The following is a 144,179-nucleotide window of genomic DNA, read 5'->3' as shown; positions in this document are numbered from 1 at the left end:
TAGGATTCAATGTTAAAATGGACTGAGTCAGTTTTAACATGGAATTCAATGGGAAAAAGGGGTCCTTTTCATACCCCTACTATCCAAGTGGGCATGGAGTTGGATATAAACCTGTGGCGAGCGTAGCGAGCCACCGAGCCCGAAGCGTGGCGAGCGTAGCGAGCCCCGCGAGGGGACACAGAATACCGTTCGCTCGCCACGCTTCGGGCTCGGTGGCTCGCCACAGGTTTATATCCAACTCCATGCCCACTTGGATAGTAGGGGTATGAAAAGGACCCCTTTTTCCCATTGAATTCTATGTTAAAATGGACTCAGACCATTTTAACATTGAATCCTATGGAAAAATCGGGTCCATCGCATCGCATCCGATTTGGTCGCATGCGATGCGATGTGCCCGATCCGACCCGATTTCTAAATCGGGCGCCCAGATACTACATAAGTACCAGATTTTAATACCTACCGGTAAATCCTTTTCACAGAGTTCATATGGGATACTGAGGTCTCAATACATTAGGGAATAGAGGTCATGCGATAGGAGACAGGCACATAAAGCTCTTCAACCAGGGTTGTGCTGGCTCCTCCCCTCTACTTCCCCTTACTAGTCAGTTCAGAAACTGTGTCCGAAGGAAGGAAGAACGTATGTGAGGTAGGATTAAAGTGAACAAGTAATGTGGTGAGATTCGCACCAGCACACCACAACAAACACAACAACCCTGTTATTGTAACATTATAACAAAATCACTAAATGATTTGTAGGGAGCAACAAGTCACCAAAACTAAGACGCTCCAACTCAGGTCAACGGACATGTAAGGTACCAAAATAATACTTAAGTCACTGCCTTGCAACCTGCAAGGGCAGCTGGAACAAGATCACAAATAATTGCAATCAGAGCAACGCACTGAGGCGGGCGCTCAGTATCCCATATGAATGCCGTGAAAAGGATTTACTGGTAGGTATTAAAATCCTATTTTTACTATAATTCATGTGGGATATTAAGGTCTCAATACATTGGGGAAGTCCCAAAGCTTCCAGAAGGGTAGGAATGTGCGGAGCCGGTTGCAACACCGCCTGCCCAAACTGGGTATCCTCCTTTGTCAAATTTTATAAGTTTGACGCTTTGGCCAAGGTATGTTGACCTGACCAAGTGGCACATAGCTCTACATAGCTGCAATGCTGAAACACCCTGAGCAGCTGCCCAGGGTGCGCCCTCCGCTCTTGTGGAGTGAGCTCTCACAGAAGCCGGTACCGACAATTGTGCGACATAGGCCTGCTGTGTGGTGAAGCGGATCCACCTAGCAATTGATTGCTTAGAAGCCGGGCAGCCTTTCTTTTGTGCGTCATAAAGCACAAAAAAAAAGACACTCTGTTTTACGAACACTTTTGACGTAAGCCCCAAGGGTCCTGACCAGTGTTCCTTCTAAGCTGTGCGCACACAACTCAACGAGCGTGCGCACAGACATTACAACAGAGCACACAAAGCAGCAGTGGTCCCTTTTTGCAGTTGTGGACTCAATTAATGTGTGTTTCACCCATTAACTACATTGTGTACTGTATTTTAAATGTTTAAATGTTTAATATCATTTTGAAGTAAAGTTAACACAAATGCTGAATGTCATTTTCCAGTTATATAAGTGACGCACAAAAATGAAAATTTCCTTCCAAAGTTGCACAGCCAAAATCTTTTGCAGCACACAGCCTTCGTAAAATTAGAGGGAACATTGGTCCTGACCACATCTAAGGATTCAGGAATATCCTGGTGCTCTAATCTGGAAGGCACCACAATCGGCTGGTTCAAATGGAACGCTGACACAACTCTGTCCAGGAACTGTTGTCTTGTCCTAAGTTCGACCCTATCCTGATGAAATATCAGGTATTGGCTTTTACAGAAAAGAGCACTTAGCTTGGACACTCTCCTGGTCGAAGCCAGAATTAACAGCATAACCGTCTTCCCGGTGAGATATTTCAACACCGTTGAATCCAAAACCAGGACGACTGAAGGAGTGTTAGAATTACTTTCAGGTCCCACGATGCCGTTGGCGGCACAAAAGGAGGTTGTAAATGTAGTACACCTTGCAACAGACTTCTTCTGGAAGAAGATGGAAAGGGCCGAATCTGGACTATTAAGGACCCCAGACGGAGGCCCAATTCCAAGCCCGACTGCAAAATATTCAGAAACGGTCCAGTTTAAAATCCGCTGATGGAAAACTCAATTTCTCACACCATGCCACATATCTACGCCATATCTTGTGATAGTGTGACGCAGTCACCCACTTCCTAGCCTGGTTCAATAGTAGTAGTAATGTCTGTGAAATGAAATCCCTTTAAAAACTAAGATCTGCCGCTCAACTTCCAGGCCATCAAACAAAGCCGCCCTAAGTCCTGTAGACCTGTGGGCCTTGAACCAGAAGATCCCTTCTGAGAGGCAGTCGCCACGGTTCTTCTACTAGCATGTCCAGCAGACTTGCATACCACGCCCTTCCAGGCCAGTCGGGGGCTATCAGAATTGCCACAACCCTTCAAATTCTTTTCAATACTCTTTCCAACAGCGGGAGAGGAGGGAACAGGTACACAAGATCATACAACCACATTGTAGTCAGATCATCCGCTGCCTCTGCCTAGGGATCTCTTGTCCTCAAACAATATTTGTTGACCTTCTTAATGACCCTGGAGGCCATAAGGTCTATATGCGGCGCGTCCCTACAGATCCACCATGCTCGCAATTACCTGGGGATGCAAGATGGCAGATATTGTCACTGCATGAAGCTCCACCCAGGAGAGGATTTTGATTACCTCTCATGCAGGCTCTGCTCTTTATCCCCCCTTGCTGGTTTACATAAGCAACAGTTGTTGCGTTGTCTGACTAGACCTTGAATCACCCAATTCTCCAGGAGGGAATGAGCCTGCAGTAGAGCATAGTATACCGCTCTCAGCTCTAAGTTGTTTATATGGAGCTGAGCTTCCCAGGGTGATCATTTTCCTTTCAACTGCACCCCTAGTGTCACCGCACCCCAGCCCTGGAGACGGGCAACCGAATACAGTCCTGGGTTCCAAATCTCCGTCTCGCAAGGAGATTTGGAGAGTAAAGTCACCACTGTAAAAACGGTTTTGTCTGAGTCGACAGGTGTAAAAAAAACTTGTGCAAACGTGTGACCCAGACCACTTGCTCAGCAGGTCCCTTAGAACAGCCTGGTGTGGAAAACTTCCTACTGAAGTGCCTCGAAGGAGAACACCATTTTGCCCATCAACGTGATGCATTGGTAAATTGACACCTGCAATGGGGTAATTACTTCCACTAACAACTGTTGAAGTGTGGACATCTTGTCCTCTGGGAGAAACACCCTCCTCTCTAACGTATCCAATATCATCCCCAAGAATTGGAGACACTAGGTCGGAACCAGACAGGATATGGGTATGTTCAGTATCCATCCGTGTTCCATGCATTTTTGCCATATCTTGGATGTGGCGTAGCTCCTCAGCTACCTCAATCACATTCCATGTCACCCAACACCCTTCCAGTATTTGGGAAGCCCATGTAAATACAGCTTTAGCCATCCAGCAGCTAGCGAGCACTGGGTGTTGAGACGCGCTGCTGGCAGTATAAAATGTCTCAACCGTATCCTTCAAGGTGGGAGACCCCAGTCCAGGGAGTACCACCTTTTTAGATAGACGGGACACTGAAGCGTCCACCACTGGAGGCTCCTCCCGATGACGGAAGTCTCTCGTTGCTGTGGATATGAACCACGTTCCGCCAGTTCCGGTTCTGTCTGCAGTGTCATGAGCGTCTCCTCATGCTTTTGCCTGATCAGCAATCCACTGGGAGATACCTGCACTGCCCTCAGACATCAGCATTCATCTGCACCGCACTGTGACGGGTGGAGGAAGCAGCGGCATTAATGATACAGGTGTTAACGGGAACCCTGGAGACAGTGCGCGGCCAGACGCAGAGGGACCTGGTTCCTGACTGCACACTACTCCTCCGCTACGCTTTAATATAAGGACACACATAAGGCTATGCATAAGGATCACTTTCTCTCCACTTGTAACTACTATGGATATTTCAAATTGAGAGGAGGGGTACTCATAAATGAAAAGCCTAACCAAGGGGTTTGGTAGAGAAAAAAGGTTAGGAACCACTGCTATACGGGATCAACCAGAGGTAGGACTAATACCTCTCTGATGGCTAGGATCTGATACTCTGTGCCTTGAGTTGGAGGCTGCGACCCTTGAGTCATTTTCAATCTCCTCACGCTCCTCTGTGTCAGAGTCATGTGCAATGGCAGCCAGCGCCCCCCCTGTGGGACATCCCTTGCGTAGGTGTGGGAATATCCACCATAGCAGTATGCACAGATAAATCCTGCTGCACTTGCTTGTTATGCAAAGTATTCACTGCAAGCTGCGATGACAGTCTCCAGCATATCTTTCATGCTGCTGGCCCATGTGAAAGGCCACTAAGCTGTGGAGAAGCACTACTGAGCTGCGTTGACATATGCTGTAGAAGTGGAGTTAACTTGTTACTGCATATCATACAGGCTAACTTTCCCACCATTTTCAACCCCTGGAAACCAGTGGTGGACTTGGGTGCTAATGTACCCTCTCATTTAATTTTGATAATCAGTAAATATGTAAAAAAGGTAATCATAAGTGGCAGCTTTCTACATGCACTAGTGTCCGTGCAAAAAAGTGTCAGGCCCGGGGCCAGGCATAATACTGGAACCGGAGCTTACACAGAATAATGCTAATTATCCAGAAGGAAATGGGAAAACTGCGCTAATATAGATATGAATAACTGAAACACCATGGATGGAGACTCATGCACAATAATGAGAATGGAGACTGTTTCAAAAGAAATAATTTACATACAATTTATTTGTACACATATAAAAATACTATTAATATAGGCGGCCACCTATAAACAAAAAGCTAAGATTAGAACTAGGGTGGCCAATTCCGGGATCAGACGGGGCCTGGGATTTGGCCCCTAAAACGCTGGGATTTCAATTCAATTCAATTGCACAGTTTAATGCCGGGCAGCGTCTGAGCGTGTGCTCAGACACTGCCCAGCTTCTCCCTTCCCTGACAGTGTGGCTCTGCGCAGCGACATTGCCAAGTATCTACCTTCTCTGACAGTGTGGCTCTGCGCAGCATCACGCTGCGAAGGACAAGCACACCCCCCCCCCACCCCCCCCGGCGTGCACCGCAAGTGTAAGTATATATGCGGGGCAGCCGGGGTGGGTTTTTTTAATTAGGGAAGCCAATCCCGGGATCGGGCATTTTTCAATCCCGAATTCTGGGATTGAAAAAATGCCCTGGAATTGGCAACCCTAATTATAAAATACGTGAATATACACATTAAGAGCAATATCTATAAAACATAAAAATATATACAGTATAGGAACTTAGTATTTAGAGGTGATAATTAAGAAGTTCAAATTTCAATTTTGCCCACAAATTTTTTTGGTTGTTAATGTTGCAGATGAGTGTTTGCCAAAGGTTATGTCCATAGTAATGCCCCGCCATGGCACTTACAACGCAAAGTCTTTTAGTGTAAGGTTAACTCACCCAAAGACAGTTTATTGTGAAAGGGTGAATGGGTTGATGCATGGTATGCACATACCTCACGTGTGCTGCCGTGTGATGAAGTCCTACACGTTGTATAGTAGTGGAGTGAGACTGTCAGAAAAACCTTTGTGATTGATGCAGTTAGCGTGTCTCTCACTCATGCTGCCGGTAGTGGCGGTCCTGTACTGCGGCACCGTGTCTCTCACTCACGTGTGCCTACTCCTGCTCCTGTTGGTGTTCTCTACAAAGCTGCAAGTAGCAGAGAGGTTGGCTTTAAAAGGTACAGCAAGCCGTGCAGATGGATGGCGATATCCTGTTTTTAACAATCAATGGCAAAACGTCCAATAATTTCTGGCAAATGCAAGTTGGACCAGGTAGCTGGATGGCCTAACGCGTTTCACCCTCCAAAAAGGGCTTTTTCAAAGAATATATTTAATTTGTGCTGAATGCTTTCTTTTACCCAGCTTTCCTTTATTGAAGTCATTCTATTGGTTCAAATAAATTAGACAGGTGTGGCTTAAAAGAGTCTTGGATGTATTGGGCCGTTTTAATTGCTCAGATGCAAGTTCTATTTTAACTCTTTCATTACATATTGTATAATTTGTTAAATATAATTTTATCAAATTTTGCTGCATATATCTTTCTTATTTATGACAAAATGTGCATATATGTTTTCTCATAAAAAAAACCTCTAAATATAAAATAAATGACAAATCTACAAATAAAAAGTAAAAATCACTTTTTATTGCTTTAAGCAAAAGGGGATCCTGTTCTGAAATGGCAAAATTTCTCTTCATGGTTTTTTTGATTTGATCTGATTTGGAATTGAATTTGGATACAAAAACCATTGTATTTCTAGAATTATCTATATTTTGCAATGTTGTTTTGCATTTTTCTTTTGGAACCAGTAGTCTTGCATTCCAAATTTAGACTTTTGTTGTAATATTTATTTAATAATTCATTCAGATAACCCCTACTTTCAAAATCCCTACACAATTGTTCAGCTTGTTCTTTGAAAGTATCTATGGTGGAACAATTTCTACATAATCGATTCAGTTGACTTTGTGGTATATTCATTACCCAGGGTCTGTAATGACCGCTTAAAAAATTATTATCTACTTTCTTTTTATAATTTGTCGTTGTAGTCGATTTTGTGAGGCTTTCCATTGAGATGGTCAAATCAAGGAAATTAATTAATTAAATTAACTTTACAGTGATCAAAGCAAGAAGTGAAAGTGAGATTATAATCATTAGTGTTTAAATATGTGACAAAATCTTGTGCTCTATGGGAATCCCCTTTCCAAATAATAATCAAATCATCAATATAACGGATCTGCGCCCAAGGGTCCGTTCCATATATGTTCTTCCTCAAATTTACCCATGTATAAGTTGGCAAAACTTGGCGCGAATCAGGTACCCATGGCCGTTCCTACCACCTGAAGAAAAAAGTGCAGATCAAACAAAAAATAATTGTGTGTTAAGATGAAGGTGATCGAGTTCAAGATAAAAGATTTTAATTTATCTTAAATGGATGTAGCTTCATTCAAAAAGCGTTCCACAACATCCACTCCTTTTTATGGGGGATATGTGTATATAGTGCAATATACAGAATAAATGAATAATTTGATTGCCACTCGATCTTAATAAGAATGTGTATAGTATCCTGTACATAGTAGTTTAAACCTACAACATATTTTTGTAAAAAATAAATCAATATATTGTGACAAATTAGAAGTGAGACCGCCTATACCTGAAATTATAGGCTTCCCAGGGGGTGCTTTTAGTGCCTTGTGAATTTTGGGGATGTGATAAAAAAATAGGATTGACTGGATATTTTATAAACAAAAAATTAAATTCGTCCTTGGTTATCACATCTCCGCGGAGAGCTTCATCCAACATATTTTTTATTTATTTCCAACTGGAATTCCTGAATTGGATCAGATTCCAGACTTCTATAGAATTTGTTGTCATAATTGCCTGTAGGCTTCCTCAATATAATAAGTACGATCTAAACACTTCTCACCCCCCCCCCCCTTATCTGCACTTATTATTAATATAGATGTGTCTTGTTTTAAGGTCATTAAAGCTATCTGTTCCCTTTTTGTCAAAATACTCCATTTTGATTTTTTAGAACGTAATTTTTGCAATCTTCTAATATTTTCTTACAAAAATAGATGATTGGATTTATGTTCATCTGGGTAGAAGCTTGATTTGTTCTTAAACATTCTTTTATTCCTCCAGATTCAATTCAATTGCACAGTTTAATGCCGGGCAGCGTCTGAGCGTGTGCTCAGACACTGCCCAGCTTCTCCCTTCCCTGACAGTGTGGCTCTGCGCAGCGACATTGCCAAGTATCTACCTTCTCTGACAGTGTGGCTCTGCGCAGCATCACGCTGCGAAGGACAAGCACACCCCCCCCCCCCCCGGCGTGCACCGCAAGTGTAAGTATATATGCGGGGCAGCCGGGGTGGTTTTTTTTAATTAGGGAAGCCAATCCCGGGATCGGGCATTTTTCAATCCCGAATTCTGGGATTGAAAAAATGCCCTGGAATTGGCAACCCTAATTATAAAATACGTGAATATACACATTAAGAGCAATATCTATAAAACATAAAAAATATATACAGTATAGGAACTTAGTATTTAGAGGTGATAATTAAGAAGTTCAAATTTCAATTTTGCCCACAAATTTTTTTGGTTGTTAATGTTGCAGATGAGTGTTTGCCAAAGGTTATGTCCATAGTAATGCCCCGCCATGGCACTTACAACGCAAAGTCTTTTAGTGTAAGGTTAACTCACCCAAAGACAGTTTATTGTGAAAGGGTGAATGGGTTGATGCATGGTATGCACATACCTCACGTGTGCTGCCGTGTGATGAAGTCCTACACGTTGTATAGTAGTGGAGTGAGACTGTCAGAAAAACCTTTGTAATGGATGCGGTTAGCGTGTCTCTCACTCATGCTGCCGGTAGTGGCGGTCCTGTACTGCGGCACCGTGTCTCTCACTCACGTGTGCCTACTCCTGCTCCTGTTGGTGTTCTCTACAAAGCTGCAAGTAGCAGAGAGGTTGGCTTTAAAAGGTACAGCAAGCCGTGCAGATGGATGGCGATATCCTGTTTTTAACAATCAATGGCAAAACGTCCAATAATTTCTGGCAAATGCAAGTTGGACCAGGTAGCTGGATGGCCTAACGCGTTTCACCCTCCAAAAAGGGCTTTTTCAAAGAATATATTTAATTTGTGCTGAATGCTTTCTTTTACCCAGCTTTCCTTTATTGAAGTCATTCTATTGGTTCAAATAAATTAGACAGGTGTGGCTTAAAAGAGTCTTGGATGTATTGGGCCGTTTTAATTGCTCAGATGCAAGTTCTATTTTAACTCTTTCATTACATATTGTATAATTTGTTAAATATAATTTTATCAAATTTTGCTGCATATATCTTTCTTATTTATGACAAAATGTGCATATATGTTTTCTCATAAAAAAAACCTCTAAATATAAAATAAATGACAAATCTACAAATAAAAAGTAAAAATCACTTTTTATTGCTTTAAGCAAAAGGGGATCCTGTTCTGAAATGGCAAAATTTCTCTTCATGGTTTTTTTGATTTGATCTGATTTGGAATTGAATTTGGATACAAAAACCATTGTATTTCTAGAATTATCTATATTTTGCAATGTTGTTTTGCATTTTTCTTTTGGAACCAGTAGTCTTGCATTCCAAATTTAGACTTTTGTTGTAATATTTATTTAATAATTCATTCAGATAACCCCTACTTTCAAAATCCCTACACAATTGTTCAGCTTGTTCTTTGAAAGTATCTATGGTGGAACAATTTCTACATAATCGATTCAGTTGACTTTGTGGTATATTCATTACCCAGGGTCTGTAATGACCGCTTAAAAAATTATTATCTACTTTCTTTTTATAATTTGTCGTTGTAGTCGATTTTGTGAGGCTTTCCATTGAGATGGTCAAATCAAGGAAATTAATTAATTAAATTAACTTTACAGTGATCAAAGCAAGAAGTGAAAGTGAGATTATAATCATTAGTGTTTAAATATGTGACAAAATCTTGTGCTCTATGGGAATCCCCTTTCCAAATAATAATCAAATCATCAATATAACGGATCTGCGCCCAAGGGTCCGTTCCATATATGTTCTTCCTCAAATTTACCCATGTATAAGTTGGCAAAACTTGGCGCGAATCAGGTACCCATGGCCGTTCCTACCACCTGAAGAAAAAAGTGCAGATCAAACAAAAAATAATTGTGTGTTAAGATGAAGGTGATCGAGTTCAAGATAAAAGATTTTAATTTATCTTAAATGGATGTAGCTTCATTCAAAAAGCGTTCCACAACATCCACTCCTTTTTATGGGGGATATGTGTATATAGTGCAATATACAGAATAAATGAATAATTTGATTGCCACTCGATCTTAATAAGAATGTGTATAGTATCCTGTACATAGTAGTTTAAACCTACAACATATTTTTGTAAAAAATAAATCAATATATTGTGACAAATTAGAAGTGAGACCGCCTATACCTGAAATTATAGGCTTCCCAGGGGGTGCTTTTAGTGCCTTGTGAATTTTGGGGATGTGATAAAAAAATAGGATTGACGGGATATTTTATAAACAAAAAATTAAATTCGTCCTTGGTTATCACATCTCCGCGGAGAGCTTCATCCAACATATTTTTTATTTATTTCCAACTGGAATTCCTGAATTGGATCAGATTCCAGACTTCTATAGAATTTGTTGTCATAATTGCCTGTAGGCTTCCTCAATATAATAAGTACGATCTAAACACTTCTCACCCCCCCCCCCCCCTTATCTGCACTTATTATTAATATAGATGTGTCTTGTTTTAAGGTCATTAAAGCTATCTGTTCCCTTTTTGTCAAAATACTCCATTTTGATTTTTTAGAACGTAATTTTTGCAATCTTCTAATATTTTCTTACAAAAATAGATGATTGGATTTATGTTCATCTGGGTAGAAGCTTGATTTGTTCTTAAACATTCTTTTATTCCTCCAGATTACTTTTAGATAGGTCAAAAAGGGCTAGCAGGAGGAGGCCGGGAGCCGCATAAGCAGCAGTATCCCAGTTTCGGCTAGCAGGTGGCCAGTGACCTGGCCACAGAAGCCGGTTCCAGGGCAGCTGTGTGAGGGTGCTGGAGAGCAGGAAGAATGGCAGACGGGTTCCCCGGCTACAGCAGCAGCCTCTATAACACCGCTTTCAGTTCTACAATGGGATCATGAGATCAGGGCAGGACGTGGGGCACTTACCATATCAGGGAGGCAGCTCATGCCTGGAAGGCATGCCACGGGCAGCAGAGTGCCTCCATAACCCACCCTGGTACTTACTAGCATCTAGTAGCTGTTGGTGTACTACAAGACCCAGCATGCAGCTCATTCCCTGCAGCAGCCTGCTGGTACTTGTAGTCCCCCTGCTGCTAGAGGGTCAGGCTCTCTTTATCGTTGTGCATCAGCTCACCCAACACCAGCTTCTCCCACATCCACACCATGCCCAAACACCGTCCCGCACCCATACCAACCCCGTGCCCGCCCCTCCAATACCGATGGAACCCCAACCATCCCCCACCCAAATGCAGCACTCCAACACTGGCAGAACCCCCCTTAAGCACCCACATGCTACACCCTTGCTCCTGCAACCCCACCACCCACAGCCGACCCTCCCACAGCACTACCAGACACCCTCCCCCACCTGCGGCAACCCCGCACCTTCCAATCCCCCACCCATGGTACTAATGAACCCACGGCACCCGAACCTCCTCAACTCACAATAGCCCTGCACCCAAGCACACCAACATTGCACCCACCCATCCACCATCTGCAGTACCCACACACCCATCCATCCCTCCCTCCCCCACCCACACCACCCCCGCTTCCACACCAGGGAATCCTCCATATAATAGTAACCATATTTCACAAAAAATAAGGCATTCCCAGGTTAAGGGGGCGCGATGAATCACCTAGTTTTATAGATTTTCACTCACTTCCTGAAATTCACACCCAATAAAAGCAATTTAATTCCGACGGCCATTTTTAACTCACACTACTGCAACCGATCATTCGGTTACACTTGGTATACAGACAAATAAAATTTTGTTTTATTCCGTTTTAAACTTGAACAACAAGGTCAAAGTTTGATGTTATGATTTCCACAATATCAGAAGTAGTGACTTTGCAAATGCACAATTTATATATAGAATATACTTTAGAAATATTTATATTACTGCTCTATAATTGCAGGAACAAATAGAAGTATGCAGGAACAAATAGAAGTAAACATTAAATAACCTAACGTGGAAGGAGTAGGTGTGACAATAAGGGGATTTTTGTAAGAACTTACCGTTCAAACCCCTTTCTCTGAGTCCAGTCCGGTGACACAGCTCATGATTAGATGTAGGCACCTATGCTTCTAATTTCTTTGGGAGCAGGCTCATTCCATAATGCTTCAGTTAAACTTCAACAGCACACTAGGATAAACAACGCAGTACAATGCCTGAACATCTTATATGCAATTTTTAACTCATAACATGGCAACCATGAACGGTACAACTTACTGAGCGTTAGGGAGGTATCGCTGTGTCACCGGACTGGACTCAGAGAAAGGGGTTAGAACGGTAAGTTCTTACAAAAATCCCCTTTTCTCTTTCGTCCAGTCCGGTGACAGAGCTCACGATGGGATGTTCACGAGTCGGTCCTTTGGGAGGGTACGCTCAGACTGCCAGTTCTCATAACTGCCCGTCCAAATGAAGCGTCCTCTGACGTGAACTCATGAAACCTGTAGAATTTTGTAAAGGTGTGAACAGAGGGCCAGGTGGCTGCCCTGCACAGCTGCTCCGCTGTGGCCCCATGACGCACTGACCTCGTAGTATGGGCATTTATTCGAGATGGAACAGGCCTACCTGCCCTACAGTAGGCAAACGCAATAGTTGATCTCAACCAACGAGCAATCGTCTGCTTTGAAGCAGGCCACCCAATCTTATGTACACACCCAGATTTGCGAATATCCTTCACCCTATTTACATAGATTCGCAATGCGCGAACCACATCCAACTTTTTCAAACTGTCCCTATTCCTCGTTCCGTCGGGAAAAAAAACGGGAGAACAATGCCCTGATTTAAATGAAATGAGGATACTACCTTAGGTAGAAATTTAGGTACGGTTCTTAGCACAGCCCTATCATCATGGAAAATAAAAAATGGTGACTTGCAGGACAAGGCACCCAACTCCGACACACGCCTAGCCGAAGCAATGGCCAATAAAAAGGTAAGTTTCCAAGAAACATATTTGAGATCCGCTGATCTCAGAGGCTCAAAAGGAGGCTTCTGCAGCATAGATAAAACAAGGGACAAGTCCCACGGTGCAACCGGCTGCCAGTAAGGAGGCTTAATCCTGGTCACGCCCTGCAAAAAGGTCTGCACCTCTGGCAACAGAGCCACCCTCTTTTGAAAGAAATTGAATAGTGTCGAAATCTGCACTTTCAAAGATTGTAAGATAAGACCAGATGAAAGGCAATACTGTAGGAACTCAAGTAGCCTTGCTACCTAAAACCTGGATGTATGAACTTTCTGCCGTTCACACCACCTGATGTAGATCTTCCACACCGTATGGTAGTTAGCCGCTGACACCGGCTTTCGGGCCTGTAACATGGTCTGGATAACCGCCTCTGAAAAACCTTTCTTTCTCAATAAGGAGGACTCATAAGCCACGCCGTCAAATTGAGCCGAGCTAGGTCCAGGTGTAGGAACGGTCCTTGACTTAGTAAGTCCGGCCGAAGAGGAAGTCGCCACGATTCCGTCGATAATCTCAGTATGTCTGAGTACCATGACCTCCTGGGCCAATCTGTTGCAATCAGTATGGCTGGTACTCTCTGGTTCTTTATCCTCTTCAACACCTCGAGATCATTGGAAACGGGGGAAAAATGTAGACCAGACTGAAACACCAAGGAATTGTCATGGCATCCACTGCCCAAGCCGACGGATCCCTCGATCGAGAGCAAAACCTCGGCACCTAACAATTGCTCCTGGACGCCATAAGATCTATGTCTGGAAGTCCCCAGCGGTCTACAATATTCTGGAAAACTTCCAGATGAAGTGACAATTCCCCCTCCAGCAGATCCGCCCTGCTGAGATAGTCCGCCTCCACATTCCGGATCCCCGGAATGAACACGGCTGACAGTGCTGGCACCTGCACTTCCGCCCAGGTGAAAATCCTCACAATCTCTGCCATTGCCATCTTGCTGCGAGTTCCGCCCTGATGGTTTAAGTATGCCACTTTGTGGCATTGTCGGATTGAACTTGCACTGGCAATCCCTTCAGAAACTCTTCTGCTTGGCACAAGTCATTCCATACCGCTCTCAGTTCCAGTATGTTTATAGGAAGTCTGGATTCCTCCTCGGACCAAAGGCCCTGTAACCTTAGATGGAGGACAACTGCTCCCCAACCCCTGAGACTGGCATCCGTCGTGATGACCATCAATCCCAAGAGCAAAGGGACCGCTCCATCTGCAGAGTCTCTATATCTTTCCACCATTCCAGGGATATTCTTGATTCCTGAGACAGAACCAGCCATTCCTGCTTCATTGTCTTGGCATTCCTGGACCAGCATGCTAGGATGTTCCACTGGAAGCACCTCAAATGGAATCTGGCAAACTGCAGCATCTCAAAAGTCGCTACCATTTTGCCCAGCAACCTTACTCCCTGCCACACCGTCGGTGCAGGAGCCTGAAGAATTGCCAGCACCATCTGCCAAATCTCCACTGCCTTGGGATGTGGTAGGAATACCCTGTGAAGGTGTGTGTCCAGGATTACCCTGAGGAATTGCAGACTGAGTGGGTGTTAAATGCGACTTGGGAAGGTTTAGCACCCAACCCTGATCTTGCAAGAACTGCGTTGCAATGCTCAGGTGTTCCTGAAGTTTTCCCGCCGACTCCGCCTTGAATAAAAGGTCGTCCAGATAAGGAATAATTACTATTCCCTTTAGACGGAGATCTGCAGCCATGACCGCCATCACTTTCGTGAATACTCTCGGAGCCGTTGCCAAACTAAACAGCAGGGCATAAAATTGCCAATGGTTTTCTCCAATTAAAAATCTGAGAAGGGACTGGTGATCTTTGTAAATGGGCACATGGTGGTACGCATCCTGAATATACAGATGCCAGAAACTCCCCCGGCTCTATGCTCAGAAGCACAGAACGCAGGGACTCCATGCGAAAATGATCTACCCACAAGTGAAGATTTAAAGATTTTAAATTTAGAATAGGCCTGAAAGACCTGTCTGGCTTGGGGATTAGGAATAGGATCAAATAAAAACCCTGTTTTCTTTCCTCCTGAGGCACCGGAATCACTACTACCTTCTCCTTGAGGGACAAGGCTGCCCTTAGAAGGGCGGACCTCAGTGACGCAGACCGAGGCAAGGGTGTAGGAAGAAATCTCTTGGGTGGAATGCCTCAGATTTATCCGGTAACCCTCGGAAATGATGGAAAGGACCCAAGGATCTACTATGGATTCTCTCCATCTGTCCTGAAAGTGCAGGAGGCGCCCCCCCACTCTGAGCCCAGAACGGGGGAGTCCCCGTCCCGTCATGCAGAGGACTTATCACTTTTCGCTGCATGCTTTTTTGTGAAGGCCCCAAACCGCGTCTTGGAAGACTTTCCTCTGCTGGCCTAAAATCTGCCCCGGCCAGTATGTCCTCTATTGGACACTCCGCCCCGAAAGGACGGTTTGAAAACTCCAAACTTGGAGCCTGAACTCTTGGAAATAGTGGGGAGGACTTTACTCTTACCCACGGTCGTCTGTTAAAGATGGCTTCCAGCTCTGAGCCAAACAAAAACTCCCCTTTAAAAGGCAAGTTTTCAAGGGACTTCTTAGACTCGCTATCAGCTTCCCACACTTTAAGCCAAAGAGCCCTTCTAGCAGTAACAGAGGCGATAGACACTCTGGACGCCATTTTAGCTCCTTCCTCACCGGCCTAACAAACATACTCTGCAGCACATCTCAACTTTTCTGCCATTATAAAAGCCTTGGTGGCGCAGACCACTTAGCTCCTCTGCCCACTTGATCATTGCTTTAGTAACCCAAGCAGAAGCAATAATAGGCCTCAAAGTATATCCCACGCCTTCAAAAATAGCTTTCAAGCAACCTTCCACCTTTTTGTCCACTGGGTCTTTAAAGGCAGCACCCCCCTGGACAGGTAACACAGTGGATTTAGACAGCCTAGCAAGATGCATCCACTAATGGGGCTTTTTCCCATAATTTGCTATGTTCCTCCGGCATGGGGTACATATTAGCATACTTTTTAGCCATCAACAGCCTTTTATCAGGAGTCTTTCCTGTTTCATTCAAAAGAGAAGTCATTCCCTCATCAGAGGGGAAACACACAGGGTCCCTGCGACTCTTTAAAAACAGGAGACAGGAGTCCTTTCTTCCTCTGCAAGATTCAGAGTCTGTTTTACAGCCACAATCAAATCCTCAATGCCTGAAGCTAAGACCTCAGCCTCATCACTCATGTCCCAACTCCAGTTCTCCTCACACACACCATCATCATCATCATCCAAATCCTGCAAAATGGGTGGTGTCGAGACAGTGCCTAAGCACAATCATCTAAGGATTTTGTAAACTGCTCCATTAAAGGCAGTCATTTTATGAACCCCCTGAGCAGTATCCTGCATAGCTTGCAGCAAAATGGGGTCCCCCTGAGCCAGGGTAACTGACCCCCCAGAAACCTGAGAAGAGGTAAAGTGGCCAGGAGACCCTAACAAGTAATCCTTCTGCCTATTCAAAGCCTCTGTAATAGCATTCATAGATCTGCCCAACGCCAAAAAGCCCAAGCAGGTTCAGCTATCTCCGTTCTGGGGGCGCGTGACCCACTGGGAACAGCCTCACAGGACGGGCATAAATCCCCCCGATCCTCATGTTCACATGTAAATTTAGCCTCACACTTTTTGCAGTAAATAAACATGTCCAGCTCTCCCTCCTCTACAGCAGCAGAAGTAAACCCCTCAGCCATGTAATACACAATGCAAAATGACAGGCACCGCACAGAGCAATGTATCAGTGTACTTATCTTGTGCTGTATTCCTGTCAGCGATCAGCGAGGGAAGCGCTTGCCAGAAGAGACTGGAGTCTGTGTAGAAATCCACTGTCAGCTCCGCACAAGGGGGAAAAGGCGCCAACACACAGTGCAGGAAGAGATCAAGTCTCTGCATCAGCGGGGAGGCTAGCCCATATGGTGTTTCTTCCCCCTTCAGCCACTCCCGCTGTTGTCTCTCCTTACCTCCTTGTATCTCCCTTCAATGGGACCACAATGGAGTCGGCCGGCAGCGCCGGACTCCTGTGAGAGACTTCAACTCCCTGGCGGGATTTCCATCTCTAAACCCTTCAAGATGGAAGGCACCATCGCGGAGGGTCCGTCCCCCAAGATTCCCTTCTGTAAGGAGCCGGTTAGGACACCCCCAGGGCCCAGGAAAGCCTCTAACTCAGAGAGACTAAGCGCTGTGCAGAGGGAATAAAAAATGTCCCTCCGCACACAGAGAGCTGACAGGACATGCTTCTGTCAGTCTCTGCTGCGCTCTCACAGTGTGTGTGAACTTCAAGCTGAAGTAACACACTGGAAAAACCTACTCTTAAGCTAGTGCATTAATAAAATAATAAAAACCTAACTATCTTCAAAATCCAAAGAAAAAAAAACCGCAGCTGCGAAGCATAGCGCCCACTCCTGCGGGCACCTAAAACTAACTGGAGCATTATGGGATGCAGTAGGGAGGAACCTGCTCCCAAATAAATTAGAAGCATAGGTGCTTGGCTCCCGGCGGACCCTCCTACATCCCATCGTGAGCTGTGTCACCGGACTGGACGAAAGAGAAAAATCTGGGTATTGAGAGATACAAAAAAATATATAAATTTTTTTTAAAACAAAGAATATATAATAAAGGTTCTTCTTGCCCCTAAGGGTATTTGGAGCCAGCAAGGATGGAATAAGACAGGATGCAGTCCGGAGTGTGCATCCTGCTTGTGGCTCCAAATACCTATGCACTGGGGCTGAGTCCTGGGTTAAGTTGTGGGATACCAGTCACTGCCGACACGTTTCGAGCATCTAAGTGCTCTTCTTCCTGGGCGCAGTAGGAAAAAGAGCACTTAGATGCTCGAAACGTGTTGGCAGTGACTGGTATTCGGTTAAAACCACATATACACTAGGCAGCATTGTGAACAACATCGCTCAGTAAGTGGCTTCTGAGTAATATGGTTCACACCTAGTATGTACATGCAATATCATTAACGATGCATGCTCCCACGGGTTGTTAACAATGATAGATGGTTTCTGTACATGCTATGTAGCCAAATGACCTCCCTATTTGCGGGCATGGTGATGTCAATGAACGATATTAGCAGTCAATATCGCTCAATGTGTATGTACAAAATTGGCGGCCCTCAACCCAGCCCTCTGCTTAACTACAACAAGTGTTGGCTAGTGTGTGTATGTGGCTTTAGTAATATAATTTGAATAAAGTTCACAAGAAAGACGTCAAGGAAATTGCAACAAAAAACACAAAACCACTTTGTACCGAATCCTATTCTTCATTCAGGCCACCGAACGGTTACTGCCAATCTGGGATAAAGCTAGACTTCCTGTGAAGGCACCAAATCATGCGGTAGAACATTTATTTATTTATTAGCAGTTTCTTATATAGTGCACACAGATTCTGCAGCGCTTTACAGAGAATATTTGACCATTCACATCAGTCCCTGCCACAGTGGAGTTTACAATCTACATTACCTACCACATGTACATGCACACATACATTCTAGGGTTAATTTTTTTTGTGTGAGAGCCAATTAACCTACCAGTATATTTTTGGATTGTGGGAGGAAACCGGAGTACCCGGAGGAAACCCATGCAAGTACGGGGAGAATATACAAACTCCGCATAGTTAGTGCCATGGTGGGTATTGAACCCATTGACCTCAGCACTGTGAGGCAGCAATGCTAACCATTACACCATATCATCGATCATGTGCCCCCTGGTTTATGGAGACAGTCAAAATAATCCTAATTAGAGGAGGAAAAAAAATCTGCCCTTGTGACCATTTACTGTATTTAGAGATACATTTCTATTTCCGCTTGTGTTCCATGACATCCACAATTTGCTGCCTTTATTCTTAGGAAAAGTACTTCTTCCAAGTTCTTGTGTATTTTTTGTACATTTATTTATTACAGTATTATATAGAGCAGTGTGGTCGAGTTGGAAGATATTTTGAGGTAAGTAAAAGATGTTTGTGTAGTGTGTTTAATAGCTTTATATGAGAGAAGTATTTTATATTGCAGGGCTCGACAAATCCCGTGGGCCACGTTGCAACCCCTAGTATTAAGCATGTATGTAAGCAGCACTTAAGTGGTATAATATGTAATAGGCATTATGGCATGTGGTATTCTATATAATGGGCATTACAGTGTGTGGCATACTGTGTAATGGGCATTAGTGCGTGGAATAATAGGTAATGGCTATTACAGTGTGGCATAATGTGTAATAGGCATTATTGTGTATGTGGCATAATGTGTAATAGGCATTATTGTGTATGTGGCATAATGTGTAATAGGCATTACAGTGTGTGGCATAACGTGTAATGGCCATTTATGGCATGTAGTATATGTAATGGTTCTGTAACATGTGTCATTTTTGTGGCGTGCATCTTCTGTGCGCACTGACCCTATTTTTCTTGCTCCTAATACTTTAATCCTGGCTCCCAAATAAAAGAAATACCAAAAAATTTGTTAAGCCCTGTTATACTGAATACGGTATCATATGGGCAAGCAATGAAGGGACTGGCAGAGCATATCAGCAGACGATGAACGACTTGCTAAGAACATCAGCAGCATTCAAAATAGACTGCAGTGGCAAGAGTATGTTCTTGGGAAGACTGGTAAAGAGACTATTGCCTTAATGAATGTGGGATAATGAGTGCACGGATTAGAGATTTGGCAGTGTCTTGTGTAAGATATAGTCATTTTTTTAGATGCGTGTAAAATGGATTTAGAGACAGAATAAATGTGTGGAACAAAGGACAAATCAGAGTTGAGGATGACCTCCTAGGCAGTGAGCTTGTGGGGTAGGACAGATTGTAGAGTTGAATACAATTTGTAAACAGATTATTGCGCCCAGAAACTGCCGCACTGTGGCCACCAATCCTATGTGAAACAATATAGCCAGAAAGGTGTACACAATTGCGCTGTCTCAGATATGCAAATTCCTAAACTTCCTCAGTCAGTGGGCAACTCCCATGGGTTTGATGAATACACGAATATGGAAAGAAAAATAAGACCAGGGAAAAATTGGTCAGTTGATGATTTCCGGATAATAAAACAGGAATTCACAGGAATTCCCAAACTTGATGGCTGACCTTTCCACCTTGCCCTATTTGCACGTAAAGGTTTATTTTATTCCAATCAGGTCACAAGCGCTCACCTTTTTAAAAGCGCCCTATGTTCACAAAGCGGTATCTTTGTTGTGAACCGTGGATCCTCATCAATGGGTATGGAATAATCGCGGAATCCGATATGATACACAAAAGGATTTTATTCTCCACGTACACAATAAGTTCACACTTTTCACAGGGATATTTTGCAGAAAAATTTCCAATAAAAATATCCACCAATAGTCACTGGGTCCTCATACACCAACTTAACCTCACCCGGGTAAGAGAATAAGATGGGTGCCACACTACTGAAAAAATGGATAAGGACATCTGGATAGATGTTTTCCTTGTGAGGAAGAAAACAATTATCCAGAGGTCTTGAAGTCCTTAGCCATTTTTCGAGCAGTGTGGCACCCATATTCTTTTACCCGGGTGAGGTTAAGTTGGTGTAAGATGGATGCCACACTGCTGGAAAAATGGCTAAGGACTTCAGGGCATCTGGATAGTTGTTTTCCTCCTCACTAGGAAAACTATCCAGATGTCCTTAGCCATTTTTCCAGCAGTGTGGCACCTATCTTATTCTCTTACCCGGGTGAGGTTAAGTTGGTGTATTAGGACCCAGTGACTATTGGTGGATATTTTTATCTTTTTATTTGAATTTTTTCTGCAAAATATCCCTGTGAAAATTGTGAACTTTTATTGTGTACGTGGAGAATAAAATCCTTTTGCGTATCATATCGGATTCTGCTATTATTCCATACCCATTGATGAGGATCCATGGTTCACAGCAAAGATACCGCTTTGTGAACATAGGGCGCTTTAAAAATGTGAGCGTTTGATACCTATGAGCTTGTGACCTGATTGGAATAAAATAAACCTTTACGTGCAAATAGGGCAAGGTGGAAAGGTCAGCCATCAAGTTTGGGAATTCCTATGATTTTATTATCTGGAAATCATCACCTGACCAATTTTTCTTTCCATATTCGTGTTTTCTTCAAACCCATGGGAGTTGCCCATTGACTGAGTAGTCTAGGAATATGCATATCTGAGACAGCGCAATTGTGTACAACTTTCTGCAGATAGTGGTAGATGCTCAATTAGTTCAGTAACATTACCCAGGTGCATGAGGGAGGGGTTAACCCCTTCCCGCCGCAGCCTGTTTTTGCCTTCCTGACAGAGCCCTTTTTTTCAAATCTGACAGGTATCACTTAAGTGGGGATAACTTTTTTTTGCTTTTACTTATCCCAGTGATTTTGAGATTGTTTTCTCGTGACACATTGTACTTCAAGTTAGTGGTAAATTTGGGTCGATACAGTCTGTGTTTTTTTGTGAAAAATACCAAAATGTCGTAAAAAAATGGAAAATTTAGCAATTTTCAAAATGTTAAATTTTCTGCTTGTGAGACAAATACTCATACCACTCAAAATAGTTAATAACTAACATAGACCATATGTCTACTTTATGTTTCCATCATTATTTCAACATCCTTTTAATTTTTTTGGACACTAGGAGGCTTAAAATATGAATAGCAAATTCTCAAATTTTCAAAAAAATTTCAAACTGATTTTTTTAGGGACCAGTTCAGTTCTGATGTGACTTTGAGGGACTTGTATGTGAGACACCCCCATAAATGATGCCATTTCAAAAACTGCACCCCTCACAGTATTCAAAACAGCATTTTGGAAGTTTGTTAACCCTTTAGGTGTTTCACAGGAATTAAAACAAAGTGTAGGTGAAATTTCAAAATTTCATTTTTTTTGCAGATTTGCAATTTTAATACATTTTTCTAAGGAACACAGTAGATTTTACTAGAGAAATGTGACTAAAATGTGATTCCCCCAATTCTTTTGTTTTCATAAATATCCTATATGTGGCCCTAGTGTGCACGTTGACCAAACCACAGGCTTCATAATAGAAGGAGCACCTACTTGATTTTGGAGCCTCCTTTTTATGAGATTATTTTTTAGGCACCATGTAGGTTTCTAGGCACCATAAGATGCTAAAAGTTAGGAACCCCCCCACAAGTGACCCCATTTTGCAAACTACACCCCTCAGGGAATTCATCTAGGGGTATAGTGTACATTTCAAACCCCCAGGGGTTTCACCAATTGTGGTACAACTGGGCAGTGAAAATGAAAAATTAAATTTTTTACTCAAAAATGCAGTTCTGGCTCAAAATTTTTCATTTTCACAAGGAATGAAGGAGACAAAGCACCCCAAAATATGTGCCCCAATTTCTCCCGAGTACGGCAATGCCTCACATGTGACCAAAAAATACCATTTGGGTGCATGGCAGGACTCAGAAGGGAAGGAGTGATATTTGGATTTTGCAGCACAGATTCTGGTGGAATGTTGGTGGGTGCTATGTCGCATTAGCAAGACCCCCAAAGCACCAATACAGTGGAACCCCCCCCACAAGTGACCCCATTTTGCAAACTATACCCCTCAGGGAATTCATCTAGGGGTATAGTGTACATTTCAAACCCCCAGGGGTTTCACCAATTTTGGTACAACTGGGCTGTGAAAATGAAAAATTACATTTTTTTACACAAAAATGCAGTTCTGGCTCAAAATTTTTCATTTTCAGAAGGTATGAAGGAGAAAAAGCACCCCAAAATCTGTGCCCCAATTTCTCCCGAGTATGGCAATGCCTCATATGTGACCAAAAAATACCAGTTGGGTGCATGGCAGGACTCAGAAGGGAAGGAGTGATTTTTGGATTTTGCAGCTCAGATTCTGGTGGAATGAATGGTGGGTGCTATGTGGCATTAGCAAGACCCCCGAAGCACGGTGAAATGATGAACCTAATAATCCATAGATGTGTGGTATATTTTAAAACACTCCTTTATACATAGGCCGGGTTTGTCGGGGCAAGTTTCACAGTGGAAAATAGTATCCTTTTTTATTCCCTTTTTATAGCAAACTTTGCACCTTTTTTGTGTCCTGCCCTTTTTTGCAGTGGAGGGGATTTCGTTAGGAAAATGCTGCCCTGGTACAATACGGGGGCCAGTACTAGAAGTACTGGGGCCCTCTGCCTGCTGGTTCCCACATATTAGGCCCTTTATGACTTCCTCTTGAAAGTGCATAAATGTCCCCCTCTGGCTGGTAGAACGGAATAGCACGTAAGTGCCATCTGGATGATATACACGGCCAGCTTCTTGTACCAGATTTTTGTTTTCCGCAGGGGACTGTACGGCTTCAGTACCTGATCTGAAAGATCCACTCCGCCCATGTACTTATTGTAATCTAGGATACAATTAGGTTTTGAGGTGTGGGTACTGGTACCTCGTACAGGGACGGAGGTGGTACTGTCTCCATGAATTGTTGTCAGTATAAGGACATCCCTCTTGTCCTTATATTTGACCAACAACATATTTTCGGTGCATATTCCCCTGCTTTCACCCCTTCTCAGTAATTGGGCAACGTGCGTTTTTGGGAGGCCTCTTTGGTTCTTGCGCACAGTACCGCAAGCTGCTGTACCTCTTGAACCAAGGGCCTTAAACAGGGGGATGCTAGTGTAAAAGTTATCCACATAGAGGTGATAACCTTTATCCAGGAAGGGGTGCACTAAATCCCAGACAATTTTTCCACTAACACCTACGAGGGAGGGGGGGCATTCTGGCGGTTCAATTCTTGAGTCCTTCCCTTCATATACCCTAAACCTGTCGGTGTACCCTGAGGTGCTTTCACACAGCTTATACATTTTTATGCCATACCTTGCCCTCTTATTGGGAAGGTACTGGCGGAATTTAACCCTTCCTTTAAAATGTATAAGGGACTCGTCGATACAAATAAATTTTTCAGGGATGTACATCTCTGCAAATTTGGCACTGAAATGATCAATGACCGGCCTGACTTTGAATAGCCGGTCAAAGGTGGGATCATCTCTGGGTGGGCACTGTGCATTATCGGTGTAATGTAAAAATTTAAGGATTGTCTCAAAACGAGTCCGAGCCATGGCCATACGGTAAAGTGGGGTGCTGTACAGAACATCTGTACTCCAATATTGCCTAATTTCTGGCTTTTTTACTATGCCCATATGTAACACCAGACCCCAAAACGTCATCATCTCTACTACATCTACAGGGGTCCACCTAGCAAATGATGACGTGAGGTTTTGAGCAATAAACTGCTGGGCATATAAATTACTTTGGTCCACCATTAAATTTATAAAATCATCAGAGAAAAATAATTTGAAAAAGTCAATTTCTCTGAGACCTGTTGAATCAAATTGGATTCCTGGGATGGCCAAAAACTCAGGAACCTGGGGCTCAAAATTGTCTGGTGGTGGCGTCCATACGGGATCAATCATTTGGGGGGGGGTCCTCAGCTGCTCTACGGGGGCCCCTCATCACTAGAGGAGCTTAAGACGAATCCTTCAAATTCCCCGCTTGCATCACTGGCTGTGTCAGAGTCAGAGGCAAGCATGGCATATGCCTCCTCCACTGAATACATTCTTCTGGATGACTGGGATGACATTTGGGATGACATTTGGGATGCCATTTTTATTTTTGTGTTTCTGTAAGTGTAATGTTTCAACACGTGTATAGTGTAGGGGGGGTACAAACTTTATTTCAACACGGGGGGTATGTAGTGTGTATGTAGTGCAGAAAAAAAAAAAAAAAAAAAACTTTATACAGGAATTTGATCCCAATAAAAAAAAAAAAAAATTGAAGGGGTTAAAAAAAAAAAAAAAAAAAGGTCCTGCGCCAAAAATTGAGCACAGATGTTGGTCAGTAACGTCCGTCACTGAACAGCGCTCCAAGGCAACAGGAATTTGATCCAAAAAAAAAAAAAATTATATCAACCCTGTGCCAAAAATGCTGTTCAGTGATGTACGTCACTGATCAGCGCTCAGCGGCCACAGGACACCCACAAAAGCAACGTGGGTGTAAAAACAAAACCCCACTGCACTCTCCAAAAAAAAAAAAAAACTGCAGATCAGTGATGCAACACTGATTAGCAGTGAGGGGCAGCAGGCACCCAACTGTGGGTGCAACCTGACAGGGTATATATATTAAAAAAAAACCCTGGACCCCCAAAAAGTTGCTGATCAGTTAATTTATACTGATCAGCACAAAAGGGGGGGCAGCAGTCAGTTGCACAGGCAGCACAAGCTTTGGTGCAACTGACAGGTATATATATATAAAAAAAATAACCCCTGCACCCCCAAAAAGTTGCTGATCAGCACAGATATACTGATCAGCACAAAAGGGGGTGCAGCAGACACAAAATATAGCACTCTCTGTCACTATCTCTCACTATCTCTCACTATCTCTCACTATCTCTCACTATCTCTCACTATCTCTCACTATCTCTCACTATCTCTCACTATCTCTCACTATCTCTCACTATCTCTCACTATCTCTCACTATCTCTCACTATCTCTCACTATCTCTCACTCTATGACACTGCAGCAGCACACAGGAAGTGACAAGATCCAGTAAGCATCCAGCTGCTGGCAGCACGCTACCAGCGGTGATCAGGTAAGTATCAGGCAAGGATCAGGCAAGGATCAGGTATGTATATCACGACAGATTGGCCGGTGACCGCTCTGCACGCAATTCCAGACCGGAATGGCGTCTGCAGCGCAGTCACCGTTAGTTTAAATAACGCGCTATGGCTGTGATTGGTCCGTCGGACCAATCACAGCCTTGGGGGCAGGTGGGGTGAGGTGTGGTCATCACCGGTGACCCCCTCACGCCCCCTCCCACCCGGCGGTGATTGACACCTGTGTTACCGAGCGTCATATTCGCCGGTAACACAGGAAAACGCTGCGATTGGCTGTTCACATTGAACAGCCAATCACAGCGATCGCCGACGGGGGGGAGGCATCGCCGCCCCCCCTGGACATGCTGGGACATGTCTGCTGTCAGGGACAGCAGACATGTTTAAACTGTCACCGCGTCTATAGACGCGGGGACAGTTTAAAGTCACGACGTATATATACGTCATGTGTCGGGAAGTACATCCCGGCCATGACGTATATATACGTCAAACGTCGGGAAGGGGTTAATACTGGGTAAGTAAAACAAGACATTTTTTCCCTCAGCACACTGAGTAATGTTAGTAACCAATCTAGAACACTACATGATAATAGAATTCAGAGATATTGGTTACATATAACTGTGAAGGTGTATGCTATGCCCTCAAGCCGCATCAAGGCTTCTCTGTATATTGGGGGTCCCTAGCACTATATCTAGGTGCAGGGTGCGGCACCCCAAAAACCATCATAAGCTTGGAAGCCCAGTGCGGCATGCCAGTGATATACGAAGTGTTAATAATTAGTGATAAGAAGCCGAAGCTATATATAAAGAGAGAGATAAATGAAATGTAATTAAAATAGGAGAGAGATAGTGTTAGTGAGGGAAAAGTGTTAATAGAATGTAAGGGCATGCCGCACTAAAGCCACCCAGCCCATCCAGTCCAGGAGCACCGCACCCCACACCACCGTTACCCTAAATTGGGTCTGCGATTAACCAGCAAGGAGCCACATGATAATGGCTCCTTACTTGATATATCCAAACTAAGAGCTACCTACCTTGGAGCAACCCCAGACTACTCCATGTGGCATATCAGGACCCACATCTCCTCCTAATATGGGCTCCCTTCTGCCTCTAACATACATACAGATAGTGGTAGATGCTCAATTAGTTCAGTAACATTACCCAGGTGCATGAGGGAGGGTTTAATACTGGGTAAGTAAAACAAGACATTTTTTCCCTCAGCACACTGAGTAATGTTAGTAGTTAATCTAGAACACTACATGATAATAGAATTCAGAGATAATGGTTACATATACCTGCGCAGGTGTATGCTATGCCCCTGTTTTCCACCAGGATATTATCAATCTTGTCCTTAAAGTAGGAGGAAATTATTTTGCACTGATGGTAGCTGGTGGGCGAGGGTACAGAAGAGACTTAAAGGTGTTGAAAAGTTGATTAGGGTTGGTGGTAGGTATGCCAATCCCCGGATTTCAGGGATTTTTGGTTTGGATTTCAATGCACATTTAAATACCTTTAAACACTTTGTCGGGCAGCGCTGAGCACAAGCAACACCCGGGCTCAGGTGTTGCCCAGAAAACATGCTGTGCAGTCACACTGATGTTAGTGGTCACGCTCATTCCTGCTGCCTCTGTATACTCAACCTGCCCGATAAACAGCAAAAGGATTGCTTCTAAGCAGTTCCCAGTGGCATGAGACCAATCGCAGGATTGAGTTTTCAATCCCAAACCCCGGGATTGAAAAAAAATAAAATAAATGGACCGGGATTGGCCTCCCTAGTTGGTGTCATGGGAAGAGATGAGAGAATGGAAGTATGTTTGTTTGGCAGTGTCCAAAGCATTGCGGTAGGCGTAGGATAGTCATATATGTGAGAAAATCACTTGGATTCTGAGATTTACGCCACTGGCGCTCTACTTTATGGGACTGTTTTTATAGTTGCTTTGTTCATTTGGAGTGCTACGGCCAGCATCTAAGCCTTTGTGGGGTGTAATGGGAGGCTGGAGCCACTTAGTCAAGTAGTAGTAGTACGTTTATTTATAAGGCGCCAAAGTGTCCGCAGCGCCGTACATAGCAAACAAAAAAACAAATTACAAGGTAAGGTACAGGGTGTGTTGATAAAATACAGCATAAATAGGGGTATAGCTGGTAGAACTAAAATCAGCATCAGCTCAGAAGTAGGTGTCAAAATTGTCGAGGAGACTGAAGATGAAGTAGAGGAAGGGAAGAACAGGACAGGAGCACAGGTGAGGTAAAGAGGTAGGGTCAGTACGTGAGGAAGGAGGGCCCTACTCATAAGAGTTAACATACTAAAAGGACGAACGAAAACAATAGGATAAGTAGGAACGGATGGGAACGGAGGCAGGATAGGAGGATCAAAAGAGGTTAGGAGGAGGGATAGGGTAGTCGAAAAAAGTGGGTTTTGAGGGAGCGCTTGAAGGAGGTAAGGGAATCAGAAAAAGTCAAGGGCTTTTTCAAGCGTCTGATACAGGTCATACAAAGCAGAATTCGGAGAGGTAAATGTAGAAATTTGTGAACTGTTGGAGAGGTGGAAAGTTGTGGAAAATTAATAGTGTTACTATTTCTGCGGGTAAGGAGGTGGCTTGCTTGATTTCAGTGTCAATCTTGAGGTGATGGAGGACAGTAAGAGGGTGATCAGATTGATCAGAAAGAGAAGGAAGTGTTAGTGGTCTGACTGCTCTACTCATGATGAAGGTCACTGCCTTGATCTTGCATACAGCAGGCTATGCGCAGTCTCTGATTTTACTGTGGGAGGCCGAGAGAGGAGTTTGGAAACATGCAGAGATGGTGGACTGTCAATTGATGTCACACAAGATGATGATGAGAGGTCAGAGGATAGGAAGTGGGAGAGAAACCTTTCAGAAATATCAGATTCTTAACCGTTTTCCTCTACTCCACCATGGCAGCCATGACCTCATGGGTTCCTCCCCCCCGTGGGTAGTTATCGGGAAAGGGAGAAAAAAAAAAAAAAAAAAAGACACCATCCCCTATATTAGGGCACCTCCTCCTTGTCTCAGTGTCTTTTGACTTTTCCAGCTTAAATATAAACACAGTTAGTACATAACTAAATAACACAATGGGTCGGGAATATATGCTGCCATGGTGGAGTAGAGGAAAAACACATTATCAGATAAGAATCTGATATTTCCTCTACCTCCCCATGGCAGCCATGACCTCATGGGTCCTATCCCAGCAGTTACGTCACTTGGGTGGGAATTGATCATATCATAAGATCAAGTAAATAATAATGCTCCTTTTTTTTTTAATATATTAATTTTTTTTTATTTTTTTATATTACTGCACTGAGGACTCTTCTACCAAACTTCGCATCCGCTGAAGATAGGACATCAATACGATAGTGCTTGGTAAACGTATGAATCGATGACCATCCTGCTGCTTTACACAGCTCTACCGCCAAAGCGGATTCTCTCAGCCCACAACGCAGCCACTGCCCTTGTAGAGTGTGCTTTGAGTCCCTTGGGCGGTTCTTTCTCTTTCAATTCGTAGGCTTTAATTATGCACAATCTGATCCATCTTACAATTGTTGCTTTCGAAGCCATATGACCTTTCCCTTACCAAATCCAATTTATTCAGACGCTCCTCTCTTGTTTTCTGGATTCGTACATAATGACAGCACTACTATTTCTTGATTAAGGTGGAACTCAGATACCACTTTTGGTAAAAACTGAGGATTTGTGCGTACCACCACCTTATCACTAAAAAATTTTAAAAAAGGCTCCTCCGCCCATAACGCCTGCAACCCGGACACCCTCCTCGCTGAGGCAATCACCACTAAAAAAACGACCTTCCAAGTAAGCAGACTTAAATTGATTTCTTCCAATGGTTCAAAAGGTTCCATGGCTAACACTCCCAACACCAAATTTGAGTCCCAGGGCGCCATTGATGCCCTCACCCTCGGTCTCATTCTTTTGGCTGCTTGAAAAAAATGGCGTACATACTTATTATCCCCAACCTTTTGGTCTAGCATAGCTCCTAAGGCTGACACTTGCACATTCAAATGAATTGACTGCTAGCCTCATCTGTAACAATTCTGTAGAAACTCCAGAATGGAGGAAATCTTCTTTGGAGTTATTTGATTTTCATGACACCAATGTATGTACCTTCTCCAAATTTTGTAGTAAGACCTTGAAGTAGACATTTTTAGAAAAACCCTTGCTATTTAGGCAGTTGATTTCAACCGCCAGGCAGTCGGCCTCCAGGCCTGTGGCTGCGCTTGACGTACTCGGCCTTGTATCAGTAGATCGGGTGTTGACGGGAGCATCCATGGACCGTCCACTGCCATCTGAAGGACCTTGTTGAACCATGCCCTCCTTGGCCAGAACGGCAGTACCGCTATGACCTCTGTCGTTTCTCTTTGGATTTTTCTTAAAAATCTTGCGATCACTGGAAACCGTGGGAACACGTACGCCCTCGACATGTCCCAAATTGCCGTTAATTGCTCTATCTGTGAGGCTCGAGGATCTTGGAAAAAAAAAACTGGTACCCTCCTGTTGGCAGGTCAACCTGTGGCACCCACCACCTCGTTGTTAGTGTGGCAAACACCTCGGTGTTGAGCTCCCATTCGCCTGGCCAGCGTTTTTTCCTGCTCAGCTCATCTGCAATTTGATTTTCTTTGACTGCTAGAAAAACGGCTATAATCGCGGGAACCGTGGCTTCCGCCCACTTGAATAACTCGGTCATGTCTTGCATGAGTTGAAGGCTCCTCGTACCTCCTTGCCGATTGACGTACGACACCACCAATCGATTGTCTGACCTTATTACAACTTCTTTTCCGATCAGCTCTTCTCGAAAATGATGACAGGCTAGTACTACCGTCTTCATCTCTTAGGTTTGAATGTGCTTTTCGCCACTCCCAGGACCACTCTCCTTGAGCCATCCTCTGCCGGCAGTTTGCTCCCCAGTCTGACTGACATCGGTGGTCACGATGACCTGTTCTATTACCGCAAATGACTTTCCTCTTTCTAAACGATTCTCGTTCGCCCACTAGTTCAGGTCTGACTTTGCGGCTCTTGTCAACACGATTTTCTGTGACAGATCCTCGCTCCTTCTGTCCCATTGAGCCAAGAAAGAATTTTGTAGTTTTCTCGTGTGCCATCTTGCCCACTGCACTGTGTCCAGTGCTGCTGCCATCAAGCCTAATACTGTCATACAATCAGTCACAAAGGAGTCTGAAAGTGCAGTTCTGAGCATCTCTACCAAATTTGACATCTGTGCCGGAGGTAGTACAGTATCTGAGAAGATTTACATCCCTCACAAACACTGCCGACATGTTTCTCTGGCAGGTGCTTATCACAGAAGCTGCATTTAGGCACATGCACTTTTTTGGGCTTGGCCTAAAGGCCCCCATACATTAGTCCGACTTGTCCTAAGGACAAGTCGGACCTGATTTCACCCTGCAGCTCCCCGGGAGGGGGACACACGATTAGGCACTTGATGTGCCAAGGTTTGCATATGATAAATCGCATGGATTTATCATATGCGGTCCCCGGGGAGCTGCAGGAGGAGGGAGCCGTGCGGGGTAGTCATCAGCGGGCGGGGGATGCTGGCTAATAGAGAGCCGAGCAGGGGAGGCTGCATAGTGAGCCGGGCAGGAGGAGGGTGACAGCGGGAGCAGCGCGCTGGGCAGGGAGGATGACACTGGCTGCCGGGCAGCGGCGGGAGCAACACAGATAACTTGAAAAAAAAAAAAAAGCCCATACAGAATGACTAGCAAGCCATTGATTGGCTGAGACCTCTCTCAGCCAGGGTGTCTGCAAGTGCGATTTGGGCCAATTTCACGGCCCGATTCATCCAAATCGGGTGAAATCGTGCCCAAATCGCATAGTGTATGGTGGCCTTTAGTCTCTTTATCTTTACTTGACTCTGACCTAAAAATAAAACATACTACCTTTACCATCAGAATTTTTACCCCTGCAATAAAAAATACCCACAGGAATACGGCTTACACTGACTTTTTTACAGACTGCCGCTTTTCTTCCTCCATGGTATCAGCGGTGCAGCACTAACAATAATAAAAACCAGAGTGAATTCCAAAAAATACAAAAAACATCTCACTCTCTCTCTGCACAAGTGTGACCCTACCTGCACCACCTTGCACAAAGAAAACAATATATTGTCAGTGCTGATGCACTAACAAACCAAAACCAAAGTGCATCCAGCCAAAAAGAACAAATACTGCCATACACGTTGGTGGTATAGCACACTAATTAATCCAACTACATTGGTGGTACAGTGGGAGAAAAATATACCATACCCGTTGGTGGTATAGTGCTTACCGCTGCTCAGCCGCCTGCTCTCAGCGTCTCTTTCCAACTTCTGCCACTCTCCGGCGGAAGTAGTCACACTTATGCGCCGCACCGTCTGATGATGTCCGCCCGCTCTCCCTCTGGATTAACGCAGGCTCGGCATGACGCGCCCGTGCTCCTTCCTGCGCCATGCCGTGGACGCCGCCGCTCAAGCTCGCCCCCACAGAGGGGTCGCATGCAGCACCCAGAGCCGATGCTCTTAGAGGCCGGCTCTTCCTCTTCCTCCCTGCCAGAACGCCGCAGCGGTGGTCCGGGATTCTGCCTGCACCTTCACAGGGTAAGCCATTCCCTCACTACCCCGGAAAGGGAAAAAGACACTGACACAAGGAGGAGGTGCCCTAATATAGGGGATGGTGTCTTTTTCCCTTTCCTGATCACTACCCACGGTGGAGGAACCGAGAAACTGAGGTTTGGGAAGCCCAGGTCAGTGATGGATAGCAGCAGAGAGACGGTAAAAAAATCCTACCATGTTTCCCTAACAATAAGCCCTACCCGAAAATAAGCCCTAGCTAAATCTCGATTTCTCCAAGTCCCTACACCCCCCCCCCCCCCCCCCCCGGTACTGCTAGCATCAGCGGTCCCAGGGATGCATTTCACAGAGGCTGAAAAACGCAGAAGGAAAGTGGCAGTTGTGCTTAAAGTATACGGTGATTGAGGGGCATGATGTGGATAAAAGCAGGACTGAGAGGCTAAATTAAGCCCTACCCTGAAAATAAGCCCTGTAGAGGTTTTTGGACTGAAAAACAGTGTCTTATTATCGGGGAAACACGGTAATAGAGTCAGCTTCAAATTATGTGACTGAGTAAAGGAACTGGTGGTAGAACAGTGTGTGTGTGTGTGTGTGTGTGTGTGTGTGTGTGTGTGTGTGTGTGTGTGTGTGTGTGTGTGTGTGTGTGTGTGTGTGTGTGTGTGTGTGTGTGTGTGTGTGTGTGTGTGTGTGTGTGTAGAAATAGGACAGTAATATTCCTACACACCCCCACCTCATTTACTGTTACCAGGTCTAAAGGTGAGAGTGAAGTGGAGACCACCGTGTGACAGTTCTGCAATAGCCAGAAGGTTTACGTAGTCAGATTGAGAGGTAGTGGATGGATGTTAATTTGTTGCAAATAGAGTGTGTATTTAAAAGGGCACATTTAAATTGCTTGGTGGGAGGAATTTGATATTTTATGAGGTTGAACCAGCTAAATCTGAGTGGGACAGGTCGATGAGGCCTAGATTTGATGATATGTTAATAGCTAATAAGATTAGAAAGGATATATTGGTGGATTTTTTATTTATTTTTTATTTTGGAGGCAGGATGTGGATGCGAAAGCACATGTAGTGAAGTAAAAAGCTCATGAGTGTTTAGAAAGGGGAGTGTATAATAGAAGAGGCAATGTGCACAGAGTGGTGTCAGGGAGATTATAGGATGTATGAAGTTTAGTGAGTATTTCATGAAATGAAAAGAGAAACAGTAGATTGGGGAGCATGATTTTAATGGAAGTTTAAGACAGGGTTAAGTGTACTTTAATAAGTATTGTAATAACTTTTTTAGATGTTATTCAATGTTGAGGGTGACAGTGATTGGAGCTTGCAGTCCTGCAGCCAATCAGGAGCGACAGATGTGGCTCCTGATTGGCTGCCAGATACCAAGCTTCAATTGGTTTGCGAGCCTGCGCAAAATTTAAAAATAGCTTCGGACCTGAGTATGAATACAGCCAGGCAGGGCACCGCTGCCACTTGTCTTTCATGAGTGGTAGACCAGATTCTGCTTCCTCCTTCCCTGCAGCAAAAAATCTTGTCACCAGGAAGCAGAATCTTCTACATACACACATTCTACATATATAAAATGTACAGAGCTCTGGCTCACAGTCTGCCAACAAGTTGACTGTACGGGAGAAAATAGAGTTAAGATTAGAGCTATAAAAAAGGAATTACATAAAGGCACGAAGTAAAATGCGTTAAAAAACCCTCAATGACTTATGGGTCAATTATTAAAGTATAATATGGCTGTCCTCCAGCTTTCAAATTTTGGTAAAAAAAACCTAAACAAAACACAATCACAGTAGGTCTACTTATCTACTGCACATGAGAAAATCAGGAAAAGGACTGTTCTATTCCTGCTTTGTGTAACAGCAAATCTCTCTATTAGATCCCATTACACATTTAAGACCCCCAGAACGATTTTTTGGCCAATTGTTCGATTTATTGCCGGATATTGCCGATTGTCCGATTTCTGACCGATATATCAGCCAATAAATCGTTCTAGTGTGTGGGGGCCTTTACACAGTGAGCTACAGACACATGTTGAAGTCTTCTGCATTTGCAAAAAGAAGATCCTTAGCAGGATGGGTGCATTTTGCAAAGCCTGTCTATCAGGTATGTGTAGACAAATATGGCAGTCACATGCAAACATGGCAAAAAATGTGAATTCTTTTGTCCACCATTAGGCACTTCTTGCCAAATAGACCACTTAAGAGACAAATAACCAGATTAAACAACAGCGTTTGGACATTTCATTTTCCAGCAATTTGAATATTTTAATCAGCACCAGGCAGCAGAAACTGCATTTAAATTAAAATGTCATGGGCTTTTAACAAAACAAAGTGCAAGTCGTCTTATGCAAGAGAGCTACTAGGATCATTTCACAAACATTGCAACAAAATACATTTCAGATAAAGCTATGTGCATCACGGGGGAAGATTATTTTTCTATGCACACCAGATTGTTTGTCTACCTACAGACATTTTGTATTGACAAATAGCTCTGTCACATAGAAAACATGAACTACTGAGGTAAAATGTTATTGAAAAGTTATTTCCTCTCAATTAAAGTATAAAATTGGTACTTGTTTCCTAGCACGGCGCCCGTGGGGTTGATCGCATGCCTTAAGTTAAGGTACTTAAGGCATGCGATTGACGCGATTTTCTGTCAATTACCAGCTTTAATTGCCGGTAAAGAGAAAATCGCGTCCATCGTGGGCCATTATAATGGGCCGCGATGCGACCGACGCGATTTTCCCATAGAGAACAATGTTAAATGAGTTTTAAAGTTAAAATCGCGTTGATCACATCGGTCGCATGCCATTATAATGGCATGCGATGCGATCGATGCGATTTTATATAGGGAACAATGGGAAAAGGGACAATATCTCATTGTATATGCCCCCTCATGGGTATGAAGTATGGTTAATGCCCCCCCCCCATTGTTAACGCCACCCCACAGCGTGGCAAGGGGCGGCGGTACGCGTCCTCCAACCTTTTCATACCCCCACTATCCACGTTGGCGTGGAGTTGATTTTACAGTGTGGCGAGCGCAGCGAGCCCGAAGCGTGGTGAGCGCGGCAAGCCCTGCAAGGGGACGCGCATACCTGTGAAGTTATGCGCGTCCCCTCGCCACGCTTCGGGCTCGGTGGCTCGCCACACTATATAAAGATCAACTCCACGCCGCTTGCTACGCTTCGGGTTGGCGTCAATAGTGGGGTGGCGTTAACAATGGAGGGCCATTTCACCCATCAGGGGGGGTTTTGGGGCTTTTTACATTGAAATCAATGTAAAATTGTGTCTCGGGACCATTTTACATTGATTCCAATGTAAAAATCGCGTCCATCGCATGTGATTTGGTTGGCATGCGATGGACGCTATTTTTGCGGCCGCGATCAATACAATTAAAATCGGTGGTGCTGTGCTAGGAAACAAGTACTGTATAATTTTGTTGCAAAACAGTTTTTCATTTTTAGTCCTTCCTTGAAAAAAAAATTATTTTAAATATGAACACATCTCAGTTTTAATGGCACTTCCAAACAAGTTGTTTGCGCATATATATTTGGTTTTGTGTCTGTTTAACCCTTTGAGTGCCAAGTGAATTTATCAAAATAGGTGTAAAAATTGTCAAACATTTTTGTTCATCATAATGACCTGTAATGTTTACCTTATATAGGAAATATCTTTTTTACACAACATTTTTATTTGAAACTATACAACAAATGTGAGCATTTTCAGTATTAGGGGGGTATACAATGTGGGATCACGGCTGTCGATACCCACCGACAGCCGTGATCCAGGCACCGACAGCCGTGATCCAGGCCAATAAAGAGAGACAGGATTCAATGTTCCGCCTGCCGATGGGCGCAAAGGGGGCGTGGCCATGAAAACAGCCGTGGATTGTCGATCTGCAGCCCGGATAACGACAATCCACGGCTATTAGCAGAACGGGCCCTACAGCTTCTGAAGTTGGGCCCGTTCAGCCGTGATCCCGCATCAATGCGGTTATTAATGACAGCATTGAATAGGGAGCCGCCGCTATTTCCCATGTCGGAAACAGCGGTGGCAGATTGCATACCTCCTTAGTATTTGTGCATCTCACAGATGTTGGCACTCAAAGGGTTAAAATCTTACTCATTTCACATCCCAGTCTAATCACACCACACTAAGAATGGCAAAGAAAAACAAAAATCAAAGATTCTATTGCTAAAACATTATACCTCTGAAAAATGGATACATACAACACTGTTGCATTTTACCCATCTTTTAGTTTTCTTCATTAGATGAACCATTACTGTGCTTGCATACACAATTGTAATAAAATGATAAACGTAAAACTTCGTTTGGCATTATTATACATGACGAAACATAATTTTTTTAAAAAGGGTTCAGTTAAAACTAATGTAGGGACATTGAAATTCTCATAAACATGTAAACATTTTGTTAACCATAGCAGAATGTGAGGTCTTAAAACAGATTACCTGAATGGAAGCAATTACAGCATGGAAGTTTGATACACATAAAAAAAACTACTATTTCCCACCCAAACAATTAGTATGAATATGCATTGACTTAGAACAAGAAATAGAAGCGGTTACAGAAACAATTTCATAAGATGGGAACACCCAATATTTCTCCAAGAGTAACAGTCTGAAAGAAAATTTAAATTGAAACGGAGAAAGCTGCCAGATGGAAGCACATTTTACATGTTGTGCAAGCTACCCAATAAACTTACATTCAATAACATGACACACAGTGTTTACGTTAAATACCTTCAGGCATGGGGGGGGAAGCTCCAAATTTCTTCCAGGGCTTGTTGCATATAAAACATTCATGTGCTACTCATTGGCTATGACACAGGATCTCAAACTCAATTCTTAGGAACTCACACAGTGCCTGTTTTGCAGGTCTCCTCATAGAATCACAAGTGAAATAATTAGCTCCACCTGTAGATCTGCTGGGTGACCTGGAAAACGTGAACTGTGTGGGGTCCTGAGGACAGAGCTTGAGTACCCCTGGGCTATGATTAGGTTTGTTACAGTTCTGCTTTAAACCATAAAGTGAATCTTTTGGACAACCATGGTCAGTAAAGGAAAGGAGGTAGAAATGATGTTTGCTTAAAACGACTATAGGATTTATTGGGATTCCTCTAGCAGACATATGACCACTAATTGGTTGTAAAATGTTTTGTTTTAGTAGCAAGCTCTGCATAAAACATCTTCAAAGAACATACTCCATCGAAAACAAAAGAAAACAAACACCAATCTGGAAAGGTTGCCATCTTGAGACACTCAGGTTCTATGTACAAGTAAGACACAGTGAGCATAGCAAAATGATACATTTGTTAAACAAATCAAAAAAGGAAGACAATGTAATTTTGTAATTATTTTAAATGTATTAAAATTTCCCAACTACCACTCAAGTGTTAAAACATGATAAAATCAAGAATATTTAACCAGTAACTTAATTTATTTTTCCTTGTCCTGGATGCAAGACAACAGCAATGGTTGACAATCTGTTGCCTGAAACAATGCAGTTTGAATTTACGAACACTTATTAGCTTCCTCATATATACATAGCAAAAGTTAATGTTTTTATGATCCAAGTTAAACTGTTTCCTTCACAAAATATATATCTATGTATCAGAACTTTGAAGGATGACCCACTCAGCTAACCACTCAAGTCAAAATAAAAATAAAAACTTAGTGACAAAAAAAAAATGAGAATGAAAAAATCATTCAGAAAGCAATTTTAAACCTGTACCATGTATTTCACTGTTCCAGAAGTCAAACTACAAAGCAGCCTGACTAGTAGAGGAGAAAGTGTTACAGTAAACTCCATGTACTGGTCCGATCTTCAAGAAAGAAATAGATTAACAAGCAACATCAACCACCAAGTCCACATATAGATCTGTACAAAGAACGGTTGAAAATACCAAGCCAAGGGAATTGTCCTCAATATTTCACAAAATCTAAGTGAGATTACGAATAGACTGTTCCTTGAGGCAAAAGTTCAAATGAACAAAATAAAATAAAAACTTTAAAAAAAAAATTCTGAAGAAAGTGACAATGTCTCCTCCATTTGTCTTCTTTAAAAGAATGTTCATCTTTTCTGTACAAACATTAGTTGGTCTAATACTGTCTAAAAGCTGCCAGCTTCTCCTTGATGGTAGCTGGTGTAGGCGAGAAGATATTCCAGGAACACTTAAATAAGTACTTCTTAAAGTTATTTTTTTTCTACAGAAAAGTGTAAAGTTCAGAGCATTTAAAATCACTTTATATGCACTGGCTTCTCATCTGATTTTAGACGTTTTCTTCGAGGCTGTACAAAATCCTCATCCGAGTCCTCTGTTATTTCACCATCGTCCTCCTCTGGTTCAAACTCTGACACTGGTTGGAAGGTCCTGTCAGGGTAGATTTCTGGAAGTTTGTCCTCAAAGTACAATGCAACAGCCTTTCCTGCTTGGGCCACTTCTGAATCGTTCTGTTGAACAAAAAAAAAAAAAAAATTCACTTACGGTTATGCATAGACTTCTGTCAAGTTTGCATGGTTTGGAAAGCTTACCTGCAGATTAATTTCTTGTGTTTCTGCATAAACTTGAACAACTTTCATCATCTAAAAAGGACACCAAAGTCAAAAAAAATGTGAAAATCATTTATTCTAAGATTTATTTTTAGGGTTTCACCACAAAACAAGGCCATAACAAAGAATAAAAAGTAGTTATGACCAGACTGCAATTTAAAAATCTATGTTAAATAAAATAGAATTACACTTTCAAGTAATACAATATGACTGACTGAAATTACAGTCAATCTCCAAAGCTGCTGTCATGAGAAAAGGCGTAAGACCATATGAGACGCAGCAGTTTTAGTTTTGATAATGCAAAATTGGGATTAAAAAAAACCCCAGCATTTTGGTTGGGGGCTACAGATGACCAGTTAACAATGAACACTAAGATTACATGATTAATCAGATAACCTCAGCAAATGGAGAACGAAAAAAAAAAACACCAAATGTCTTCAAGGAATACGCAACAGTGCAGTCTGAGATGTGTTACGGGTCCTCTTATTCACTTCAGTGGCCACAACAGAGGATCACAGAATTTCCTTCATTTGAAAATTATCTATAAACTGGTCACCTGGAGTGAAACCTTCTTAGGAAGGCCTAAAAGGTGCCTTTGGCTGGATCCCTACAGAGAACATTTTCTACTTCTAAAGACAGACATAACCAACCCCCACAGAAAAAAAAAAAAAAAAGGCATACATGGTGGAAGCTTCGAGTCATGGGACAGTCATACCAAATAAAATAAATATCTAAGGTTATCCACTCACTGTACATTATACTTTCATTTGGACCAAACAGGCAAAGATTTAAGTAGCAGACATAACAGCTGGCCAGCTCTCTACGGTGTCAAGCTGTGGTTTCAGATGGTAATATTACAAAGCCTCACAGCATGGTATCTTTTGCAAAAGGTCATCATAGTGGCAGACCAAAGGGGAAGCATAGGACAATAGAGAGCATTATGCTCAGCTGCTTCCATAAATCCCTTCCTTGTGGAGCCTGAATAACAAAATGTTCCCAAACACAGAAGGATTGACTACATTCTGCACCGATATTTAGGAACAGGTTGTGAGATTTTCCCTTTCCATAATTCACTTGTATATCAAAAAATAAAGAGCACCCATCACCTAATTTTCTGAGCAGACTTGGGCATCCCGAAGCAGAATTCGCGAAAGTGCTACCCAATGTAGTACAGATGTGGGCATTCAAATCAGAAAGTAATTCGATAAACCTGGTTTATGCCTTTCAGTAACTTTTGTACAAGTATGGTGTTAGTTATTATAAACATATAGAGGAACCGATAGCCATGTAAACTAGTTGTGTAAAAATCAAGTTCAGCTGCAGCAACAGGACAAACAAGTCACATGGCACAGACAGTTCTTCCAAACTAAAAAAATTTAAGATTTTAAGATGATCTGTTAAACCATGATGTGAATAGAATACTCATTCAGAAATGCAAATATAAAGCATATAGTCATGTATAAAAAGGGATGCTTCACATTATAGAGCACTTCTTTAAAAATAAAACATTTTTTGAAAACCTTTTAGAAAGTGCTTAAATGCAAATATAAAAGTGTATGCATTTCTAATCATAGGCTTTTAATAATTACATACAGGCTATACACTACAGGAATGCAGATGATATGTACAGCAAAATATGATTAGATAATTGGGCTAACAATTGGTACCACTTCTACCCTATAATGAAGGATCATACACCCACCCCAGAATTGACTATGTATTGTCAGATCTTATGGAAACAAAGTACATGTTGTGGTAGCAGAATGACACCCTCTTAACTACTGATTTAAACAGCTGCAGGTGTCATTACCCCATTGAGAACCATAGTCACCTAACTGCTGCTTCTGGCTAAAGGGTGTGCATAGGAGATTTTGCGATAGTAGCCAGGAGGATAAAGCACACCACATCTGCAGTAAGCTGATGCACTATGGGTGCTGATTGGCATCGCTTGGGGGGGAATCCACTTCCACTCACCGGCAGCAGCGATATTAATATAACTTGGCAGTAGTACAACCGGCTTGGTCTCGATAAAGATGCAAAGCGGGAAGAGTCATACTGGGTCAGCCACTAAGCAGAACGTATTACAAGGCAAGCATTCAAAGTTACCCATCAATGCCAAATTATGCATAACTCAGGCCATCAGAAGTGGAGGCAGCTAAGGTGATTAAAGGGAAAATTTCCAAACATAACCAAATTTAGCTAATCACCACAACATAGAACGAAAATACAGTTGCAGAAACTGTCCATGCAGCAACTGTTTTAGTTGCAAATCCAGCATAGAGCACTAACATTTCCTGCAGCAAAAAAGGTTTTGAAACCTACTTAGGGAACAAGGATATATTCACTAGAATGCCCGACACCAATTACATATCCTTATTTTAGGATTTGTGCTGAGGGTGTACATTGGTACCAGTTACTGCTGTAAAATAGTTATCTTATGTACACTCTTGGTTTTGGTACAGAACTGATTCAGGAATCTGATTCAGCAGGTCCTCTGTGAGCTACCACTTTCAGATTGATAAATAGGTCATTAGTAAATTGTAATGTAGTTTGAGAAGAAAATCTTACAGGGTTGGTGCTATACATGCTATAGAGAACATTTACATTAGTAATATTGGGTACTTATGTAGTACCAGGGTGCCCAATTAACATACAAATGTTTATGCAAGAAATTCGCATCGCAATGCACGTCCTATTTTAGTGCCGTGTGATGCGATCTCAGTAGCTGGTGTGATTCTGTTCCTAAAGGCCCCCTTACATTTGTCCGACTTGTCATAACAACAAGTCGGACCCGATTGTCCCAGCAGCTCCCCGGGAGGGATCACATGCGATGGCACTTCATGTGCCAAGTTTTGCATGTGATAAATCTCATGCGATTTATCACATGCCACTCCCGGGGAGCTGCAGGGACAATGGGAGCGGGGGACAGCAGCAGGAATATGCCCGCAAACAGAGAGTGGGCAGGGGGGGGTGTCGGGGTGCAGGGAGCCGGGCAGGAAGCCGCTGGGCAGGGAGCAGGGAGGGCGGCGGCGCAGAGTACAGGGAGCCGGGCAGGAGAACACGATGCAGCAGCAGCACTTCCAAAAAAAAAGAAAAACCCCATACAAACGAATAGGAAGCCATTGATTGGCTGAGACCTCTCTCAGCCAATGAGCGATTGGCTGAGAGAGGTCTCAGCCAATGAATGGCTTCCTATGTGTTTGTATGGCCCTTTTTTTTTTGAAGTGCTGCTGCTGCAGCGTCTTCTCCTGCCCGGCTCCCTGGTACTCTGCGCCGCCCCCCCTGCTCCCGCTGATGCTGCCCGGCTCCCTGCGCCTGACTCTGGTAGGTCCCCTGTTGTGGGGTAGCACGGCTCCGGGCAGCACATAAGATTTAGCAAATCTTATGTGCAGCCCGTCCGACCTCCCATCTCCGATCCGATGCGCACGGGGCCGCGCATCGGGTCGGAGGGGATGTCACCATATGCGATTTGGGACGATTTCACGGCCCGATTCATCCGAATCGGGCAAAATCGTGCCCAAATCGCATAATGTAAGGGGGCCTTAAAACCCCCCACTATCCACGCCACCCCAAAGTGTGGCAAGTGCAGTGAGGGGCGGCGGAACACGTCCTCCCGACCTATTCATACCCCTACTATCCACGTCGGCGTGGAGTTGATTTCATATAGTGTGTTGAGCGCAGCAAGCCCGAAGCGTGGCGAGCCCCGCAGAAAACATGTAAAGTAATGCGCGTCCCCTCGCGGGGCTTGGAGGTTCGCCACACTATATAAGATCAACTCCACGCCGACATGGATAGTGGGGGTATGAAAAGGTCGGGAGGACGCGTTGCACTGCGCTTGCAACGCTTCGGGGTGGCGTTGATAGTGGGGGGTGCCCAAAAATCACATTGCATGTCATTGCAGTGTAGTAAAGTTAATGGCATCGCACCCTATAGCCCGGGGCAAGAGAGCAGTGAATAAATTACTTAGGAAGATTGCATCGCACGCATCGTATGGCACTAAAACCGGACATGCAATGCGATTTCCTTATGCAGAATAGCCCACTAAGCAAATTGCTTAGTGCGTGCCCTGGTACTACATAAGTATCGAAGATTGTTTTAAATATTTTATGACAGTCACTTTTGGTTTCTGAGCCGAGTTACTTATCTGGTGATAAGTAACTATAAAGTATGCATAAAACGACTGTCATAAGGAAAAGGCATGAGGGAAGACAAATAAAAAGAAGTACTTTTAATCATGCATATAATCAACATGTAAATGCATGAGTGCTAAGAGGACATATTATGCTACACAGAGTATCTAAGTATATCTGAAAACAGGAAAGCAAATCTAGTCCCTTATGCCATAAAACGTAGTCAAGCAATATAGGACTGTTAAATTTCGTGTCATTACAAAATCCTCCAACCCACAAAGAAATATTTGCTGCAATAGGCAAATGGGACTACTTCTCACGGCTGTTAAAGCCAGTATCCAGACTCATTCATTCAGCACTGCCTGAGGAAGCAGTCATGTGCCTTTCTTAACCCTTTGAGTGCCAAGAGAATTTGCCAAAAGAGCTGTGAAGATCACCAAACAAACCTTTTTATTAACCCTTTGAGTGCCAACGTTGCTGTGAGAGATCCTCCAAATAGCCGTTAAAAATGCCAGCATTGCTCATAGACTTCTTTTTTGGGGTGCAATATTGAACTATACTTCAGTTAATTGACTTGGCTGTATTTGTATTTACTTAAACTAACAGAACAGTTGCTGTGAGTGAGCACTGGCATTTTTATTGGATATTTTGAGGATCGCTCACAGCAACGTTGGCACTCAAAGGGTTAGTAGTAAATCATATACGTAGAACGGGTATTGCTGTAATGGACAGTCAGTGAAAAGCAGAATAAATAAGCAGACAGAATTGCCCCAACATGCACTGAATTCTGCTAGGTAAAGAGTGATCGCATATAATAAAGTAAGAAGACCAACATACTTCGTTGAACCTTTCACAGTTCTTAAATATAAGCCTGACATCCGCAACAAAGTCTTCAGGCGTCTGGTAGTGTTGAGAATGCTTTTTCTGCAGCTTTTTCTTCACTGTGGACAGATCCATGGGCTTCTTAATTATTTTGTAGTAATTTGGTATCTGCAACAGAATAAAACAGTCTGTTGGTAAATCTTTATTTAAGATACTTTTTTCCAAGGCCAAAGTCTTTGGCAGGCAAGTTTCACTTTGTTATGACAAGGCTGAGAAAGGTCCGGTTTCACATTTTTAAACTACGAACCGAACTTAAAACTAATCCAAATCATTAGGATGGGGCAATAAAAAATAATAATCTATATATTTATATTTATTTATTAAGGCTGGGATTAAAAAGGGACATTTAGGAGCTGATTGGCTGGTGATAATGTACCAGGAACTTTATCATTTCTCCACCGTAATCACCCTATGTAACACTACCTTAAGATATAACTGTAAGGAAATCTTAATTCATCTTATTAGTCACTGCATTATGATATGTGCTATGCTATTAAAGCTCAAACTTACCGAGGCAGGGACTGGTTCTTGAAACTCGATGCTCAGCTCATGGCAGTAGAGATATAGCAGTAGTCTCTCACATTTCTTAACAAAAATGAGAAACAACTATTAAAATACCATGTAGTTAAACAGGGTTACATAGTATGACTTCTGGATACAAACGGCTTTGCCTTAATAGAAGTACTAGTTACGTGGTGATTACTATAAAAAGAGAACTGCATTTTTTTTTTCGTACTGTAGAAATGTAAACGCACCAAGTTCAAAACCTATAAATAAAATGGTGTCTATTCCTGAATTTTGTAAACATCTGAACTTTGTATATGGGCTCTGAAATTTTTTTATATATATATATATATATATATATATATATATATATATATATATATATATATATATATATATATATATATATATATATATATATATATATATATATATATATATATACACACACACACACATATATAAATAAATAAGCAACCCACTGGTTGAGAATAAACCAAAATAAATAATTTGAAGCATTGGCTGGCAGCAAAGAGGAGTATAGCCACCGCTTGCGATTGGTCCAACTGCTTGGCATGCTAGCCATGGCTCAAGCTCCTTGCTGCTGTAGAGATGGCAGAACGATGCTGCACAGGTAAGTCTAGGCCATTGTGTGAAGAATGAGGGCAGGCCTGGGGCTGTTGGCAAAGTTTGGCAGTAAATGCAGGCCTAAGGAGGTAGGCACTGGTGACATAGGAGGATAGCGCTTTAGCATATAAGCAGCCAAAGAGTGAGTGTGCTTGGGAAAGGGGGTGGGGCATGAAATACCATATAAATGGCTCTTGAGTGGTTGGGGATCTTGAGTATATGGAGTGGTTGGGGATCTTGAGTATATGTAGGTGCATAAAGTGCATCTGCATTGGAATATAGCACGGCAAATACATAAATGCAATAAATCTTTTTATTTTTCTACATCAAAGTTTCAAGGCCTATATGGCCTTTACATCAGGATTTATAATAGTTATATAGCTTGATAAAAAGGCCATATAACATTGATATAGAAAAATAGAAGCACTGTTTTGGACTTTGAGAGACTGGAGTGCTGCCTGATTCCCGTTACACAGGGACCTGCTGTTCACTATTTGTACCCTGAACAGTAGCGCACGCAGGGGGGTACCCAGAAACCCCCCCCCCAGGAGTCTAAGGGCCCTAGGCTGAAAGTCCCCTCTTTCCATGGGTACAAACATTTTAAAAATCGGCCCTTGGGAACCGGAGATATCTGACTTCAAAACAGTGGTCCCCATCCAAGCCTGTTAATTGCTCTTCCAAGTCAGATATTTCAGGTTCTGTCTGACTCAGAGTTTCTCTGAGGGTATATTCCAAAAGCTGGGACTCTCCCCCATTGGTGGACACTAGTAGCTTGTCTCTTCTGTTCCCAGAACCAGAGATATCAGCCTTCCAGCAGCTGGTTACTGCTCCAGCTCCACACACCTGGTATGTAGTTTTATATGCTCGTTGGCAGATTGCTCTGCCTCCTGAACTCTGATCCCCTAGACCCCAGTACCATTTGGTAGGTGGGATTCTCTAGTTTTTAAATCCATTAAAATCTAATAAATTTATTTCTGGGAACTGGAGATATCTGCAGTCAAGCAAGCTGTCCTCCCAACAGAAAATTATGAATAATATGCCCACTCCACTATACACCCCTCCTCTGCATATTAAACATCCTCTACCACCCTGGAAGTTATGTGTCAGGGCCCCTTCATTCAGCCCAATGCCCTCTTTTCCCACCCCATCTCCTACCATCTGTACAGTAAAGGGGTAATTAATGGAAATTACTGATCCAGGCGCTACATGCTGAGCAGTTGATATAATACCCCCTATTACCCGGGGGACATCAAAGCTTCCCCCACCCCTACCGCTGGAGGATCAGTAATGGCCCCAATACATTGCTATGCCCAGGGGTCTACACTGCTGTTGACGCCCATATATATATATATATATATATATATATATTGGTCTATCTATAATACTTGAAATGACCCGGCATATACTGGGTCACCTAAGTGTCCATCTCTGTGCTTTGCTCCGCCCCTCTGGAAACCCCCTTCTGAAAATCCTGCGTTTGCCACTGCTGAAGAAGGGCACCCCGGCATATACTTACACTAGAAAGGAGTGCCAAACCACTTTATATACACATATACATCTAAAATGAATACTTATGCCTCGAGTTATCATGCTTATACTCAATAGGCAAATTAAGATCATATTTACATTTTATTTTTCCAAGTGAGTTAATAACTACTGCACACGTACCATTTGGTCCACAGGATTTAAGCCTTGTACAGTCTTCCCTTTCTTACTGTGTTGAGAGTTATCACAGTCATATTCAACTTCCGGTTTGTTGAGATCTCTACAGAACGTACAGATCCATTCACCACTAATGGGGGGAAAAGTTAAACATTTATTTAGGCTTGTGAAGCATTCTACTAAAAATCACCTTCAAAAAAGGAACAATTTACATATCTTTAAGAGTTTTACATTCATTATTTCTCATTTTAAACTTCCAGAAATAAGAAATTCCCAAATTTAAGAGCTGCAAAATTCAAATGTGGACACTTATGAGACTCATTCTTAAGGGAACTAAAAATCTGGTGTTGAATATAGCAACCAAAAATTTACTTCAAAACTCTGCTAAAATAATGCCTGAAAATATCACACAAAGGTGGAATTGGCACCATAATCTTCCTACATCCTGCTATTCTCTTCCTCATATGACAGTACTGCATGTGCCACCTATCACATCAATGTAATCCCCTATTTACTACTGCTATATAGATCCCAAAGATCAGATAAATCTGTACCAAGGAATGAGCAGTGGATGAAATTCTATACTAGTAAGCCCGCTCGAAAGTAAAAGCTTTGAAAGCTAGTCTACAGTATTCTGTGTTTGGGCATGTGTGAGATGCAGTTTCACTCTATGCCAGCAGAGAATGAATATATATTTGTGTGCCATGCAAAGATGTTTGATAATTTGCCATTCTAATTAATTTTACAAAAGGAAAGTAGTTATCTGAAAATTCCGATATATTAGGGCAGATGTACTAAGTAGCGTTATGGGGAGAAGGGGTATTGGCACAGGTTGTGTGCGCTGAATCTGAAGGAGGAACACTGACCAGATGTTAATACATTAACGAGGTGAAGCAGGAGGGGTTATAGCAGCGCGATAAGCGCTGCAATAATACATCTCACCCCAAGTCCCTAATAATCTTTCTAAAAATCCAGATGTGACAAAATATCAAAATGCAGCACAAAACTTCACTAGATTGTTAGATTTTTTATTTTCTCATTCATTTATAGACCATGTATTGTTATACCTTGGGAAGCTAAGTAGTGTTGGTACATGACATGTGAGGTGAAACACTTTTGGGCACTTTTCACAGCACAAGAGGTCTCCTCCATTTTGGCACACCGCACACCAATCCTCATTTGGATCATCCTCCTTGTTTGTCCCGTCACCACCTCCTCTTGGCGACCGATGCAAAGAGCTGCGGGCAGGAGATTTTCCATTCACAAGGTTACCATGTGATGACTGCTCACAACTTCTGTTTGTGTTGTTTGGCTCACTCTTGACATGGTTCTCCATATTGGCCAAAGCTTCCAGATCACTTTCAAGGTGCAAGGTGGTAGTAAGTGGTGGAGTCAGGCTGCTCTCTGGACTGCTTAGCTAGAGAAAGTGGGAAAAGTTATTTAGGACTAAAATCGCACAAAAAGGGTTCAGCAGCTTACAGTATTTATGCTCAAAATGGTGATTTGTCAAATGCCACCAGAAAGAAATGCATACAAAAAGAAATGTGCACCAAATCACAGCGCTACCCTCAGTTAGTTTATAACTTTTATAGCAGGATATTTGATGAATGTAACAATTATCCTTAAGGTGCGTACACACGGGGGAGATATATTGCTCAGCAGCATATTGCTCAGTGTCTCCTTTTCATCAGCGACCAGAGATGGTCGCTGATGAAAGGGAACCTCTGCTGGTAGTGCCGCAGAGGTAATCAGCTGGTCGCAGAAAACGGGAGCGCGCACCCAGCGATTTATCGCCGGGGCCCACTCCCATCACTGGCAATATGGTTGCCAGCGACCATATTCCCAATGGATATCATCCCCTATCGCCCCTGTGTGTTCACGGCTTTTGATATTCCAACCTGCAAAAGGGATACAACCCCTAATTACCTGATTTGGGAATTTGAAAGGGGTGTCTGACAAATAAAATCATCATAGTGAGGTATGAAATGATTTTAAATCACTACATATTGCACTATTGATTTTCTTTGTCTGACACCCCTTTCAAATTCCCAAGTAATCAGGGGTTGTATCTCTGTTGAAATATCTAGGAATTATTGTTCCATTCATCAAATATCCTGCTATAAAAGTTATGTATAAACTTACTGAACACATGTTGGTGTTTGTTTGCTCTGTGTGAGAACTTTGAGGGTAGGGCTGTGATTTGGTGCACATTTCTTTTTGTATGTAGCTAGAGAAAGTACCATAAGTAAGTCACTACTAGATACAGAACATATAACTATATTTTATGGAAAAACATCAGTTACTAATGATTTTGCATACTCACAGATAGGCTATAAATTGGGATTGTTTACACTGGAAAAATACATTAATGGAGAGGCATGCTTAACAAATATATTTTAGGGGCCAATATAAAAAACGGTCAGGACCCTTTTATGCTTTAAGGAACAAGTCTAGGCCACCATTTTATATATAGGGATATAACAAATAGAACATACCTCCATAAAGTTCAACCTTTGGTTAAAGAGTTAAGCTGCCCATACACGGAGCCGTTCGCCGGCATCCGTTCTGTACTATGCGATGCGCGCTCCCGCGTATCACATAGTACGGTACAAAAAGTATGTGCTGCACATACTTTTTGTACTAGGTACACGTATCGGATCGCAGTGGATGCACAATGCATGCACAAGGAATGCGATCCGATACGATGTGTGCGGTTTAAGTACATCCAATGAACGGACCGTGTATGGGCTTAAGTCTTTTTTCAGCATAAACTATGTAACTATGGTATTGTGTATACTACTTGTAGCTTACAAAAAAAATGTTTTTCCTTTACCATGCACGCGCTTCGTCTTCCGTCCTCTGCTTTCTCTTGCTTCACAGACCCAGAGAAACTACACACCTCTTCTTCTGTCCCAGGCTCTTGCTTAACCTTTATGGGATCGGATTTGAAAGCATTTCTATCCATGGTTCTACCACTTGAACCACAGCTACAAAATCCAAAGAAAATAAAATCTACTTAATAGATGCAATCTTAAATGCCCACCAATAAAACTGGCTATACTGCAAAAGGTGTAGATTTGTAAGAAGAGGACACACTTAATGATTTGTAAGCAATTTATAAGGCAAAACTAAAAGGCTATTTCAGGAGATAAATGCAAAAAAGCAAAATGTGCTCAATATAAATTTACCAAAGAACTAGTAGAGAAAAACCGAAAAACCTAAATTCTGTAACACAAAACAAAAAAAAAAACAATCTTTTTGATACAGGCTTTTGAGGACATAGAATAAATCAGAACACTGACAATAAAACCAATTGAATGGTTTATTAGTATATATAAGCCAGACATAATGGGCATATTAGATGCAAGTATTCACTCACCTTCCTCTACTGCCTGTGCTTGATGTACTGGGAGGCCTTACTGGTGTGTGCGAGTTGGATAAACCTGAGAATAGAAGGCAGAAGACATTATGAAAGGTACTTATGTAATATCTGGGCTCCCGTTTTTCTTATGAGACCGTGTCCCCTCGCGGGGCTCGCTGCGCTCGCCACGCTTCGGGCACGGTGGCTCGCTGCGCTCGCCACACTATATAAAATCAACTCCATGCGTATTTGGATAGTAGGGGTATGAAAAAATGGGGTTCATTTAACATGGGAGCCCAGATAATACATAAGTACCTTATGAAATATACAACATTTCCCAATTAAAAAACCTGCTATTTACTTTACCAAAAAAGTAAAACGACGACTTCTAACAATATTTTGGCCAAAATCTACAAATCACTATTGGTCTTCAAAGAAAAACATGTAAATAAGAAGGGGTAAACCCAGGTATTACACTTATTAAATATATAGATGCAATGCATTTCTGCAGCAAAGCCGTAAATCTACATAGAGGTTCGATAGCAAAATGTTAATCGTAGAAAGGGGATTTAGTTACTTGGATCATAGATTGCTTTTCTAGTCCGAGAGCGGCAAATATAACCAGTACTTTTTGGAGGGGCTACCCAAAAATACAAAACAATCTGAAATGAACATAATATTGATCAAGATAAAGAACATCTGCCAACAATCACATCACACCCTGTCACAGCTCAACTTGGTGTATAGTATTAAGATTATTTCTATTTAAAGGTTACATCTGTCCACAAAGTAAATGCTGACAGTGGAAAGATTTCTCTAACCAAGAACTTGCTTGCTATATCGATCATCTGGGTTTCTCCTTGCATTCTACAGTTACTGATAAAAACACAGACACACGGGTAGATGTATGAAGCAGTGATAAGGTAGAAGTGAGCCGGAGGAGAAGTGGCCCATGGCAACCTATCAGTGGCTTTGTAGAATTTTATATTTTGCATAGGATAGATGTTACCTTTGTGCTAATTGGTTGCCATGGGCCACTTCTCTTCCGGCTCACGTCTCCCTTATAACTGCTTCTTACATTTGCCCTTCTTTGCTCTACAGTACACCTGAGGAACATTTTACAAATTAAACTAAAAAGGTTTAAGGCAAATAGGTTCCCTATCAGCAGTTTGTGTTTAATGTCAACAGGAGTCTAACCTTTATAAAAACTGTCATTATCGATACGAGAATTCCATTCTGGATCTCTGCACCAGGACTACTGTATATTAAAAGATGTTGCATGTGATGCTGCAGCCAGGGGACATTATTGAAATGTCTCCCCAACACACTATAGAATCGGCATATGAAAGATTATGGATCTTCAAAAGTGTGCTGCAGTATTTTCAGTCATTCTAAACAATAAAGCTGCTGAAGCTACATTCAACCACCTATATTTTTTATTTTTTTAAGTTGTAGAGTGATAATGTTACGTCAGGGAAACTGTTGGATTTGGTGCACTGCCTCTGATAATAGATGTTCAAGATGAAACAAAATTGGGGAGGTACTAGAAAATTCTACCTACAGCACTGATCTTGAACAGTAAGTTCCATTTTTGCAATTAAAGAAGCACCCGGGTTGAAGGCAATTCGTAACATATGAAGTTCAGCAAGCTGTCATGTCCTGGGTTCAGATGCTTGACATGGCTTCTCTCTATGACGGGATAGAGGACTTGGTGTACCGTTGGAATAAATGCTTAGATGTCTATGCTGACTATATTGAAAAGATAATCGGTACTCTTTACCTAGAACGGCGTCGGGGGTAAAAAATCACAGGCATCGCGGGTACATAAAAAACGGGTGCGACGCGATGCCCGCGATTTTCCCATAGGGATCAATGTTAAAACGGATTGGATGCGATTTTACTGTTAAATGCCTCAATGCCCGCGATTTGGCCATAGGAAACAATGTTAAATGGGCCACAGAGCCCTAATAGTGCCCTTGAAATCTGAAATGGCCCCCACAATTGTTAACGCCACCCCACGATCAACGTCAACCCGAAGCGTGGCGAGCGCAGCGAGCCCGCGAGGGGCGGCGGTACGCGTCCTCCGACCTTTTCATACCCCCACTATCCACGTCGGCGTGGAGTTGAGAATAGAATAGTGTGGCGAGCACAGCGAGCCACCGAGCCCCGCGAGGGGACGCGGATACCTTCACAGGTAAACGCGTCCCTTCGCGGGCTTCACACGTGTCCGCGTCGCCACGGACACCTGTGAAGCCCGCTAGGGGACGCGTATAACTGTGAAGGTATCGGCGTCCCCTCGCGGGGCTCGCCACGCTTCGGGCTCGCCACACTATTCTATTCTCAACTCCACGCCGACGTGGATAGTGGGGGTATGAAAAGGTCGGAGGACGCGTACCGCCGCCGCTCGCCACGCTTCGGGTTGACGTTGATCGTGGGGTGGCGTTAACAATTGTGGGGGCCATTTCAAACTTCACGGTGACTATTTGGGCTCTGTGGCCCATTTAACATTGTTTCCTATGTAAAAATCGCGGGCATTGAGGCATTGAACACTAAAATCGCGTCCAATCTGATTTTTAACATTGGTCCCTATGGGAAATCGCGGCCATCGCATCGCACCCGATTTTTAGTGCATTCGATGGTCGCGATGGGCGCCGTTCTAGGTAAAGAGTACCGGATAATCTGTACAAATAATCTGTATCAAGGGCAAACTTGATTATTAAAGTAACAAGACCTCACATTGTACATATATGTAAAGGTTGAATTACATATTTATTGATCCACCTCCAAGTTTGGAAAGGGAATAGTGCAGGGACAGAAGGAAATAAGTATTTTTAAGATTATGGAAGTTCATTAAATAGGCTGATTAGTATGACATTTTATACGCAATTAAAAAAAAAATTCTCTTATCGGTACTCTTTACCTAGAACGGCGCCCATCGCGGGCATGTACATCGCATGCCATTATAATGGCATGCGATGCGACCGATGCCCGCGATTTTACATAGAAATGCATGTTAAAATGTAAATCGCATCGGTCGCATCGCATGCGGCCCAAAAATCGCATGCGATGCAACCGACGCGATTACCGCGATTTTACATAGGGAACAATGTTAAATGGCCCACAGACCACAAATAGCCACCCTGAAGTGTGAAATGGCCCCCCCAATTGTTAACGCCACCCTACGATCAACGTCAACCCGAAGCGTGGCGAGCGCAGCGAGCCCGCGAGGGGCAGCGGTACACGTCCTCTGACCTTTTCATACCCCCACTATCCACGTCGGCGTGGAGTTGAGAATAGAAAGTGTGACGAGCGCAGCGAGCCACCGAGCCCGAAGCGTGGCGAGTGCAGCGAGGGGACGCGGATACCTGTGAAGCCTGCGGATACCTGTGAAGGTATCCGCGTCCGCTCGCCACACTTTCTATTCTCAACTCCACGCCGACGTGGATAGTGGGGGTATGAAAAGGTCGGAGGACGCGTACCGCTGCGCTCGCCACGCTTCGGGTTGACGTTGATCATGGGGTGGCGTTAACAATGGGGGGGCATTTCATACTTCAGGGTGGCTATTTGGGGTCTGTGGGCCATTTAACATTGTTTCCTATGTAAAATCGCGGTAATCGCGTCGGTCGCATCGCATGCGATTTTTTGGGTCGCATGCGATGCGACCGACGCGATTTTTTACCTTGCGATGCCCAAGATCAAAATCGTGGGCGCAGTTCTAGGTAAAGAGTACCCTCTTTTCTATACCCAACTGACAACCCGAGTTTGACAAATAAAAGAAGGACTCCGGTTTAAAAGAGTACCAATAAAGTCTAATGAGACTATACAATTCATTAAACCCTACAGAGAATAAATTTAAATATTCGAATTTGTTAAATTTAAGACATGGTATTTAGAACTGTGTAACGTTGGCATTACTGCCTCACAGCACTGAGGTCATGGGTTCCATTCCCACCATATCCCTAACTAAGCAAAGTTTGTATATTCTCCCTGTGCTTGCGTGGCTTTACTCTGGGTACTCCAGTTTCCTACCACAATCCAAAAATATACTGGAATGTTAAAAAGCCGTGCGTGTACATGTGATAGTGAATATAGATTGTAAGCTCCACTGAGGCAGGGACTAATGTAATGTTCAAATATTCTCTGTAAAAGCACTACAGAACCATGTGTGCACTATACTTTATATAAATGTAATAAATAAATGTATACAGTGTGAAAGTATGTCATGTTAAAGGAATTTTTTTAATAGTTTCAAATTGTGCCAAGAGCACTGAAATACATAATAAATAATGCAAGTTACTTGTTTAAGCAGCAGGAAATATACCACTAAATCTCTAAGAACAAGCACTGAGCCTGTTACCTGATCAGATACCAAGCTTATTCGATTTCAGTTAAATGTTTTCTGAGTTTAGCAGGATTTAAATCAGGCATGTCCAACGTTGGCCCTCCAGATGTTGTGAAACTACACATCCCAGCATGCTTTGCAATAGTTTTAGCATTCTCTAATAGCAAAAGTGTCGCAAAGCATGCTGGGATGTGTAGTTTCAAAACATCTGGAGGGCCAACGTTGGACATGCCTGATTTAAATCCTTTTAAAAAGACATTTTAAACATTGCAGGTATCCAAACATATGCGCTAATTTTCTGTCGGATAAAAAATGTCTGCAAACAGCATAGCCTCTGATAAATGCCAGCATAGGTGGCTAATTGAATAGTCCAGGGCAAAGCCAAAAGTAAAGTAGTAAGCTTATTAGTAAATTACCAAAGATGATTGGATACCCTGTATAGTCAACTACATAATTCTATCTATTCTATCTATCCTAGCGTAAAGAATGGGCATTTACATTTTCGACAGAAGTTTACTTTCAACTACAACATTCAGGAAAGTTAAAGTTCTGTACAATACAATGCAATTCTGGGTACTAATTGAGAAATTTGCAAAACTTAAAAATGTGTTTATGATTGAGGCTTATGAAAGTACTCAAAAGGTTTTGACTGCTTTTTACAAACATTTTAAAGCAAGGTATACATGGATAAAACATGATTCAGTTACCAAGAACAAAATACAAAAGATGAGTAATAAGGCATCATTAAGTACTTACCCGTTGATCCAGGTGACATAGCAGATGGTCCTGGGGAAGGGTTCATAGTGCTTGTTGGTTGAGGGAGCTGATGACCCATTGAAATGTACCTGCTTAGTATGTTGTCTAAATTGCTTGAGCCAGCATCTTCCAGCTAGAAGAGAAGAAATATGTAATGGAACACAAAACGCAGTTAAAATCAGTTAAACATTTTTTTATAAATTATAGTTGCTTAATTCACTTGTCAACTCTTATATTTATCAGTACTTTTTAGGTGCAAAATTAAACATACATAAGTTTTAGCATTATTGGAATGAAAAATGAATACACAAGCATAAAATAAGAAAGGCTTTAAATTCCGGAGTTACACTATATTGTTAGTGTTGGAATTGAACCTACTACTTTACAGAATGAGATTTCGGTGACTATGTGCAACATAATGATTGCACAACTACCAAGCTCTCCTGAACAGGCATCCGCATAAGCCATATCCCAAACAAGCCCCTCACAAACTACTTAAAGCAAGCAAGACTAATGGCAAATTCACTAACAATAAATATTTTGAATGGCAAAGGTGGTGTATTAGTGCTGCCTATGAACACATAGCTATCATTACAGCTTGTGCACATTATGGTTAATGCACTCTAGACTTAAGTTGATTAGCAGGTTAAACCAAGGGGGGGGGGGGGGTGTTTGAGATCAAACTGATCACTAATCTGCATGTAGAGAAGAAGTCGGACAATTAAACAAAGCAATCAGGACTGACTGAGCACACTCCAATTCCTCTTGTCAATATCCCATCATTAAGTTTGTTAAAAAGGCTGTAGACTGTACACTGCCTTAACATGCCTTCATAGAAATCAGCAAGGGCTTCTGTGTAATAAAACGCATGAGTGTTTTGTGGGTTGTCAAAAATGGGATATGAATATAAATAGCACTTGTGAACATACTGTATGACAGAATTCTCTGATGGCCCTAAGAACTTGAGCCCATGGCCACATTCTCACAAATTGCTCTGGAGGGATCTTTACTAAATAAGACATTCTTCCTGCCTATTTAATATCAAATACAGTTTCCACTAGCAAACCACCTACATTTACACATTCAGGATCAGGTTCAAGATTAGCATCACTTTATGCTTACATGGAAGGAAGTACTAACTTTCTAATGAATTTCAGGTTTTCATAACCATGTAGTAATTACAGGTATTGTCCTCTGCTGATGTAACAGCCTTCATATCTGATGTGAAACCATCTCAGATTGATGTAATTAAGTTATAACCAAATACATGTCCAGGCAACATCTTAGGTGTGTCACAATATTTTCAGAGGGTGTGACTGCAATTATCTCAAATTGTTTGAAAAGCATGGCAGGATCATAGAGGCATTTCACAGAGGCACTTGACAGCTACTCTATTCTCTAAGAAAAAAAAGGGCTTCTCGCTTGTGAAAATATAGGAGAATGAGAAACTGAAACATATTAAAAACAAGCACATGAAAAAAAACATTTCACTGCAAATGTAAAAATAGGTTGTGATACATTGTATAATACACTAACAATTCCAATGATACCTTCTAATTGCGAAAGTATATTCCAGAAAAGTGAAAAGCTGGGTATATGCATATGCTGGGTATATGCACTCAGCTGATCGGATTAAAACCTCCTGATCAACAGTAGTGTGGACCCAGCTTGACCTCTTGTGACCTGTACACCAAAGCTAGAAATAGCTCAGTATGTAAAGTCTTTTAAGGGATCATGTCAGCATCTAAAATATTAGCTAGGACATAAAACGTGACCTGATCAGGGGATTGGTTATCTAATGTGCTTAATATAGTCATGGTCCATAAACATTGGAACATAGACAATTCTCATATTTTGGACTCTATACACAATGGATTGGAATTGAACCAAACAAGACTATTAGTTGTAATTTGAGGGCGTTTACATCCAAATAAGGTGAACGGTGTAGGAATTACAACGGTTTTAAAAAGGGACCAAAAGTAATGGGACAAACTAAACAATCCTAAATCAAACTTTCACTTAATACTTTGTTTCAAATGTTTAAATGCTAATTACAGCCTGAATTCTGGGATGCATAGAAATCACCAGACGCTGGGTTTCATCCCCGGCAATGCTCTGCCAGGTCTCTACTGCAAATGTCTTCAGTTCCTGCTTGTTCTTGGGGCATTTTCCCTTCAGGTCTTCATCAATTGAAATGCATGCTCAATCGGATTCAGGTCAGGTGATTGACTTGGCCGTTGCAGAACATTCCACTTATTTGCCTTCTAAAACTCTTTGGTTGTCTGCACTGTAAAGCGCCGTCCAATGAGTTCTGAAGCATTTAACAAAATATGAGCAGATATTTCCCAAAACACTTCAGAATTCATCCTGTACAAGGGATCGCTTTATATCTTGTGGCTAAAGAGGAACGGGTGTCTGATGAGATGTTGTGTCAAGCTGCTCAAGCTGGGGGTGTCAAACCCTTAAAAAAGGGTACAAGTAGTGGTAATAAAGGTTGAGTGCTAGAAAATGGATCAACTGTTATTATATTAATAAACAATTAAAATGATATCAATATGTAGGTAAAAAAATTCAGTAAATAACTTTACATGTGGCAAAAAGTGTATAAAACTCAATAAAAAGATATGACAATTAAAAAGTTATATACTGAAGCACAGGGGGATAGGGGCTGAAATCGCTGGAAATATGGTCGCAGGCGACCATATTGCCAGTGATGGGAGTGTGCCCCGGCAATAAATCGCCATGTGCGCGCTCCCGTTTTCACCCCCCTTCTAGTCGCTGGTCCAGCTGATTACCTCTGCGGCACCTCCGGCAGAGGTTCCCCTTTCATCAGCAACCATAACTGGTTGCTGATGAAAAGGAGAAACTGAGCAATATATGGCTGAGCAATATATCTCCCCCGTGTGTATGGGGCTTTAGTTGTAAGGAGTCCCATTTTATCTTGAACAGCTCTTAGAAATTTTGAAGTGCTCAGTTCCCCAAATTGGATCCATTTTGGTGTTGAAATTAAATGAGGGAGTCCATAGACCTTGCAGGAATTTTAAATAATGCTGGAGGATGACTGCAGTCCTCAAACTTCATCCTGCTGCTTTTGTCAGCAGTTACATTATCAATAAATACAAGGGAACTAGTTCCATTGGTAGCCATACATGCCCACGGCATGACAATACCACCAACATGCTTCACTGATGAGGTGGAATGTTTTGGATCATGAGCAGTTCCTTTCCTTCTCCATCCTCTTCCCATCACTCTGGTAAAAGTTGATCTTTGTCTCATCTGTCCACAGGATGTTGTTCCAGAACTGTGAAGGCTTTTTAGATGTCGTTTGGCAAACTCTAATCTGGTCTTTAGGTTTTTCAGGCTCACCAACAGTTTATATCTTGTGGTGAACACTCTAGTTTCACTATTGTAAAGTCTTCTCTTGATTGTTGACTTTGACAAATATACACCTACCTCTTGACCTGGCCAACTGTTGTGAAGGGGGTTTTCTTCACCAGGGAAGTAACTCCTGTCATCCACCACAGTTTTCCATTGTATTCCGGGTCTTTTGGTGTTGCCGAGCGCTATGGTGGTTTTTTTTTAAGAATGTTTCAAACCATTGATTTGGCCGCACCTAATGTTTTTGATCTCTGACGGGTTTGTTTTGACTTTTCAGCCTAATGGCTTGCTTCACTGATAGTGACAGCTCTTTGGATCTCATATTAAGAGTTAACAGATTCCAAATGCATAGGTCATAGGTGGAATAAACTTCAGACCATTTATCTGCTTAATTGATGATGAAATAATGAGGGAATTACCCAAACCTGTCCATGAAATAGTTTGTCCCAATCGATTGTCCCATTACTTTTGGTCAGTAAAAAAAGTGGGAGGCACATATAAAAAGCATTGTAATTCCTACACCGTTCAATGGATTTGGATGTAAATACCCTCAAATTAAAGCTCAAAGTCTGCAGTTAAAGCACATCTTGTTTGGTTCCTTTCAAATCCATTGTGGTGGTGTATAGAGCCCAAAATATGAGAATTGTGTCGATGTCCCAATATTTATGGACCCAACTGTAATTTTTATTTCCAGCTAGGCCAGATCAGGTAGACCATTGCTTCCACTCATGGCCATTACACTGCAACTATCAGTCAGATAACAGCTGATTTATTTATTTATAGTTCCTTATATAGCGCAGCAGATTCTGTTGCGCTTTACAATAGTAAACAGTGAAAAAACTGGGTAATAGACAGACTTAGAGGTAGGAGGGCCCTGCTGCAAGCTTACAATCTTTAGGATAAAAATGATGAAACATTAAAAAAAAATAAAAAAAAAAAACGGTACAAAGTTCTGATTTCTGCTTCTGAAGTGCACATTTGCAACTAAAATACGCCAATTTTTAAGGTAAACAGGGTTGGATTTGGTGCCTTGCTTCTGATAATGGCAGGATAGATGTTCAAGAGTAACAAAATTGGGAGGTACTAGAACATTCTCCTACAGTGCTTATCAGGATCAGTAAGTTCCAACCTGGGCTGAAGGTTGGGTAGGATATCCCGGTGCTCAGAATGCCAATGGTGGGAACCACGGAAATGATGCACAAATTGTTCCGTGTATACAGTACACCCCATAGCGATGGCGATATGCGATCCCACGCCGGGTTAAATATTTAGTGCATGCACTAAATAGCTAGTCAGATTGCAGAGGCTAGATCGTTTAGCACATCACTAAGCATACGATCACCCTGTGTGTATACCAACTTACAGTTAGAAGTTTGAGCATCAGGATTCTGCTGCTAGGATTTGGACAGCGGCATGCAGGGTGTAGGGATATTAACAACCTGTTGCAGCACTGTTTATAGGCGAACACGGCAGAATGAACACCAAAACTATCGACGTGGTAAATCAGCATGTAAAGGGTGATTATGCTAATAAACGTACAGGTGAGTACCCAACTTAAGGAAGCATCCCAAAATTCTCAATGTTCAAAATGACAAAGTCAAACTTGGCAGTGTCAATACATCTGCTCATGTGAACTTTAAAACACCCACAGGCACAAACCTGTATTCCAAGAGCAATAAACATTAACAAACACACAGAGCACACCACCCAGAGCAACTGTACACAATAGCTGGGGATTTCCTGTTACATTGACACATTCTCTCACACTTAGTGCCTAAAATAAACACTAGAAAGTAATTACAAGCTCTTTCCATATCACAAGGTAAATTTGTGTTATGTAGAAACAGCTGTTTCAGTATGAGGAGATTACACATTCACCTACAAAAGTTGCAAGGTGCAATTACGAAGATGTTTAAGACTAGTGCACAAACCTGAATGGGTGGGATGTCTGGCAGAGAGGGAAGGTTTTCTGGGTTTGTTACAGATGGAATTAACTCTATAGAAGAAACAGATGGGCTAGTTGGGCCTCGGTTTGCATTTGCCATGGATGCCGTTGTAGGACTGGTTGGATTGATTGTGTTATTATGAATTGAGACGACAGGAAATGGACCAGCATGCCCAGGGTTTGAATGGTGCTGAAGGAAAGAGAAAAACCATTAGAGAATGCTGTGCAGACAAGCATAGAGTTCACTAGCATAAATAGAACCTTTAAAAGAAAACATTAAAAAAAAAAAAGATTCCTCACTCAAGAGGAGAGTACTGCATAGCTTAGACTTGATCTATTAAATTACACATCTCTTCCTCAGAAGGAATATTGTACATTTTATTTATATGATCTATCACCATTCCAGATTTCCCATATGGGAATTTTGTTGGGGTTAGATACCATGTGGGTTGCGCCACAATATGCAATTGGAAATAAAGAAAAAGGCGGCACCCACTGACTTCAAAAGTGTAAGCCAATGTATTAATTTATTACCAATGTATAAGGGAAGACCATCCCAGAAATGTTAATTTATGAATACACAAACATATAGATGATGAGTCAAAAATTATTCACAATCCAGTTATATTAAAACTGTCCGGTCCACGGTTTTGTCAAAGCTTCCCCTACTAGGTCGCTGTCTCACCAGTCACTGCTGTGCAGGTTTGAACGTGTGACTGCAATGCAAGAAATGGCTTCGCCACTTTGTGCACAGTATGGAGAAAGTGTTTTGTTGCAAATAAGTCTGTATGAATTGATCAAGAAGTTCAAAGAAGGTCAAAAGTCGTGAAGTAGGAGTCAGACGCCCATCAACGTACACGACTAAGGAGAAAACGGAGCGTGAACGAATTCTGTTAGACAAGTGACAGATTATTTTGCAAATCAGCCATGGCTCTGCCTATGGAATAATTCACGCTAGACTTGGCTGCATTCATTGATCGCAGTACAGCCTAAAACATTTAACGAGGGAATAAGAAAGCATGTTGGCAGATGGACAAATGTATTGAAAAACAGGGAGATTGTTAAATAATAATGTATCTGTCCTTTCTGAAAGTGGATAAAAATGTATTTCTAATTTTAAGTGTGTAAGCATATATTTATACACACACACACACATTGAGGTGTCACTCAGAAACAAGACCCTGCAGCAGCAGGAGTGCAGAATTGACGCATTCCTCCTACTGCAGTGTCATATCTTAATCCAAAGCCAGCCAACTATGTATACATAAATCTGGAGACAAAGTGGTTATTTGCCATCATCTGACACTAATGGGGCAATTTAAGCCACATCTTGTCAGATTGCTTAGAAATTAAGCACAAATAACTGTGTGTGTGCCACAGAGTGATAGCGATGCACTGGCTCAAACGTCCCTATTGCTGGGCTAGATATTTCAAAAGCATGCTTGAAATATCTAGTAAATCGCGCTCTGGAGCAGATTTTCATCCAGGATGTCTCTCTACATTTTTGTATTCATCTTTTCCATTAGCCTGACTAGTCCTTCCCAGTCCCTGCCCCTAAAAAAAACAACCCCACAGCAGGATGCTACCAGCACCATGCTTCATTGTAGGGATGGTATTGAACTGGTGATGAGCAGTGCCTGGTTTCCTCCAAACATTAAGCCTGGCATTCACGCAGAAGAGTTCAATCATTATCTCAGACCAGAGAAATTGGTTTCTCATGATCTTTGAGTCCTTCAGGTGCTTTTTGGCAAACTCCAGGTGGACTGCAATGTGCTTTTTACTAAGCAATGGCTTCCATCTGGCCACTCTACCATACAGGCCTGAGTGATCGATTGCTGCAGAGAAGATTCTCCTCTCTCCACAAAGGAATGCTGTAGCTCCGACAGTGACCACTGTGTTCTTGGTAACCTCCCTGACTAAAGCCCTTTGCCTCCGATCACTCAGATGGCCAGCACTAGGAAGAGTCCTGGTGGTTCCGTACTTCTTGCATTTATGGATGATTGAGGCCACTGTGCTTATTGGGACCTTCAAAAGCAGCAGATATTTTAATTTTGTACCCTTCCCTAGATTTGTGCCTCAAGACAATCCTGCCTGAGGTCAACAGACAATTCCTTCATGCTTGGTTTGTGCTCTGACATGCATGGTCATATAGACAAGTGTGTGCCTCTCCAAATCATGTCCAATCAACTGAATTTACCACAGGTGGACTACTATTAAGCTGTAGGAACAGCTCAAGGATGATCAGTGAACTCAATTTTGAGCTTTACGGCAAAGTCTGTAAATACTTCTGTACATGCGCTTTCTTTGTTTTTTGTATTTTTCTAATAAATTTGAAAAATGGAATACATTTATTCCATTTTGGAAAAAGGATGTAACAGAAAATGTGGACTAAGTGAAGCGCTGCAAAAACTTTCAGATGCACTGTATGATTAACCCAAACAAAAACATAGTAAGTGGAAATCAGTTATAAATGCTCAAGCTGATCAACCCAAAAATTGGTAAAAAAAATTTGTATAGTGTGTACCTAGGTGTCCACAGTCCCCTAGCTTCCTTTAACCTAGGTGCATCCTGTCATTGCGTGACAGTAGGGCAGAACATTTTTGTGCATTAAAATGCACCTTACTTGAACAAATGGTGCAAATAGGACACCAGCAGCTTCTGTTGACTAAAGTATGTAGCATGCTTGCTGTCTGGGTGTGACTGAGTGTAGCCGCATATGAAGTTCTACTTTAGTGTTTTCCAGTTAAACCCTAACTTAATATTTCGTAGACAGATATACCCAACACACACACACACACACACACACACACACACACACAATAACAGTCACATTATCTGAAGAGGAATTGATGATGGCCATGACTTCCTCACCAGATACATAGGCTAAGAATATTCGAATTGATGAGGGATAGGGAGGGGTGGTGGTAAGGTAAAGGCGTTGTTGATTGCTGATGGTCTGGTGGGATGTGATGTCCGGACGTAGGACGTCAATTTTGGATGTGAACTAAGTGGCAGTGACTAGGTCGACCACTAATTGCAAGCAGTGACTAGATGGACATCCAAGAATGGTCGACATACTCTAGGTTGACAATGGCAGAAGGTCGACAATCTGAAAGGGTAGACATGTACGTTGTCGACCAAGACTTTCATGATTTTATTTTTTAAATTCCAACATAGTTCATACTTTACCATCCAAGTGGACACAGAGCTAGATTATAAATGTACCTAGCGCAGCAAGGCACCATGCTCGAAGCATGGTGAGTGCAGCTAGCCAAGCCAGAGGATGCCGTACCACTTAGCCACCAAAAATGTTTTAACTCATGTAGACCATGTACATGTTGACCTTCTGTAACTGTTGACCTAGGGTATTTTGACCATTAGTGATTTTGTGACTGTCAACCTAGACATAGTCAACCATCCGTGCCAGTGCCAATGGATGTAGACAGTGGAGGAAACTGACCGTGGCTTTATTTCAATTAGTATTTTAGACTTGGAGTTTCTTGAGGTTCTTGTAATGAAACATTTTTCATAACATTGCATAGTGTTTAGCCAGCTTTAGCGTGCCTTGTGGAGTTTAAAAACGCCTGGTGTAACTTATAATTTGGTACAAGGTACTGTAATGTTTTCAAAAATACAGATGATTCATACATTGACGTTTAAAAATAACATTGCTTGAAATCGGATAGTATTTTAGAATTTTTACATTTCTAAAGTATACACAGACCTTCTACATCTTTGCTGCAGTCATACCAACAGCACCACTTAGCATGTCAGTTCTTGTGAGAATTTTTTAGCATCAGCAGCTTTTGCCAAAAAATTGTGTTGGTCACAAAGCTATGTGGCCAGGATTAAAAGTGGTAATCTGCCACCTAATTACCCACCTTCCTTTCCCCTAATTAGGCAGAGCCAAAGCTAGCGGTAGGGTTTTTGCGTGTCGTTAAGGATTAGGTGTATATCGTTTAGTGTGTACAAACGATAAATACATCTTTCAAAAAACAAGATAGACACTAGTAAAGCAAATATTTATTTAATGTATGTCAAAATGCTCAATGTGTGCACAGTATTATTTATTATGAAACTCTGGGAACTCATTAACTGAACATATAGCAGTGTCTACCCAAGCTTAAGACGCATCTTGTTTTCAAGAAGAAAAAAAAAAAGACAGTTTACAGAGTAGTACTGGACTCAGCTGATTACTAGGTGTGAAGTTATCAGACTCACTGTAAAGCTGGCCATACATCAAAAAGATCGATCTTACGATCGATTGCGCTCACGATTGTGTACAATTTCCCTTGAAATCCCCAGCAGTCCTTGGTGGTTTTTGGACACACAATCTACTCACAATCCATCATACAATCAGTCATACAATCCATCTGCTGCATGATTGTGCACACAAGATGTGCACAAGATGTGCACACAATCTGCATACAATCGATCATACAATCAGTCATACAATCCATCTTATGATAGATTGTATGATTGTGTACACAAGATGTGCACACAATCTGCATACAATCCATCTTATTATCGATTGAGATTGTATGATTGGGTACAATATCTTTCTGATGTATGGCCACCTTAAGACTGTAATTATTATATTTTATTAGGTGTAGTGATTAATGTAATTTTTAGTCCGTCTGTACCCTCTTGTTCTATTCCCCAAATCTGTGTGTATTTCCAGAACCATAGTATTAGACTGTATATTGCCCAAATATGATCAGACAGGAAATGTCCACAGGGGGTGATCCAATTCCCCTGCTATTTACAGGAAGGTTATGTTTACAGGGGGTAATCAGGACATAACCAAATTACCTTCCTTGTATTTACACTCCTTTGTGCATTGCTGGTCACTAGCAGACTCACTGGAACCGGACCCAGCAGGGGGGGCAGCAGCAGATGTAGCTGGGAGGGGGGGGGATGTACCTGACTCTTGAATACACCAATCGAGACTCAGTGCAAGCCCACTGATGGTATGTGCACCATGGGAATTTAGAAGGTTTTAAAATGACTGGTACACATGCCAGCTCCTCATGTTAGTCACAATCCTGGCTCAGGGGTCATACCCTCCACTGGATCTTGTGGAACACATCATTTGCCCGGGAGGGGGGGGGGGGGCATCCTACTAAGCTCTGGTGTGGAGCGTCCGGTGCTGTGTGGATTTACACAGGTTTCTGCTATCACTGCTGTGTGGAATAAGTGATGGTTTTGTGATTCGGAACTGTGATGCTACAAGGACTTGAACTGCTACCTGGATGTTTCTATGCTACATTTTGCCTCTTGCTTCTGTCTTTATCTACTTGTGTGTGCTGTGATAAAAATAAACCGTATTTTGGTTTGATCTGCTCGGTGTCTGAGTGATTGAAGAACTCGTATCCTCACACTAGGCATATTGGGCTGCATGTCTACATGTATGACAATGCATCTGTAAATGAAAAAGTCACTCATCTAAAATATCCTTCACATGATAAAATTTGTTTTAAGCCAACATCCCATTGTATGACACAAAAAACCCTACCACACAGGGGTGGTTTTGTGTAATATCGCAGGAAATACGGTCGCTGAGCGAACATATTGCCCGCGAAGGGAGTGTGCACCGGCGATATATTGCCGGGTGTACGCTCCCGTTTTCTCCCCCGTAGTGATCGCTGGAACATGCTCCAGCTGATTTCCACTGCCGGGTTCCCCCGGCAGTCTCTTTCATCAGCGCCCATCTCTGGTCGCTGATGTAAACGGGACACTGAGCGATATATCGCTCAGCGGCATATCCCTCCCCCCCCGTGTGTCTACGGGGTTTAGACCGTCAAGCACAATTTTTTCGCTTCATTGTTTGTGACCGGTAGCAAACCCTTACCTGTCTTTGGAGATGAGGTTGTATCATTGAGTACTGAGGTCCATTGTGACGAGGTACACCTGGCATCCGATTGGCATTCTGAGCAGCATTCTGTGCCATTCTCATTTGATGCGCTTGGAAAGGTACGCAGTTCATATTATTTCTCTGCATGCTCTGCATGCTAATTAACCTTGGGGGCTGCAAAGTATTTTAACCTCTGGTTAGTACTTTCACACAATAGAAGATCCAGTGCTGAAGTCTTGCTACTCCTAACCATGAAATGGCATAGTGCCATTGTAAAACAAATCATACAATATATGCTAAAATTTTAGCCAAATGTAAAAAAAATAAAAAATAAAACCCTACCAACCCCCTCTCTAAAATGTATTTACTAAATTAATTAACGAAAACAGGTTTCTTGAAACACACTGGAAAGAAAAAAAAAAATCACAATGAGAAATACCATCAAAAACATTTATAAATTAGTTTACAAGAGTGTATGGAGGCTAAGTATAATCATTAAGTATAATCACAGTGGGCCAGCACTGAGTAATCCCACTTCACCTCTCACTAAAGAAAATCTTTAGTCAATTAAATAAATTGCTTTACTGATTGAATTCTGTTGAACTGAATTGCCTAATGTATTTACCTACAATAGTGTTCTATTCAATGGCTACAGAGAGCAGAATAACCAGACACTGCTACTCTATCCAGAAAAAGGTACTTTAAAACGGAACTTCTGCTTATTGAGCTTGGTAATCTACTCACAGACCTAGCACAGCCAATCACTCACATTGCATGAACAAAAGGAATGTTAAAAGCTCTCCATCTTGTGCTTTCTTGTACTATGAATGAACATAATATATTAAACTATTTCAATCAATTAAGCGCAAGCAATGAACGTCTTAAAAACCCCAGAATAATAAAAATCCGAATAGTATCATAAATTTGCACAGTTTAAGGAGTGTACACAATGCGATGTACTTTCTATTTTGATGCCACAGGGATGCGCATCGGGATAAAATGCATTCTATTTTGGTTCAGATTTGCTTATATAAACAAAATCGGATAGAAAAATAGACAAAATTGAACCATGTGCCCTATTAGAACTTCCACGAAAATCTGCAATATTTTTCTTCATATGCACGTTGCTGTTCGATTACAATTAATAATTTATAATACAGTCACCAGCTTATCTTTCTACCCCTAATGCGCAAGAGACACTTAATGCACCCTTTCTTACAGCAGTAACCATGTAGGAATAGACTTCCACTATTAAGGAAATTCTATGCAAAAACTACCTCCACCCCCTCTTAACAGTAGAGCTAACTCATTAATGTATATTTGTGACGATTAATCTATTCTACTACTTAACACATGGTAACTGCTTGGACCCAAATCCAATAAGAACTGTCCAGTTAGATATTTTTGGACAGTTGATATTTAGTACTTTGTGATTACCGAAGGTTTCTAATCGATTACGGCTGTACTTTGCCTAAACCGATGGATACTGTAGTTACAAAATACAAAAGGGCAAAACGGACACCAGGGGTGGAATGTATTCTAGTGTCACATACTGAGGCAAAGCAGAAGCCACACCAACAAGATGTATTACCATTTTGCCTGCCGGAGCAAAGGAGGTAACTCCCCCCTCCCCCTTGATGATAAATTGTTTGTGTGATATGTCCCCAATAACTTTGAACAGGATGATAAGCAACTCTTAACAGTGCTGAGCAGCATTAGAGTTTAGTCGATTAAAGCATCCAAACAATTGGGCACTATAGAGAAATTATGCAAAATTTTAACTTGATTGAAGTACCAACTGAATTGCCTCCCGAAAAAACCTGATTGACCTCACTCTTAAGTATAAAGGAAATACCATTTGATGAAGCACTGGTGTGAAGTTCTTGAGTTATTGTATCTTTATATGATAACCAAACATGGTACTAAATTACCTGCACAGGCATTGTCAAAATATTACAGAAGACTTTTTAACTGCTAGCAATTAAGAAAATCAGTATGACAATATTACTATATGATCTGTTCAAATATTTGCAAAATACCAAAAAAAAAAAAACTTAAAAATTCTAAAATAGTAAAGTTATTTGTATACAAATGCTCTATGAAACCATTTACAGATTTTATAAGAAAAATCTATTATGTAAAACAAGGCATTTTTTAAAAATTAGCTAATTGCAGCTTAAGGTGTCATAACTTGCCATTGTAGTCTTTGGGACAAACTGTTCTCTCCATTGTACTTGCCTGTTGGTGCATTGCTTGAGGGCCAGATGGCCTTTGATGGGGTCCAGGTGGCTGGACCATCCTCATTTGCTGGAGCTGCTGCTGGTGTTTTTGAGCGTACGCCTGTTGCTGCTGCTGCATGTGCTGGAGTCTGAGTTGTGCTAAGTTAATTTGTGCAGGAGCTTTATTTACATGGTTTGTTGCCTGGGGAACTTGACCTACCACCACATTGGGTGAATACGTAGAAGTCGGCTTGTTTTCAACAATAAGATTACCTGGAGCAAAAAAAAAGGAGGTAATTTAAGAAATTAGTAGTTGAGTATCAGGACAGACACCAATAACATAACACACTGCTTTACAGAAAGCACATAAAAACAATTACATAGCTTCACAACTCGTAATAACAAAGCTCCATTTCCCCTGCCTAGAAGTGCACAATCTTGTATCACCTATACAATAAAAGTAACACAAGTTTAGCCTACATGCAGGGGCCTAGCTAGATATTCGTAGGCCCCATAGCAAAGGTTTGCAAGGACCACCTATGGTGATGGTGACAACTGTATGTAAAACATATAAGACAGTAAAGATAAGCCTTCAGCTCTGGGCCCCATAGCAGCTGCACCCATTGTACCTATGGTAGTTACACCCTTGCCTACATGCATCTAAAAATAAGGTATAAGAATCTATTAAGACCGAATCTCCACTATAACATCAAGTTTCCTCGCTGTGAGCAACACAGCAGTATGCACATTTTCATAGTTTCAATATATTGCTCAGTGTCTCCTTTTCATCTCTGGTCGCTGATGAAAGGGAACCTCTGCCGGGGGAGCCACAGAGGGAATCAGCTGATCGCAGGAGCTCCTGCAACCAGCGATCATAAGGGGGATAAAAACGGGAGCGTGCACCAGGCAATTTATCGTCGACGCACACTCCAATTGCTGGCAATATGGTCTCTCAGCGACCATATTGCCAGCGATAAATGCCGTGTGTATGCACCTTAAGAAAAATATGGTTTGGACTAGCAGCTGTTAGCAAGGAAACAGGTAACCACCCCGTATTGTAAATATTATTGCTATTTGATGTGCTATCAGCGCTCTGTCCTTTGTGTGTGTACAAAATATAGAGTACAACAGGGTGTAGAATTTATGTTTTTACTTCATAACGTTGCTTAAAAAAAAGGTGTCCACACAGACTGTTCAGTATAGATAAAAATTACATTAAAAATCAAAGTTGGGAAATTGTACACATTAAATATAAAATAAAAATGTATACATTCTGGGAAGAGAGGGAGTGCTCCATTGTGCTTATTTCATTTATTGTGCAGACATTTAAAAAGTTACCATCAGGTACACATAAGAATGGTATCACGTACCGCAATCAGCGGTGAGGCACAACCGTGGCTGTATGCCGGCTGCTCCAGGCAGCGTTGTAGGAGTGATATCATTTTTTATTTTATTTTTAATGTGTACAATTTCTCAACTACTGCTTTTAAAGTCGGGTCCATTCTGCCAAGATGCCTTTTCAATGCTTTCGGGAAAGACAGCATTGAATAGGCACCTGCTGCTGATTCCCAATGGAATCATGCAATTTAACAATCTTATATGGAATTGTTTTGCTGCTGTTAACTTTAAAAAAAAGACTATGGGCAGTATTCAATGTGAAAGTTCTCCGTGCATGGAGAGCGTTTTATTTCGCTCTCCATGCACTCTTCATGTTCCGGAGCCTCCTGCTCCCACTATTCAATGTTTTGAAGACTCGCCGCCACTCGCGGCGAGTCTTAACCCCTGCAGCGGACGAGCGTCCGCGGCAGGGAGCTTTCAGGGAGCCGGGACACGGAAGCAGCCAGAGAGATTAAAGTCTCCCTGGCTGCTCCAGAGGACTGTGGAGGGGAGGGGGGCTCTCCGGAACCCAGGCAGCACAGGCTGCCCCCCCCTATAGCCAGCGGGGGACCCAGTATTCACTGCACCCGATCGTGCATATTAACGATCGGGTGCAGTGAATATATGAATATCTAATGAGCGGCTCGAGCGCCCCCTGCTGGCTGCACTGTGTAAAAAAAAAAAAAAAAAATTAAAAAAAAATATTTTTTTTTCAATTAAATATATATTCATGTGCTATAAGCACATGAATAAAAATAACATGCCCCTTCCCAGGGAAAAAAAAACTGATTTTTTGACACCAAAATTAAAAAAAAAAACCTTTTAGTTTAAAAGTTCACTTTCCAGCTCTCCATCAAAAGATGGAGAATTTCTACACGGAGAGAGACGGCGAAAATCACTTAGAAAGACGGAGAATATTTCACATTGAATAGGGTTGCTCGCATTTGGAGAGCAAAATGCTCCGTCCAAGGCGAACAAAGCACAAATTCTCCACAAAACACGGAGAACTTTTCTCATTGAATACTGCCCTATCTTCAAATTAAGAATTTTGGTACTTGTGTAGTTTCACGGCGCCAGCATGGTGCCGTGCGTCTGAGTCCCCTTGCGGGGCTCGCTTCGCTCGCCCACGCTGCGGGCTCAGTGGCTCGCTTCGCTCGCCCACGCTGCGGGCTCGCCCACGCTATCTAAAATCAACTCCATGCCAACATGGACAGTGGGGGTATGAACTATCCATGTTGGCATGGAGTTAAGTTAGTTTATTTTCAATAGTTTGCCGAGCGTAGAAACCGGAAGTAGCACAGCGCCATGCTGGCGCCGTGAAACTACACAAGTACCAGAATTTTTTTGGTGCCATATCAGTTAAAAAGAAATGAAAAATAAATTTTAAATTAAAATGGATAAGGATTTTTTTCCATAGCTTTGCAATAGTTCACTTCCATTTAAAAAAGTTCTGGAATCAATGGAAGTTTGGGTATAAACTTATCTGGCACAACCCACATTTAAAATTATACACCCTCTAACCCAGGGGCGGGGAACCTTTTTTGTGCCATGGGCCATTTGTATGGGGGGAAAAAATCATTTTGGGGCCATATGTAAAAATGTATCTTACAAATTGTCCTGCTGCAGCCGTTCCACGCTCTGGCGGCTGCCGCTGAATACGACCGACAGTCTCCAGCTGCTGTTAATTAGGAGGAATCTCGCAAGAACTACCGACCTCTTGCAAGAATTCCCCTGTACTTGACTCCCGGCAAAGCCACGGGCGGGTCACTCAGACCGGATGCGGGGGCCGCATACAGCCCCCGGGCCTGAGGTTCCCCACCCCTGCTCTAACCCATGACCATCAACTAGATGTTGCCCGTTTAACTGGGATACTTTGACGCATGTTACAAGCAGACTTCTTGGGTGTCTAACTCAACCAACAAATACTGTATCACTCCAGCTGAAAATGTGTAAAATTATAATTTTCTACCAATTGTATGTAGTTTCATCAAAAAGCTCTCAAAATTAACAGTGCAACACTTCTGACAAAATTGGGAACTTTAGAATGTACTGTATACTGTGAGCACAGTGCTTCCTCAAGGACCACAAGGTAATGGTGTTTTAATAAACAGTTCATGAAACTTGAAAAATAAAAAATAAATACATCAAATGGCAGATTTCAATGACACCGTCAAGAATCCCTATCTTTATTAACAATTGGGAGGCTGCATGGATAAATACTGCAGGACTGTTCGTTATAACAATTCTGACTAGAAAAAGTAATGCAGAAAACATCATGGGACAAATGTAATAGGGTGTGATAGTCAGAAAGTGGGGAGTTGGGAAAGCTTTTCCATTTTTTAAAGAGGCAATCAATTACATGGCAAAAGCAACCGTTTTTTCCAGTGGAAATGATTGCTGCTTTAAAAGAATGGGAAAATTATCGCAAACTTGCTCACTTTTTTGATTCTCAGACCCTATTACATTTGGCCCCATGCCTCTAACTTATTTGGCATACATCATACAAGCATTAATCTCCCCGCAGGCTTTAAATAACCAAATACCCAATAAAAATTTTGGCCATAAATTTTAAGATGCAAACTATTTACCAAAATGGGTGTAAGAACATATTAAGGGCAACGAAACATCAAGTAACCCAAAATGCATTTCTATATCGGTCTCAAGTATCAAATAGTTCAATGATGGCTGGCGCCATGAAACTACACAAGTGCCAAAATGGTTCAATCTGTTTAAGCTGCTATATAATGAGTTTTAGCACTGTAGGCTTGTGCTACAGCACATACGGTATACTGCTTATAACATGTAAGCATCGTAAATGGATTTAGTCTTACAAATAAGCTGTGATGTAATGCAGCATATTTTGGTATTACAGTAAGATAAGGTAACATGGAAGGTAGAAGCATATTTTGGTATTACAGTAAGATAAGGTAACATGGAAGGTAGAAGCATATTTTGGTATTACAGTAAGATAGGGTAGAATACAAGGTAGCAGCATATTTTGGTATTACAGTAAGATAAGGTAACATGGAAGGTAGCAGCATATTTTGGTATTACAGTAAGATAAGGTAACATGGAAGGTAGAAGCATATTTTGGTATTACAGTAAGATAGGGTAGAATACAAGGTAGCAGCATATTTTGGTATTACAGTAAGATAAGGTAACATGGAAGGTAGCAGCATATTTTGGTATTACAGTAAGATAAGGTAACATGGAAGGTAGAAGCATATTTTGGTATTACAGTAAGATAGGGTAGAATACAAGGTAGCAGCATATTTTGGTATTACAGTAAGATAGGGTAACATGGAAGGTAGAAGCATATTTTGGTATTACAGTAAGATAAGGTAACATGGAAGGTAGAAGCATATTTTGGTATTACAGTAAGATCAGGTAACATGGAAGGTAGAAGCATATTTTGGTATTACAGTAAGATAGGGTAACATGGAAGGTAGAAGCATATTTTGGTATTCCAGTAAGATAAGGTAACATGGAAGGTAGAAGCATATTTTGGTATTACAGTAAGATAGGGTAACATGGATGATCCCACAGAGCACAGGAGCGCAGACAAACAGAATATGCAACTGGCACACTTCATTAGGTGTTGCAACACTAATGAAAGTAAACCCTTAAAAAACCCTTCCTTCTCTCTAAAGGGAGTGTAAATAGTATAACAGATTTAGAAAACAAATCACTTTTGAAATGTGGCCAGTTAACTGCATCTTTAAAAAAAAAAATCATACTGTAATCTTACCTAAATTAACTACATTCTTTGCCCAAAAGGTTGGGTCGCAATGAAATCTTATTGCTCCATTTGCTGCTGGAACTGGGTCACATCGTGCTTTTAAAATATGACGCAGTTGAAAGGTAATCTGGAAGAAAAGGTTACACAGGGTCTTACATCTTGCAGTAAATAAACACATGGGAACTATAGTAGTTGTTATGACAAAGATTTTGCTCAACATTCTGTTGTGTAGTGATTCAGGCACAATTTAAGTTACTGAATAGCTGACAGACTACTTTACTTAATTATCTAAATTTGTCCAAGAATTACCTTATTTTGTAAGAGACATTCTGCACAGTGCAAAATAAGATTACAAGATGTATGAAAGGCATATGGGGGATGCTGTATGTACGGGACATGTTTTTCTCAGCATTGTTTTTTCAGTTGCATAAACTAACAGACACTTGCAAGCATTGTATGCACCATAATTTAAGTAGAGTATTTAATTTGCCAAAAATCATTTGCTTTCTTAAATTTCACATAGAGAAAAATGCTTGAAGCCATTTGACAATTTACGTATCTAAACAAGCTGATTCTGCCCACTAACACATCTACACTGTTACTCAATATTTGTTTGTTGTTTTGGTCTTTTTGACAGGTACTAGGCTGATTTTAACTATTTTCACTTCTACTTGTCACAGGGGAAAAGCAAAAATTAACTGGCAAATACCAAAGTAAGCATTTGTAATGGAAAAATGGGAGTGCACATAAAGGCAATAATTGAAGGTGATATTTACAGTTAATAGATCAAATAATTAAACTTAACGATAGCACCATAATACACAAAATGTATCTTCGACTACAAACATCTAAAATATCATTGTTACTACAACACTAAATTACTAATACCCCGTTCTCACTGCTACGCAAATTCCCAGGTGCCTTTTAACACAGATTTATTTGCAGTGTAAACGGGTCGCATACCCGGATCTCATACACGGGTAAAACTCTTCTTTTTACCAGTGTTTAAGATCCGGGTATGCAGACACTGGTTGACCCATTCTCAGTGCATTAAAACCCGTGTTTAAATGCAAATTACCGGGTAGAACTTCTGCACCCAGGAATTTTCCTAGCAGTGAAAACGGTGGTCAGTCGCTGCAGTCCCCAGCATTTTAATGCCGGGTTAAAGCCGTGTAGTTCGCAGTGAGAACATGGTATAAGGGTTCGTATTCATGGAATTCATTGTATAAAAATTTTTCATAAAAATTGTTACATAACACCTTCATCCACTTGCCTCTACAAATGCTTCCATCAAAGTCTATTTGGCTGAAAATTTTTCATATAAAAAGTCTTTGAAAACGCAAAGGTAGGATACGGAAACACACCCCCCCATCCTCCTCCTCCCCAGAAAGCCGCATGAAATAAGACTTCAAAACCAGCGGCCAAGGATTAGACTATGGTGGGTAATTAATCTTGTCCAGATTGTCTGCTAGCCAAAAAATGTCTATTCAATGTGGCCGCTTTGACACTGATAAAGATTAGACATTGTTTAACTTCTAAGCTGCATCTGAGGAAAATATGTGTTTTAGTCGACTAAAACAGGTGGATTGGTGTGTAATTCGCCGATCCATGTGTTTTATGACTGGCGATTTTTCCAACAATTAAAAAAAAAAAAAAAAATCAGCTCTAGAATTGAATAGGTTGCATGTAAACTCAGCTAAAAATTGTTGAAAAGTGCAGATGTTTCCAACTTTCCAAAAACGTGGCACAGAGTGAATACCCCCTATGTAGGTAAATTTTGGAATTCTGCTGCAATAACTGCCACCTCTTGGTGGAGGAAGAAAGTCCTTTTCCGTTGTAACATACTAGGAAAGCTACGCAGAAGACCCACATTTTTTCAGTTCACATGCTTTTGGTTGGCCCCATTTACTACAAACACTGAGCCCAGTGTAAAACAGACCAAAACCTGGTAGCTGGTTAACAAAAATCATGGTAGCCTGCTCAGAATGGACTAGCTGAGGGACTTGTTTGGCCAAAGCAAGAAATGGAATAGTTAAATGCTGGCAGTAGTGACTGGTTGAAGCCATTGTAAAATTACAGCCCATGTTGGCTAGTACAGGGGGGGGGGGCTGTGAGCAACTTAATTATAGGATCTCATTCAGCTAAAAGTAACTGGTTTCACAGGATTGCAACTATTTGGTTTACAAATCTGACAGAAGTAAAATTAATGTTTCATAATTAGACTTTGAGGCCATATTAGTTAACAGAAAATCCCTATAACTTTTTAGTGCTTCCATTGATTGTAGCAAACATGGCAAACAGGTTTTGCTTTTCCTCCACATTCAATATTTATTTAAGGTACACTCCCTCTTCACTAAAACCATCAAAAATAACCTACATTTCAGGATTACCATGCTCATTCTATGTGGCAGAACCTTCTGGGTATCTTCAGTTAAAAGGGAGGGTGTAAACTGCTCACTTTGCATGTGGTCTATTGAGCAAACGGCTTTCGGGTCCAATTGCCATTATTAAAATGCAAAACAAAATGAAAGACAGAACATTTTTAAAAATACAGATAACACTGCTATTAAGTTTAAGTATAACCTATGCTGGTCCCACAATTAAAGGTTTTTTATGGCCTTTTTAAACTAAGCTGAAGATTCAATTGTTGCATCATTTAGATGACCATTAGCCATGGTGGTGAGCTTTCTTCACGCATCCTCCTGAGGTGCGAGGAGAAATGTGTGCAAAGCCTGTGTTGAAATGGGAGTTTAGTATCATAGCCAGAATTTTAGACTGTATCAGCAACTTTTTTGGGGCGTGAACAAAGCAATTGGTGCCCGACCAGAGCAACAATTATATTGCTTTTATAGGAGTCAACAAACATTTGAATCGTGTCCTATCACAAATTATATATTGTACAACTTTTTAAACTCTTACATCACTTAGTACACATACCCAATAACATGGATAATTTACCTATGAACATATATTCTAGTTTAATCAAAAAATACAGTCGACTATTTGCATTTTACTCAATTCCACCTGACTTCAATAACATTTGGTGCCTCTGACTGTGGTGTATTCAATGTGCCGATATTTCAGACAGTCACTTTTCGACAGCCTCAAAACACATGGATCAGCAGAAAAACTTGCAGATTCACAGGTTTTTAATGGAAACGGCCGAAGCGTCACCATTTCAAAGTTTAATCTACATGGGAGAAAATGTGATCGAAATAGGTACGTGGCAATATTTTGGACTGTCCAAAATAAAAATCGGTACACAATGAATGATATAGTCCTATAAAGATATAGCCAAACATTATCTATCAAAACATTCCACCAAACTGTTTAAAAGCGGAGTACACGCTACACCATATTATGAATGATTTTGCAGATTACCACAGGTTTGAACAAAATGTTCATATTGTCCAATGTGTATGCTTTAGGTTACAGACAATACATGCTCCAGCATGTCATCAGCAACATCTGTACATGCAATACAATGGAGGACATAGCAAGTGACGGCCAGGGTGTGGAAAGGCAGCAGGGCCCCACTCAGTCAAAGCCATCAGCATTATTAACTTGCCAATGGCTGCTCCCCCCCTGCTGGGTCCAAGTCTTTGGGTGCACAAATTGCTTAATGTGTACCTAGCATAAGAAAATTGGAACAGACCACATCAATAAATTAAAAAATACACAAATTGATGGTGCCAAAGGACTCCCATTGTTCTAGTGTAACTACAAGGAGTTGGTTAGGATGAAGATAAAGATATTTAGTCAAGACAGGACATCAATTGTAATAACTTGTTCTATTTACTTCAATGATCACTTTTCCATAGACCTTTTTACAGATAAATCTGTGTGACAAGGAAACCACCACCATATATAAGACATGACACCAGTTTTTGAGGCCTAATTTATACATATAATTAAAACTAAGTATTGTATCTGTAAGGGTATGGTTCATTGGTCAAGCAGATTTAGGGTGACATGCATTAGGTCAACCCCTGAAGGTCGTCAAGGCTTAGGTCAACATAGTTGGAAGGTCAACAATGGGAAGTTTGACGGTCAAAATGCCGACAGTCAACATGGACACCATCTAAGTGTACCGCGTCCCCTTGGTGCACTTGCCATGCTTTGGGTACCGTGCCTCGCTGCTCACGGCACACTATTTTATTCTCCCACCACACCGTAGTGGATTGTAGGGCATGAAATACCGCCTAATGGCACATGTAAGCTCAAAAAGCCTCAAGAACTCATGTCAACCTTTTGACTGTCAACCTAACCATAGTTTACTTAATTGCTGGAATTCCTCTATGCAATAAAATGACCTTATTCGTGTGATTGTCTTAGACTTAATGACTAACCATAAGACATTTTACTGTATTAACCTGTAACGTGATTGGTAGTTAGATCAAAACATTATTGTTTGTATGTTACTAATTTGCTTCCCACCAAATCCTTGGGGGGGTCTGATCATCTATAGGCTGGACAAAAAACAAAACCTCTATATCAGGGGTGTGCAATTAGCGGCCCTACAGCTGTTGATGACCTACGCATCCCAGCATGCCTTGCTTTAGTTGTGCTATTGGCCATCCTGAAAATTTTGCAAGGCATGCTGGGATGTGTAGTTCATAAGCAGCTGGAGGGTTGCTTATTGCACATCCCTGCTCTTTATGTCCAACTTCATTTCTTTTTTGGTTTTTGAAAAAGCTTTGGCCTGAACGGTTATCTGCTAGAGAGCACCTAACACATAGCTCTTAAAGCCCTTAGACAAACAACTTGTTGCTAGGAAGTTTTTATTGGGGGGGTTCTGGAAAAAAAATGCTTCAGCAAAACAGTTAACACCTTTGCAGAATCCCTTTTTTTAAATACAAATAAGACTTAAATTACCATTTAGGGTGGTATTCAATCCCAAATTCAAACTATCAGAATGTCCAACAGACAGAATCCGGTGCCATTTTCGGCCAACTCAACTGAAACTCGACAGTTGGAATTTAATGCACAGAGTGTTAGAAAGTGAGCAAATCAGCGAAAATGCCCGGAGATTGTGGAAAAATGGGTGAGAATTCAACAATTGGTTTGTTTCAAAGTCTGATTGGTTTTGTAGAAATCTACCTTCAAAGCTGTCAGGAAGGGCATCATTGAATAGGAAGTGGGCGCTAACCCCCCCCCCCCCCAGCGTATATAATATGCCGAGAATGAGTGTGTGTGTGTGTGTGTGTGTGTGTGTGTGTATTTACCTGCCTATGCATCTTACATCTGAAACATACACTATAGCATGTATTTACAGAACTAATAGGTTTCATGATTTCATATTGTACTCAGCACTGAAGGGGGAGCCTGATCATGAGATCACCAGTGTGAAAACTGGGATACTTTTTAATTTTGAACTGTGCAGTACACATTTCAGCAGAAAAAAAAAAACGATTTGAGAACAGTCTGTGTAGTTCGGACAATTGGTCAAGTATTATACCACATTTATAGCACACTTACCCAGGACGAGATGCAGTGTGGAAGCAACAAAATGAATCTCAGGTAAATTCAACCCATGTTAAAAAGGTTTAAACTTGGGTTACCCACTGCATAATGGGTGACCTGGATTTAGTGTAAAAGGTGACACACTGGCTGGACCTGGGTCAAAATCCCAGGTCCAACCTGTGATTGCAATGTGAAACCAGCATAATAGTGTCTGTTTGTCAGTAGTCAGCTCATTTATCAGAACTACTCACAACACTGTTAATTCACTACAAACCACCACCTAAACCCACACTAAAATCTTGCATTTTTAAATTTTAATCCCCAATCTGGGTAAAAAAAAAAAAAAAAAAGCGCATGATAATTATTTATTCTTAAATGCTACTTACAAGACGTTTGCTGTATAACAACGCTGTGCTGCTGCCACTTGCTATGGCCCAGTTTGTGAAAGTCATTACATGTTTCACTTGTCTGGAGAGGCCAGTTATATCATTTTGTTGCTGTACAAGTTTCATCTGTCGCTCTTTTGTAACACTCTGATGGAAGAAAAAACAATTTAGAAAGCCACACCACCTAAAAATGCAATACATTAAATCTCATTTAGATCACTTTTCAAAAGGTGAGAATACATTTATATACAGAAAAGCAAATCATAATTTGTTGTGCTTTTCTGGCTATCCTTTCTGTCAGTGATCAACTGTCACTTGGTCATTACAGAAAAATTTTGAAAAGATGATGACATATACCAGCTAAGCACAAAGGTAGCCTTATATTTAAAGCCATTAGATAAAACATTTATTCCCATTTTCTTACTTTACATGATATAATTTTACTATTAATTTGAAACCACACTATATTTAAAAGGATGGAAAAAACACAAAGTTGTTACTAGTATGAATGCACCCAGTCTGCATACTAATGCCTGTAAAGTAATGTATTTTTAAGACAACATACAGGAATTAAGATAGAAATTATAGAATGCAAAAAAACTTTCAGTAAGATTGCTACAGACAGCAGGAAAAGGGATTAGGCTTTTTTGTGAAGGTTCAGATGGCACAGAAGATCTGAACTATCTTTAAACTGCTGAAAGCCAATTTAAATGAGAAGCCACCCTATTGGGAAATTATAACATATTCTACAGCAATATTTGGCAAATGATATTGCTTCACACTAAACCCCCACACAGATGCTAGTCATATGAAGCTCTGTGTGAAAGCACCCCAATTATATTCTCTACTTACAGTCTCTGTAGTTTGAAGAAACATCATAGTATCACCTATGTCCTGCCTATGATAATCATGGGGCCATAGACATAGCAAGACACCTGTGTGCCATGACAGAGGCCTTAATGCCTCAACTCCCATCATTATGGCAAAGATTCTATAGCAACTATTTACCATTACAATTCTTTGTAACTTAAATTACGAGGATATTTCTAAATAAAAAATGAATCATTCATAAGAACTACAATATACTATGAACAAAACAGTATTTCTCTTAATATGTGTACAAACAATGGCTGCAGTATTACCAGTCCATCTAGTTAGATTATGCAACTCATGTACAAACATTGCTGCTCTTGATCTAAACCAGGGGTTCTCAAACTCGGTCCTCAGGACCCCACACAGCTCATGTTTTCCAGGTCACCCGGCAGGTAAACCGGTGCACTCATTACACACTGACACATTATAAAATACCCACAGGTGGAGCTAATTATTTCACTTGTGATTCTGTGAAACATGCACTGTGTGGGGTCCTAAGGACAGAGTTTGAGAACCCGTGATCTAAACAAACCTCAGACATGTGGTGGTTAATGTGACAGCATACCAAATTTGCACCTACACATTGCCTTTTGACGGGTCCCTTTTAAAAAAGGGACATGTTTGGCAGGAAGGCATCTGCGCAATTAAATCTATGGCTGCATCTACACATTGTATTTTAGCAGGATGTAGTCAAAGAGGAGCCATTTAGCAGGATGCTTACTCAAGAGGATATATACACAAACCTGCTGTAGCCTGTTAAAATGTTATGTGCAGACACAAGAAGCTGCATCCTGCTCAAGAGGATCCTGTTTGACTGCATCCTGCTAAAACGCAATTTGTAGACGCAGCCTAAGTTGGTGTTTGGTTAAGCATTTAACCTACTGTATATAAATGAGTTATGTCCTAAAGCCATGAGTATAAGACTTCAAACGGATAAAAGGGGGGCTATATTACACAGATAAATAACAAGTCACAACAGAAAAACCTTACAAACGACAGCAACAGCACAGGGCGTGCATCCAGTGTCCCCTGTGGAATCAGAGAATTGGATTCATCGTTAAGTACCAAAATCCTGTTTTCTTTCATTTACTAGGGGGCCCTGGAGGCTTAGGACAGTGGGAATGTCCCAGCACTTCAATCACAGGTATGAAAGCACCAAGACCCCTTCAACACAGATTGGCCAAACAGACCGAGGCTAAAAACCTGTAGAACCTAATGCAAGTATGCTGACCTGACCAAGTCGTCACACGGCTTAAGTGCATAAAAGAAAACCCCACAGGCCGCACACTGAACGAGTAGGGTACCCAGAAATAAATTGAGAAGCAGCTACATGTGTCTAATAGCCAGGAGAATCCGCAATGCAAGAGTTTGTTTACAGGAAGGCCAGCCTGGGCACTCTGCAACATAAAGGATGAGTAAAGCAGCCCTATCCACATCAATATTAAGAACCCATACCAAATAAAAGGGATCTAGAGGATAGTGAATCACCTGAGAGAAATGGCACAGCTGTTTTATGTGGAATGCAGAGAAAACTTTTTGGGAGAAAAATACATCCTAGTGTATCTTTAGAAGATACACAAGGCGGTATCTAACTGTATGAAATAGGAGGTACGATGGGCGACAGGACAGGACAGGGCCCCCACGTTAGGCTTCTTCCCAAGGCCAAAACAAGAAAAAATTGGACTGTATAAAAGTAACCTATTCCAAATCCCACTGTGCAATGGGAAAGAAAAGGAGGAGGCTGGATCTGTACAATTCCCTGCAAAATAAAGACCGTTCAACAGAACAGCAGAAATCTGGACAACCTGAACAATGTGGCTGATACCGGTCGTCTCCCACACCAAGACACATACACTTACTAAAAACAGAAGTAATGTTTAGAGGTAACTTCCATTCTGGCTCTGAACACGATTGTAATTACCACTTAGGGATTCCCTTCTTTACCAACAGCTTCTTCTCAACAGCCCTGCGATCAAACAAAACTGCCTTATGTATGGCTGTTGAAGAAAATCCTCCATGCTTGCCTAAGCAGCATCCTGAAATCCAAGCACCACACTCTGAGGCCAATCTTGTGCCACAAATAAGATTGTGACATCCTGTTACTGTATTTATTTTTTTAGGAGACGAAGCAGCAGCAGAAACTATGGAAACGCATAACCTAGTAGAGACTGCCAGGAAGAAGTCAGTGTTTAATTCTTTTGCATCCCACATCCTGGAGACATAAGGATGAAGTTTGTGATTGTTCCTGGATGCAATCAGGTCTGAGAAAGACCCAAGAAAAGAACCAGCTGTTGGAACACCAGGGGAGAGACCACTCACCTGGATGCAGGACCTGTCAACTGAGGTACTCTCCCTTTAGTTTTCTACTCCAGGTATGAAGATGGCCAATACTGACATGGATTGTTCGGCCTAAAGAAGAATGCACAGGTTTCTAACAGACCTCTGCTGTGGATGCCTCCCTGTTGATTTATGTATGCCACCGCCAAGGCGTTGTCAGACTGTACTCTGATTGCACTTGAAGTACATACTGCTCCAAGTTCCAAGATGAGATGGATCAGGAACAAAAAAAACTTGCCGTCACCATTCTGTTGATTTATTTTTGCAAAACGGCTGGCCTGTCTTCTGAATCTGTCAAAAACGATGAGGTGGATGTTTCTGAACACTTATGTAGCCTTGGGTGTCTAAGTCTCTTACACAGGCGTGTGGACAGGTTGACTTCCAAATGTCCTTGAAGTCCTCCAGACTATTTCCAATCATGGAGTCCCCCATGTGAGAGGGAAACCAGTCAGGCAGCCAGCTTACTGCTGGCTTAGGGTCCTGGTAAGAGGAGACCACTGCAAGACATCCATAACCTCTAGTAGCTGTAGAGTAACCACCTCTGAGATGCCCTGTAAACTTTGCTGGTATATGAAAGGACCAGAGAAAGTCCTATGTGGAGCATGTGTGGCTGAGAGCAGCAAAATAGATCTACTCCCTATAGCTTGAGAAATCCATGTCTTATGCTCCAGCCCAAAAAGCTTCTTGCCATATAACAGGAGAGCCTCTACTGCTCTTTTAGATTTGGCACTACTGAAGAAGCCCGAGGGCAGATACTGCATAACCCAAATTTCCAAAAAGACTGAGAAGGGGCTAGACCACTGAGCAGAAGCTCAAAGTGCCTGTACGTAGACGCCCTGTGGGACGCAGGCACAAAGTGTGATTTTTGGGCAATTTAACCCAGTCTATTTTGGCACAACATTTCCACACACACAAAAAAAAAACTTCCACTTTGTTCAAAACTGATTACTATTTTATTTTTTAGATTTAGTCAAGTAGCTCCCTAGGACACATTTTGAGTTGAGGAAATACAGTATGTAAATCTTGTTATATGAAAGAGATCTGTTTCCACAAACGGAACAGAATGGTCCTACCTCCAGCTGTTGCAGAAGAGATTTGCCCTTCTTATTAATTTCATTTATTAAGGTGAAGATAGCCACTTTAATTTCCTGTTCCACTCTTTTATTGGTTTCATTCACTTCTTTTATCCTGAAAAACACCAGAAAGAATGAAACATTAAAAACACTACATCAATGGGGGGTATTCAATGCTGCAGCGAGCGCCCGGCGAGGGGGTTAAACAGCAAGGATTGCAGAAAACCAGCGATCCTCACTGTTTAACCCCCGCACCGGCCGCTCGCTCTATTCAACGTTCTGGGGAAATCCTCGCCATCACAGGACGGCGAGAATTCCCCAAAACAGCGAGACCCGCGGCTACTGCAGAAAACTCACTGTTTTTAGCCACGAGTCTCGCTGCTTCTGGAGCCGCATACGCCAATTCTCCCTAGCAATAAAACGGAGCGAGGGGGAATTGGCATATGCGGAGGGTGTGTTGAATACTGTCAGGGTGAGTGGTGACAGCGAGCAGGAAGCCCTGCTCGCTGTCACCACTCGCAAACAGCATCGAATACCTGCCTTTGTATTGATAATGTACGAAAGATTCTCAAAATAAAATCCATTTGAGGGAGTGGAGAGAAAACATCAAGCTCAAAGTCTTTAAGAAAAATTAAAGTTCATACATTAATTGGTATTTTACAGAGAATGTTTGAAATTCTACCTCCATGTGGAGAGCCCAAGAGATAAGTAATTGGTCAATTGGGTAATGAAAATGTGCAATTAAACTTGAAATTTCAGCAAATAAAAGCAATTTCTGTATCACTGCCAAGTGTCCAACAATACTAAAAACTAAGCCACTCAATATTATATAGAGGATCATTTGCATTTAAAATCAGAAATGTTGCAATTAAATGTCACAGGGCCAGTAACTATACAAATGATGGGGCTTATTCTGACACTATTATAAAGCTGCTTTTTTAGCAAAACCATCGGCAATGCAGGTGGGGAATATACAACATGTGCAGAGCGTTTCATTTGGTTAAGGTGTGTTTAAACTGAAATCCTAACTGCAGTGTAATCAAGCAGCGAGTAAAACCTGCACATAAATAAAGTAACTCTAAATCTAACTCTCTGCATATGTAACATTTGCCCTACCTGCAATGCAACATGGTTTAGTAAATTTGCTATTTAAAAAAATAAAAAGCAGCTTTGCGATCAGGTCTGAATGATATCATTGAGGTCAACATATATTGGGTCGACATGTCTTAGGTTGACAGGGTGACTGTTCTCCAAATTAGGTTAAATCTGCTCACCACATCAGCAGTCTTTGGAAGGAGACCTTTTATTCCATTGCGAAAAAACTTTACTGTGAGCAAAAATCCCTATTTTTTAGTGTTTGTAATCATCACCTAAGCGCCAATTATACATCAAATTTTCTGTTTATTCACTCAAGACAAATGCAAGTCCACACAGGTTGTAATCCTAAAACTGATGTGGGCAAAGTACACATTTACTAATATTTAATTAATACTTAGAAAAAAAAACCACAGGGGATCATATATGTGGTTTAATGTTTAGTTACATAGCATTCATTCTAGCACACTGCCCCTTTTAAAACCTGTGCAATGCCTTGATAAAGGACATATAGTTTCAAACACGTTTGCTGAGAGACTCATGTGGACAAAGATCCGATGGGACATGCTACAGCTTCCAAAGCTGCCTGTGATTAACAGCTTATGCTGTTATAGTCTGCATTTTTCCATGTAGACCTTCCCACATTGGCATTAAGGGTTGTTTTTATGGCCATGTTTTGAATAAAACTATTTGCACTGTGAGGATACGAGTTCTTCAATCACTCAGACACCGAGCAGATGAAACCAAAATATGGTTTATTTTTATCACAGCACACACAAGTAGACAAACACAGGAACACGAGGCAAAGGTAGCATATAAACGTTATCGGGTAGCAGTCCAAAATAGCAGTCCTTGTAGCAGCAGTTCCAAATCACAAAACTATCACTTATTCCACACAGCAGTGATAGCCGAAACCTGTGTAAATCCACACAGCACGGACGCTCCACACCAGAGCTTAGTAGGATGCCCCCCCGGGCAAACGATGTGTTCCACAAGATCCAGTGGAGGGTATGACCCCTGAGCCAGGATTGCGACTAACATAAGGAGCTGGCATGTGTACAAGTCATTTTAAAACCTTCTAAATTCCCACGCGTGCCCATACCATCAGTGGGCTTGCACTGGATCTCGATTGGTGGATTCAAGAGTCAGGTATATCCCCCCTCCCAGGTACTGCTGCTGCCCCCCCTGCTGGGTCTGGCTCCAAAGAGTCTACTAGAGTCCAAAAAGGCTCAAAGGAGTGTAAATACAATTAAGGTAATTTGGTTATGTCCTGATTACCCCCTGTGGACATAACCTTCCTGTAAATAGCAGGGGAATTGGATCACCCCCTGTGGACATTTCCTGTCGGATCACATTGGGCAATATACAGTCTAATACTATGGTACACACAGATATGGGGAATAGAAACATCTGCAGAGAACAAGAGGGCTAAAATGTACATTAATTACTGTGGAGTTCTACAGCCTAATACTATATGATCTGGAAATACACACACATATATGGGGAATAGAATATCTATAGAGTACGAGAGGGTACAGACTGACTAAAGTGTACATTCATCACTACAAATAATAAAATATCATAATTACAGTCTTACTGTCAGTCTGCTAACCTCACATGCACTAATCACAGAATGCTCATTACATGGCGACTCATCTGGGGGCCCGCAGTAATATTGAATTGGAGGCATACCTTCCCCCCATATATGCAAGAACCACATACTTATTAGTAGACCACAGGGTATAGTTCCATCCACTTGTATACTAACAGGTTATTTTGTTGATAACTGTATCACACCATTTAGGTCTATTTATATTTTGGTGAAATCCCCCATAAGCAACACACTAGGGACCATCTAGCATCTGGTGTCTCCTCCGGAAAAAAAAAACATTTACCACGAGGCTGGTTAATGTGGAAAGACTAAACCACCTTTGGCAAAAACCCTGCACGAGTACATATTTCGGCCCGGTCATGAAACAAAGGTACAGAGACCGACCGGAAAGAGCTCCCAACTTCAACACACCTGCAGCTAAAGCCAGAAGTAGAACAGTTTCCAAGTTAAGTACTTGAGGTCTGTGGATTCCAAAGGCACAGAGGATTGAAAAAAACTTCAACCACCAGATTGAGGTTTAAAGCTCTGAACTGCAGTGGAAACCTGCAACTTTAGTGAACCGAAAATGTAAACGCGCTGCGCAACTAGCTTGTAGACAAAATAGGAGCTGTCCTAGATAAAAGGAAGCAGTAGCTAGCTCAATTATTTCACACCAAGCCACATATGATCACCAAATTCGGTGATAGGGTTTCAAAGACACTGGCTTACGAACTTGAAGTCTAGTAGGGATAATTAGTGGCGGTATTACATATTAGCATAGCACTGCCCTTTCAACAGCTTAACCATCAAACAAATATGCCTGGATAGACAAAAAGTCCCAGTTAAAACAGAAATGGTCTGAGAGGCAGAGGCCAGGGGTCGTCTATCAGAAGTGAGAACAGAGCCACATTCCACACCCTGCAAGGCCAACCTATGCCTATTAGGATGACTATGACCTTCTCTTTTGAGCAGACGAAAGCAAGAGCGGAAAGGTGGGAATAGGAAAATTAGGTAGAAAGGCCAGAGCGCCTGAACCCCATCCACCGCCATCGCCGCTGGGTCCAGAGTCCAGGAACAGTGTAGAGGAAGCTTTATGTTGTGTTGGGACACCAGGAGATCTAACTGGGGAAGGACCCAACAAACCACCAGGTGTTGAAAAACCTGTGGACCAAGAGCCCATTCCGTTGGATGAAAGTCCTTTCAGCTTCGTTAACGACTCCTTGGATAAGGATGGCCATTATTGACAGAGCGTAAGCCTCTGCCAGGTGAAGAATGGGAATGACCTCCCGGCATGGCTGCTCTGCTGCATGTTTCTCCTTGCTTGTTGATGTATGCCAAAGCAGTGGTATTCTCGGATGACATGAAATTCTTGAACCCGGAGCAGATGTGATGCCTGACAAGAGAACCAATGGAATGGAGTGTTTTTGGTCAACATGCCTCACAGCCACGGAGAGTCGCGTTAGGAGCACCCAGTTCAAAAAAAGACAGCCCAGAAGAAGATGATCCTTTTGCAACCACAGAGGTAAGTGGCTGAAATTGGTAATGCGAGGCCTGGATCTCAAACCAAAGATATATTGGATGAGGCGTCCATATAAATATGTTGAGGTAGGCATCTCATATCTAAAGATTCCATTTTGAAATTGACAATTCGCAGAGAGGGATTAATGGATTTCAAATTCAAGATCAGACAGAATACAAATTTCAATAGAAACCCTGGTTCCGTTAATGTAGAGGAATGGAAACCACATCCTTGCAGACAGAAGTTTGTTGATGGTGTCCTGTAGGACATCTCCTTTCCGCCATAACTGGTAAAGTGGAGGTGAAGAAATGATGTGGAGGTTGGGTTGCGGATTCCAGTTTGTACCCATGGGCAATGAAATCCCTGACCCAAGTGTCTCAATAAGTCTAGTCCCAGGTGTCTCTGAAAACCCTGAGATGTGCTCCCAACCCTGGGGTCCCTAACAGGGGCCATAAGTCTTCCTATGATCAAGTTTAATAAAATATAAAATAGAGAAATAAAGACAATAAGTAATAATAAGTACCTGGAGAAGGATTGGTTGGTTTAAACCTTTTATTAAAAACACTTTTTTAATAAAGGTGTTGACTACAGGCACAACACCATGACATCTTAAAAAAGTCTATTGTAAGGGATACTTGATGTTGCTTGTGATCTTTATTTATGGAAGCTGAACCAATGCAGTAAAATCACAAAGCTATAGGGAGGTGAGTGAGTAAGATAAGAGGTGCTAAGTCTGCTTAGCATCAAGCTTCTCCTTCCGACAATAGTAATGTTATTTCCCATTATTGAACAACTTGTGACTGCTAAATCAACTTCGGCTAGTGTAGAAAGTTCTTCTTTTGGTTTAGTTCATTCAAAGCTTTGAAAACAGAACTGTAAAGGCATCTAAACTAGTGTTTTTATTCAAAATGTTTTATGCCAGTGACATATCCAGTGCTAATGCGTAAAAGTTTTGATTTTTGTGTTTGTCCATTTCTCAGAAAATGACTTATGCATGTTTTAGTTATGTTTAGTCTAAAAGTGGTTCTATATAAAAATGTCAAATAAAAATCATATCAAAGCCTAATAACTTTGGACTTTGGGGGGTAAATATACTAAGATGAGTTCTATTGCAGGGATGTTGCCAATAGCAACCAGATTCTACTTATTTAGCACATTCTAGAAGATAAAATCAATTTGCTATGGGCAACATCCCATCTTCAATAAAACGATTGTCATATATTTTCCCCTTAATGTTAGAAAGCATCAACCCTTAGTAAAATAGTCAAAAATGGTGTGAAAACATTTGTATTCATCTAAATGACCTGTAATGTTTACACAACATTTTTTATTTGAATTTAAACAAATGAAATACGCTGGCATTTTTCATTAAAATGTTAATGCAAAAAAATAAATCAATAAATAAAAGAGTGGTTTAAACCCAGGAAAGCAGTTTATTTTGTAACTTTTTTTTTTTTTTTTTAAAACAAGCCTGGAGATTCCTGATAAGCATCCGGATCTCCCAAAACTTTCTAAAGCTGGTCGAGGGGTATAGAGGGGGAGGAGCCTGTCATACAAGCTTAAATTGAACGTGCCAGTTCCTATAACCTCCCAATTTAATCAGCCTTTAGTGTCCCCTATGAATTATATATAAACTGCATTAAATAAACAAAAATTTGAGAAAGCTACCTGTTCTGAACCTGAGTAGCTGCAAAATGCACATAATTTTTCTTTTCCAGAAGCTTTGCCAAGAGATTTTCAATGGCGCCCTTCTGGTTCTGAAACGCCTCCTCCAAAAACTGGTACCTGCAAAAATAATTGTTTCATAAGCATTGTAGACCCATTTTGAGAATATTAAAGATCATAAGATACTTTACAGAAAAAAAAGCTACAGTAATGTGACAGATACCGGTATATAGTAAATTCCTAACTCAGATAAGCTTAAGATACTGGACTATGAGCTTACATTTTCTGTCCAGCAGAGTGTAACCTATTGTTCCTTTATCAGCCTTTTTTGAATGCAGATGAAATTGTATAGCTGCAGTCCAATCTTACTATTAATCAAAGACTATTGAGAATGGCTATACTTCTGCTCAGACATGGTTCAACTGTAATCAGACCTTTGCACAATACACCAAACACTGCCACTGATGAAAGATTACTGCAGCAATAGGCACTGCACATGCCATACATCATCTTTTGGGAGAGCAATTGGTACTATAAGTCAAAACTACATGTGCATAATTAATATAAACGGCTAAACTGATCTAAAATAGCCCACATCACCACTGATTACCAGCAAGACAGATTATTTTTTATCCCCTTTATAGTACAAAGCCAACACTATGCGAAAGCAGCAGAACACACTGGAAACCGATAACTAGAACATCTTATGTTGTCCAAGAGAGGGCTCAATATTCTGTCAAAGTCCTGATACCTACAATTAGCAAGCTGAATAGCAAAAATACAACATTCCAAAACAAGCAAATCTCCTTATATTAAAATGGAAGTATTTCTTCAAGATATCTCACATGTGGTAACAAAATAATCACAATCACATATTGGTCAGTAGTATGGCGGGCCTATTTTAGCGAAACTGCAAACCGTAGGGAATGCAACTGCTATTTCAATTTTGACCACAAGCCATTTATTTGTTGTGAGTGCCCATAGCTGTCGAAAGATGTGCTTTTGTGCTAGGAGTGAGTGTCGGACATGCCTGAACTACAACACACCCAGCACTAGGCTCTAAAAATGAAAGACACTGGCACAAGAAGTAACTGCATATCCTCCCCCCCACCACCACCCACACAAAATGAATTACCTGTGTTCTTTATGCTCCTGAAGTTGGCAGTCCCGACACGTCAATCTGTCGCATGTTTCACAGAACAGTTTGAGCTGTTCCTGTTTATGTACAGGACAAAAAACTGGACGCTGACCCGATGCTCCCACCGATTCTACAAAAAAATAGAATGCCATTTTGTAGATCAAAGATGGCTTAAAAGCAATAAGGCAAACACAGCAAACACTGGCCACTGTACTGCATCCACTATGACAAATTTACTATGAAGTCAACATTTCTCTCTGTTGGAAGTCAGTCACCATTATTAGGTTTTATTATTTAAAAATACAAATAATCATTTTCTTTCAGACATGGGAAGACTTGTGATTTAAAAGTTCATTATATTTTGATGACACCATTGCTAAAACACCTGGGTAACCACAAATGCTGTGGATCCTCATTTTCATACTGGAATTCAGTTCCGTGGTCAAGTAAAGAAAGGTTCTAAACATGGAGTAAATATAATGCTCTGTATCACATCTGGATGAACAATGCATTCTAAGGAAATTACTGTACCCAGAGCATGCAGGCAAAATGCATCCCACAATATTAAGAAATGATCAGAAGCTGTTGCGGTTTAATTTAAGCACTCACAATTGCCAGAGAGCCACCCCTTTTAGCTCCTATCCTGAGATGTAAGCCTCAGCAGGAAATAAAAAAAAATTACCATCTCTACCTATCCAAACTAGTTAGGATACAGGAAAAAAACACAAGGAAGGGCACGAGTGAGGTTGTATGCCACCAGGTGAGTGGTTCCCAGAAAAAAACAGTCTAAACAAAAAGGAAAGGGAGGATTATCCCAATGTTATGGCTGCCATGGGGATCATAGAAGAAATTACTTTACTGCATGTAAGCAAAATGCATCCCACAATATTAAGAAACCACCTGAAACTGTTCCTCTTTAATTTAAGCACTCAGTTGTACAGATTCCTTTAAGTAATTAGTTTTAATCCAGTTTCTTAAGTAGCTAAACTAAATATCTAAGAAGTACAGCAAATGATCTGGCTCTCTAGACTACTTTTGGATTACAAATATCCCACAATGGTTAGTTTCTCCTCTTTGAGATCTCTGGTTCTAAGGAAAAGGCATTTAAAAGGTAATGTATACACTTTATATAAAGTGCAGACCACTTAATTGGATACAGTTAATGTAGCGACAACTTTGGTTTTGGCAAATGTTTTAATGGGGGGGGGGCACGGGGGATTAAATTCTCCCGTACAACCCCTTTTGGCCATCATCGGAGCTATCAAATTGTTGCATCGATCATACTCCCATTGCCTGCAGTGCTCGCATTTTCCTACCAGCCTTGCATTAGTTTAGTCTTGCAAATAAAGATGTTTTAATGCCCACAGGGTAACGGTACTGGTTTAGCAGTTATGTGCTTCTAAACACAGTTCTTTCAGCTGATACTACTAATAGGAATTGCATATAGCCATAATTGAATAGCTGCAGTAGATGTACATTAACATACACAGCCAGCAGGAGAGTGCGCTGCACTGACCATGCCCAGACAGGCCAGAATTAGCCACATAATACAGCTAAACCTCATCAGGCTGAGAGAAGTAGTCATGTGATCACATAATGAACAAATTCAACAAATGAATGGCTTCAGTCATGGGCACAATACTGCTTTGGGCTGCAAAGTCAAATGAATTTAAGGCCACTATTGTCAGATCGTGAAATCTGACAAATTTTTCCGTGGTTCCCAAGTTAAAGATAGGTATCAAATTTTTGGCATAAGATGGACTTTAAGCAGGGTCCACAATTCTTCCCCCTTCGCTAAATTATACAAACCATTTGACCCAATAACTGCATCTAAAAATTCCAAACATTTGGATAATAATGTTAAGGCCCATATACACTGGGCGACTTTGGGTGGCTGAGCTGAAAGCTGCTCAAACATGCTGTTTTGAGCATCTTTCAGCTCAAAGCCACCCAGTGTGTATGCCCTGGCAATGAGTGGTTGGCAATGAGTGGTTAGCGCTGCTGCATCATCGCGGGGAAAGCCGTTCATCTGCTGGTAACACCAGCAGACGAGCGGCTTGGAGGATGGATTTGCATAGCGTTGCACTATGCAAAGCCATCCTCCCTCCGCTTACGGCACCGGGCATGGGGAAAGCTGCTCAGTGTGTATGCACTGAGCGGCTTTCACCCCAGTGATGATGGCGTAGACACCCAGTGTGTATGGACCTTAAGCAGTGTTCAGTGTTTTTTGTGCTCATGTGTGAGTAGTAAAGACAAGTTATAGGCATTCGGTCATTCAAAAGGGTTAAAACGACCCACAGTAATCCGTTATGGTGTGTACACACAGGTACAATCTGCATGAGATTTTGACTCTATAGTCAAAATCTCATTAGGATTGCATGCAGATCGCATGGGATTTTAACCCCTGCGATCCTGATGCGTGTTCACGTATCGCAAGCAGAAAGTCTTGGCTGCCTTGACTATATAGTGCAGATCTGCACTATGTAGTCAAAGTTTTATCCAGATCGCATGCATGCCATGCGATCCCATCAGGATCGCATTGCACGGTACTCTCACCATGTGTACACACCATAAGATAAAAATGAAAACAAGGAATTGGAAGGATTGGGAATAGCTAGACTGCTATTGAACATTGATCAAACCAAAATGTACATTTTCAGCAAACAGAATATAATGGGCCTCAGCTACCAAACTTGCATGTCCGGAGCTAGTCAATTGTTGCTCCTTTTAGATTAAAATTATTGGTCAGCTAAACCCAACACTAATGAGTAATCAGTGCGAAAAATAAATAAAAAGATGAACTATTTAAAATAATTTAAAGACATTGAGGCAGATGTATTAAGCCTGGAGAGGATATAAACTGGAGATAAAGTAGAAGGAGATAACGCACCAGCCAATCAGCTGTGTTTAAAATATGACAGTTGGGAGTTGATTGGCTGGTGCGTTCTCTTTTCAAATTTATCTCCAGTTTATCTCTTCGCCAGGCTTAATACATCTGCCCCAGTATGACCAATTAAGCAAATATAGAAAACAGGGTGTATGTTTTTTTTAGTCAGATCCCTCTTGCAGCTGCTCCTATTGAGCAATCAGCCCTGACGAGCGCTCTATACAGTCTTTACTGTGTTTCTTGTTTGTTTTATAATACACAAGATACCCTTCCATCATTTTTGAACAGCCAACTGCTGTACTGGGCAAAGTCACAGAACAGTTGAAAGGACTAACTTAAGAACACAAGAACAATGATTACTTCCTTTATATTTCCAAAATATCATTAATAAATAAAAAAAAATCCATGTATGTAACCCATTTGTACATGTCTAACCTGAAGATACATCTTCCTTCTTCGTTATTATATGGTCTTTCGTAAATTTAACCCTTTGATGTGCTTCTATACAGGTCTTACAAAGCCATTCCCCACATTCCACACAAAAGCCGACAGCACTTGCATTGTCTTCACAGCTTGTACAAACCTAGTGCAAATAAAAAAAAAAGCATTTAGAGCTTGCACTGATTTAAACATAAATCAAATCAATTTTAGGACAAATAAATCCTAATCTTTTTGTGAGTCAGTTAAATCTAGAATGTATCTGGTATGTTCTCAAGAAGGCAAAATTCATTAAGAACTCAATACATAAAATGAGGTCTACAGTTACTTGAAAAACACACAAAAGAAAAACACTCAAATATTTATGATTATTGGATCATATGCAGGCATGTTACATTTTATTAGGTTACTTAAGTGACAATTTTACACAAAAAAAATTAACATTCAAAAAAAAATTGGTGGCATACATCAAAACTAATTTCAATGATCAATAGTCATTGCAAAAATGTTAAAAACTTTGGCATTCTATAAAAGGATATTAATAAACAATGCTATGGGGGAATTCAATTGAATGCAATGTGGAATAGAGGTGGGACTGAGGGCTCAGAGCCATTGGATTGGCTGGGCCGTAAATCCGAAACTGGAGTATTTCTCCTCACATCCTCCCCTGAGGTGTGAGCAGGAATCCAACTTAACTAGTACCGTGTTGCTAGTGTGGTCATGCAGTTGTGCTCTTACCGCTTCACCTCAGACACCTGAAGCATGAACCCGATAATCCCCGCAGACACTGAGGGGGGTGACCAGCTTTAAAAACTTTATTTTTCTGTTATTTTTTGTTATAATCTAGTTTTATTCTGAAATTCTAATTACCTTTTTGGGCAACATACGTGTGATCTGTGATACCCAGTGGTGACCAGGTATGCGTGTCTATTGTTTTTTTTTTCTTCAAATTTTGTTAAAAACCTTATGACATATCGGAACCCTGGATAGTTAACCGAATGGACGAATTAGGACATGTACAGTGTATGGTGACAAAGACACCTTTATGGGAGCCCAACTTCTTCATAGATTTACTTTGTTTAGCATATTTAGCGAGAAATTGACATTGGACTACAACAGCAACAGCCATAGGAGAATCCATTTGATCTGGAAATAGATGACTTATAGACATCTGGAAATATAGACATCTGGAAATAGATGACTCGTTGATCAGAGACCTGCTGAGAATCTACAGCCCCATGTTTTTTTATTCTCATACTGTTCTTTCTTTCTTCCTTCTTATAGAGTGCAATGGGTATTTTTACAGCAGAGCTTTAACAAAGAACACAAGACCCACAGCAAGATACTTTATGTACATATAATACTGATGCTTCAAATCCATAATATGAGGATCTGGAAAACCACCAAATAATTTTGGTCCTGCCCATATGTAATGGGCAGGACCAGTGCGCAGTGAATATCTAATCTGCCCCCTGCTTGCGAATGTGTAAAAAAATGCCCCTTCACAAAATAAAATGAACGATTTTTTTACACCAAAAAAAAAAAAACTTTATTTTAAAAGATCACTTTCCAGTTCACCTTAAAAAGATGTTGAATGCAAAAATCATGCTGAAAACAGTTCCATCCTAGCATTGAATACACTCATGGCTGAAAACATTGAAAACCCCATTGAAATACACCAGCGACTTGCAGCGAGCATGAAACTGAGAACTAGACGGCATTCGCTGTTCGCTTTCGGTAAACAGTGAACATTGAATAGGGTTCAGATTTTCAGCGAAAAAGATTCACCGCAGGGAGTGGAAATAGCCCGATTCGACAAAAAAAACGGTGAATCGGGAGCGTTAAATACGGCCCTTTATGTTATAGGAACATTTTTAAATTGACTCACTATTGTTGTGCGATCTTGTTCAGATCGGTCGCTGTTTAAATTCACTATGGCAGACAAAGAGGGACCATTTTACTCAGCAGCCAATTAACCTACTTAGGCAGGTATTCAATGTGGAGAATCGCGGGCGGCAGCGAATCCTGTGTAGGATTCGCTGCACTTTCGCCGCAATTCTCCCTGTAGGTCAATTCGCCGGGCAGCCGCCCGTCCGCCCTATTCAATGCGTCAGGGGCTCTCCACCCCTGACGGTGAAAATTCCCCCCTACAGCGAATACCGCTCCCGGCACTCTCCCCTGCTTCTGCGGCTATACTGCCACTGCAGGGGATGGAGCGGAGTCACGGCGGGGGAGCCCGCTGATGCTGCCAGGTGCCCCCTTACAGCCTCAGGTCAGGGACGGGTCCAGCAGCAGCAGACCTCCGGCTCCAGCAGTCCCAGTGGAGTGCTGACATCTGCTATCACCGCGCTGGGGCTGCTGGAGCCGGAGGTCTGCTATTGCTGCTGCTGCTGGAGCCGTCTCTCCCTAATGTCAGGTCAGTGTCCCACCTGTTGCCCTTCTGGGGTCGGGGAGCAGAGCGGGCTGCGTGTCGGATCCCGGCTGAGAGGTCCCCAGGCTGCTGAGCGGCATCTTCCTCCAGGTGCCCCCCCTTTCCCCTCCGCAGCGGTCCGCACTTTACTGAACGGGCGGGGGGCGCCGTTGATCTGACATAAGGGCTGACCGCCTGTCTGCTGGTGGGTGGCATGCAGCAGGATGTCCCTGCGGTGTATGTGAGATCAACGGCGGGGTCCCTGCAGTGGATGAGAACTACTAGTTCCCATCCACTGCAGGGACCCTGCCACTGATCTCACATACACTGCAGGGACCTCCTGCCCACCAGCGCTACCTGACATGACCCTGCGCTGCCAGACCCCACTGCATGCCACCCACCAGCGGGCAGGGGGTCCCTGCAACCCTTATTTGAGATCAGCGGGGCCGCCCGGCAATATGTAAGTGAATCAGCCGCACAGCATATGTAATGTGACCAGCAGTGCCCCCTGCATATGGTATGTAAAAGAAAAAAAAAAAAGAATTAAAAATATATTTGTGTTACTTGTCCAGTTAAAAAAATAGAAAGACTCATAAAAAAAATTGAACTGATTTTTTTACGGCCTTTTCCGAACCCGCCTTGAGCAGCAGGTCATCCAGGTAAGGCATCACATTTACCCTTTGAAGCCTGAGGAGTGACATCATTTCCGGCATAACCTTCGTAAAGACGCATGGGGCCATAGACAGTCCGAAGGGTAGCCCCCGAAACTGGTAATGTTCATTTCCCAACGCAAATCTTAGGAAGACTTGATGTGGGGGCCAAATCGGGATGTGCAAATAGGTGTCCTTCACATCAATGGAGGAACTCCCCTTGTTCCAGACTGGAAATCACCGAACGTAGAGACTCCATTCTGAATTTGAACACCTGAAGAAAGGGGTTCAGTGCTTTCAGATTCAGAATGGGCCTTACTGAACTGACATGGGTCGCGCGTGGCCGCCGCCATCTTGCCGCACCAACCGGTTGAGGTGTCCCCTTGTGGGACCCCCAACCAGTACTCATCGCAGACGACTTCTGACCTGTCAGGGGTGTGCGGCAGCTGCAGGGCTTGCTCGCTACAGCGCAATGCTGTACACAGATGTCCTGCAGCAGGGTCAGCTCTGCACCTTAAGAGGCCAGGGACTGACCCTTCCCCTGACTCCCACTTTGCAGGACAGCCGTTTGGTCAAAACAGTGCCCTAAAATAATAAACTAAAATAAAACTGAAGAGAAAAAAAAAAAAAAAAAACCTCTGGAGCATCCAGAAGCACTGCCTCTCCTGAGGCACATTTTTCTAAACTGACTAGTGGAGAAAGATAAAGGGGAGGAGCCAGTGTACCCACACTGAAAGTTTTAGTGTGCCTGTCCTGCGGAGGATCTCTATCCCCATAGTATTCAACCCAGTATCCCATTGGACGGTAGAGAAATAAATATATGTTACACTACTGAAACCTGCATGTAGTGCCACATTTTCTGCCACGGGATCATAGCCCCATTGCAATACAAAATTAATAAATCAGACTTCAGAACATCACGTGTTATCTTTGCGGACTGATGAGCTCTGCAAACTCAATAGCACCATAACAGAGTAAAGTGGTGTACACATGGGGCAATTCTTCGAAGATGATTTTTACTACATCAGAATAGCTTAGTAGGTTTGCCTGAAACGGCTCGTGTGTACACAGTAGGCGATAGCTATGCGCAGCAGCGCAGAGTTGCTATCGCCAGATTGTCAGGAACACTTGATTTGGCCATGGCTCCTATATATTTGGCTGGCAGGATGTAGTTAGCCATCTGTGACAACAGGGCTCAGTTGAAAATCGCCAGGGTGGAGTCCCATGTGTACACAGCTTAAGGAAAGGCTAAAATAAAAAAAAGTACAAAACATGCCAGACATGGCAAACAAAATAAAAAATATATAAGTAACACTATAAACATCCCCACTTTAGGGTGTGTATATTTTACAAAAATAGATTTCAAGTTTATTTTTTTCTTTAAACGTTATGTAGTAAATATCATCATTGAAACCATTGTATGTATAAGTCTCATGTCTTAATTCATGCAGGAAAGTATTCAAAGTAGAAACATACCGCATGTCAAGTACATAGGTAAACTAAACAGCCACGGGATATACAAATTTATCCAACCATGCAATCAAGCTCGTAAGTCATTAAAAAGATTAAAAGTAATTATGACCTCTAGTGTAATGTGGCATACACATGGGGGAACTGAAGCCCTATGTCAAGCGCTCACTCATGCGATGCATCAGCGATGTGTGCTGAGCGATCTTGGTGGCCCAGTGTTCTCATCATGAGAACATTGGCAATCTAACTAGATTTTTACTGCATGCAGAATAAATCTAGTCAGCCGATGGTGTCACACAGGAAAGCACACCGCCATCGCTGGGCGTATACACACCGAGCGATCTGTGCTTAATGTCTAATCTAAACAGCTTTATTTATTTACAGTTTTTAATATAGCGCAGCAAATTCCGTCGCGCTTTTTAATAGGCGACAGGGATACAACAAACGGGGTACTTAGACCGTCAAAAGGTATGAGGGCCTTGCTCGCAAGCTTTATTGCAATAGCCATTTCTATTTGATTGGGGGCATTGTTTTACTTAGGATTTAAACTACTTATTAACATCTAGAAAGCACATTATGCTCAACTTTTATTTTTAAAATGCCTAATTAGAGCAACAGGATCATTTGTCAAATTAGCTTATTCTGGCGATATTTTTCACAGTAAAAGATCATCATGTACTGGTATTCTTCAGAGTCATTGTACTATGCATTAGCCATCATGAAACAATTACACAATGAAATGCCACTAGAACAAAATCAATAGCAAAAATGTCATACCTGTTCAGACTTTTCATCAGTGCTGCTTGGTGATTCATTAGCGTCTTTCACAAAATAATTATCCACTAGATCTATTTGTCTACATTCTTGTCTGCAAACTGGACATCGTATCACACCAACTGCAGAAGAAAAATAATAAATTAGGGGCAAAAATCAACAGATTTTCATTGGACTAGATTCAGTTTAGACCAAGGATTGGGAACTCCAGTCCACACACTGTACATTTAAAGATGGAAAGTTCAAAGCCATGAACATTGTATACAATGGAAAATGCACTTAATTGCTGTAATTAACAGAAATCCGGTATATTTTAGAGCTATACTACCATTTACTACAAGTTTTACTCAAGTTCCATATCCATAGTCACAGCAGCTACTTCTAGAAGTGTTTTTACAAGTATTCAGTTAATTTAACACTGAAATAGATAGGATTCCTAGGGAAAAAATGTTTTAACCCTTTGAAGTCCAATGTCCACCCAGGCTCAACAGCCCTAGTGCCAAGTAGCAGATCTAATGGTGAGCCACTTTAAAATAAGAAAATTAACATCGTACAACATTCAATGAAGACCATTTTTGAATGAAAAAAAATAATTTAATTTAAACTTTTAAATCAGACTCTTTGAATTGCACAAAATAAGAATTGCACTGCAAAAGGGTAAATTACACTAATGCGGAAAAAAGTTCAGCGCAAACTAGTCCACTTATTTTTTTCTACATTTAGCAATATTTTTGCCCACAACGAATCTTCAGAACATCCAGCTGTATAGAATTCTGTAAAATTATGGGCTTCTATAGGAGCAGTTCAATTTCTGTTCTGAAGAAGCACCCATTAGAACTTGGCAGACTTTCACGCAGCATTTGAAGGGTCAGAAAAATCCCTAACCAGGCTTTAAGAAGTCCAAACAGGAACTTTAGAAGTGTTTAGCTGCTTTGCGTGGCCAAACTGGTACTTCCCGACATGTTAATCCTTCGAGTGCCAACATCTGGGAGATATTCAAATATCCACTATAAATGTTAGTATCGCTTAGATATATATTTTTTAAATTTAAATAATCTATCTAGTGTTCATTCTAGCACCCGCCATCTTTGAAAACCCATGCAGTTCCTCTTCCATGCCTGGGGTGTCGCCATCTGCTGTAGTGCTTCTAGCACAGTGTGGCCTGTATATCAGCACTGATATGCAAACCAGAACTGTGCTAGAAACACCACAGCAGACAGCGACACCCCAGGCAGGGAAGAGGAACTGCATGGGTTTTCAAAGTTGGCGGGTGCTAGGATAAACACTATCTGCTGGCAGCGAGTGAAAACCACATCTTTCTTTCACATATAGAAACACAGAGGTAATGGCAAGGTAGCAGACTAGCTTTCAAAGCTTTTGCTTTGAACAGGCTTAGCTAGTCATGCACAATCAGTTTTAAATAGCAAAAAAATTAAGTTTCTAAAACACTATTAGGTGCAACAAATGTAAAGGACAAAACAAGTCATACACTTTGTATCCCTGGTAATATTTCCATACCAACTAAATTCCCGTCAGACTCTCTGGTGGAAACAAAAAGACAATGCTAACAGATCAAAAAGGTAAACATACAAATGCTTTCATCACTGCAGCAAAACATAAGTCTCCAAGAACAACCTGACAACTTCCGTATAAACATGTGGCTTAAGCTGGTCATACACTTATACGATTTGGGCCCTTTTCAAACGATTCTGATGGATCGGACCATGAAAAATCGGGTGAAAAATGGACAAATCTTATGCGCATAATCTCCATGCAAAGTTCTGTGTGCATCGGATAGTTTTGTGAGATCGCAAGTAGGGATGACAATCCGGGGGGGGGGGGGGGGGGGGGGGGGTTTCAATCGCGGGATCCGGGTTTGAAGAAATGCTCAATCTCGGGATCGGCATCCCTAGTTAGCTGATTGTGCCCCCGTACCCACATTTACTTGAATTGGCGAGAGGCTGGGAGTGGAGGAAACAATAGTGGGTTCGGAGGTGCACCTCCTCCTCAGCAGCAGGAGAAGAGGCGGGCGGGCCGGTGGTTGAAGGAGAAGGGGCTGATGAGGGCGAAGGGGCTGGTGCAGGAACAGGGTGGCAGTTGAGTGGGTGGTGTGGCCTGTGCAGCGTGACCTCTTATGTGGGGTACACACCAGGATGATTTGGCCCAAAATTAGCCAATTTAGATACAATCTCGACCGATTGTATGTAAATTGGCCATGTTTTGGGCCATTTCGTTGTCCCGATGAGATGCACGTCCCCAAGGGTCATTAGGTCTTTTCTGAAATCCTACCTGCAGCAGGTAGGATCTGAGAAATGAACATTGTAGTGGGTGCGGGTCGCGACCGGATTACGATCACATCAGGTGCCTTTTCTGTGTGGGTCGGCAGCGGGTCATGCGTTCCTGTGAAGAACAGCTCACAAGCCACATCGTGCTGGTGTGTACCCAGCATAACTCACGCTGCGCACTCCATGGGTGCTCAAACCCTGCCCGGCATTAGACTGTGCATGTGCAGTCTAATCCCGAAATCCCAACATTTTTTGGGCCAAATCCTGTAATCCCTCCGATCCCAGCATTGGCCACCCTAATTGCAGGTGCTGCACATAGGATTTGTCCGGCAGCACTTGATAGGGGTCGTATAAATTGCATGCTGCCATGTAGCCCAGGCTTAGACTTTAAGACCTCTACTATTGTTTAAATCAGAGCAACTGCCTCTCAGAAAAGTGGCTAAGAGTCCCCCAATTTGTTCTATTATTATTGTGCTGATCATAATGGAAGGGGTTCAGCCGCATAAAAAAAAATTCTAACAATACACAGGATAATATAATATAAATTTATTTTATTTTTTTTATTAGTAAGAAAAATAATAAAGGAGAGAAATGTAAAGGGCATCTCAAAATCCAACATGGGATCAAACACTAGTCCGGCCAATGTGCAGGACCACGAAGGGACCCCGACATAATAAAAGAGGCATGTCCAGGTATTTGGGGATATTCAGATTGCATTACAACAAATTTATTAACAAGCCTGTCATAAGAGGCTTATAGCCAGCAGGATTTTTTGGACATTTGCTTCCATTATTTAGAGTAAAGCAGGCTAACTGCCGCTGAAGAAGCCCTAGTAAAATATGGCGGCTAGCACACCGCCAAACGTATGTAAGAGACTAGCAGCAGTAGCACGAGCAGCTGCAAGCACGCTGGAGAATAAACAGGTGTAGTGCAGGATATATAAGTATGTATATGTAAAGTCTGAGTGTTTTACTTTTACCAATTACAATTGTGTCTATTGGGAAGAAGAAAAAAAAACAAGAGATTTTCCATTTAAGTGGGCCTGAAGGGAGACAAGTATCAAGGAGTCTATGTACACTTTATCCTCTAGAGGTAAATTACATACACACCTGAAGTCAGCCTCCCATAAGAAAATACTTTTGTTTCCATATAAATCTAGAAATAACGCTATAAGATATGAGTGCTTATCCTAAGTTTACTGCAATTTGAATTTCTTCAAGCAAAAATGTAAAAACTTAGATTAATAAGTTATAACATTAAACAAAAACTATAAATTCACACAAAGAAATATCCATACTGTGATGTATCCTAGGGCCTGCACCATTTATGTTGGTCTCATAACTTTAATGTCATTAAACTGCAGGGTGTTGGTGGAGGACCATCCAAAAAAGCAGAAGCTGCTTTTGAGCTCCTGCTCCCATTTATCAGCTTCCATGGAAATATGATGCCCAGGAGTAACGCGAAGCCATTTTATTGCGCTTGTTGTAGATATATTGCTACATAAAATGGCTAAACCAGACCACTGTGTAGTGCACAACCCAAAAGTGCCATATCGGTGCAGACTTTTTGCAGGTCGCTAGCACGTGGGGGGGGGGTTCTGCAATCTGAAAAGGATCGCCCTGCGGCTCTGCATGCCCAAACGGAGCAACTATTTAACTGCTCTGTTGGATGCCATCTAGTGGCCGCTCTGGGTAAAAGCAGGTGAATCGTCCAAATGAGTAATACGTTTGGATCAAGACAATTATACATATTCCAACTCCTAATATCATCAAAATATATTTTACAAAAGATCTCGCAATAAAGTGACAATTTTGTAAACAAGGCCAATAAAACATTTTTATTTAGACACTGTGCAGTACTTTGTGTTCATAATTTTAATCAAAATGCATGGTGCGCAAGAATTTCTGCAACAGAAGTATTACAGGTTATTTATATAGCACACACATTCTGCAGTGCTTTACAGAGAAAGTTTTTATCATTCACTGTCCCAGTGGAGCTTACAATTTCCTACTACATGCATACACACACACACACACACACTCTAGCAGGGCTGTGGAGTCGGTAGATAAATGTTCCGACTCCAACCCCGACTCATACTTCTGATGCCGACTCCTCTGTATTAATATGCAAATGTATTTGATACATTCCTTGAAGGAAAGAAAATAGGATTTTAATACCTACCGGTAAATCCTTTTCTCGGAGTTCTTATGGGATACAGGGAGTCGTTCTTAACGATGGGGAAAAGAGCTTATCCGAAGGAGACAGGCACATATAAAACTTTATACAGGGTGTACTGGCTCCTCCCCTCTGCTCCCCTCCCTCTAGCTTCAGTTAAGTGAACTGTGCCGAAGGAGAAGAACAATATGAGAGGAATATGTGTATATTTACCGTGGTGAGATTCATCCAGCACACCCAACATTCAACATAACAGACCACATTAGCAACCCCAGAACCTGGGAAGTCTAAGGCCTAAGAATGTCAACATGACAACTTTTTTGAACTGTGTTCCCACTGGAACAATGTATTTAGGAATTATCACCTAAGTGACAATTTACACTCGTGAACCTCTAAGGTACACTATGTAACAGTAAGTTACCTAGGTAACCTACACCCTTATGTCCGCCAGGAACAAAAAGGGTAGCAGAAGGACCCAGTATTGGTCCACAACTCACAAAGGTGAGCAAGGCAAACCTCCGCACAGAGGCGGGCGCCCTGTATCCCATAAGAACTCAGAGAAAAGGATTTACCGGTAGGTATTAAAATCCTATTTTCTCTATCATTCTTATGGGATACAGGGAGTCGTTCTTAACGATGGGGATATACCAAAGATATCAGAACGGGCGGGATTGTGCGGAACCTATTGCCGCAGCACCGCTTGCCCAAACTGAGTATCTTCAGTGGCCAGAGCGTCAAACTTGTAGAATTTGACAAAAGTGTGTTGGCCAGACCAAGTGGCTGCTCTACACAATTGTAAGGCCGAAACTCCTCGGGCAGCCGCCCAGGATGTCCCCACAGAACGAGTAGAGTGAGCTTTCACCCCAACCGGCATGGGCAGCTTTGCTACCACATAAGCCTGTTTAATGGTTGCACATATCCATCGTGCAATAGACTGCTTGGAAGCAGGATGCCCAATCTTTTGGGCGTCATAGAGGACAAAAAGTCCATCAGTTTTGCGAATCCTCGCTGTTCTCCTGATGTAGACACGGAGAATCCTTACCACGTCCAAAGACGTTGGCACCTCAGAATGAGGCCCACCAGCTGGAACCACAATTGGCTGGTTCACATGGAACGCAGACACCACTTTGGGTAGAAAGCGCGGGTTAGTGCGTAATTCTGCCCTGTCTTCAAAGAATATCAAATATGGACTCTTGCAAGTCAATGACCCTAGCTCAGAGACCCTCCTAGCCGAAGCTAGGGCTAGTAAGACCACTGTCTTCCATGTTAGATATTTCAGGTCAATTTCCTCCAAGGGCTCAAACCAGGAGGATTTAAGGAACTTCAGAACGACATCCAAGTCCCACGGTGGAGTAGGGGCCACAAAAGGAGGCTGTATATGCAACACTCCTGGCAGAAATGTCTGCACTTCAGGTATATTAGCCAGTTTCCTCTGGAAAAAAACAGATAATGCAGATACCTGCACTTTCAAAGAGCCTAGACGTAGGCCCAGCTCCAGACCTGCTTGTAGAAAGCTAAGAAACCTTTCCAGTTTAAACTCAGAAGGAGTAAACTTTTCCTGTTCACACCAACCCACATATCTTTTCCAGATATGGTGGTAATGTGCAGCCGTTACCGGTTTTCTTGCACTTGTCATAGTTCTGATGACCGAAGTGTGAAACCCCTTCTGAGTTAGGATCTGCCGTTCAACTTCCAGGCCGTCAAACGCAGCTGTTCCAAGGCCTGGAAGTCGCATGGTCCTTGCATGAGTAGATCTCTTTGCAGGGGTAGGCGCCACGAGTCCCTTTGCAAACTTAGAAGCTCCGGGTACCACGTTCTTCGTGGCCAGTCTGGAGCCACCAGAATCACCTCGGTTCCGTCTTTTCTTATCTTCCTTATCACCCGAGCCACTAGGGGAATCGGTGGGAAGACATACACCAGGCTGTTGAACGTCCACGGTATGGAGAGGGCGTCCACTCCTTCTGCCTGAGGGTCTCTTGCCCTCGAGAAGTACCTGGATACTTTCCAGTTGTTCCTTGATGCCATCAAGTCTACCAGTGGGGTCCCCCACCGGGCCACCAGAGAACTGAACACCTGGTGGTGTAGACTCCATTCCCCGGGGTGGAGCTCGTGGCGACTGAGGAAATCTGCTTCCCAGTTGTCCACCCCGGGTATGAATATGGCCGAGAGCGCCTGGCAGTGACTCTCTGCCCAGGACAGGATCTTCGATGCTTCCCTCATACAGGGCCTGCTTTTGGTCCCGCCCTGTCTGTTCAGGAATGCCACAGTAGTGGCATTGTCTGATTGGATGCGGACCGCCTGGCCGCTGAGGAGAGGGGCCGCCTTCAGAAGTGCGTAACACACAGCACGTAACTCCAGGTTGTTGATATGGAGGCGTGTTTCCCATAGGGTCCACTTGCCCTGAAAGGACTGACCCATGGTCACTGCCCCCCATCCCGTGAGGCTTGCATCCGTGGTGACTAAGACCCAATCCTGGATGCCAATCAGACGCCCTGCCAGCAGGTTGGGCGTGTGGAGCCACCACTGTAGTGACAGTCTGGTCCGAGATGACAACACAATTCGCCGGTGCATTTTGCGGTGTGAACCGGACCACTTTCCCAGGAGGTCGAGCTGGAAAATCCTGCTGTGAAACCTCCCGAATTGGAGAGCCTCGAAAGAGGCGACCATCTTTCCCAATAAGACAATGCACTGGTGCACCGTCACCTGGGGGGTTCTCAGCAAGTCTGTGACCAGCTGCTGGATGTCCAACACCTTGTCCTGTGGCAGGGACACTCTCATGAGAGCCGTGTCCACCACCATCCCCAGGAACCGGAGTCTCTGTGAAGGGATCAGAGAGGACTTTGCTAGGTTCAGGAGCCAACCATGACCCGATAGGGTCCGTATGGTAACTTGTAAGGCTGTCTGTAATTCCTGTGGCGACCGCGCCTTTACCAGCAGGTCGTCCAAGTATGGTATCACACAGATACCCTTTTTCCTTAAAACCACCATCATCTCCGCCATCACCTTGGTGAATATGCGCGGGGCTGAGGACAAGCCGAAAGGCAGTGCGCGAAACTGATAGTGCTCGTTTAGCAGCGCAAACCTCAGGTATTTCTGATGAGGGGCCCATATGGGAATGTGAAGGTAGGCGTCCTTCACATCTAAGGACGCCAAGAACTCCCCCTCCTCCAGTGCCGCTATCACGGCCCGCAAGGACTCCATCTTGAATTTGGTTACTTTCAAGAAGGGATTTAGGGATTTTAAGTTCAGAATCGGGCGTACTGACCCGTCCGGTTTTGGAACTACAAATAGGTTCGAGTAATAACCCTGCCCCCTCTCTAGGGGAGGGACCCGGGTTATCACCTTGGCCTGTACCAGCTTTTGGATTGCTTGCTGCAACACCACTTGGTCCTCTGGGGACGCTGGGAGGCCTGATTTGAAGAACCTCTGAGGTGGCTGTACTGCAAACTCCAGCTTGTAGCCGTGCGTAATAAGAGCCTGCACCCAAGTATTGAGGCACGAGGCTTCCCAAACCTGGCCGAAGAACGCCAGTCTGGCTCCCACCTCTGCCGGAGCTAATGGTGGAGCCCGACCGTCATGCTGCGGGTTTACCTGCAGCTGCCCCGGATGGCCGCTCTGCGGTGGCCGAAGTAGAAGGCTTCCTGAATTTACCACGGGAGCCTGTTGCAGCATTTGAACCACCCCTGGCTTTAGGGCGGAATTTACTTGCCCGAAAGGACTGCTGGGAGTGAGCTTGAAAGGGACGCTTCGGCGCCTGTGGAGTTGATGGTAGGAAAGTGGACTTTCCCGCCGTGGCTTTAGAGATTAACTCGTCCAAATCACTCCCAAATAACCTGCCACCTGTGAAGGGGAGGTTTTCTACACTCCGTTTGGAGTCAGCGTCAGCTACCCACTGCCGGAGCCAGAGGGATCTGCGCCCTGACACCGCCATGGCTGAGTTACGGCCGTTAATGGCTCCTAACTCTTTCTGCGCTTCACACAGAACTTTAGCAGTGTCCTGAATATGGTGTAATTTCTCAGACACCGGTGCTACTGTCATATCGCCCAGAAGACCTTCCTGGATCTGGGAGGCCCACGTGTATATAGACTTGGCCATATAGCAACTTGCTAATACGGGACGCTGACACGCGCCACTAGCAGTAAAAATGGACTTCAAGGTGTTTTCAACCTTTCTGTCCGTGGTATCTTTTAGTGAAGACGACCCTGGTACTGGGAGTACCATCTTTTTGGCTAAGCGAGACACAGAAGAATCAACCTCTGGTGGCTCCTCCCACACCTTACGTCCCTCAGGATCAAAGGGGAACGTGGATTTAAACATTTTAGCCACTTTAAACCTCAGTTCTGGGTTATTCCACGCTGACTTGAATGTACTTTCCAGGTCAGACTGCTCAGGGAAAACTACCTGTTGCTTTTTCGTAGTAGCAAAAAAAGGCATCCCCTGCTGTGGATTCAGCTAAGGGAAGGTCCAACACCTCCCTGATTGCCATAATTAATGGCTGTGCCCCGCAACAGTGACTGTGAAGCATCAGGCTCCTCCTCACCTGCGTCTGCATCATCTACATCAACATCGTCATCCCCATCATCAGCCCCAGAATCAGGGGTTTGAGAGGGGGCCCTTCTCTTGCGAGTATCCCCAGGGGTGGGAGTGATTACATCCACTCTGGCAGAGAGGATAGCCAGCTCCCTTTGTACTCTCTGGGTCTGTGCTGCAGTAGCAGTTAACTGTGTAGTCACAGTTTCAAGCATGGCTTTCATTCCTGTAGCCCAGGCAGGCTCTTGTGAGCTGTCCTGCGTGCTACTCTGCTGCCCAGTAAGCTGTGGGGGAACCCCAGTACTTTGTGGGGACATGCATGGCTCACAAGTAACCGGTGATGAAGATGCTGGCACAAACTTATCACTGCACACCATACATGTAAGTTTCCTCACCATTGTGACAAACAAACAGTCTCCCCTCACACACAGTGGATATGCAGTGTGATATAATCCAGATAAATACTATGTGTAGCCTTATCTGATCTTGTACAGCTTAACAAGCCAGTGGGGTGGTGTACAGAGGATAATGGAGGAGACCAATACACCTGATAACCTTAGCTCTCCGATTAGAAGAGCTGGTAATACAGTACAGTAATCAATAACAGTACTTTACAGTGTAAGCAGGCAAGTGCACAAGTACACAAGCACTGAAAACCTGAAGCTGTCTCTGCAAGCAGATTCCCTCTGATCCACACCGCTGAGGAGTGTCTGGAGCAGTACAATGGCGTTTCCAGCAGCCAGGGAAGAAGCAGGAAGCAGGTTTTGGCGCCCTCACAGAGCTGGTCTCACTCTGGGTAAGCTCCGCCCAGCGTAATGGCGCCGGAGCTTACCTGCGTTTTATACTGAGACTGACATTGGGGAATGTCCAAACCTCTTTGGTAACTGCCCTGGACAAAACAGGAACTGTACCCTGTCCCAGTGTAGGCAGGGGATTACGCGGTCCCTGTGCAGGGCACCGCCATACCGCCGCCATCTTACCGCACAATAACCCGGGGACCCCACGGCGGGGGACCCCGGGGTAATACTCACCACTGACGTCTTCAGACTGGACTAGGGGTGTGCGCGCTGCAGCGCAATGCCCGCGGTAACATCACCCACTCAGGACGGCGGTCCTGTGGCAGGGACAGCTCGGTACCTTGAAGTGGCCAGCAGCTGAACCCTTCCCCTAGTCTCCCACGACGCAGGACTGCTGTTAAGTCCAAACAGCAGCCCCAAAATAATAAAGAAATAAAACAGAAGATAAAACTCTCTGGAGCTCTTCCTGATCTGTGCTTCTCCTGAGGCACAGTTCTTAAACTGAAGCTAGAGGGAGGGGAGCAGAGGGGAGGAGCCAGTACACCCTGTATAAAGTTTTATATGTGCCTGTCTCCTTCGGATAAGCTCTTTTCCCCATCGTTAAGAACGACTCCCTGTATCCCATAAGAATGATAGAGAAAGGCAACATACATATTATTACTACAGAAACTAGAGGCTGGGAAGCCAACAGTCTACTGTATTGAACAGTTTAAGCAAAGGACAAACACAATGAAAACAAAGTTTTATTACTTTTTTTATTAATTAAATGGCTGGATAGTAACAGTAGGCATAAACATCAGGCACAGGAACTTTACCAGTTCAAAGATAAAAAACACATTATTTGGTTGTTTTGGGAACAAAAACAATAGGAAAGGTTCAGAAGTGTGGAGCATGAGTTCCGCATGCTGTGTGACAACAAAAATCAACGAGACGCAATCACTGCGCATTTGTTCCACCTTCGCGCCTCATTGGTTACGCTATCACAGACGCATGATGACGCGTTTCTACACATTCATTCACTACACGTACAGTCCTGGAATTTAATAGACACCTTGTATATGTTACTGGCCATATTACATTTTGAATAGGTCATAGTTCTAAAAAAAATTAGGAAGTGAAGAATGTGCATTTATTAGTATATCAAGGGAATAGACTATGTGCAATGAATGGGACTAAACATATTTGGAGTTGGAGACCGTCAGAAGCTACTGACTGACAGAACTAACTTGAGGCTATGCACTCCAGTCATTGAGTGCCTATAGCCATGCAATATGATTAAAGAGAAGTGTAAAAATATCATGGTGGAGTCCTGTTTATTTTCTACCACTGGGAGGTTGTATAAAAAAAAAAAAAAAATAATTACACATTTCACAGTATGACTCAGTTAAACTTAGACTTGTGCACTAATTTTTCTAACTAGGTTATCAAAACAACCAGTTCCTGAAGGGTATACCTACTGATGTGCCATGGAGAGAGTCCATGCCGCAGGCTTTATTTCACATCATTAACTACTGTATTAAAAATACTGCAACTCATTAGGATTAAGATTTTCACTCTGCCCACCAGTACATTTAGAAGGATGGAAACCAATCTGATTAAGTTTTCAGACCGTTTGCTCTGCAATCAAAAGCTTTGCAAATTACCAGCACCAGGTTTTTTTTTTATTTTTTTTGCAGAATACAAATAAAAAAACATTTTATAGACCTGGATTAATAGAGTTATGGTCCATACACACTGGGCGGCTTTCCCCTTCCCAGCGCCATCAGTGGGGAGAGGACGGCTTTGCAAAGCCGCTCATCTGCTGGTATTACCAGAAGGAGAATGGCATTCCCGGCAGCGCTCATCGCCAGGGCATACACACTGGGTGGCTTTGAGCTGAAATCCGCTCAAACATGCTGTTTCTCTTACATCCAGCAGGGGACACTGGCGATCTACTGTGGGTAATTAGAGCTGGCTTGCTGGGAGCTAGCACACTATAACTTTAAGAAGCTGGCTCCTCCCCTCTAATACCCCACAATCCCCAGTTAGAAAAATTGTGCCGAGGGAGCTGGACATGCAGGGGCATTGCTCCTGCTCTTTTTCTCCTTAGAGAAAAACTTTAGTTCGAAAACACCTAACTAGTTGTAGCAGCTCCTTATAGCTATTCCCGATAGACTGTGGAGCTGGGCGCCACTGGTTCCTATCCAGCCTGTCTGTCAGGGCCTCCTTTAAAAGGCACCTGCCCAGACCCTCTGTGTGCCTGCGGACCCCCTCCAAAGGGTCAGTCATACACGTGCAGTCTGCCTGTGTCACCGCCGGTGAGTACATCCTATCTCCTCCAGCGCGGCGTTTTGAGCACGTTCTGCACTTTCACTTTCCCGCACCCCCCCGGGTGCTCAGCTGCTTATACACCCGGCGTTGGTCAGGAGGGCGGCTGGTGTTCTGTGTTTGTGTGCGTGCTGGCAGCGGCTTGAGCGCGGTAGCGTTCACGTGGCCGGCGCCATTATTAAAGTGATTGCCACTGGGGGTGAGGGTGCCTGCTTCAGCAGCACTTATACTTAAATGGATGTGGACAGACTTTAATGTATTATAAGAGATACATTGGCTGTATAATGCGCATATCTTTTGTTTAGATATGGTTCTGATGCTGTCACTACCTTTATTTTAGGAGTGTACAGCAGTTGTGTGGAGACTGTACTGTTAACCCCTTCAGGTCCTTCAGAGCAGGGGACATTGCTTTGCACTTAGTTGTGTTAAGGTGAATTGTGATTTAATTGAGGGTTCGGGCTTAGTCTTCCCTCTGGTGCCCTGCAGTCTCCAGTACCCATCACGTCTTTTGTTGTGTGAGTGGGTTTGGGTGGCTACCCCTGGCTGTGTGTTATTTTATACTGTGCCTTACAATGACTGGCAAGGCAGCTTCAACCAAGGCCTCTCAAAAGGCTTTTTATATGTGCGTCGTGGGTCTAAATTTTCCCAGACGTCGGCTGAGGGTAAGGCCACTTCTTGTGATGCCTGCCTCGCGGCATCCCAGGTACAGTCTAACCCTTTGGCTGTTACCCCGCAGTGGGCAGACTTGTTGGCAGGGGCCATGTCAAAGTTGTCCTCTGAACTGGCGGAAACTCGCTCAGCTCAGCCTGCATGGGTTTCTACTCTTTCTAGGTCCATGGACACTTTGGTCAATTCTATGGCGGCCCAGCCAGTGCGTCTTAAGCGCACCTTGGCACAGTTACAGGATTCAGATGATGACGACCCTGCAGATCAAGATGAGGATTTGGATCAGGGGATGGACATGGATGATAATGATGTTCCTCCACTGGAGGCGGAGCATCAGGCGTCTCCTGTAGGTGTAGAAGCCCTCATTGTAGCAGTTAAACAGGTTCTTAAAATTTCCAGATGAAACTGTCGCAGGAGCTTGACCTGTTTGCTGTTCCGACTAAGCCGCTAGTTGTGTTCCCGTTTCTGAAGCAGGAACAATTAACAGCGGCTTGGCAAAGTCCTGATCAGAGATTTCAGGTCCCAAAATGGTTCCTTACGGTCTACCCATTTCAAGCATCTGCTTTAGCGAAGTGGGTGACTCCGCCACCGGTCGATGCTTCGGTTTCAAGACTGTCCAAGAAGACCACGCTTCCAGTCCCGGGAGCTTCCACGTTAAAAGACCTGTCTGACAGGAAGCTTGAGAACACCCTTAAAGCTATTTATGTGGCTGTGGGCACCCAATTGCGTCCGGCAGTTTCAGCTTGGGTGAACAAGGCCATCTCTAAATGGTCTGCTCAGCTCATTCAGGGTTTGGATAACAGTACCCCTCGTCAGGAGCTTCGCTTATTAGCGGAGCACATTCATGAATCGTCGGAATTCTTAGCAGATACCTCTAAGGATATCACTATGATTGCTACACGTATTTCGGCCAACTCCATTGCAGCTCGTCGGTCGCTGTGGTTACGCTCCTGGCAAGCCGATGTGGAATCCAAAAAGGCTGTGGAGGCTCTTCCGTTCACCGGGGACATGCTATTTGGTCCGGAACTGGACAAGTGGATTTCCCAGGCCACTGGTGGTAAATTTACATTTTTGCCGTCAGCGCCTCCTCCAGCCAGACGTCAATACACTGGTCCGTCATTCCAGTCTTTTCGTCCGCAGCAGTCCTTTCGTGGTCGTGGTAGAGGCTCGGCCTTCTCCTTTCGAGGAGGCAGAGCAAGAGGTCAGGCCACCACAAGACCCCAGCAGCCTAAGCCTCAAGATAAACCAGCAGCATGACTATCCACCAGCGATGCTGGGAAGTTCTCAGGTCGGGGCCTGTTTACTGGATTTCCGAGAGCAGTGGCTGTCCACGACTTCGGATCCCTGGGCTCGACTTCTCATTTATCGGAAGGTTACAAGATCCAGTTTTCGGGCCGGCCTCCTTCCAGGTTCTTCAGGACCGGGCTTCCGCACGCTCCAGAAAAAAGGTTGCATCTTCAGCAGGCGATCCAGAAGCTCTTGCGGTCTCAGGTGATTACTCCAGTTCCGTACGAAGAAAGAGGATGTGGGTTCTATTCCAATCTTTTTGTAGTACCCAAACCAGACGGATCGGTCAGGCCTATCCTCAATCTCAAAGCCCTCAACTTGTTCGTACAGTATCAGCGGTTCAAGATGGAGTCTATTCATTCTGTGATGGCCTCCCTGGAGCCGCAAGAGTTTTTGGTATCCCTCGACAAAGGATGCTTACCTTCATGTCCCCATTTTGATTCTTCATCAGTAGTTTCTCAAGTTTGCAGTGGGTCACGAGCACTTCCAGTTTCGGGCCCTCCCGTTTGGCTTATCGGCCCCTTGAGTGTTCACAAAACTGTTGTCGGTACTCATAGCTCACTTGAGGCTCCAGGGTCTCAATATAGTACCTTATCTGGACGACCTGCTGATAAAGGCATCATCACCTGCAATCCTGCAGGAGCATTTGCGCTTGACAATCCTGTTCTTGATCCAGCATGGCTGGATAATCAATTATCAGAAGTCCACAGTCTCTCCAACGCAGCATCTTCAAAAGGCAGAAGCTATCAGACTTCTGGTGAGTCAGGTGCTTCAACAGATCCTTCTTTGCATTCGCCTTTTAGGCAAGATGGTTGCGGCTTTTCCAGCCCTCCAGTTCGGCAGGTTCCATTTGCGGACCCTGCAGTTGGATCTATTGAGTCAGTGGTCAGGCTAACCTCTACATTCATCGAAGCGTGCAGCTTTCCAGACTCACAAGGTTGTCACTCATGTGGTGGCTACACAAACCGACTTTGACTCTGGGGCGTCGTTTCGCGGTCTGGAATTGGAAAGTCCTCACCACCAACGCCAGCCTCACAGGTTGGGGGCGGTAGTCTTAACCCATCGGCTGCAGGGGCTGTGGACTCAGGAGGAGTCTCGCCTGTCTATCAATGTTTTGGAGCTAAGGGCAATTTTCAATGCCCTTCTGGCTGTTCAGGACACTCTGAGAGGTCACCCCGTGAAGATACAGTCAGCCAACGCGACGGCGGTCGCCTACGTAAAACGACAGGGGGGGAACAAAGAGCCGAAACACCATGAAGGAGGTTTCCAGGATTCTTTGTTGGGCAGAAAGACAGAGCGTAATTCTAACGGCCGTCTACCTGCCGGGAGTCGACAATTGGGAAGCCAACTCTCAGCAGAACGAAGTTGCATCCCGGAGAGTGGTCGCTTCATCCCGAGGTCTTCCAACAGATTGTCAGTCGGTGGGGTCTTCCTGAAGTGGACCTCATGGCTTCTCGCCACAACCATCAGCTCCCACTCTACGTCTCTCGGACAAGAGACGCAGGGGCTTGGGCGGTGGACGCGTTGGAAATCCCTTGGACGTTCCAATTGGTTTACCTGTTCCCTCCAATTCCTCTTCTCGGAAGGGTTCTCAAGAAATTAAGGCGATAACAGACTCAGGCTAGATTGATCGCCCCTTTTTGGCCCAGGCGGACGTGGTTCGCAGACATCCAGAGCCTTCTCGGGGACGATCCTTGGACTCTGCCAGACAGGCCAGATCTATTGCAGCAGGGTCCCTTCTTGCACCCCGCTCTCCGGCCCCTTCGTTTGATGGCGTGGCTATTGAGACCGATATCCTAAGGAAGAAGGGGATCCCTTCCTCAGTCATTCCGACCATGCTCAGGGCTCGCAAGACGGTTTCGGCCGCCCACTATCACCGCATTTGGCAGTCATACTGCCGCTGGTGTTCTGATAGGGGTTTTCCCTTCATGTTTTTTTCATTTGCCTCGCCTGCTCAGTTTTTTACAGTCGGGTTTAGACGGAGGTCTTCGTTTGAGTTCTCTAAGGGTCCAGGTTTCGGCCCTTTCCGTTCTTTTTCAAAAGGAGATTAGCCCTTCTGCCGGAGGTTCAAACATTTTTTCAAGGGGTGGCCAGGGTTCAGCCGCCCTTTATACCTCCTACTCCTCCGTGGGATTTGAATCTCGTTCTAAGTTTTCTCCAGTCGGAGACGTTTGAGCCTCTTGAGTCGGCGGAATTGAAATTCCTGACATGGAAGACTGTTATTCTTTTGGCCCTAGCTTCTGCTAGGCGGGTCTCGGAGATTGGGGCTCTCTCGTGTAAAGCTCCTTTTCTTGTCTTTCATTCGGACAGAGCCGAGCTTCGTACGCGAGCTTCTTTCTTGCCGAAGGTGTTTACATCTTTCCATGTTAACCAACCCATCATCATTCCGTCATTTTCTGATACGGACCAGAGTTCTGCCTCTCTGGATGTGGTACGGGCTCTTCGTATTTATGTTTCCAGAATTTCTTCTCTAAGGAAGTCTGATAATCTTTTTGTTCTCTATTGCGCGTTGAAACGCAGATGGCCGGCTTCCAAGCAGACTATTGCCCGCTGGATTAAGCTGACCATTAAGCAGGCATACTTAGCCGAGAGAAGGATCCCTCCGGTTTCTATTACAGCCCATTCCACCTGATCGGTTGGAACTTCTTGGGCGGCCAGGCGAGGGGCCTCCACTTCGCAGTTGTGTAGGGCAGCTACTTTGTCTTCCGCCCACACTTTCATCAAGTTCTAAAAGTTTGACACATTCGCCTCGTCCTCGGCGGACTTTGGGCGTTTGATCTTGCAGGTTCCCATGAGTTCTCCCACCCGGGGGGATATCTTTGGAACCTCCCCACAGTAGATCGCCAGTGTCCCCTGCTGGATGTAAGAGAAAATAGGAATTTGGTACCTACCGGTAATTCCGTTTCTGTGAATCCGCAGGGGACACTGGCCTCCCTCCCAACTCGTGTTGCCTGCCAGTTATTGTTTGGTGTTCATGATTTTGTATGTATGTTGTTGTAGCCTGGTGTCTTCTCCTCTCGTTACCAATTTTCCTAACTGGGGATTGTGGGGTATTAGAGGGGAGGAGCCAGCTTCTTAAAGTTATAGTGTGCCAGCTCCCAGCAAGCCAGCTCTAATTACCCACAGTAGATCCCCAGTGTCCCCTGCGGATTCAGAGAAACGGAATTACGGGTAGGTACCAAATTCCTATTTTTTAACGACTTCAATGTTCCAAAATCTTCTAAGGTTTCTTAACTGAGAAAATTTCAAGTTTGACATTTAACACTTGATAAAAACAAGTTTAATGCTTTGTACTCAGATTTCAGGCCATTTACTGAGCGACATTACATCATTTAACTAAACTGCTCAAAATATGGCCCTACATCACTGTGTGTAGGGACCATAGCGATAGCTGGATAAATCTATAAATCGCCGGGTTGAGGGCCAGTGTTCTCACCAGAGTGTTATATATTTAAAAAAAAAAAAAACAGCCAACCCTGACATTTTTGCTCACCTCAGGCTACTAACATTGGCCAGATGAAGCAAAAATTATAAGGCTGGGTAAGTACATTGGGCATAGAAATTCTACCAGAGCATATAGACTGCAGACAGATTAGAAAACGTTGGCTAATACACACACTACATATTCCTGTGTGTTAAGAACTGTGCAATACATTTCATTATTAAATAAAAGGTTAAAGCAGGAAACACACTAAATGATGTATGTGCCTGGCAAGATCGGGAGTGCGGGGCCTGGCATCAGCAAGTGCTGATGACAGGCACGACATGCAATGGCAGAGTGTGGGCAGAAGCAGTATGGCTTCCGTTAAGGTCTCGTCTATGGGCTTGCAGCAGGGCAGACTGAGGATATCGCTGACTCAAGGCCCATACACAATGATCAATTATGAGCTGGAAGCAGCTCACTTTTTGGGTTTTGAGCTACTTTCAGGTAAAAATCCCCCAGTGATGTGCGACGAGCACTAATGTGCACTCCCGCATCATCGCCGGAAGGGTAAAAATCATCAAGTGTGTATGTAGTGTTCCCATTAGGCTTCTTTTGCAGGGCGCTGCGCCCTGCCCCTTTAAAACATGCTCAATTCCACCCTGCCCTTATTGTCCCGCCCTGCATAATATGTGCCGCATCTTAATGTCTCTCCCTGGCCGCTCCACAAGCCCTGCACCCAGCATAATGATACACGCAGCTTGAGCTGCATGTACTGTCTCTCCCTGGCCGCTCCGCCCGCCCTGCATAATGATACACGCAGCTTGAGCTGCGTGTACTGTCTCCCCCCTGTCGCGCTGACACGCCGCTCACCTCTTGCTACGTGAGCGGCAGTCAGCTCTTACAATCAGCATGCCTCCTCCCTCCTGCCGAGCTGACATGCCGCTCACGTAGCAAGTGGTGAGCGGCGTGTTAGGGCTATTACAAGCAGCATGCCGCCTCCCCCCTGATTTAATCACCCTGTAGGTAATTGGGGGCATATTACTGGGTTTTTTTTGGGGGGGGGGGGGGGGGGGGGCCTGCACTATCACAATGCCTATTATTGGTGGGGGGTTCCTGAGCATTGTGATATTGGTGTGTGTGGGGGGGGGGGGGTCCTGCGCTATCACAATGCTCAGGAACCCCCCACCAACAACAGGCATTGATAGCGCAGGACCACCCCACCAATATCACAATGCCTTTTATTGGTGGGGTGGGGGGGGGTCCTGCGCTATCACAATGCCTGTTATTGGTGGGGGGGGGGGTCCTGCACTATCACAATGCCTGTTTCATCGTTTTGGAGTGATTTATTGAGTGTTTAATTAAATTATTTGCTATGATTTAAAAAATTTCATTTTTCTAAATGATATGCAGGCACTGGGTCGACATGCACTGGGTCGACATGGTGTTTTTCACAGTTTGAGCCGACATGTGCTGACAAGTGGTATTTCATGCCCTACCATCCACTAGGGCGTGGACGCGGTGCTACCCCCACCATGTGCTGATGGTGTGACGCTCCGGTGTCACAAGGTGGATTATATAGCATAAATGTGCTGATGGTGTGACGCTCAGGTGTCACAAGGTGGATTATATACTGTAGCATAAATGTGCTGATTGTTTGTAGCTCAGGTGTCACCATTTTGACCTTTTAAATTAAAATGTGCCCTCGCGAGTGAAAAATGTGCCCTTCCTGTGGTCAGCACCCTGCCCTAAAAAATTTCTAGAGTGAACACTATGTATACACCGAGCTATTTTCCTCCCAGCGATTTTGACATCATTGCTCTTGATACACACTGTATGAGACTTAAGTGCAAGTGCATACATGCATGCATAAGTGCGAGTGAGACATTGCATGATAGCCTGATTGCATCTTATGAGACATTGCATGATATAGCCCTGCATGCAGGCTTCATTGTAAGATGTGTGTGATGCTATGCACATATGATCTTACGTCACATAATAGTGTGTAGATAATATATAACCTCTCCAGGAGAGCAAGGAGAAAAATGTGTACAATATCTTTTTAGTATCCTATGGTTATAATGTGTACATAACATAAGCACGCACATTGGCCAATATTTAGTTCCGACATGATTGAATCTGCAAAACAGGTATATTGATTAAAGTGTACAGATTTCACATAAGCAAAATGCTACTAACCCATTAAAAAGTATTAAAAATAGATAGGTTTTCAAGTTGCACATAACTAGAATTTTTTTTTTTGCAGAACAGATTTGGTTTAGAAAAAAAAGAAAAATGAATAATTACTAATGTAGACTATATCACATCTCTTGCTATAGCAGCAGAACGCAAGTGTGATAAATAACTTGAGTACTGCAGCGTGAAAGCCTTACTGGGCTCTCACACAGATTTATTGCAGCCAACCAAACAATAAATCTCTCAAGATTAAATAAATCTAGTGATCAAAGCAGAGACTGGGCAAAGAAAGGATGGAGATTTTATAAACGTAGCTCATTTGCTCGCACAGATTTTTAAATTTTATTAGGGCCACAAAACTATTTTACCATTTCCCTAGGACGCCTTCACATGCTTTCATCCTAATTTGAAGCTACGTGCACTAGGCGATTTTGGCCATAGGACAAATACACAGTGCGTGGCTTGCCTTGCCTGCACTGTATTTCGCCGGGTAATAGACGCTGCGGGGCTGCGCATTGCTATAGGCCTCAGTGCACCCAGAGTGTGATTCTGGCTAACTTGATAGGCAATTTTGCATATCTAGTCAAAATAGCCTGGCCAAATCTCAGTGTGTACACCCCCTTGAGGTCATGTTACACATCTGCTTCTCCTATCAAATTATTTTTATCTGTCTGAATGGGTAGAATTCAATTAGTAAAGAAAGCATATTGCCATTGCGAAAAACGCATGCAAGGGCAGCCCGATTCACCCCTCCATCGTGCGGCAAATGCCAGCGGATTACCGATCTTATGAAATATCCCCGCCAGCGCAAAGGGAACATTTAATTCCACCCCTATACATCTATGAACAATATGTCTCTGTACATCATTTTAGGTAACTAGAATAGGAATACTTAAAACATTCAATAGAAGTGACATTTTCATGTTTCTTTCTCTCGCATAGATTATACTGATTCTATAATGGGGAATTCAAATAGAGAGCAGGACAGTTTGTGGGGTTTTGCTATTCAATTAGAACTGAAAAGAAGACGTGAAAGGTTTTTAATTTCAAAGTTACAGTAGCAACACTGGTGGCACTGCTCCTCAGTCAAACCAGCACTTTGGTAGAATTGAGCAGTTTTACACAGCTAAGTCTGGGCCTGTCTAGAATGCGATTTCCCGCCATCGATAAAAGGTATATATATTGGCATGCACGTGCGGAGTTTAGTCATTGTGGACACGTGCGTCGTAGATAGGAGTGAATTGATCATGAGAGTGATATGAATCATGGGTAAAAAAGATCACATGATGCACCAGAGCATCATGGGTAACAGTGAATGTAGAAATATATTGCCGAATAAATTAAATATATATTTACTTAGTGATACAGCTTTAAAAATGATTTATATAAAATTCGGAGAAAAAAAAGCATTATTTCAGTTCTGTTATTATAGCTGAAAGCATGCAAAATAGTTATTTTACTTTCATTGCGCATGTAAATAAAATCAACATGAGGTGGCGATAATTAAACCGTGAAATGTACAGAAGGCTGCATAAAGTAAACATCGAATAGGTGATAAATTAACGAGCTCTTTCTAAGGCGATAAATGAAAGAAATCACTTGAACAATGCAAATTTTTTCACTGAAAACAAAGCGAAACAAACGAAAATGAAAAAAAAACGGAGCGAAAACGTATCGACATCCCATAAATCCAACTTTGAATAGGTGAAAAGTATCGAACATAGAAAAAAGAGCGAAAAAATTAGAAACTGCGAAAAAAACACAACTATCGGAGAACATTGGATACCGCCCATTGTCTGATGAAAAGAAAGCAGCCTGTGATGTTTGGATAGTCAGAATCCCATATTGAATACCCCCCCTTAAAGTGTTGGAGAGGTTTACCCTCTAAGATTGAGGTTTGCACATGTCCCACATGTTTGTTAGGGGAGGATTTTGAGCAGTCTTAACTTGTGCTAGGGTTTCAGGGTACTTGGGGTGGGTGGGTTTCAGGGGTCGATTTTATTCAAAATGATGATGTGAAAGCACTTACGGTGCTGCTACCGAACTAGTTTTTTTCTGCTGGCACTCATCCTGGGCTGAGAGCAGAATTCTGACAAAACTAGGGCAAAGATGCTGTTTTGTGCCCTAGAGCAGTGCAAACAGCATCACTACAGGGCTCTTACCTCTCAGCATGACGATTAGAATAGCGCCAGCTGCTCTCTCCAAGCGCTGTCCACATAGTTTTGAATAGAAATCAACCCCACAGTTTTTAACTTCTATAAGTTTTGAGCAATAAATCTTGAATTTGTTGGTAAAAGTTGCAGTTTCTCAAGTAACAGAACAGCTAACTGATCCAGATTCAGAGCCCGAGGCTTAACCTTAAGCAATATCCATGAATAAGGAAATATCATGTCCATGTTACACAGTGATTACCCCCTTTTTTCTTTTTTTATGTGTTATCTACAACTTGAGTGATTTATGTTGGTATATCTTGTTAGTTGGTACCATGCAAACTTTTTTTGTAAATAATCATAAAAAGAATGCTCATGGCTTATTATTTTCTCTATATCAGACTATACCATATACCAGGCATGTCCAAACTATGGCCCTCCAGCTGTTGTGAAACTACACGTCCCATCATGCCTGGTCACAGTTTTAAAAACTATGGCAACTATGGCACAGTTCTAAAACTATGGCAAGGCATGCTGGGATGTGTAGTTTTACAACAGATGGAGGGCCACAGTTTGGCCATGCCTGCCATACACGGTTTCTTCTCGCATCTTATCAAACTAAGGCCTAGAAAGACTTGCATAAAAGCTGTTAATGCGCATACACATGGAGTGATTTTGAGCTCTTTTCTAAGCAACCTATCTAGATCACTTACAAAGTAAGCACAGATTGCTCTGCGTGTATGCCCCTGAGCGATGGCAGAGGTCCCACATGTCACTATATCCCGCTAGCAAATGCTGATCAAGTGACTGCAATTACGTTTTATTGTTGAGCCCTACATCGCAGTGTTTAGCTACATAAAATGGTGTCCGGTCTGTGGGTCGACAATGTCTAGGTCAAACAATAACGGATGACAGCGAGTAGGTCAACATACACTAGGTCAACGATGACACAAGGTTGACATGAGATTAAGGTCGAAATGAACATAGTTAACACTGAAAAAGGTCGACATGAGTTTTTCATGTTTCTGTTTAACCAACTTTGTTCATACTTTACCATCCAAGTTGGCATAGAGTTTGATTAGAATAGCCTGCCAAGCACAGCGAAGCAATGTGCCCAAAGCATGGCAAATGCAGTGAGCCATGCGAGGGGACAGAGTACATTTAGACACCAAAAACGAAAGAAAAAAAAAAACGTGCAAACCTTTACAGAGTTGACTAGGTTTATGTCAACCTTTACCTTGTAACGGCTATGTTCATGTCAACCTTTACCTTGTGTCGGCCTTTTGTTACTGTCAACCATTAGAGGTCAAATCATATCAAAGCCTCATAACTTTGTATTGTTAATGTTAGAAAGAATTAAAACATGGTGGATCAAGCTTTCTAATACATAGCAATGTTTCACAATGTTATTATAACATGACTACATTTTTTTTCATCTCAAATCTTAATGGAAAAAAAAAATTGTTAATTTTATTTTAAGTTTATTTCAAACCCTGGGACAATGCTTCTTATCATGGTGGTGTAGATCCCATGTTAAGTTCCCAAAGCTATTCAGTTGACTGATCAGTGACCAGCAATTTACCAGGGAGAAGCACCTTTGCTTAAGGCAGTGGTTCCCAAACTGTGTGCCTAGGCTCCCTGGGGTGCCTCAGGACACTTGCAGGGGAGCCTTGGGTTGGTGGACCAGGGTCAATGTACCAGGCAAAACCAGTGCTTGTGGCTGCCAATCATAATATATGTGGACAAAAAGGAGCAAATCATGTCCCTCACCAGATAACGGACAAACACAAAATGTACTTAATTTAATTTTATTTATTTTTTTTCTTCTAAATCTCTCAAGAAACATTTGGCCTAGGGGTGCCTTGAAAACATTTGATGCTCTAGAGCATGGGTCCTCAAACTGCGGCCCTCCAGATGTTGTGAAACTACAAATCCCAGCATGCCTTGCCACAGTTTTAAGACTCCCTTATAGCAAAACTGTGGCAAGGCATGCTGGGATTTGTAGTTTCAAAACATCTGGAGGGCCGCAGTTTGAGGACCCATGCTCTAGAGCAGGCATTCCCAACCACGGTCCTTAAGGCACACCAACAGTGCAGGTTTTGTAGATATCCAGGCTTGAGCACAGGTGACTTAATTAGTATCTGAGGGATTCTGATTAAACCATCTGTGCTGAAGCCTGGATATCACTAAAACCTGCACTGTTGGTGTGCCTTGAAGACCGTGGTTGGGAAAGCCTGCTCTAGAGTGCCGCGATTCAAAAAAAGTTTGAAAACCACTGGCTTAAGGGTTATTTACACTGATTTTGCTTGCGATTTGAAATACTGTACTATATAGTCTTGCCTGTAGTCTCTCTCTATTCTATTTAGATGCCACAGATCGGGATGGAATGCGGCTAAAAACTGTTCGATGTCCATTCAATTTAATTTTGCTTATAAAAAGAAAAATCAAATCGAAAAATAGATCAAATTGAACCGTGTGTACTGGGGAATTAGTCAAGGTAAACTACATCTCCTGGATTAAGTGCTGGGTGTTACAGTTATAGTGTGTGTGACCAGCCCTGAGGATCCAATTTATTTTTCTTTAAGATTTCTGTATGCACCATTGGCAATAAGAGCAGGATTTGGTTGCTTATTACGCACACACTATATATGTTATGTTGGCAGTAAGAATGTTAACTGCATAGTGTCGACAATACATGTCTATACTGCCATAATGTGGACATAGTCAATGTAAGCATAGATGGAAGTGCATGAGAGACTCTGATAGAAACTCATGGCTATTTCTTATTTTCTATTGCTGATGTTTTTGCACCAACTTCTAGGAAATTGTATATACATACACACACACACACACACACACACACACACACACACACAATATTCCAAGGTTGCGCAATGTCCAATTACAATACAAATCTGTCCATGTGTATCCACAGAATCATGCAGTGCTGCTCAATCTCTGGATAGAGGCTCAACAATGCCTCAATTTAGGGAACATGTAGGAGAAAAACCAGAAAGGCGCACAATGAGCATAAACGTAAAAAACACTTTCACTGTTATAAATGCTCACATACATGGAAGTTTAAAACCGCAGGTATGCTTAGAATTATAAAAACCCAGGCAGGTGCACAGCATGCAAGCAGCCAGAGCCTGGAAGCCGGGACCGGACAGATGGACGTCAGCAGCGTCAAAGGAAGTTTGTGTCACTCAGGAGAAACACCCCTGGGGCGTCCTGCAGGACGCTGGAAGGGTAAGGGTAGGGGGTCTGACAGTGAGCAGTAGCTGATCTGCTCGGAGCCAATGCATTGCATATTTAATGAGCCGGCATATGCGCATATGTAATGACCAGACAGTTCACTGCTGCCTAGGTTTCAGTCCAGTTCAGAAAGCAAAAAAAAAAAAAAAAAAAAAAACGGGTAGGACCCTGCTGTTTTACCGTTTCCAAAAACGGTAAAATCACTCTGCACCTTTCAGACCGCACATATTACCGTTTCAAAACTGAAACGGGCATTAGTAGTTAGAGGTGGAAACATACATCGCTAATGAAAGTGGGAGGGGGGAGCATGTGGTATAAGTGTAGTGGAGTGAGGAAAGTTGGCACCTATTATCAATGGGCACCAATTGGAGCTATTCAATTGATCTGCAGATCGAGTGCAAGTGCTTGTTATTTATGCATGCATTTTGTGAAGTCGACTTACTTGCAGGTGTGCAAAAAAAAAAAAAAAAAGGTACTTGTGTATTATCACGGCACCCATCGCATACCACTAAATAAGGTATGCGATGGGATTTACGGGTGAAAATGCCAAAATGTACAATTAAATATAGCATTGCATCGCATGGGATTTTTAATTGTACAAGCACCCTGATGTGTGCATACAATGTTAAATCCCCCCCCCCCCCCCATTGTCAACGCGAACCCCACTATCAACGACAACCCAAAGAATGGCGAGCGCAATGAGCCCGCGAGGGGTGGCGGTACGCGTCCTCTGACCTTTTCATACCCACACTATCCACATCAGCGTGGAGTTGATTTTAGATAGTGTGGCGTGGCGAGCACCACGAGGGGACGCGGAATACATGTAAATGTAAAGTAATCCGCGTCCACTAACCATGCTTAGGGCTCAGTGGCTCGCTGCGCTTCGGGTTGGCGTTTATAGTGGGGGTGGCTTTGACAATGGGGGTGCATTTAACATTGTAAGCACCCATCAGGGTGCTTGTACAATGAAAAATCACATTGCATGACGCTATATTGCATGCTATGCACTACGACCAACATCGAGGGCGCCATGATAATACACAAGTACCAAAAAAAAAACAACCTTGCTGCTTACATGAACAATAAACCACCATCTCTGTTCACTAGTAAGTGGAACTACACAGGGCTGTATATTGCTAGTTTATATCATTTCCAAACACCACTGACCAATTTAGACTTTACAACACAAGGGTCATACCAGCTTAACTATTATCTCAATGACCACCGGTCACCACAAAAAGTAACTCATATGAAGGGCAATTGAATAGTGTCTGCGCAGCAACCAGACTTTTTAGCTAGGGTTGTATTTAATTGATGGTGACATCAGGTGTGAGTAATTTCGGCCACAATACTTGTTGCATTGGTAAAGAAGAACGCAATTGAACTCCTAGTGGTATACAAGTGAAGGGTTTTCCCCAAATGATCTAACCAAAATCAAGGGAACGCTAAAGCTACCTTTAATAACCAGAACACACTGGTTTTCCACTTACACATTTGTTATTTCCGGTTTACACATCATCACTCACATCACACTTCTATTACTCCTAATGCTTCATACATCCTTCCCCTCCCCTCTGTTACTCATAGCAGTCCGGTAAACTGCCATGACGTCATTTTTAAATATGATCTTTATCTGCCACACCCAGTGTGGTCATGCCTTACTTCATCCTTACTAATTATGATTCATGGTCACATGTAGTGTGATTCATGTTTGACTGGTCATGAAGTATGTAAAGACAGGTTGATTCAGTGTCTATTCATAGTGGATTCATTCTAGTGGCTAACAGCACATCATGAAGCTGTAGTCTTTTTAGTTAAAGGAATGACTCATGACAAGTGTGAAATACAACTATTGTTATGTAGTATACACACTGCTGAATTGCTAATCTGTCCCCAGGCATCACCTAAACTACATATTCACAGGGTGGCCAAGTTTCACCTGCCCATATGCCATTAGCTCAGAGTATGACATGATACTACCATGCACGTGTCCATTGGTGATTACTATCATTTTTAAAATGGACTAATGAAGTTTCTGCTTAAGCTATTTCCTACCAAAACTTCGCTTTCTGGATTTAGTTGACCACAAGTGGAATAAAATGGACATTCTATTAGTATACCATTGTGGATAAACCACCAAAGGTGTACAGCCGATACATCCAGGAGCAATGTGAAAGACCGTGATCTATACAATTACATTGAATTAGTTGTTCACCTAATGACTTCATGGAAATAGCCACTTGACATTTATTATTTAGGGTCAATCTAATCCGCACAATATGAATAGCACCAGAAAGGAGGCCCCCGAAGCTATATAATGCAGCTTGCCGTTACATCCAAGCAGAGGATTTTAAATGGAACACTTGCCGCAATGCCATATTCCGCATTTAGCACAGCGCGAAAACCATGGAGTTCGGCACTTAAATGGAAGAATGCCTGTTTTTGTGACTAAACCCCCGGCTTACAGTTGAATAGGTTTGGGATCTCCCTCTCAGCGCTGTTCATACTACGCTGAACAGACCCCATTCATTTATGTATGTTTGACTAAACATTTTGTGGTTGTAGTTTAACATGCATAACTGACAGAACATGTCGATTATGATTGACTAATCAGTGTAAATATTTTATTTAGTAATTAAGGCCGTATTTAAATGATCTAAAGCAATGGGATATTGAGAGACCATATTCAGTTGATATTTTCTCCACAGTAACAGGCGCACCATGAAAAGTCCTGCTTGAGCACTCAAACAGGTTACTTTTTAGCTTGCTACCTCCAGCAGGAGGGGGGTGTAAAAAATTTCAATACAGCTACTTACATCTTTCAGTCTTATGGGAAATGTAATTGATTCCCCATGGCTGTAGTGTTTTTGTTTGCAGACTACTAAGGTGGTGAGCAGAAAAGTAAAAAACCGTGGTTGGGTAAACTGGGAATTTGAAAAGAAAGCAAAATTATTTCCATAGGGTCCACGGGTGCTCTCTATAGTGTTATTCATGCAAAATGCATCTCCAAGGTAAGCAACCAAAAAAAATAAAAAAAAAGTGTAGTATTTTCAAAACACACACTATAATTTTAATTAATAATTGAAGTTCCTAAACTACATACCATCACAGTAGACCATAGCATATGGATTTGGGGAAACCAGGAAAAAGCCTTATGATATCAGCACAGACAACATTCCAGTCTTCAGCACCTCCTCACAATCTAACATCACTCTCACCACAGCACATGTGGAAACAAGCGAAAAGCTTCCTATGGATAGTACAGCCTTTATTTACATCAAATATACAAAACACAAATGGAGGCATATCGGACTTGGCAGGGTCTACAAATGTTTGCCTACTATAATGGCATGTAATAAATACTCTGGCATCCCAGAAAACACCATACACCGTCCTGCCAATAATCCATCCACAAATGCGTTTCTATACTCCAAAAGTTTTCAAGGTGACTAAATATCTGCCTTATCTTTCAAATTGAAAATAGGGACTGTCTGTGTAAAATGGCAGCACAGATGGTAGAATCACTGCTTTGCAGCACCAGGGTCAATGTTATAAGTTCATTGGGTAAAGAATGGATTAGAACAGTGTTCCAAATCTGCTGCAGACCAAACAGATCTTCTCAGGGTCAGCAGCGTTCACACTGCAGTATCTTCAAGGCCAGTGCTTGCATAGGACACCTCTATGTGCCGGGAAATCTGCCAATCGGGACCATGGGAGTTCCAATATCATACTGGGAGCAGCCTCTTTCTGTTGCAAATGGATTCCGTGCACATACAGCCAGATGCTGGCAAGCAGAAGTTTACAAAGAGTGGCCTGTTTCGATGATCAGCTCTTTAGTTGGGGTAAAGGTAGATACCAGAGAGGAGTGTTTCTAGATGCCACTGTGCAAAGGGTGGAGTCATTAACAGGCTGTTACTGATTGTGATAGTGTGTACACAGGAGCAGTAAACGCATATCTCCACACATTTAACACTTGGCTGTTATAGCCCATTTGCTGATGGCATGAGAAATAATTGAACAGCAATAGATACTTAAACCAGGAGCAAAAATCCTGCAGTAAGTCACTTAGCAAAATAATTCCCCCCCACAGCCAACAAAGCTAGAGGTCTGAAAGCAGTGCATTTCTAGTGAACAGATGTCTTGCAATGGTGGCACAGAGGGGGTTGGTTATCTTTGCAGACTTCCGAGGTGAAATAGTTCAGAGTGAAACTACTGCCATGCGAGCAGACCAAGTATTTTTGGTCTGAATTTTTTTTGATAACATGGTGCTCTTCAGAGCAAGAGCTATAACTAATACAAGTTATGAACGTGAAAATATAAATATATAGCAGAGTCCATTAGGCGGCACCCATCGGTTTTCCCTTAGTCAGGCAGCATACAGACTCTGTATGCTGCCTGACGAAGGGAATAAACCTCCCGAAAGCTTGCAACAGGCGCTTGTGGTCCTGGAGTTCTTGTTGTGAAAACCGATGGGTGCCGCCTAATGGACTCTGCTGCATTCATTACTTTGGTATCATATAGGACGACGAGGTGTACACATCATACATACCTTTAAAAACTGAAGTCTAAATCATTAATTTTTCACAACACATTAAATATTGAAAAAGACATAAAAGAAACCCTTTGAACAGTTTCATTTGGTGAACTGCACCAGAACAACAACTAATGAAAAAAAACTTAGGGCAGTATTCAATGAGAAAAGTTCTCCGTGTTTTGTGGAGAATTTGTGCTTTGTTCGCCTTGGACGGAGCATTTTGCTCTCCAAAAGCGAGCAACCCTATTCAATGTGAAATATTCTCCGTCTTTTTAAGTGATTTTCTCCGTCTCTCTCCGTGTAGCAATTCTCCATCTTTTGATGGAGAGCTGGAATGTGAACTTTTGAACGTAAAGGTTTTTTTTTTAAATTTTGGTGTAAAAAAATCAGGTTTTTTTTCCTGTGAAGGGGCATGTTATTTTTATTCATGTGCTTATAGCACATGAATATATATTTAATTTAAAAAAAAATATTTTTTTTTTTTTTTTTTTTTACACAGTGCAGCCAGCAGGGGGCCCGAGCGCTCGAGCCGCTCATTAGATATTCATATATTCACTGCACCCGAACGTAACTATGCACGAACGGTGCAGTGAATACTGGGTCCCCCGCTGGCTATAGGGGGGTGCAGCCTGGGTCCTGGAGAGCCCCCCTCCCCTCCACAGTCCTCTGGAGCAGCCAGGGAGACTTTAATCTCTCTGGCTGCTTCCGGCTCCCTGAAAGCTCCCTGCAGGGGTTAAGACTCGCCGCGAGTGGCGGCGAGTCTTAACCACATTGAATAGAGGGAGCAGGAGTGGCAGCGAGCCCTCCGGAACACGGAGAGTGCATGGAGAGCGAAATAAAACGCTCTCCATGCACGGAGAACTTTTTCATTGAATACTGCCCTAAGTCTGCAAAACAACTTACATTATTGCACTATAAATAAAAACAGCCCATAATACCTGGATGTGGTACATTATATAAACACTGTTGCCATGTTCAAATTGCGCCTTATGACTAATGCTCTCCCTAACCAAAGGGGACATTCAGACAAATGTCATCATTGCTGCCGTCTCCATTCCATCAATATTTATATTTAGCAGGCACTATCTGCTGTAAGATGCATACTGCATAGCTGTATTGAAGTTGGTCACTAGCACAAGAATGTGCGCAGTGTATGAAAATTGGTTTGGGGTCTTGAAAAATAAGTAGAGTCAAAGTTGGAATACAGCGAGGAATTTATACATTCTCGGTAATCTTGAGTTCTCACTTTATGAAGGATATATAGTAGTAATCATTACAATACCAAAATGAAGAGTAGTTTACAGTGTCTGCCAAACAGACTTATTACATTTTCACACACAGATGTCCACACAATGGAAAGTGGAGAATTTAACTGGGTGGTACACCTGTCACACCACAAAGCAGGTGTCCTAAGGCGAATTCTGGAAGGAAAGAAACCTCCCATGGAGTAGGACAAAAGCTTGATTGATGTTCACTTTGAACCCATCAGCTCCTGTAACTTTAAGAAAACCCGACACTAAGGGGAATGGTCACTGAAAATCCCCTAATATATTCCAAACCTCTAAAGAGAATGGCACTTCTTTAAGATAAAGTATATGTAATACAAAAACTAGGTAACGAATAAAACATTTTCATTGTAAAGCACAACAGAATCTGCTGCGCTATGTAAGAAATTGTAAATATAGTGCAAAATCCACAGAATTAACACTTGAGTGGGAAATCTATTTAATAAACCAGACAGTGAGTGCGCATGTACGTGTGCGTGTCTCTGCCCTTTATGCACATCCTGATGTGTACCCAGCTGCACTAAATTTGGCATGGTGATTTAGATGTACCGGGATTAGATTTGGCATAGGTTTTACCTTCATTAGGGACACGCTCACACAATGAACCAGATGTACTAAGCTTCAAAAAGTGGAGAGTAATAAAACTTCCAGATCTTAAATGTAATTTGGCCCTTCTGAACAATATCGTTCAAAAAAAAAGTCCAGTGTGCATGCAATGAATGATGAAGGCACCCGCGGGTTGTTAATGAGAATTAGTCATCTGTACAAGCAGCTTAATTTTGGCTATGTTGTTCACAAACTGCTCCATGGTACTAGACTAGCTAGATCATTTGTCATATCGTCCTGTGTGTATGCACAGTATCGTTTGTCCTGGACACTGGATAGTTCAAGGGAATTTGTTCAGCAATATTGTTCACTGAACACATGATCAATTGTGTACGTGCCTTTAGATTTGCTAATAGCTTATTTCTCTCCATTTATATCACTTTTTGAAGCAAAGTACATCTGACCCCGATCTTAAAACCCAGACACTCATGAATTACACAGTGGCTTAATTCAAGCCCACAAATATTTTGCAGCCTTAACCACTGACCATCTTGTTTTATGAAAAACGTATTAGGGGGAGAGGGAGGGAGGGAGGGAGGGGGGGAGAGAGAGAGAGAGAGAGAGAGAGAGAGAGAGAGAGAGAGAGAGAGAGAGAGAGAGAGAGAGAGAGAGAGAGAGAGAGAGAGAGAGAGAGAGAGAGAGAGAGAGAGAGAGAGAGGTAGAGGTAGAGAGAGAGGTAGAGAGAGAGGTAGAGATTGAGATTAGAGATAGAGATATACACATATATACATACATAGTTGCTATGGGACCCGGCCAGTCCAGGGACCCACAGACACATCAAACACCCCCTGCAACACGCATCTAATTATTGTAAATATTTACTTCATTTTAAAATAAACGCTGCCTGCTAACTCTGGAGGAAAGGGGCGGGGCGGGTGTCAAGCAACAGCATTATCCATCCCTCCCCAATGCCAGCAGCAGGCGGCTGCCAAAGTAAGCAGTTTCCTCCGCTGCCAGGACCTGCGTCTATTCACCCCATCTTAGCGGCTTCATAGGGAGGGAGATGGCATCACCTACAGCAGCACCCCTCCCCCGCCTACTTGCCAGCAGCACTGTGGATCTACAGCTCCATCAGCCCAGGTCAGCAGTACAATCCAAATTAATTGTCAGAATGGTGGGTGTTCATGGAAGAAGTGGCTGTCTGGTGTGTGCCCTAGCATGGGAGAGGGGTGCGATACATGGAAACCATGTATGCGGTGTATGTAGAAGAGCTGTGCATGCATGTTGAGAGCAGCTTGTATGCATGTATGAGAGTGGTATAAACTCATTTATGGCAAAATGTTGCTGATGTTTGAATCTACGGTGTCAAAAGATGGTTTATATAGCATAAATGTGCTGATGGTTTAAAGCTCAGGTGTCACAAGATGGTTTAAAACCATCTTGTGACACCTGAGCTTTAAACCATCAGCTCATTTACGGCATAATTTGGCTGATGTTTGAAGCTCCGGTGTCACAAGTTGGTTGCATGTAATATACTATGTAATGGGTGTGTGATGTACAGTATAATAGGCATAGCAGTGTAAGTTTAATAAGTTGTTGAGCCCTGGCATAATTTGTAATGGGAATGATGCCATGTGGTATAATATGGGTGTGTGACGTGTAATAGGCATTATGGTGTAATTTTTTGGTGCGCGCCTAAGGCCATATTGTCACTAATTTTTTTTTTTTTAATTGTCCAGTCATGGCATAACGTGGAATGGCCATCACAGTGTGTGGCATAACGTGTAATGGCCATCACAGTGTGTGTCGTTACCACAGCCAGTTTAGGATTTTGTTTTGAGATCGATATCTTTCATCATTGTGCACTTTAAAAAGAAGATGTGCCTTCCTGACTGAAAAATGTGCCCTCCCCGTTGTCAGCACCCTGCCCTAAAAAATTTCTAGAGTGAACACTAGAGGTAAATTAGTTTTAGTAGAAACGCGCTCTCCTCACAAAACACAGTAGCATTTCCAGTACTACAAAGCTCAGCGTGTTAATGAACCAGAGTCAGTCCCAAAACTGGGTGGTAGATTTTGTAGTAAACCACTTCTAATACCTGTAGGAACTAACAGAAATAGGTTAGTCCAAACTTTTCTTGGACCATGGCGTCCCAGAGTATAAGCATTTGTTTTCACAGCACTTCTTGGATAAAGGTTTTTGATAAATTGGAAAAATATTAAAAATTAATTAAAACGTGCCTGCCAGCTATGTAGTGGAGGACAGGGTTGTGGTTCATGTTTTATGAGTGGCAGCCATTAGCAGTGGTTTTGCCTATCATTTTCATCATCAATAATTTGATTTAATCCTGGACCAAGCCAATGTCCCCCATAGAAGAGCACTATGGCACCCCAAGGTGCCTAGGTACACACATAGTAGAACTGCCACTCAGAAGACATCGGAAGTCTACCATTAAGCGTGTTTATGCAGACGGACAAACACTTCACATACACCAGAAGTGTGCATTGATATACAGCCAACTGCTGCAATTTAATAACCAGTATCCACCTTCTTCCCTCAATCGAAGAGCTGTATGGTAATTCTACTGCTAATAGCTGGATTTGTTTCTCTGGGAAGAAACAGGACAGTTTGTGAGAGCCGTTTCCAAAATACCAGTGCCCGCATCCTGTATAATAGTCCACACCTCAATTGGTAAATTTATAGTAGTTATACTGCTTCCAACAGCTGGATTCGTCTCAGAAGGTGCCAAGCAGTCTCCAATGAAACAAATGGGCACAAAATGGCCTCGTATTTTCAATGCATTTCTCTGCGGCTTTCTGAAGAAAAGATTTCTGGCTACTCCTATCTTACTCCTATCTACATAAACTATGTTAAATAAATTGTGGGACATTTTAGAATTAATAGTACAGAAAGAAAATAGAATGGCGATGCACTCTAGTGCCAAGCACTGCTAATTAGTGGAATTATAGCAAACTCTAATCTATAGGAGCCGCCATCACGAAAGGGGGTGAGCGCAGCCCTGTCACTGGGCCGGGCATCTATGGTGGCGTTGGGCTTCCCCATGCTTCCAGCAGGGACAGGCAGTAAGCTGTTTTAAGCAGGGCACTTCTAGATGAGCAGGGCACATTTTGCCCTTTAAAATCAGTGCAGGGCGCAGAGCCCCACTAAAACAGCCTAGTGGGAACACCAATACGTATGTATTAATCATTTTAGTTTATGCCCAAATCCCAGTAGTTATACAGGTTGAGTATCCCGGATCTGAATATCCGTTATCCGAATTATTCAGAAAACCATACATTCCAGAAAGGTACTTAAATATATTGTCTAGAGATAAAAAGCACATCAAGCAGCCATATTTTGTTCCTCAAGTGCCCACAGAAAGCCCCATTGACTTCACATCTGTTGCAAATAGATCCCCTTACCTGCACACAGAATATACTCCACTGCTCAATTAGTTGCACTTGACTGCCCAGCAACTACTACAGGGTCCAGTATATTAATTCAACATAGACAAGATAATGTTGACAGTGGATATGTTAATATTTTCCTGTCAACACTGACAAATCAACAATGTCAGAATGTTAACAATGTGAAAGTATTGAAGATAAGCACCCCTAATCCTGATGCAAACAGTCAACATTTCACTTTATGTCAACAGTTATGATGCCGACATTATCAGTAAATCTGTCGATCCCTGTTTCACACTCCCAGCCTGCCCATCTGTTGCACCTCCTCCACCACCTTTGACTTGACTGCCCACCATCTGTTGCATAGAGAATCCCACTCTTGACCAGTGATGGCAAATACACGCTAGAGCTCATAGTTTACTCCAAATAGTAGCCCGGGGACTGAGTTTATCATGTTCCTGTATCTTCTAGAAGAGACCATACATGAACATGTGACTTATGGGGCCTACACACAGGGAGATGTGCTCATTTGGACACGATTTATGCAAAACTTTTGACTAGTGATAAAGAATGAATATTGAGTAATTGGGTTTTCACACTTAAATGCATTCTGGGTAGATATCCTAAAGCCTTGAATAGATCATTATCCCTCAACTTTAAGCTTGCCACATACATACCACACACACAGTACTAGAGCTTTCCAAATAGAAATTTTACATGAACTTTCATGTTCAATCCCATTTTGGAAATACCTTACTAGGACTATATTAACATACACCCTATAGACAAGTCATTTCATAGAGAAAAACTTGTTCTTGAAACTTCAGTTTTAGTTTTAAGTGTACTCATCTAACAATTGTCCTGATTAATAAGATGTGATGACCCAATGGAAACTATAGGTCTCTCTCATTGAGAATGTACTATGTTTTTGGAACTTAATAAATAGTCATGGCAAATCAATGCACACAGTATATGTGACATCCCCTGTACTGCAACTTTAATGAATGGGTCAGTTGCTGGAATTGTGAAACCTGTTTAAAACAGACCCATTCACAATGATAAGAAAAAAAAAAAGCACCTACAGTAGGAACAGATCAGAATATCTGGGTGTGATTACCAAACAGCAAAATAATTATGTATTATACCTTTCTAGACAGCAGGTTTTACAGATAACAGAGTCCATGAAAGAATTTATTTTCCCCTGCCGGGACCACAAGATAATGCCGAACAGATTTTACAAGAGCTACTAGCACCAAATGTTGTACCATATACAATGTATATATAGTAAAAGACTGTCACTGCACCTTCTCTTGGGCATTGCCTGACTAGTTCCATGACTTAAAAGGATTCTGAAAGAATATATGACACATGGAGATATGAAACCAAAATAATCAACTAGAGAGAAGGAAACATGTTGCATAAATACATAAGACTGTCAAAGTTCTCACTCCCAGAAACAAAAAAGAAGCTTAAAAATGATTCAAATGCAAAAGTGTGCTGACAACATACAAGGTTTAAATACACATGTTCATTACTTGGAGCAAAAAATAAACAATAATGCACTTTTCTCCCAATAGGACTGAAAGTGCTTTACCGTATTCAATATAAAATACTTCTACTCACATTCAAGCTCATTAATCTTACTACACCAACACACATAAATACATATATCAGATGTTTTGAGTATTCAATCAGTAACATAATTTGTATTTTGTATGTATACTCCTGTGTATCTCCTTTAATTATGTTACTTATTGAATACTCAAAACATCTGTTGCAATTAAGTTTGGTAGATAGATAGGGGGGTATTCAATGCTGCAGCGAGCGGCCGGCGAGGGGGTTAAACAGCGTGGATTGCAGAAAACCAGCGATCCTCGCTGTTTAACCCCCGCGCCGGCCGCTCTATTCAACTTTCTGGGGAAATCCTCGCCGTCACAGGATGGCGAGAATTCCCCAAAACAGCGAGACCCGCGGCTGCTGCAGAAAACTTGCAGTTTTTAGCCATGGGTCTCGCTGCTTCTGGAGCCGCTTCTGGAGCGTAGCTTCAATGGTCTGACCTGAACTTTGCATCCACCGGAGATCAGCAAGTGCAGCAGCCGGGATGTGGCGTATGTGTGAAAGCCTGCCTCAGTCTGCAGTGTTGGAATAGTGCGCATTTCTCCCATACGATCATGCTGTGTTACATCTGATGTCTTCGCTTATCTCAAAATATATCCCCACCCGACCTCTCCGCTCTGAAAAAGATCTGTGTGTCTCATCCACACTCACTACCAGATTCCATTCACAATTGCAAAACTTTCTTCAGGCGGCACCCACCCTATGGAATTCCCTTCCACGCGCATTAAGACTCTCCTCTACCCTCTAAACCTGGGGTAGCCAACTCCAGTCCTCAAGAGCTACCAACAGATAACGTTTTCCAGATCTCCTCACAGAATCACAAGTGAAGTAATTAGCACCACCTGTGGATCATTTAAAAAGTGTAAAGTGAGCAATGAGTACAGCTATGCAGCAGCTAGGTTTTCTGGAAAATATGAACTGTTGGTAGCTCTCGAGGACTGGAGTTGGCTACCACTGCTCTAAACTTTCAAGCGTTTCCTTAAAAAAAAAAAAAAAAACCCTCACCTCTTCAGGCAAGCTTATCATATTCCAGAACCTCCACATAGAGGTTAATTCAATGCAGCGGTGAGGGGGGTTTGTACACTGAGGATGGCTTATTTTCGGCTAGGAAAAGTCATCCTTGCCGTCCAACCCCCTCGCTGTATTCAATGTTTGCCCGGAATCCTTGCTATTTGGTTGCCGCAAATCCGCTGCATTTTGTGTGCGAGCCTCGCCATTTTAATGTGCACACTCACCTCCAGCAAGGTGGAAACTGGGAGTGAAGGGGAGGCATTTGAATACTCTGACGGCGAGCTATTGCCACTGCTCGCCGTCAGAGCATTGAATACCACCCATAACCTCCATTAGCAGTCATATCTAATTGCATCTCATCAGGACTGTCTTGTAATCTGGTGGGACTGTTGTGCTATGGAATCATGTCCTTATGTATCCCTCCTATTATCCCTTATATTGTAAGCTTGTGAACAGGGCTTTCCTACCTATATGTCTGTTTGAACACGGTTTCCTAAGCCCAACGGAATTTGCTGCCCTATATAAATGTACATGTGCCTTTACAGCACACAAAAACATACTTAAGTGGATATTAGTACATAAAATGAATAAAAAAAAAGGTACAGCAACAGGGTATGCAAACCCCAAGCACCAAACTTTCTATTGCAACATGAATATTACTGTGCAGTAATGAAAAGTAGGTAACAGGAGTAAAAAAAATAAACCAATCATATCCACACACACTGGAGCTGCACGAAATGTGTCAAAAGATACATATGCAACATTGCACTGAGATCTTACAAAACAGTAGTCTCTAGATTGAACAATACCAGATGTAAGCAATTCAGTAGAGTATGTTGATACATTGCACAAAAATACATATTTGTCTACTACATAACTGTGAAAGATATATTTATATCATATGCACGCACAAAAATATACGCGTTTCTCAGAATATAACAGCATGTGGCAATGACACAGAACATGTGACCTCACAGACATGCAGTTTTCAGCACTCCACTGACAAGCAACCCAGAAACCAAAATAGGAATCTTACAAGTAGCAGCTTTCAGAGGAAATCATGTAGGATCGCACAGAACAGCTGCCATCTTATATTATAGACTAAATACAAAGCAGATCATTTGTAGTTTAAAGCAATAACACCAAGTGATCATCAGCACAAGCACAGGAGCGCTGCAGAATAGTGCTCCATAGTAAGCAATGATAGCACAACATCACCAGCTGTACCCACTGCATACTACGGTCACCCAACAACACACAGACTGTGCAGAGATATAGAACAGTGTCCGGACACCGGAGACAAAGCAGAAAGTTGATCGCGGCTGTAGCAGGGATAGGACACATGCCGGTGATAGTGGCAGGCGTCTGTGTCGCCAGATCGTGCATGCCCCCAGCATCAGGGCACACAGCCTCCCCCCATAACACGCGGCCTCTCACCTTGCTGGATGTCCCCGTTGCTGCCGCCGGGCAGCGGGACGCTGAGCTGCCGCTCGGGCTCCGGAAGGCAGCGGCGGCAGAAGGAGTGCAGGCAGGGCAGCAGCTTCGGCTCCGACTCCCGGCACTGCAGGCTCTGCTTGCACACAGCGCACGTATCCAGCAGGTTCACCGCTCCGGCCGGCGTGGAGGATGAGGAGGCCGCGGAGGACGAGGGGGCCGGGTTCTCCTCAGCCGGGGCAGCCACCGGCACAGCTGGGGCCGCAGCCTTGTCCCCGCTCTCGGCAGCCTCCTCCACGGCCTGGCCCTCGGTCCCCGCGGTGCTCCCGTCTTGTCCGCCGCTGTTATTGTTGTTGCTGCTCACGGAGCCGTCCGCCTCCCCGCCACCGCCTCCTTTGTTGTCCGCCATGTTTTTCCTCTTTGAACCCCTGAACTGACCGCTTCGCGACGCCACCAGCGCACGTACACTACGCCGCCGCAATGAGGCCGCCCTCTCTCCCTCCTCCGCCTCCTCCTCCGACTGTAACGGCCACGCGGGGTGACGTCACCTGCACGTAACCGGTCATTTGCGTAGCGCAGGCGCAGTGCGGGAAGGAAAAGGTTGCTGCTGCAGCTGCTGGTACTGCGGCGCTAAGCGGTGATTGGTGCGCAACGTAGTACGAGTAATGCTGCTCATACACTTGTGAGATATTGGGGGAGATTCTCTAAACTAAAAATGCTGTAAAAACCCCGTTATCGGGGTTTTTACCGCATTTTGGGATGCTCTAAGCATCCCCCGCTGGGTTATCGCGATGGGGGGCATCGCCAGAAAAATCTGGCAATGCTCCATAGAAGCCTTCCCGCACTGACCCCTGCCACCCCGCACCGACCCCCCCTCACCTGTGTCCGAACGGCACAGAGCTGGACCTGTCACTTCCTCCTCCCTACACTATGATCCTCTTCCGGGTGCAGGGAGGAGGAGAGCATGGCACAGCAGCAGCGCCAGGTAAGGGAGGGAGGGGGGAGCCGCCGGTTCCATGTGGGACCCGCTGTCTCCCACCGCAAAGGACAGCTCTTAACGCAAGAGCTGTCCTTTGCCATAATTATCACATATGTTACAGCATATGCGATAATTATGTTAGCAATGGGTGGCGGTAGGGAGCGCGGATGATTGTATGTATTTTTAAGGGGACATTCGACGAGATGCGTGGGCACGCCGGTCGAATGTCGGGTCTCAAGATCTTATGTGTTGCACATAATATTTATCGAACTGCAGGAGCAATCGCATGTGGTTTTTAACCACATGCGATGCTCGAATGCAATTCGCACGTGGGGGGTGGAGGGAACGCTTTTTCATCAGAGGGGCCGCTGGCGGCGTGGGAGACGGTGGCGTTATGTAGTGCAAGAAGTAGCGCTAGCGGGCAGCGCGGGTCTGTCAGCGGTGGCGGCAGAAGTGTTTAAAACACTGGTCAGCCCTCTGATTGGCTGAGATAGCTCAGCCAATCAGAGGTTTGGCAAGTGTTTAAACAATTCTGCCATCACAGTAGTACTGTGGCGGCAGAATTGAGGGCTGCCCAGTGTTTAAACAATTCTGCCGCAACCGCTGACTGACCCCTGCCGCCCGTTAGCGCTAGCACTTCTTGCGCTACATAACGCAGCCCTCTTCCAGTACCCGATGTGCCATCTCAAGACATTGGATGCTGCAAAGGGGGCACTTTAGCACCACAAGACGCGATCGGGTTCGATGGGCATCGCACTGCGATGTCGTATGGAATCCGGTCGCACAAGTGTATGAGCAGCATAACAAATTCTTGTTAATAGCAGCTTTAACAGGAGAGGTAGCACGAGTGCTATTGAAGACAAATGGTGCTGTTGACCTTACCAGCCATACAGAGTATATTTATTATGTTATGTAAATTGTTTGCTCTAGATCACAGGTTCTCAAACTTGGTCCTCAGGACACGGTGTATGTTTTGCAGGTCTCCTCGCAGACTCAAGTGAAATATTTAGTGCCACCTGTGGATCTTTTAAAATGTGTCAGTCAGTAATGAGTGCACCTGTCGGGTGACCTGGAAAATGTGAATTGTGTGGGATCCTGAGGACCGACTTCTCAATCTGTCGGTCTTGAAACCAAAGTGGGTCCCGACCTTCTCAGCATGGGGTCACGATTCTATGATGCTGACCGTCAGGCTGATGACTTTTCTAATCTTAGTCAGTGATTCAAGGATCTGTTGAATTGTCTGTTATTTAGACTCCTCACATCATGTTATGCCTCTACAAAGCTGCCATGCATGTGCTTTCTGCTGACTACACATGTGATGTGATGACCTTCTGCTGTAACTTGCTAATTATTTTTATGGTCTGATGGGGCCCCAGAGCAAAATAGTTTGAGGACCCCTGCACCTCTAGAGTCAGTCGCACTGACAGAAGTGAGCGATTTGGTAAGAAATCTCCAGTTTTTTTTAAAGTGGCAATCATTTACACTTCAAAATCAAACTGGTTTTGCAGTGTAAATGATTGCCACTTTAAAAAAAAAACCTGGAGATTTCTTACCAAATCTGTCACTTTCTGAATCTGTCATCCTATTAAATTTCCCACAATGTTTTTATTGCGTTAACGCATACTTGCCTACCTTTGGAAACTAGTTTCAGGGATATTTCAGATGTGTGAGAAAAAGGGTGCCGGACAGTTTCCCGACAGTCATTACCCCGACGTCGGGATCCCGACAGTCAAAACCCCGAAACTCGGGGTCCCGATGGCCACCGGCTATTCTCCCTCGTGGAGGTCCACTTCCCCCATAGAGGGAGAATAGAATAGGTAGCAAGCCACCGTTACAAGAGGAGTTTTGTGATGGCGCTACCTCAAATACACATAAAGCAGTTACTACTTAACTTCGATTTCTGATGCTGTGGTTCTTGGTCCTGTTCGATGTTTTGTAGATGTGTCCTCATTCGGCGTATGATAAAAAGAGAATTTAGGGAAAAGGGGGTAAGAGTGGATTCTTCAATGTAGAAAGAAATTTCTTTTGTGCCCAGGATATGGTGGTTCTTACACCACTTACACAGTGATGTAGTGAGGGGAAACCTATCTGGGTTTCTTTAATATTCTGCTTTTCAAAGCTTTATCTTTCGACGCACTTAAACTTACACGTAATCAAATTGTAGCATTCCTATATAGGTATCTTTAAATGGCATACCGGTACTCACGATTAGCATCGAAGGGGAAATCACATCAAGGTATCTTTCCTTTACAAAGACTTTTTCTTAACATAAAGTATTTTGTAAGCTAAAAATCTCCTTTGCTGTCGGAGGGTCGGTTAGCACTCCCTGAAAATTTCGGTGGGGTCCTGAGCTCAAAGATGCAGACCGGTTCTGCAGATTGAGCCTCAAAAAAATTTGGGGGTATCCCACCTTATTCCCAAGGGTGTATCGCGGGTCCAGGTTCTTCCAGCACATGGAGGGTTAAAAATAGAGATGTGCGTCGGCCACTTTTTCGAGTTTTGGTTTTGGATCTGGATCTCCCTTCGTGTTTTGGATCTGGAATGGTTTTGTCAAAACCACCCTTGCGGATTTTGGTTTTGGTTTTGGATCTGGATGTTTATGAAAAAATGCTAAAAATGGCTAAAATAACAGAATGTGGGCCTGTTTTTGCCCTTAAAGTATTATTGACCTCAATAACATTAGTTTCCACTCATTTCTAGTCAATTTTGATCACTTCACAGCTCACAAAATTGTTTTCATTTACTGTAGTTGGGCCAAAAGGTTATACCGAGGTAGTTGGATGACTAAGCTAAGCGACAGCAGTGGGCATCACATACATGTGGACCTTACACTTCCAACCTGGCACATCTTGGAAGCAGAGCGGCACTGCAGGGGCAGACAGGGTGTCAGTTTAATAAATTACCCCAAAAAAATAGAAATGCTCCAAAGAGCAAAAAATACAAAGAGGTATCAGCCTTGTCATGACTGGTGGTAGCAGCTTCAGCACTTCTTTAAGTTTGCTGATCTCCCACTATTTCCTCCTCCATCATCCTCCAAAAATGTGTTTTTATTTTATTTATTACTTTTATTTATTTTTCTTACTTTACATTGGACACAGCCTGTCACACTGGACACAGCCCCTGGACACAGCCCGTCAGCCTGGACACAGCCCCTGGACAATGGAAACCGCCTCTGGACACCGCCCCTGGACACAGCTCCTGTACACTGGACACAGCCGTTCACACTAGACACAGCCCCTGGACACAGTGCCTGGACACCGCCCCTGGACACAGCTCCTGTACACTGGACACAGCCGTTCACACTAGACACTGCCCCTGGACACAGTGCCTGGACAATGGACACTGCCCCTGGACACAGCCCATCAGCCTGGACACAGCCCCTGGACAATGGAAACCGCCTCTGGACACCGCCCCTGGACACAGCTCCTGTACACTGGACACAGATGTTCACACTAGACACAGCCCCTGGACACAGTGCCTGGACACCGCCCCTGGACACAGCTCCTGTACACTGGACACAGCCGTTCACACTAGACACAGCCCCTGGACACTGCCCCTGGACACAGTGCCTGGACAATGGACACTGCCCCTGGACACAGCCCATCAGCCTGGACACAGCCCCTGGACAATGGAAACCGCCTCTGGACACCACCCCTGGACACAGCTCCTGTACACTGGACACAGATGTTTACACTAGACACAGCCCCTGGACACAGTGCCTGGACACCGCCCCTGGACACAGCTCCTGTACACTGGACACAGCCGTTCACACTAGACACAGCCCATGGACACAGTGTCTGGACAATGGACACTGCCCCTGGACACAGCCCGTCACCCTGGACACAGCCCCTGGACAATGGACACCGCCTCTGGACACCACCCCTGGACACAGCTCTTGTACACTGGACACAGCCGTCACACTAGACACTGCCCCTGGACACTGGACACAGCCCGTCACCCTGGACACATCCCCTGGACAATGGACACAGCCTCTGGACACAGCTCCTGTACACTGGACACAGCCGTTACACTGGACACTGCCCCTGGACACCGCCCCTGGACACCGCCCCTGGACACCCACACTGGACACTACATATAGTCCGTCACACAGGACTCAGCCCATTACACTGGATATAGGCCGTCACACTGGACACTAGATATAGTCCGTCACACCGGACACAGCCCATTACACTGGACACTGGATATAGGGCATCACACTGGACACTAGATATAGTCCTTCACACTGGACACAGCCCGTTACACTGGATATAGGCCGTCACACTGGACACTGGATATAGGCTATGACACTGGACACAACCCGTTACACTGGACACTGGATATAGCCCGTCACACTGGACACTGGATATAGGCCGTCACACTGGACACTGGAAACAGCCCGTTACACTGGATATAGCCCGTCACACTGGACACTGGATATAGCCCGTCACACTGGACACAGCCCGTTACACTGGATACAGCCCGTCACCCTGGACACAGTCCCTGGACAATGGACACAGCCGTCACACTTGACAGTCTGCCCCTGGACACAGGCCGTCACCCTGGACACAGCCCCTGGACAATGAATGCAGCCCCTGTACACTGGATACAGCCCCTGTGCACAACCCCTGTACACTGGACACAACCCCTGGACACAGCCCCTGGACAATGGACACAGCCCCTGTACACTGGACACAGCCCCTGTACATTGGACACAACCCCTGTACACTGGACACAGCCCCTGACACACTGGACACAGCCCCTTGTATAATGGACACTGCAGGCTGCAGCCCCTGTACACTGAGTGTACAGTCAGCAGCACTGCAGCCCCTGCATGCACTGCAGACCCTAATTGAGTGTGAGCACTGCAGTAACTAGTTACAACAACAAAAAAATCTATCACATTCGGCAAGGAGCACAGAGCACAGATCTCCCACCTACCCTCTTCCCTCTCCTATAATGGAGTAAAGATGGTGGGGCGCACGTGTGTCTTATATAACATCCCGATCCCGCGGTCCGGAATTCAGGCGGGAATTCCTGAACTTTTTCGGTCCGAACTTCAGTCGGCTCGGATCCC

General features: G+C 42.9%; 1 protein-coding gene across 2 annotated transcripts; it reads right to left on the bottom strand.

Annotated features, from left to right (window-relative positions):
- Positions 1 to 37,360: 37,360 nt before the first annotated feature.
- On the bottom strand, positions 37,361 to 138,661 carry TRIM33 (tripartite motif containing 33). 2 transcript variants are annotated; one of them, XM_083172751.1, is made up of 20 exons: positions 138,130 to 138,660; positions 99,227 to 99,345; positions 93,917 to 94,064; positions 90,592 to 90,724; positions 89,460 to 89,576; positions 83,587 to 83,701; positions 79,304 to 79,450; positions 73,464 to 73,581; positions 68,358 to 68,611; positions 66,117 to 66,293; positions 60,252 to 60,455; positions 54,943 to 55,075; positions 49,863 to 49,926; positions 49,317 to 49,470; positions 47,551 to 47,900; positions 46,490 to 46,613; positions 44,201 to 44,275; positions 43,646 to 43,798; positions 38,661 to 38,711; positions 37,361 to 38,579 (listed from the first exon to the last, which is right to left on the bottom strand). In XM_083172751.1, the coding sequence occupies exons 1-20, from the start codon at positions 138,533 to 138,535 to the stop codon at positions 38,367 to 38,369; spliced, it is 3,255 nt and encodes a 1,084-aa protein (XP_083028877.1). In that variant the 5' UTR covers positions 138,536 to 138,660; the 3' UTR covers positions 37,361 to 38,366. The 2 variants fall into 2 exon arrangements, with proteins under 2 accessions (XP_083028877.1, XP_083028878.1); XM_083172752.1 differs by lacking the exon at positions 38,661 to 38,711 and having other exon boundaries at positions 138,130 to 138,661.
- Positions 138,662 to 144,179: the final 5,518 nt, after the last annotated feature.

This window comes from Crinia signifera, chromosome 2 (genome assembly GCF_055691185.1).
Source record: "Crinia signifera chromosome 2, ASM5569118v1, whole genome shotgun sequence".
NCBI classification, from domain to species: Eukaryota; Metazoa; Chordata; class Amphibia; order Anura; family Myobatrachidae; genus Crinia; species Crinia signifera.
The sequence above is the reverse complement of the archived record's forward strand: the minus strand, read 5'-3'. Positions and strand labels throughout refer to the sequence as shown.

What these genes read in the sequence shown, in the direction of transcription:
- TRIM33 (XM_083172751.1), bottom strand. Translation starts at nt 138,535, where the DNA reads ATGGCGGACAACAAAGGAGGCGGTGGCGGGGAGGCGGACGGCTCCGTG. An exon ending in AAAGAATGTAGTTAATTTAG is followed by an intron (nt 68,612 to 73,463) that starts GTAAGATTACAG and finishes TTTTTGCTCCAG; the next exon opens with GTAATCTTATTGTTGAAAAC. An exon ending in GAAGACGAAGCGCGTGCATG is followed by an intron (nt 47,901 to 49,316) that starts GTAAAGGAAAAA and finishes CACTTTCTCTAG; the next exon opens with CTAAGCAGTCCAGAGAGCAG.